The 144,179-nt window shown below is 32.1% G+C and overlaps 4 protein-coding genes and 4 long non-coding RNA genes across 8 annotated transcripts; all 8 read right to left on the minus strand.

The window, feature by feature from the left end:
- Positions 1–4,411: 4,411 nt before the first annotated feature.
- Positions 4,412–8,667, minus strand: LOC143057026 (uncharacterized). The gene is made up of 2 exons (XM_076230255.1): positions 8,570–8,667; positions 4,412–5,752 (listed from the first exon to the last, which is right to left on the minus strand). Exon 2 carries the CDS (start codon positions 5,746–5,748, stop codon positions 4,543–4,545), a length of 1,206 nt encoding a protein of 401 aa, XP_076086370.1. The 5' UTR covers positions 5,749–5,752; positions 8,570–8,667; the 3' UTR covers positions 4,412–4,542.
- Positions 8,668–39,838: 31,171 nt separating this feature from the next.
- Positions 39,839–45,675, minus strand: LOC143055870 (uncharacterized). Its single transcript, XM_076228919.1, has 7 exons — positions 45,556–45,675; positions 44,528–44,545; positions 43,869–43,901; positions 42,852–42,887; positions 42,073–42,230; positions 41,626–41,739; positions 39,839–39,981 (listed from the first exon to the last, which is right to left on the minus strand). Exons 3-7 carry the CDS (start codon positions 43,870–43,872, stop codon positions 39,892–39,894), a joined length of 402 nt encoding a protein of 133 aa, XP_076085034.1. The 5' UTR covers positions 43,873–43,901; positions 44,528–44,545; positions 45,556–45,675; the 3' UTR covers positions 39,839–39,891.
- Positions 45,676–47,477: 1,802 nt separating this feature from the next.
- Positions 47,478–50,629, minus strand: LOC143055871 (uncharacterized). Its single transcript, XR_012972153.1, has 3 exons — positions 50,616–50,629; positions 49,895–49,999; positions 47,478–47,589 (listed from the first exon to the last, which is right to left on the minus strand). It is a non-coding gene; the product is annotated as an uncharacterized LOC143055871 (long non-coding RNA).
- A 2,385-nt stretch (positions 50,630–53,014) lies between these two features.
- Positions 53,015–70,280, minus strand: LOC143056133 (uncharacterized). The gene is made up of 10 exons (XM_076229217.1): positions 70,144–70,280; positions 69,248–69,491; positions 66,717–66,783; positions 63,330–63,365; positions 62,160–62,261; positions 60,714–60,791; positions 60,346–60,444; positions 58,977–59,072; positions 56,205–56,309; positions 53,015–53,133 (listed from the first exon to the last, which is right to left on the minus strand). The coding sequence occupies exons 2-10, from the start codon at positions 69,476–69,478 to the stop codon at positions 53,015–53,017; spliced, it is 933 nt and encodes a 310-aa protein (XP_076085332.1). The 5' UTR covers positions 69,479–69,491; positions 70,144–70,280.
- A 3,245-nt stretch (positions 70,281–73,525) lies between these two features.
- On the minus strand, positions 73,526–114,448 carry LOC143056134 (uncharacterized). The gene is made up of 9 exons (XM_076229218.1): positions 114,433–114,448; positions 113,024–113,092; positions 111,880–111,984; positions 110,725–110,823; positions 79,235–79,333; positions 78,964–79,062; positions 76,014–76,232; positions 74,510–74,623; positions 73,526–73,665 (listed from the first exon to the last, which is right to left on the minus strand). The coding sequence occupies exons 1-9, from the start codon at positions 114,446–114,448 to the stop codon at positions 73,592–73,594; spliced, it is 894 nt and encodes a 297-aa protein (XP_076085333.1). The 3' UTR covers positions 73,526–73,591.
- On the minus strand, positions 88,186–93,353 carry LOC143057100 (uncharacterized). The gene is made up of 4 exons (XR_012972634.1): positions 93,250–93,353; positions 92,339–92,582; positions 89,179–89,236; positions 88,186–88,293 (listed from the first exon to the last, which is right to left on the minus strand). It is a non-coding gene; the product is annotated as an uncharacterized LOC143057100 (long non-coding RNA).
- On the minus strand, positions 96,351–98,658 carry LOC143057553 (uncharacterized). Its single transcript, XR_012972733.1, has 3 exons — positions 98,415–98,658; positions 96,846–96,912; positions 96,351–96,388 (listed from the first exon to the last, which is right to left on the minus strand). It is a non-coding gene; the product is annotated as an uncharacterized LOC143057553 (long non-coding RNA).
- Positions 114,449–115,002: 554 nt separating the features above from the next.
- On the minus strand, positions 115,003–118,536 carry LOC143057101 (uncharacterized). The gene is made up of 4 exons (XR_012972635.1): positions 118,421–118,536; positions 117,096–117,339; positions 115,646–115,703; positions 115,003–115,039 (listed from the first exon to the last, which is right to left on the minus strand). It is a non-coding gene; the product is annotated as an uncharacterized LOC143057101 (long non-coding RNA).
- Positions 118,537–144,179: the final 25,643 nt, after the last annotated feature.

Below are 144,179 nucleotides of genomic sequence, written 5' to 3' on the forward strand. Positions count from 1 at the left end.
TTAAAACACTGATTTAGATTTACGTTGTACACAAAATATAATAAAATAGTTTATGTCCCAGCTTAGATAAAAAAAAAAAAAAAGGAATGAGAAACCTTTCGTTTTCCTATTTTGAAACTACTATGTTTGTATACGAAGTTCAACTTTGTCGTAATTTCAAGGCAGATAGCGGATTCGGGGGTGGGGGCGAACAGGTCTTTAACCCTTGGATTGGACAAAGTATCGTGTTTTAGCTTAAAATCGTCAATTTTGTCTTTAGTCTCGCTACACTCGGTGATATTTTTTTTAATTTGATAGAATAACGCCCCTTTTAAAATCCAGGAACCGCCCCTTAAGATAAAAATAGATTTGAACTGTGCAGTATATCTGAGGTAGTTAATGCACACCTTTGCTGTGCATTATCCAGATTATAACACAGTAAGAACAAAGAGATTTAACTCTTGCCATGTGTTAAGGTACCATTCATAGTAAAATTACTAAGAAACACACCACCTAAGCCATCACTAGTTTGTGAAATTGAGGTCATGGTCAGTGTTCACCTGTTTCACAAAAAAACCTACGCATTAAATAACGTGAAACTGATTAAATTACAAAACCTTAATGTGGTCACTGGATCGCAAAAATGAGGTCAAGGTCAGGCGACATATGACTGACTGACAAGTACAAGTCATACGCTACCAATGTACCAAAATTTGTTTACCAAGGTTTTAAACTAACTAAGCTATAAAAGCAAATGTAAATGTTAACCTTGCCACCGAAACCCATGCCTATGTCTCGACTCCCGCAACCCTGTTCTGTTGTTCGTTATTAAATGTTTTTTACTGATTCAAAAAGATTCTTTCCAACAGCCACTGTACCAATTCTCTTTAGATGTTCACAGTGAAATTCACTAACTCGTCCTTTGCATGCATTTAAAAAAAAAACTCAACTCTGGAGTAAAGGATATTGACCTCTATTTATGGTTCCTATATCAACACCTCTAAGTGTTGGTCATCTTACATTGTTCATCTGCGTGTTACATAAAAATGTTCTATGCACATATTTACCAACTGAGATAATTAAAATGCTTTAATATCAAAACTGTACATCAACTTCACCGTTCAAACATGCAGCGTTCTATGGTTCACGTTTCGCTTTTCTATTTTTAAAGAAAAGAACTTGTGTTACTTTCACCTAGATATTTTTCATGAATGGCTCTTCTTAATGTTTGAACAAAAGATCATGTATGACGATTAAAGATTTTGTAGGCAATGGGTGGGTCACTCGATCTATAATAATTGTTAATGCATGAGTGCATTGGTGTAATCTAGGAGGCTAATTTGTTATGAAACATTTTTATGGGTGAGATACACATCCTAACAAAACATTATATTGGTCTTTGCATGTGGCCAATGTCGTCTGAAGCTAAAACTATCAAAATGTAGACAAACATTCAAAACTATGATTTTCATCATTATAGTGAAAAATTTTGACATCATAATGACATAATTACTGATGGAATGTGTCGGTGCTTGTTGATTTTGTATTCGCCAGATATTTTAACATCAAATAGTTATGATAATTACTGAACTTTCATTTCATGAAATTTAAGGGCCAATACTCTTGAAGGTTAAGGATTGATTTGTTAATATCTAATATCATAAATGCAAAACCACGAATTAAAGAAGTCACCACGAAAGAACAATATTTTAGCAAACCACGCAAATTGGACCCCACAAAGTTATTAAATAAATCCCCGGTGATTGGTTAGGCCAATTTAAACAAAACTTGGTAGTCATGACACATAGATGGAGTCGATCATCAGTGGCGTAGCTGGGTCATATTTACGTGTACGCCCGAATTTTGGCGAGGGGTCTGAGGGGGTGACAAACCACTCAATGCCACCCCTGCTGGTAGTGGGTTCGAGGGGACGGAGCCCCCGAAAGCGATCGAGTTATCGGAAATGACATACCATTCCTGTCAGTAAAAATCATTGATAGTAACATACTTTTGAATCTAAATGGTATATTTTTATGTTTAATTTTGAGAACTTATTCATCGTGTTCATTGGAAGCTAACGGACATTGGTTTTAGAGAAAACGTTCAAACCAATATTACTTTCAAATTGTTTAAAGTCTTGAGTGAGCATACAATCGACAAAAGCACCTTTTAATGAACACGAAAAAAATATTTCTTAGAGATGCAATATAAAAAAAATTCTGGTACACGATTTCTTTCCACAAGAAGTGAATCAATTTACCAGTCTTTTCCAGGAATTTAAAAAAAAATCAAAAACTTTCTTTATTATATTTTCTTGATCTAGATTTTAACGTGTGCCAATATATCACATTTTATGAAGGTTTATAAATTGAGCAGCCATGTAAAACAATTAATTGCGCAAAGAAAAGTCCAGCTCAGTAAAGAACAGAAAAATGAACGAAAACAGATAATGAGATGCTTTCAAAATTTTGCTTTAGACATTAATCATAGAAAAAACTTCTTCCAAATTTTCATAAAATTCGATGAAGGTTCGACAAGTAGTAAATGTAATTGAGAAATAAAATAAAAATTAAGCCAAAACTGTGACCACTTATTAATTGCAGAAAGAAATACGTTTTATCCGTAAAATGTGGGGAAAACTAAAGAAATAATTGCATTATTATATTGCACTGGATACTCTTTTGATCATAAACAGTTTTTTTAACAGAGAGTCATTCAAAAGACTTTGTCCACATTCGGAACCTAAATATTGACGGCGCTGACGACGCTATGCCGGCTCGCTTTTGCGACATAAGTCACATGCTCGACAACAATGCAAACCGCATATCGAATCTCAGCAGATAATGAATTGCTTTCAATATAAGAAAAGTACGCAGAATTCACAGTAGATTCAGACTTTTACAGAAAATTGGAACAAATATATGAAATGAACTATTTGATTAAAGTAAATTTAGTCCCTTTTTTTTATTGAAAATTACAATCCATTGAAGAGAGAAGCACAAGGCTGATGTGCTTTTGACCAGTTTTTCTTATTATATTTAGATAAAACAAAATATTTTCAAAATTCAAGTGTACGCCCGGGCGTTTTGACGTAAACGTAGCTACGCGCATGATCATAAATCTATCGGTTAACTTCGTTAGCTGCCATTAACCTCAGAAACGACTGCCAATGATTCAAATTGTTTGAAGCATACTCTATTTTTTTTCAAACAACTGGACTAATTCAAATCTACTAAAAATGCTTGGGATTTTTTATCTGACATTCTGCTTGATCTTTAATATAATATTATGAGACTACCCCCAGTCTCAAAAAAGATGACCGAATTATTACCTTTTTTAAAATGTTTAATTTCTATGCTATCCAGTCACAGAGGGTTAAATAAATGGCAAGATATCTACATGTATATACCGAAGTGTTTTTTGGTTCAAGGTGTCATTAGTCCAAGGGATCATTGGTCCATAAATAATAGAATAAAGAGTTCATTAGTCCGCAGGTTCATTGATCCGAATCCGAGTATAAAAACCACAGGGGTAAATGAAAACCAAAATTGGCAGTCACTGTGTTTGGATGGACCTCATTTAATGGGTTTGTGATTTTGGTGCCGTTCCATTATTCAACATGGCCGCCATACTTTTCCGCATAATTGATTATGCAATTGATCAGACACACTCTGCAAAATAAAACAAAACTTGGCAGGATTCCATGGCAGATCCAGGACCGGTGTGCCCCCTCCCTTTTCCTACTTGGGAAGGCTGAAGCTTTTTTTTCTATATCTATGAATTTATATTGTGCCTCCCTTCGTTTGAGATATCAATGATCCGCCACTTCGATTGTTAATCAGAGACTACCTTTCCTAATTAAGATGTTGGTGCCGATCGGAATTCTACATGGCTGCCATTGCAGAACAGAATTTCATTATTGTATCGCATAACCCTGATTTTGGTACACTATCATCAGGTGAACAATTCAGGCATGTGTGAGCCTCAAGTTTGATATTCATAAGCTTTGGGCATCGGACTGCATCTTTGACTTCTATTTGGTTTACTTATGTAAATTGGTTGTTGTCTCACTGACGTTTATCCAACATATAATTATTATTTTATTCATAATATGTTTTTGTGAAAAGTTATAGTTAATTAATGGGTTTCAATGCAATAAATTTGCATTTGACCTAAGGTACTTAAAATGATTAAGTATGAATTAAAGGAGATGTGTGATATACGTCAATGAGATAACAACCCAGCGACACAAATAATCAAAATATATCTAGTAAGTGTTCATTTGCACGAGGAAAAGTTTCATTTGGATAGGGAAGAAGTTTTAATTATAGATGGAACCAATCAGAATGGTTGGGTAAGGCTCACAATATGTGCAGTGAAAAAAAAACGCAAACAGATCGAGATTATTGCCGTAAAATAGATAATCATAGTCTGAATACAATTTTTATTTGATGAAAAACGTGAACATGTTCTGAATATAGCAGAAAAGCATAACATGTAATTGGATAATATTGAAAAATAACAAAATATCACAAGTTAGCTACGCTATATGCTAAGAACGATTTATTTATCGTAAAGGCTTAACTGGAAAATCAATTGACCATAAAGATCTGCAGCTTCGTTGACATCTGAAGGTCTGTCGTGGTTCGGCAAGATAAGGTTTACAAGTGAAATAAATTCTTCTGAGCAACCATGGATAGGTCGACTTTCTCCATATGCCTGTTGACAATATAAAATGTCATTTTGATCGCAATTAACAATATAATCGCGGGTACCACACGAATCCGGTACAAAAAACAAAATGTCCGGCTTTCCTCCTGGACTCTCGTTATTCTTTTTCACTTGCATTGTATGTTGATTCCATTGAATTACGACTTGGTTAAGTTCTTTTTGAAGAACGTCCATAAAACAGTACCTTATACATTCTACGTGCAATGGATCTGCATCATTGAATAAGTTGCTTTGGCGTAAATCTTTAAAAAAGTTGATCCACCAATCGGCATTTTGTCGACGTAATATACTCCACCAGGCTTCGATTCTTTGGTTAGAAGTACTCTTCCCATATAAGAAACAATTTCTTACAAATTCATAATTACTCAGAGCATGAAAAAGTACTTGTATTTCCTCTATCACTGTGTTTTCTGTACCTAAATCGCACCTGCACCTTTGGGGACAGCCTCCTAATTGTTCAACAGTATCCAAAAAATATCGCGCAATTATTTGTGGATTGTTGTTACTTGGACCGACCTCAAGCCACAGAATTCGTCTTGAGAACCCATCAATTGCACCATGTATTGGAAACCCAAAAGGTTTGAGCTTGTCGTAACCGTCAATATGCCACACAAAGTTAGGTCCAGGTGTCGTATATCGACGCCTTATTAACCGTCTCTTTCTTCTTCTTGTTACACCGTCCGGATCTATCATACGCAAAAGTTCCATTACACTTTTCCGTGGAATAAAAAAACCAAATTCAGTAGTTAACCTTTTCCAAACGGCACGGTAACCTAGACATTGTCCACTGTTTTCTATTATCTTGTAGATCGCACCAATAATGCCAGGGAGTGGAAGATTTACTTTGCGGCGTTTTAAATCAAGACTTCTCAAAATACGTTTGATTTGCGAAATACTTATGGATATTTTATGTACTGCCATTAGAACTTGAGAAATTTCTTTGTTTGTGTAGCCTTGAGCAAAATATCTACTTATCAATTCATTTCTTGACATGTTATTGTTCCGGTGAAGAGCTGGTGTGTAAACTGGCATAACCATTGTCCTGAAAAGGGAAAAAAATAACTTTGAAGAAAATTGAGGTCGAGTAAGGTCGGTTTTTATCAGATTTTGCATAAAAGTGGGACATCACTGTCTTGACAGAAAATCGAGAGAAAAAATTATACATGTAATTAGTGTTCTCTTTGTGATATGACTGATTCAAATTTTACAAATTACAAGACAATTTGCATGTAATGTACGTTTTTAGTCATAAAAAGAGTTCATAAATCTCACTTAAGACCGTGATATCTTTAAAACCTTCGATTAAAAACTAGAGGCTCTAAAGAGCCTGTGTGGCTCACCTTGGTATATGTGAATTAAACAAAGGAAGCAAACAGTTCATGACAAAATTGTGTTTAGGTGATTGTGATGTGTTTGTACATCTTACTTTACTGAACATTCTTGCTGCTTACAATTATCTCTATCTATAATGAACTTGTCCGTGTAGTTTCAGTGGAAAATGTTATGAAAATCGTTAAAAATTGATTATAAAGGACAATAACTTCTTAGGGGGTCAATTGACCATTTTGGTCATTTTGACTTATTTTTTAGTCTTAAATTGCTGTACATTATTGCTGTTTACAGTTTATCTCTATCCATAATAATATTCAAGATAATAACCCAAAACAGCAAAATTTCCTAAAAATTACCAATTTAGGGGCAGCAACCTAACAACGAGTTGTCCGATTCATCTTAAAATTTCGGGGCAGATAGATCTTGACCAGATAAACAATTTAACCCCTTGTCAGATTTGCTCTAAATGCTTTGGTTTTTGAGTTATAAGCCAAAAACTGCATTTAACCTCCATGTTCTATTTTTAGCCGTGGCGGCCATCTTGGTTTGATGCTGGGTCACAGGACACATTTTTTGAACTTAATACCCCAAAGATGATTGTGGCCAAGTTTGGATTAATATGGCCCGGTAGTTTCAGAGGAGAAGATTTTTGTAAAAGATCATGGAGATTTACGAAAAATGGTTAAAAATTGACTATAAAGGGCAATAACTCCTAAAGCGGTCAACTGACCATTTTGGTCATATTGACTTATTTGTAAATCTTACTTTGCTGAACATTATTGCTGTTTACAGTTTATCTCCATCTATAATAATATTCAAGATAATAACCAAAAACAGTAAAATTTCCTTAAAATTACAAATTTAGGGGCAGCAACCCAACAATGGATTATCTGATTCATCTGAAAATTTCAGGGCAGATAGATGATGAACAATTTTACCCCACGTCAGATTTGCTCTAAATGCTTTGGTTTTTGAGTTATAAGCCAAAAACTGCATTTTACCTCTATGTTCTATTTTTAGCCATGGCGGCCATCTTGGTTGTTTGGCCGGGTCAAAAAACACAATTATTAAACTAAATACATCAATGATGATTGTGGCCAAGTTTGGTTTCATTTGGCTCAGTAGTTTTAGAGGAGAAGATTTTTGTAAAAGTTAACGACGACGGACGACGACAGACGACGGTCGACGACAGACGACGGACGCCAAGTGATGAGAAAAGCTCACTTGGCCTTTTAGGCCAGGTGAGCTAAAAATAATACAGTTATTTCTAAGAGCCAGACAGGGGACGATTCACAGTAGAAAAAACCCAAGGATTTTATTGAATGTTTGGAACCACTTACAGATATTAATATCAAATACAGAAAACCCAAGGATTTTATTGAAATTTTGGGACCACTTACAGATAGAATGTCAAACACAGCGTCGGTTTTTAAAAATCTTCTTGGTCATGGGATATATATAAAATTAATAGAATGCACTACAAAATGACCAAATGGGGAGATAACTCCAAAAAATAGAATCTATTATAATTTTCAGAACACATTTCTCTCATGAACAAAAAGATGACCAACAAATGATGCCGGTCTTGTCATTTCCATCTATAAGAGATTCCAAATATACAATTAAACTCATAGGTTTTAATATCTTGAATCACCATTATAATGGGAACTACCTGATTTTTATAAATAGCTGTACTTAAAGTAATGGCAATAATGCAGGCAATATCGAGTGGACAGTAAGTAGGTACTTTGAATCTTTAAGATAGTAAAAACCGACTGTCTCAAAAGAATAGGTGCTCAAACTTATAATATAGAAATGTACTACACCCCCTATTTTATGATTATTCAGTATATTTTTAAAACACTATAACCCACTAGTAGTTTATATGAATGTATTTTGAAATAGAAAAACATTGAAAACGCATTGTTCGCATTCTTTCGATAAAATATGTTAAACAGGACAGACTGGTGTATTATATGTAAATTGTTGAAATCTGTTCGATAATGGTTTATTATAAATACCAGTAAAAAAAAAGTACCTATACCCTAAATGCCTGTGACCAAAACAAAATGGAGACCGTTTTTCAAGGATCTTCCATACACGTCTACTATCGATTTTGATCAAATCTGCTCGGTAATTTTAGAGCAGAAGATGAAAACATGATTTCCCAAAAAGGTTGCAATGCGCGCCTTTATGCTTCCACGGCTATCGAAAGGGGCACTGGTCCATTGAATTTGTAGGGCCTGACACTATTTACCCAAACCCAAACCCATTCGATCTGTGAAGCCGTCCCTGCAATGGAAACTACATGTACTGCATGTACCACAGCTATCGCTTTGTTTACCACCTGATCAGCATGCATAAAATGTCAATCCTTTATATACGACCCCTATCATTTTTGTGTCACGGTAGCCATGTACATGCATGTAAGGCTTCAATCGTGTAGTGGGGCAAATACATCTTAATTAGATTCGTGCAGTTGAACTTAACTACAAAAACATAGTGCAATGTATAAATAAAAACATACCTTCTTATTTCTTTCCTGCACTACAACCAATTTACTTATTATGCAGTGAAAAGCACACGTGTATCTATAAACCCGCTAAATTCGATATGATTTATGTGAAAACACATTTCATTGGTCTAAAGTAAATTCACAAGTTATAAGCTTTCTTGTGATTGGTTACACTGGATATAGAATTTAGAATCTCGAATCTCGAAATTAAGATATGAATCTCGAATTTCGAATTTCGAATTTCGAACTTCGGATATTGAATCTCAAACTTCGAATATCGGATCTCGCATGGTCCTTCTGGGCTTTCGTAGATATACAAGTAAACTTAACAAAGTGAAATATCTTGAATTGATATGTATATATTAGAACCCAATAATATCATCTTCAGGCAAATAACATTATACTGGCATTTATAGCACATTATATATTGAACATGTATAATTGTAAAATAACTAATATGAAGTTTTGTTATAAAGTTTAACACTGTGCATTAATTTTTTTTTAAGTATATTGACGCTATGTTTCTATTTATACGTTTATTGAAGGTCAATATACAAAATAAAAAATAACATTTTTGCAGTACATTGTTTATAATTTTCTGTCCAAATTCAAATGAATATGGCAGATCTGCGATGATGACTTTAAAATTGTTTTAAAACTTATCTTTAATTTAATGGATTTATAAGTTGTAATAGTGTACACACTTATTGAAGACCTTTTGTTGACCTCCTTGTCATATGATCAGTATTTATGAACACTAAAAAGATGTTGAGACCCAGATAATGATGCTGACATTTCTACCTGACAACAAATCTTACAACTTCTTTATTTTCATTTCAATGTAGCAACATTCCAGCAGCGCCTGCATACAAAGTATATATCTTCCAATTAAGGTGGTACCCAACACTTTCAGTAAAGTTAATTTTTGCTCGTTTAAATTTCATAAAATTTTGACAAAGTATATATTGACAAAAATATAAAAATTTCAAAAAATTTGAACCAACCGTTTTTTCAGAAAAATTACACTGGTTATATAGCAGTTTGACAAATACTAATTTTGATCATTTAGAAGCCCAATATTTCCTTCACAACATAACGTAATTAAAACGTTTAGCTGATTTTACAGAGTTATCTCCCTGTAGTGTGCGGTGACTGAAGGCAGATTTTTTGGAATTTAATCTCCCCACCGAACACACACCTACATAATATATCATTGGAAAGAGGAAATCGTTTACTATAATAATATGCTTGATATGGTCACATTTTTTTTAAATTTAAGTTAAAGGTCATATGTAAAAATTTGTGAAAATTTGGGTGGGTTTCAATTTTGACATTTTTTTCTATTTCTAAACTCTACCTAAATACAAATGATACTGTTTTGGCTTTAGTTATGTTTGTTATTATACATAAATCTTAATCATTGAGATTTTTTTATCAAAAAAAAATCCTAAAACGACGTTATATAAACAAAACTTCAAAAATCAAGTTTTCAACCTATAAAATGTTAAGAGCACCTAAACCTTATGAAAAATATCAATTTCAGGTAAAAATCAAGTGTCATGCAGGACAATACTTTAAAATTATTTTTTAAACTATCATATTGGGTGAGGTATCAAACCAAAGCCATAGAACACTACAGTCAAATATGCCCTCACATTGAATTTGCGGATACTATAGGTTTTTTATAGACTACTCGTTGCTTTTTGGGTTTTTTTTCACAATTATTACTGCTACCATAGTATTATCTTTTGTTGTGTATTTAACTCTGGTTAATATCTATTACATTTGTAACTATATCCCCCTTTTTTTCCCTTACAACGTACGACAGACTTCAAAAGTATTCCATATAAAAAAGCAGATGTGATATGATTGCAAATGAGACAACTCTCCAAATGAGACCAAATGAGACATAAAACAATTATAGGTCCCGTATGGGTTTCAACAATGAGTAAAAGTCATACTGCAAAGTCTTCAATTCCCGAAACGAATAATGTAAAACAAACAAAAAATCTAACGGCCTGATTAATGTACAAAATAAATAATAAAGAGACCAATATAGTGTATAGAAACAAACGACAAACACTGCATTACCGTCTCGTAGCTTAAAACTGACATATACAGATAGTGGCGGGGTTTAACTTTTTTAAGGGCACGCCAACAGTCCCCTAACCTCGGGACTGGATTCGTGTGTACCAGTGCAACAAGCTTTATACCAAATCAACCCTTATCTCCATCATGTTCATTTTCATCAACTGTCACAATAATGGTACCATTTTTTCTTCACCAGATGCGCATTTCGACAATAAATGTCTCTTTAGTGATGCTCGTGGCCAAAATATGTGTAATCCAAAGCTTATATTAAAGATGATCATGAAGAGCTATAATCCAAAAGTTCCAAAAAGTATAGCCAAATCCGTGAAATGAATCAGAGCTTTGCATGAGGGAGATACATTCCTTAATTTATAATAATTTCTAACATTTTGACATGTTTTAATATTTCTACACATTTCACTCATGGCCACAGGTCTGCACATGAAAGGTTCTGCTCAAAGCAAACACGTTATTTTGAGTTTTTCTTTACAAGTACAGACAAGTTATTGTAGGAAGTCCGAAGACATTTGTTCCTAAAAATTACAAGCTTCAAACCATCCCTATCAATTCATTAAAGATTTAACAGAGACCTATAAGGGGTTTAGGAAGGTGTGATGATATCCATATGCTTGTCTGCAAAGATGCTGGGGAAACATTATACGAAAAGAACACACTATCTTGAATTCGCTCAATTTCATGGTTGGCAACACATTAGATAGCGTCGCACTTTATTTTAAGAAGCATAAAATCCATTGGCATTCAATGTTTCAACTCACGGTACATTTGTGAAGCCAATCCTAAATGAAAAGGAGTAAAAATAAAAAGATTGCCTCAACAATTGCTTAGCATTTCCACAATTTCTCTGGTGCCATTTCCTGAGAATAGTTTTGGCTGTATGCAGTTTCGTTGAGTAACCATAGAATGAATTGCAATTAATACGAAGGCATTGACTGAATTAAGAAGGAAGAAACAATTCATCCAAAGTTGGGTAGTCTTCTTTAGAGTTTCGATGTCTTTTCTAAGTAAACTTGCAGCGGAATTAAATATCTGTCCGTTATTTGTGTCTATTACAGTTGACATTGAGATTTTGAGGTCAGTTTTCAATTGACTAGAAGCTTATATGGCATCTAAAATAGTTAATTTGCTACTAAATAATATGTTATATTTGCCTTGAAGTTGTTGAAGTTGTTTGACGACTGAATTTCTATAGAAATAAATGAGTTTAGACTGCATTTTACATGTAGAATATTTTAAATTAGAATCAGCCTGAAGAAATGATCTATATTTATCGAGTAACGGTGCCATGAGGAATGACCCTTAAATCGTTGTCAATAGCCAAAATAGAATTAGTAAAAGCAGTATCGTGTTCTGAAATATCTGCTTCCACGGGTTTGGATTTATTTTTTTTCGTTTTTAGAAAATATTTTGTAATGCAACCAAAATGACAGAGTGCTTGAAGTTTAAAAGATGGACGGGAAACTATTTCAACTTTAACTTTATCTGACACGGATAAAACATTTTTAATGCGCTCATCTGATTCAAACTTGAGTATTTTTTTATCTTTCTAAAATGTTTTGTTGCAACAAAATATACAAGCGCTCCCGATGAACGACTGCATTCTAGAACGTGTACACTGAATACCCGAAACTAAGGGACAACAGTCAGATAATTGTATGTCGTCAAACTTCCTGCACGGAGTTCTTCAAATTAACAGCTATCGCATGAAATATCTTGATGTTCCCTTCATCCAATCTTTTATGCAATGCAGATATCATGAAAAGTCGACTTCCCTAAACTGGTAAATTGACTTAAAATTTCAATCGAGGTTTTTTTAGCATATTTTTTATTCACTGCATAAAATTTAATGACTTTTGTCTGTTCTTTGGACTTAATCAAGCAAGTTGCAAAGGACTTGACATATCACGGAATATTTACTGAAACTATCCGTCATTTATTTTGATTTTACAATAAGAGTGGTAAGCGGAAGAAGGGATCACGTAGACCGCCCTACGTCACGATTGATGAATTATGCATATTCTATTTATAGGCTATTTTTAAACGATTCGGAAAATACTAATGCTAAAAATAGAATTTTCTTAACATGTAAAACTATCTTAAAAAAACGATGCAAAATCATTAACTTTCATGGAGAGTGGTTGAGGGTTATTTTCGTGGTACGTGATTGGTTTTTTTTTATTTCACGTTCAACGTGTTTTTACTTTTTTATTTTACGTTCAGTCGTGCAAAACAGCGAGGTGTTCAACATGTTCTGCTTATGTAAATTTTATACGTGCTTCGTGATTCAAATGCTTATTTTGCGTGCTCAGTATTTTTCAAAAAAAAAAAAACACTAGACAGGGATCGTCAACATGGACAAGAACGAAATTGATACAATTTTGTTTCCGTGATAAGAAATGATAAGGCGGTAAGACCAATGATTTTGTTCCTTTATTTGCATTTTTAAAGTTCAGAATATCTTTATATACTTTTTTAAAAGCTGTAAATTATTTATATCATAAATGTGTACACACTAAATAGGGAATATTATGTAAAACAGAGAGTTCATATATACAAGAGGACAGTGACTCAGTCACAAAAGGTTCACCTTAAAGTCTTTATTTTTCGTGCAACGTTCATGACATAAATTATTTCACGTTCAACGTGAAATGGTGTCTTAAATAGGAAAATGTTCCGCATTACAGTAGCATATATCATTGTGCCCTCATTAAGCAAATACATATTCCTTTTTAAGATATATATGATATTTCACATATATATGACACACAGTAGTGGTGCCTTAATTATGTTGTACATAAAGACTTGCAAATGTCCCATGCACGTGATCCCATGGCTTTGAATATACTATGGAGTTAATAATATTTTTATTACCTGCTTAATAGAGTACTTTGATGTAGGTAAATTGAAAAAAACATGTAGCTAACACGTTCTTAGAAACGAGACATTACCTTTACGGGGTGTGAGGGGGTGGTGATAGTGGGGGTGGGGGTGGGGGTGCTGGTCTTCGTTTCCCCTTTTATTTGTTTATAATGAAGCTACATGTTCTATTAGGGCGTTCTACGGGATCTTCTGGGCGGTCTACGTGATCCCCTGTTGTCTGAACCTTATATTTCTAGTTATAGAACGTTCTATAGGATCTCCTATATTGTTTGTTTATCATGTATATAGCAAAGGACGTTCTACAGGATCCCCTGTTGTCTGAACATTATATATAAACTATAGAACGTTCTATAGGATACACTATTGTTTGTTTTTGAAGTATATAATAGAGGAATTTTTACGGGATCCCTTGGTCGGTCTGTGTGATCCCCTGCTTTCTCAACATTAGGTATCTACTACAAGACGTTCTAAAGTATCCCCCGTTGTTTGTTTTTCAAGTATATACTATAGGGCGTTCTACACGATCCCCTGTTCGGTCTACGGGATCCCCTGTTTTCTCAACATAATATATCTACTATAAGACGTTCTATAGGATCCCCTATTGTTTGTTAATCAAGTATATACTAAAGAGCGTTCTACAGAATCCCCTGGGCGGTCTTCAGGATCCCTTGTTGTCTGAACATTATATATTCAACAGGGGAAAGAAGAGCTATTCAAAAAATCCTTAAAGGCAAAATTTAAATTACAAAAATCCATGTCAGCTTGTAATCCAACTTGAAGTACTGATACTGCAATTCATTTATATGATCACACAATAAAACCAATTTTATTATATTGTAGTGAAATTTGGGGTTCATTTAAAATTAACTCTGCTGCTTGCAAGAAAAAAGTGATTATCTATTTGAATTAATCTACATAAATGATTATTTGGAAAAATCACATTTCAGATATTTAAAGTATATTCTTGGTGTCAATAAGAAAGCCTCAAATTTAGCAGTGTTATCAGAGGTTGCAAGATATCCTCTTTATTTTTCTGTCATTATATCTATGGTAAAATATGTACACAGACTTAACAAGTTGGACACAGGGTTACGTTATGATGCTTATGTTTGTAATAAAATTTTAGATGCAGAAAACAATACTTGTTGGTATTCATCTATGAAATATGTACTTCAATCACTTGATATACAAAATTTAGATACAAAGCTCAATAAATTAATTAAATTTGTAAAATGTAAACTTTGTAATAGTTTCAAAACATTTTGGTTGGTCAAAAGATCTGAAACCTTATCACAAGGTAATAGTAAATTAGAGAATTATTTCAACCTCAACACTGACTTTGTAAAGGAGGCTTATTTATCAATTAAAGATTTTAGTATAAGAAGAGCTATATGTAAAATGAGAATAAGTGCTCATGATCTTAAAATTGAGAAAGATAGATATAATTAAAACATACATAGAGAGAACTCAACGTCTATGTCATCACTGCTTATCACATGGATCAAATTCTATTGAAGATGAGACCCATTTTACAGTAAATTGTCCATTATATGATGAACAGGGAAATTATTATTTGATAAAGTTATCACTTTTTGTACTAATTTTAAAAAACTACCTAATGATAAGAAATATTTCTGGCTGTTCACAAATGAGCATTTACCAACTCTCATGTGCCTAGGAAATTACATTATTAAAGGTTTAGAAATAAGATCAGATGTAAACAAAATATATGAAGTAATTTAGTATCTTATTGTTATAAGATTTAATATAATAGTTAACTTATATAAAACACATGTTGTGTTAGGTTCTGATCCTGTTCATAACGTTATATAGTATGTATTAGTTTTCTGTTTTGCTTTTTCCAATCATATTGTGTTGTAAAATGATGCCCTTTATAGGTTCTTGATTAGATTAATAAAATGCTTATCTTATCTTATCTTATCTTATATCTACTAAAGGTCGTTCTATAAGACCCCCTGTTGATGGTTTTTCATGTTTATACTATAGGGCGTTCTACAGGATCCACTGGGCGGTCTACAGGATCCCCATTTGTTTAAAAATATATATCTACTATAAGACGTTCTAAAGTATCCCCCGTTGTTAGTTTTTCATTTATATACTATAGGGCGTTCTACAGGATCCCCTGGGCGGTCTACATAATATATCTACTATAAGACGTTCTATAGAATCCCCTATTGTTTGTTAATCATGTATATACTAAAGGGTGTTCTAAAGGATCCTTTGGACGGTCTAAAGGATACCCTGTTGTCTTTACATTATATATGTACTAAATAACGTTCTATAAGACCCCCTGTTGATTGTTTTTCATGTTTATACTATAGGTCTTTTTATATGATCCCTTGGGCGGTCTGCGGGAAAGTTTGGGTGGTCTGCAGGAATCTCTGTTTTTCAACATAATATATGTACTGATAAGACGTTCTATAAGACCCCCTGTTGATTGTTTTTTCTTGTTTATACTATAGGGCGTTCTAAAGGATCACCTGTTTTCTCAACATTATTTATCTGCTATGAGACGTTCTATAGGATCCCATGTTGTTTGTTAATCATTTATATACTAAAGAGCGTTCAATACGATCCCCTAGGCAGTCTACAGGATCCCTTTTTGTCTGAACATGATATATTTACTATAGAACATTCTACAGGATCCCCTGTTGTTTGTTTATCATGTATATACTAAAGGGCGTTCTACAGGATACCATGGGCGGTCTACAGGATCCCCTGTTGTCTTTACATTATATATCTACTATAGGACGTTCTATAGGATCTTTATATTGTTTGTTTATTATTTATATACTAAAGGGCGTTCTACTGGATTCCCTGGGCGGTCTACAGGATCCCCTGTTTTCTCAACATAATATATCTACTATAAGACGTTCTATAGGATCCCCTATTGTTTGGTAATCAAGTATATACTAAAGGGCGTTCTACAGGATCCCCTGGGCGGTCTTCAGGATCCCCTGTTGTCTTTACATTAAATATGTACTAAATGGCGTTCTATAAGACCCCCTGTTGATTGTTTTTCATGTTTATACTATTGGGCTTTCTATATGATCCCTTGGACGGTCTGCGGGAAACTTTGGGTGGTCTGCAGAAATCTCTGTTTTTCAACATAATATATGTACTGATAGGACATTCTATAAGACCCCCTGTTGATTGTTTTTTCTTGTTTATACTATAGGGCGTTCTAAAGGATCACCTGTTTTCTCAACATTATTTATCTGCTATGAGACGTTCTATAGGATCCCATGTTGTTTGTTAATCATCTATATACTAAAGGGCGTTCAATAGGATCCCCTAGGCAGTCTACAAGATCCCCTTTTGTCTGAACATTATATATTTACTATAGAACATTCTACAGGATCTCCTGTTGTTTGTTTATCATGTATATACTAAAGGGCGTTCTACAGGATACCATGGGCGGTCTACAAGATCCCCTGTTGTCTTTACATTATATATCTACTATAGGACGTTCTATAGGATATCTATATTGTTTGTTTATTATTTATATACTAAAGGGCGTTCTACTGGATCCTCTGGGCGGTCTACATGATCCCCTGTTTTCTCAACATTATTCATTTACTATAAGACGTTCTATATGATCCCATGTTGTTTGTTTATCATTTATATACTAAAGGGCGTTCAATAGGATCCCCTAGGCAGTCTACAGGATCCCCTTTTGTCTGAACATTATATATTTACTATAGAACATTCTACAGGAACCCCTGTTGTTTGTTTATCATGTTTATACTAAAGGGCGTTCAATAGGATCCCCTGATCGGTCTACAGGATCCCCTTTTGTCTTTACATTATATATCTACTATAGGACGTTCTATAGGATCCCTTATATTGTTTGTTTATTATTTATATACTAAAAGGGCGTTCTACCGGATCCCCTGGGCGGTCTGCAGGATGCCCTGTTGATTGTTTTTTATGTTTATACTATCGGGCGTTCTACAGGATCCCCAGGGCGGTCTAAAGAATCCCATTTTGTTAAAAAAAATATGCATCTGAGATAGGTTCCCCTGTTCTTTGTTTATTATGTATATATTATAGGGCGTTTATGATCCCTTGGGCGGTCTGCAGGATCCCCTGTTTTCTCAACATTATATATCTATCATAGGACGTTCTATAGGATCCCCTGTTGATTGTTTTTCATGTTTATACTATAGGCCCATCTACATAATCTCCTGTTGTCTGAGCATTTTATATTCTTCAGGATACCCTGTCTGATTTGTATGCATCTAGGATAGAACCTTCTATAGGTTCCCCTGTTTTTTTTAAACATGTATCTACTTTACGTATATACTAGAGAGCATTTTATAGGATCCCCTGTTGTGTAATAGTCGTGTATCTGCATGCTGAAGGGCGTTCTATAGATTCTCCGGGGCGGTCTTTAGAATAACCTGCTGTTTGTTCATTGTGTTTCTAGTATACGACGTTCTTTAAAATCCTCTGGGCCGTCTATGTGTCCCCTGTTGGTTGGTATTGTTTAATAATCGTGCATCTGCTATAGGGCGTTCTTTGAGATCCCCGGGTCGCCCATAGAATCTTTAGGTCGGTCTATAGGAGCCCTGTTGTTTGTTCATAATGTATCTATTGGAGGGCGTTCTACGGGATCCCCTGGGCGGTCTATAGGATTCCCTGTGGTTTAATAATTGTGTATCTGCTATAGGGTGTTCTATAGGATCCCGTTGTTAAGTAATCATGTGTCTACTAGGGAGCGTTCTATGGGATCCCCTGTTGGGTCTATATGATCACCTGTTGTGCAATATTCGTGTATCTGCTACAGGGCGTTTTATAGGATCCCCAGGGCGGTCTATAGAATCCCCTGTTCGTTGTTCATGTATCTATAACAGGGTGTTCTATACGATACCCTGGGCGGTTTATAGGATCCCCGGGTCGGTCTTAGGATCCCCTCTTGTTTAATAGTCGTGCATCTGCTATAGGACGTTCCTTGTTATTCCTTTCAAAGGGGGCATATTATATTGTTATTGTTCGTTTCTTTTTTTTTCATTTCTTTTCGTTTATAATATATCTTCTTAAGTGTATAATATATCTTATTGAATTAATAAGATATCTTATAAAGTTTAAAAGCTATCTTTTAAAGTTGATAAGATAAAATTATATAAAATATCTTATATATTATATACATGTATTATATGAGATATCTTGTATATTATATATGAGAGAGATATTTTATATATCATTTGAAATATCTGATATATTATAAGTTATCCCACGTTGACCCACGTTGACGTCACACCATCTATGACGTAACTCTCACAACATTGAGCGCCAAATTTGATTCAATCCAGTTTCTCTGTCTCCTTATTAAAAATGTCTTATATTTGAATACCAAAGGTAGTACCCTACACCCCGTAAAAAATATGTAAAATTTCCAAATTTCAATAAAACTTTTTTAGATAATGAAAAAAACGTTGTTTTCACGTTACACTTCATAGATGGTGTGACGTCAACGTGGGTCATTTACATAGCTAGGTCAGTAGTCCCATTCATTGAAAATGTGACAGTCAAGTGATGAATTTAATGAAATGAGTGTAAATGATCGGCATAATAGGACAAAATCGTTAAGGAATTAAATATTTAATTATAAACATCATGGATAATCTACAGAATTCAATATTTCACAAGGAGCAACCATGGAACTAAGGAAAACTTGCGTGAAGTAATTCGGGATAATGGTTAGCAACGTCCGGGGATATGGGTTAGCAACACCCAGGGGCTATGGGTTTTGTAACGACGTGCGTTAACCAATCAAAATCCTAGATATATACTAAGCCGGGGATAATATATGAGCTATCTTGAAGTTAGAATAAATAGTAAAACGGCTTGCCATATATACTCATTGAATCTATGATCATTAATAGACAGTACATCATCAATATATCGGAAAGGGATATTAAAAGACGGGTCAATTTCTTTTCTCCTGTCTGTACAAATCCATAAAAATACGAAAACAAAAAGAATTGCCATTGCGAGCAAAGGATCATACAAATTGTTGACACCTACTTTGTATATTGAATATCATGGTTCTATGCTCAGGAATACTAGAATTATATACAAAAAACATTAAAAAAAAATACTGTTGACCAGTGTTTATAGTAATCGAGACCATCTTGGACCACCCCCTTATTAAAAAGCACAACTTTATATAATGGTTTACATTATGCCATAATTCCATAAAGATGAATGTGTCTATCCTTTTCCGAGAAGTTGTCGGGACAATAAAATTATGGGGAAAAAGAAAAGAAAAAGAAAAAAAAAACCAATAACAATATGCCCCCTCGACCTTTGAAAGGGATAACATAGAACGCCCTATAGCAGATGCAAGGTTATTAAACAATAGGGGATCCTATAGACAGACACAGGGATCCTATAGAACGCACTATATAATATGCTCGATTATTAAATAAAAGGGGATCATATAGACCGCCAAGGTATAAACAATAAGGGATCCTATAGACAGACCCAGGGATCCTATAGAACGCACTATAGAATATGCGCGATTATTAATCAAAAGCGGATCATATAGACCGCCCAGGGGATCGTATAGAACAACCTGTTATAGATACATTATGAACAAACAACAGGGGACCCTATAGACCGCCCCTGGGATCCTTTAGAACGCCCTATAGCAGATACACAATTATTAAATCACAAGGGATCATAAAGAATGCCTATGGGAACATATATATAACGCCCTCTAATAGATACATGATGGAAAAACTACAGGGCTCCTATAGACCGACCCTAGGATTTTATGGAACACCCTCTAGAAGAAACATGTTGAAAAAACAACAGAGGATCCTATAGACCGACCCGGGGATCCCAAAGAATTCCCTATAGCAAATATGCGATTATTAAACAATACGGGGTCCTATATATAGACCGCCCAGGGGATCCAATAGAACAACCTGTTATAGATTCATGATTAACAACCAAAAGAAGAGCCTATAGAACGCCCTATAGCAGATACACGATTATAACACAACAGGTGATCCTAAAGACCCAACAGGGGATCCCATAGAACGCTCTCTAGTGGATAAATCTAGTGAATACATGATAACCAAACCATGGGAGCCTATAGACCGCCCCGGGGATCCTATAGAACGCCCTATACAGATACACAACTATTAAACCACAGGGGATCATATCGACCGCCCATGGGCGCATATATTTATAACGCCCTCTAATATATACATAAAAAAACAAACAACAGTCTAACCTATGGAACGTCCCATAGTAGATATATAATATTCAAACAACAGGGGATCATGTAGAGTGTTCTTTAGTATGTATATAATGTTCAGACAACAGGGAATCCTGTAGACCGCCCAGGGGATCCTGTAGAACTCCCCTTAGTATATACACGATAAACAAACAATATATGGGATCCTATAAAACGTTCTATGGTAGATATATAATATTCAGTAAAAAGAGGATACGGTAGAACGCCCTATAAAATAAACACGAACAACACCAACAGGGGACCCTATAGAACGTCCTATTTTAGATATATAACGTTGAGAAAACAGGAGATCCTGCAGACCGCCCAAGGTATCGTAAACGCCTTATAGTATATACATGAAAAACAAACTACAGGGGGACCTATAGAATTTCCTTTTTCAGATGCATAATTTTTAACAAAAGAGGAATCCTGTAGACCGCCCTGGGGATCCTGTAGAACGACCTATTGTATAAACATTCAATACAATCAATAGGGGTCTTATAGAACGTCCTTTAGTATATATATAATGTCCAGACAACAGGGGATCGTGTAGACCGCCAAGTGAATAAACAACAAACAACAGGGGATCCTATAGAACGTCTTATAGTGGATATATAATGTTGAAAAAACAGGGGATCCTGTAGACCGCCCAGGGGATCCTGTAGAACGACCTATAGTATAAACATTCAAAACAATCAATAGGGGTCTTATAGAACGTCTTATAGTAGATATATTATGTTGAGAAAACAGGGGATCCTGTAGAACGCCTTATAGTATACATTTGAAAAACAAACAACAGGGGATCCTGTAGAACGTCTTCATATAGTAGATATATAATGTTGAGAAAACAGGGGATCCTGTAGACCGCCTAGGGGATCCTGTAGAACGCCCTATAGTATACACTTGAAAAACAAACAACAGGGGATCCTATAGAACGTCTTATAGTAGATAAATAATGTTGAGAAAAGAGGGGATCCTGCTAACCGCCCAGGGGATACTGTAGAACGCCCTATAGTATAAAATGAACAACAAACAACAGGGGACCGTATAGAACGTCCTATAGTTGATATATAATGTTGAGAAAAAACGGAATCCGACAGACCGACCCAGGGATCCTATAGAAAATCTTATAGTATAAACATGAAAAACAATCAACAGGGGGTCTTCGAGAACGTCCTATTGAAAATATAAAATGTTAAGACAACAGGGGATCCTGCAGACCGCCCAAGGCATCTTAAAAGCCCTATAGTATATACATGATAAACACATATCAGGGGAACCTATAGAATTTCCTATCTTAGATGCATAATTTAAAAAAAAAAGAGGATCCTGTAGACCGCCAAGGGGGATACTGTAGAACGCCCTATAGTATAAACATGAACAACAAACAACAGGGGACCCTATAGAACGTCTTATAGTAGATACATAATGTCGAGAAAAGAGAAGATCCTTTAGACCAACCAAGGGATCCTATAGAAAGCCTTATAGTATATACATGATAAACAAACAACAGGGGAACCTACTGAAAGTATTATCTTAATTGCATAATATTTATAAACAGGGTATCCTGTAGATCGCTCAGGTATTCCGCAGAACGCCTTATAGTATATACTTGAAAAATAAACAACAGGGGAACCTTTAGAAGGTCCTATCTTAAATGCATATTTTTTATAAACAACAGGGGACCCTGTAGACCGTCCAGGGGATCATGTAGAACGCCCTCTAGTATAGACTTGAAAAATAAACAACAGGGGATCCTGTAGAACGTCGTATAGTAGATAAATAATGTTGAGAAAACAGGGGATCCTGCAGACTGCCAAGGGGAATACTGTAGAACGCCCTATAGTATAAACATGAACAACAAACAACAAGGAGCCCTATATTACGTCATAAAGTAGATATATAATTTTGAGAAAACAGGGGATCCTGTAGAACGCCCTATAAGATACACTTGAAAAACAAACAACAGGGGATCCTATAGAACGTCTTACAATAGATAAATAATGTTGAGAAAACAGGGGATCCTGCAGACCGCCCAGGGGATACTGTAGAACGCCCTATAGTATAAACCTGAACAACAAACAACAGGGGATCATATAGAACGTCTTATAGTAGATATATAATGTTGAGAAAACAGGAGATCCTGCAGACCGACCAAGTGATCCTATAGAAAGCCTTATAGTATATATATGATAAATAAACAATAGGGGAACCTTTAGAAGGTCCTATCTTAAATGCATAATTTTCGATGCCACTGCTGGTGGACGTTTCGTCCCCGAGGGTATCACCAGCCCAGTAGTCAACACTTCGGTGTTGACATGAATATCAATAATGTGGTCATTTTTATAAATTTCCCGTTAACAAAAGTTTGAATTTTTCGAAAACTAAGGATTTTCTTATCCCAGGCATAGATTACCTTAGCCGTATTTGGCACAACGTTTTGGAATTTTGGATCCTCAATGCTCTTCAACTTTGTACTTGTTTGGCTTTATAAATATTTTGATATGAGCGTCACTGATGAGTCTTATGTAGACGAAACGCGGGTCTGGCGTACTAATTAAAATTATAATCCTGGTACCTTTGATAACTATATTCATAAGCAACAGGAGACCCTGTAAACCGTGCAGGGGATCATGTAGAACGCCCTATAGTATAGACTTGAAAAATAAACAACAGGGGATCCTATATAACGTCTTATAGTAGATAAATAATGTTGAGAAAACAGGGGATCCTGCAGACCGCCATGGGGATACTGTAGAACGCCCTATAGTATAAACCTGAACAACAAACAACAGGGGATCATATAGAACGTCATATAGTAGATATATAATGTTGAGAAAACAAGGGATCCTGTAGACCGCCTATGGGATCCTGTAGAACGCCCTATAGTATACACTTGAAAAACAAACAACAGTAGATCCGGTAGATCGTTCTCTTAGCCTAGTAGATACATCAAAAACAAACAATAGGGTATCCTATAGAACGTCCTATAGTTTATATATAATGTTGAGAAAACAGGGGATCCCACAGACCGACCAAGGGATCCAGTAGAGAGTCCTCTTGTATAAACATGATAAACAAACAACAGGGGATTCTATAGAGCGTTCTCTTAGATTGGCAGATACATCAAAAACAAACAATAGGGTATCCTATAGAACGTTCTATAGTTTATATATAATGTTCAGACAACAGGGGATCTGGAGAACACGCCCTTTAGTATATACATTATAAACAAACAATATGGGATCCTATATATATTTTTTCCCAAAATTACAGGGCCCATAAGGGCATAAAATCAGATACAATTGATTTACATAATTGGTAACAACAACAATTATAGAGGCATATACATATATATTTGGAATATAAGCATTGGTCAGAATCAAGCCAAAAACCCCATATATTTTGTGAATAAAAGAATAATAAAATTACATTATATATGTATTTATTCTCAAATTGTTCACTTGACTTAGTGTCAGTGTTCAAACTGATCTCCTTAATTCAAAACAGTCACCAATATAACAGCCCAGTTTTTCCATAGAGTAACATTTTCTTGGGTCAAGATTTATTTTTTATAAAATTATAATGTTCAATTGTTAGAAATGTCTTGGAAAAAATCGTCCCTTTGAATATCATAAAGAGGGCATTCTAATAAAACATGAAGCTCATCTTCAACTTTACCGAATGAGCAAATAGAACAAAGACGCTCAGATCTTTCTATATGTTTTTTTGAATATCTGTTTGTCTCAATTTTTAAATGACCGCTTATTCTTAATTTACAAATTGACTGTCTTTTTTTGAAGTCCTGTAATTTTAAATATTTTTCTTTTTTAAAACATTTTTCCCCTTTTTTCGGAGTTAATTGTTTGATACTTCAGTTTATTCCAAAATATGAAGAACTTTTACATAGTTTATTTTTAACATACTGACATAAAGAACCAATTGATTGGTCAAAATTTGGTAATTCAATCTCTCTCTGAATATAATATATACTAGAATACCATGTATTTACATTAGAACTATATGTAACTGTATGTTTACAACATATAAATGCATCAAATAATAATCCTTCTTTCAAACGTTCCACTCTATGACAATATTTTAACATTGATAAAATTATAGTAAAATACATAGGAAATCAACCAATCTCTGACATTACAGCTATATTACTTGACTTTCTGCTTACACCACGAATATATTTCATAAATTTGGTATGAGCTTTTTCAGAAGAATCCTGACCAAAAACTTGTTCCTATAGACAACGTTCTATACTATAGTAGATATAGTAATATTAAGACAACAAGGGATCCTGTAGACTGCCCAGGGGATCCTGTAGAACGTCCTTTAGTGTATATATGATAAACAAACAATATAAGGGATCCTATAAAACGCTCTGTAGTAGATATATAAGGTTCAGACAACAGGGGATCATGTATAACGACCAGGGGATCCTGTAGAACGCCCTAACAGTAGCTTTATTGTAAACAAGTAACAATGTTTCCTATAGAACGTCCAGCTATAGTAGAATGGTCAGACAACAGGGGGTCAGATTACAGATTCGTTTCTTTAAACGCAGACCAGTTTAAACACCCTCTCACACTCCTGTAAAGCCTTAGTACGTGTAACATGTTTAACATGTGTAAGCTACATCTTTTTTCAACTTGCCTACTTAAAAATACTCTTCTAAACGGATAATAAAAATATTATTAACTCCATAGTATATCCAAAGCCATGGGACTACGTGCATGTGACAGGTCTTTACAACATAATTAAGGCACTAAATACTACTGTTGATCATGTCTATATGAAATGTACCAAGTGTATTTTAAAAAGGAATCTGTATATATTTGCACAATGATATATGCTACTGTAATGTGGTACATTTTCCTTTTTTTTCATGTGATAAAAAGATAAATAAAGCAAATTCACCGTGTTTCATGAAAGTTAATGATTTTGAATCGGTTTTTTTAATAGTTGTACATGTTGAGAATATTCTATTTTTAGAATAAGTATTTTCAGAATCGTTTATAAATAGCCTATAAATAGAATATGCATAATTCATGAATTGTGACGTAAGGCGGTCTACGGGATCCCTTCTTCCGCTTACCAAAGTACTTTTTCTGACAAAGTATATTTGATGTTTTATAACGAAAAAACATAAAATATAAACATATACAAACAAAGTATGTGGCATATATCAGTGCACTTTAATTGAAAATATGTGTATATAATAGCGAAAAAGGTAGTAATTTCATATATCATTTGAGAGCAAATTATTGACTAATACACAAAATGGGACGGAAGGCAAGTGATTGAGTTCCGTGTTGAAATTGAAGATTTTTACTCCATTCTTTTTCCATTGATTTCTTAAGGTTTTTTTCATATTTTGGTTCCGAAATTTTTATCACTTATTAGTTTTATTAAATACTATATGCTTAAAATATTATGGGATAATTTTTATTACTACTATGAAGAAGAAACTAAAGATTGAGTCAGAATTTGCAATTAAAATTACCTCAATTTTAGATAGTCTGAACTTCACAAATCTTATAGATAAGACGAAAATAAAATACTGAATAGCATATTTTGACATGTAAAAATAGCTTCAGGAAAAACTATTTCAATTAAATGTAAGCAAACATACCATTTTTTTTCATTTTGAAAAAGGGGAGTTGAAACTCTCCAATATACTACCAGTCATTAAAACAACTTTTTAGAAAAAAGTGACCGTACGAAATTCTGACGACAGGGCAAAAACTAAAGAAGACATATTTGTCTTCAAGTTAAGACCATTTTTAGCCGTGTGTTATTTGGGGAGATTAGACTCGTGATCTAGACGACTTTTTACACTTCTGTCACCGCACTATTACTGCTTTAAATCCCTTCAGGAAAATCACTAATGGAAACGTGTTTCCTTGTGTTTTATTTTATGAAAGTCGATTTCATGACTATTTTGTACATGTAAGTGGTCTTTTTTTGTTAATGAATATTCAAGTTATTTTTTACAATTTAGGGTATTAACTACATCGTTGTGAGGCATCGGATTTCAATAATTCAGAGAATCAAATGAAAACAACACTTTACCATTCACACATTCGACGCACTTTTCTGGATTATTTTTTTCAGGAGCGCTCAATGTTCCTATTTTAATGACCTTTTAAAATTAACATAAGCCATCGTACTCATCTTTTAAATAACAGATCGGTAAACAATGGATTAGATTGATAATACAAAAAAAAAATAGCATATTCGAAGGATATATGGCTATAAAATCTGTTAGTACAGCATCAATATTGAAAAGAGGTACCATAAATCATTTCCAACTTACGTTGAGAGCAGGTTGTACCCATATAGCCAATATAGCAAACACATTTACCATTCCGACAAATACCATGAACGCAGGGGACCTTTGCACAACCTAGGACCAAAATTGAAAAGACACCGTAAAGATGTTATTATTCATATACATGAATGCGTTACTTCCTATTCAAAAGAAAACTTTCGTTACATTTCCGTCATACAAACGATGGTTTAAGTAAAGATTATTCTTGCATTTTCTGGCATCAACATTTCCTTTAAATGTTGAGCGATAGGTTGAATTATTAAAATGGTACATTGCACGAATTATTCGACAAATTAAATAATTGTCACTGATTATCACCACTGCTTTCATTACGGAACTGTGGTTAAGTAGTCGAATAAACATTATTTCTTGTTAATTGCACACAATGACAATTACGAAGACGCTTGCTGAACCTTAGTAGAGCAGGGATACAAGCGAATCGTTTTATCTGGCAAATGACGTCATACAGGGGTGTATACTTGGAACTTTTCTTATGAAAGACAAAGCTCGACAGAAGTCTATCACATCAAGGATACAATAGTTTACCGATGTCCAATCTTTTAAATAGATTAAGACTTAGAAAATTCAATTCAATCCGTATACAATTTGGCTATAAATTGTTCTTGATTTAGAATGATCATTTAAAAAAAAACCAAACAACTTATCTCCTTAAAATTATAGTTTATAAAGAAAAGGTTTCAAATGAGCATGATTGTTCGATCTCTTTAAGAAAAATAGCACTAAAATTTAGAATAATTATCAAGATGAATATATCTTAGTAAACAAACTTTCACATAAATCGACGATCAATTCTGAAAAAACCAAGTGTAGTATGATTATCTATGTCGTATAAATATCTTCAACAAGTAAATATGATACATGCAAAAAGGGTCTCCTTTGACAAACATAAAAGTTGATGTGTGTAAAAAGCTTTTCTAGATTAAACTTCATCAGGAATGCCCAAAGCCGAATATTTGAAAGTCAGGGATGTATCAAATCGGTACAGTCGAAGAGCTTTACTATAAACAAGTGATAAACAGATAGTTAAATTAAGTTAATACTGAAATTGTTTCCTCAAACATTTCTTACATAATGCAGAGTAGAAAGCTATACTTACTGTCTACCACTAAAAAAAAATAATTTCAATTTATCAAATATATGACAAAAACATGGCATTATAGGAAAAACTGGATTAATTAAACATTGCGCAAATATCTGAATACAGTGTATACAACATTTTTTTTAAATTTAATTCAACTATCACTTGCCCTTAAAAATCATTTTACAAATGCACGCATAACACGTGAGTGGTTTGGTTGATACCAAACCAGGTTTAATCAACAATTTTCTACATAAGAAAATATCAGTACCAAGTCAGAAATATGACAATTGTTGTCCATTCGTACGTAGTCTTTGAGTTTTTGGTTTTGTCATTTGATTAGGGAATATCCCCTTTTAATTGTAAGCGGTATTTACGTTATTTTATTACTCAAGTTAATTACAGCGAGCTAATATAATGTAAATATTACATACTGTTCAGGGTAAACATCATTTCAATTCTAAAATTTTAACGCGAATCGACATACTTTCTCATTCAGATAGATGTTTAGCGGATTTAAAAGATGACAACTATTTTGGAAAACATATTCCAATGTTATATCTCTCCGTTTACATGGTTACTGACCAAAGGTTATGCACATTCATGTTATTTAAATAGTTATACCATTATTAATTTTCGACTTACATTGAGAGCAGGTTGTTCCTATATAACCAGTGTTGCATACACAAGAAAATTGTGTAAGACCATTCGAACATGTACCATGTACGCATGGATTATTTGCACAACCTAGGAACACAAATAATGGTACAGGAAAAGATATTATTATTATGCATACATGCTACACTCATTACCTAAGCTCGAGTTATAAATGCATATCTTTTTTTTATAACAATTTGAGTTATAGTTTAACGAGCCAAAGAGTATGTTAAATCTTAATTAAATATGTGACATATCCCATTTGCTGTTCATTGACTTTGGTTATGTTCAGTCGACTTTATAGTACCGATGTTCAAACTCTTTTGCTGTTCCTTGACTTTGGTTATATTCAGTGGATTTTATAGTACCGATGTTCAAACTCTTTTGCTGTTCCTTGACTTTGGTTATATTCAGTCGACTTTATAGTACCGATGTTCAAACTCTTTTGCTGTTCCTTGACTTTGGTTATATTCAGTCGACTTTATAGTACCAATGTTCAAACTCTTTTGCTGTTCCTTGACTTTGGTTATATTCAGTCGACTTTATAGTACCAATGTTCAAACTCTTTTGCTGTTCCTTGACTTTGGTTATATTCAGTCGACTTTATAGTACCAATGTTCAAACTCTTTTGCTGTTCATTGACTTTGGTTATATTCAGTCGACTTTATAGTACCGATGTTCAAACTCTTTTGCTGTTCCTTGACTTTGGTTATATTCGGTCGACTTTATAGTTCCGATGTTCAAACTCTTTTGCTGTTCCTTGACTTTGGTTATATTCAGTCGACTTTATAGTACCAATGTTCAAACTCTTTTGCTGTTCATTGACTTTGGTTATATTCAGTCGACTTTATAGTACCGATGTTCAAACTCTTTTGCTGTTCCTTGACTTTGGTTATATTCAGTCGACTTTATAGTACCGATGTTCAAACCCTTTTGCTGTTCCTTGACTTTGGTTATATTCAGTCGACTTTATAGTACCGATGTTCAAACTCTTTTGATGTTCCTTGACTTTGGTTATATTCAGTCGACTTTATAGTTCCGATGTTCAAACTCTTTTGCTGTTCATTGACTTTGGTTATATTCAGTCGACTTTATAGTTCCGATGTTCAAACTCTTTTGATGTTCCTTGACTTTGGTTATATTCAGTCGACTTTATAGTACCGATGTTCAAACTCTTTTGCTGTTCCTTGACTTTGGTTATATTCAGTCGACTTTATAGTACCAATGTTCAAACTCTTTTGCTGTTCCTTGACTTTGGTTATATTCAGTCGACTTTATAGTTCCGATGTTCAAACTCTTTTGCTGTTCCTTGACTTTGGTTATATTCAGTCGACTTTATAGTTCCGATGTTCAAACTCTTTTGCTGTTCCTTGACTTTGGTTATATTCAGTCGACTTTATTGTTCCGATGTTCAAACTCTTTTGCTGTTCCTTGACTTTGGTTATATTCAGTCGACTTTATAGTACCAATGTTCAAACTCTTAAATCGAAACAATTATGGTCATACATTGTTCTTGATTTAGTATTAAATAGTTTTACCAACACATGAAAATGAACACAACATAGAAACCAGGATTGTTATTAAGTCTTTGCCCCAGAGTCTCGTTTCGTTTTTTTGTCTCCTTTGCATTACTATAAAACAAACAACTAGTAAAGTAGGCATAAGTTAAAAACCCTCACATTTGTATGAATTATATATATATGTGTGTGAACTGGTACTTAAGTCTATTAATATGTGTAACTATAAACACAAAATGCAAAATTATGATTCATACTATATAATCATCATCTCTAAGTTTCAAATATGTGTCCAAATTCCGATGTTAGTTTCAATGTTAGCGTCACAACGTTAACGTTGTTCTAAAAATATTACAAACAAAGACACACTTTTACAATTAATTTAAAAGAAAATTAGTTTACTTACGGTCTTTAACTGAAAAAAAGTAAATTGCATCTTTCAAAAGTATATTACAAAACAAGAAGGCAATTTATAAGTCAATTTCAGAAAAAAGTATGAACTTTATGACAAGTTGAATTGTAATGGTTAACCGACACGATATCGTTAACACAAATAACCATTTTGATATGAAATATACTAGCTATTCTTTTAATGCAAATGTAACTGACAACATGTTTCAAGATATACACTTATTGCAACATGACGCTTGATTCACCACAAACAGATAATATGTAACCCTGATTCCGTATCTCTGCGATTGCGATGATTTAGATTAGGCAAAATATTTTGCACATTGTTTTACGGAGAATTAACAATATGAAATTAAGAACGGAAATTCGGAATGTGTCAAAGTGACAACAACCCGACCAAAGAGGAAAAACAACCGAGGTTCATAAATGAGTCGTCAACACGATACGAAAAATTGACCTAATGGCGTGCTTCAGCTAGCCCCTAAAAAATGTGTAATAGTAAAGTGCATACTTAACATATCAATGAACTAAAATTAAAAATCATTCAAAACTAACAAAGACATGAAGCTACTGCCTGGGACAGACGCATAATGCGGTGGGGTTAAACATGTTTGGTGAGATCTCCACCCTCTTCTAATACTTCTAGCCAATGTAGAAAAAACCAGCTATACGCACAGTTAAACACAGTCTAAAAGAACTCCGAGTCCGATGTCAAAATATTAACAGACGAAAAATGCATTGTTGTTCATTTATATTGTTACATGCACGAGCGAATCGAACAAGTTGAGAGATATAAACAGTATAAGCATAAGATGGTGACTATGAATTGTGTGTACACCCAAGACAACAATATGAGGGAGTTTCTTATACTAATATAAATAAACTAGGTAAATGTCACAAAAATGTTACTAGGCATTGTACACCCCCATATAATTTCACTCGCCATATAAAATACTTTTCCGAAATATATGTTTGACAGATTCTTGTCTTTTTAAGAGTAAAATTTTATTCTTTATATATGCACATATGACTATTTGAATACAAAGTACCACAAAAAAAAAATGCTCAACAATACATATAAAACAGTTGTATTTTCTACGCACGATGTAAGAGTTCTGAACATATTCTGAGATGTCTCCTACCAACACTGACAGAAGGTCATTTTAACAGAAACTTTTATTCGTTTATATCTGACAAAATCGTATGCTCACTACATTTTTTTATCCGGTCTAACTGTTACTTACATAGATGTATATCACAATTCATTCCAGTATATCCTGTATCACATGTACACGTATATCCATTAGCATTATTTGAACACAATCCTTGCATGCAAGGATTGCTTGTGCAGTCTGTTAAAAAGAAAAATTGAAAAATAAATAATACTCATACTTTTCATTATTGTTTTATTCTATAACATAAACTAAGTTAAAATAAATAGAATGTCATTTTCAGCTTTTTCATAATTTTAAACCAATGTTATATACACTAAGTATTTATATAACTTATACATATAATGTGAATTCTTTCACGATAATATTATTTATATTTAAAAAAATAAATAATTCATACATCTTTGATTTAAAAATATGTGTTAATGTTGAAACATTATATATGTTTTTAAAATATGTTTGTTTATATATTACAATTATACAAATATCTACTTACGATTCACAACTGTAAACATGGTAAAAGAAAATAAATATATTATTCCAATGTTTAAAATGGTGAACACAAATATTGGTATATCAAGATATAGGTTGTCATACAATTAATTAAAATAAATCCAGTGTTACATGTCGGGATGCAAGAAAGTTTATGTTGCATCCCACATCCATTGACACATAAAGCCAACGAAAAACGAAAAAAAAATGATGTTTTAAAAAGTATGAAAACCTTTCAAAAATTGTATGCGGCAGTAATTGGATTTGTATAACTTCCAAAGTTAAAAGACTTTTCTTTGTGTTGCTATGTTCCTAGATATCACATATTGTGTACCAGACAGTACTCCAATACAGAAACATTCAAAATATATAGTTTTCCTTATTCGTATATGATTAACGAAAATATTCTTACACATATGTTTTATGTGACCCGATCTTTTACACTTACCCAAATTTAAATTTTGATTTAATCATATAGTACGCAGGGATGATATTTGTGTATATCATAGATTATATGAATACAAATTTGTACAAATAAGATCATCTGATTCTACGATTTCCTGATGGCGGCTAGTTGCAGCTTCATTTGTTCTAAACAATTTGAAACCTCTTTCATGTTTTTTTATGCAAATAATTCAACTTATATTCATAGCTTGTTCGAATGATGTACGATAACACCACTGTCCCAGGTTTGGTGCACCTTCAACTACTTTAACCGCACTACATTCTGTATGTGCATGTCGAAATCAGAAGCCTGTTATTCCATGGTTATCGTCTGTTACTGTAAATTAAATTTGATTTCATTCATTATTTTGTACATAAATAAGACCGTTAGTTTTCTCATTTGATTTGTTTTACATTTGTGATTTCAGTGTCTTGGCTGATTATGCGATATGGGTTTCAACCAGAGCTGAACATTTTTAAAATAACACGTGTTCAGATCCTACTTACGACAACAATCTTGTGGTGCACAATGTCCGCCGGTAATATCTACCCATATTCGACCTTGCATTACAGAATCCTATAAACAGATGAAGATTCCAATTCAGTTGAGCTGTGATCTGAAACCTTATAAACACATATTATTCTATCGTAGTAAACCACTGGTAGCCTATGTTTATTTCCGTAAAGGACGTCTTAAATTTTTGAAATACTTTTCTTTACTTAATCTGATACGTTTGAAACGTGTTTTTAACCTATACAGATATATAAAAATAAAAAAGGCAAACAAATACAGAGAGAGAGAAGGGATTGTTTGTTACATTCTATTTAATGATTGTAATTGTTCACTCTCTTTCCTTTTATTAAATGTTAGGTTCTTATGACTTTATGTATATATAGATACTGTAATGGATGGTGATACTTTGATAAAATAAATCTTATCTTATCTTATCTAATCTTATATCTGTTTGCCGTTAATTGTAAAGACATGAATATGGCCTATGATTTTCTTTTCGAATAGTTTGAAAATGTGTACCGCCAGAGCCTTTAATAACTATATATATGTTATGGATTTTCACCATTGGTGAAGGTCTTACTGTTGCATTTAATTGTTTAAATCAGCGTCCGTTGGCCTCTGTGGGTTAGTTGACAAGTATTTGCAATTTGTACATCTGGTACAGTTCACTTGGTACCATTTATGTTTAATAACTACCATTCGATATGTATATATGAAATTAATTGAAAATCTATGGAGGAGGAAATTGGGAGTATAATAATAAATATTTGAACATCGAGGTTCTTTTTATTATGAAAATAAGGTGAGTTGTTACGCGGATTTACGTACAAAATGGAAAAATGTTACTCAATGGGGGTATACTTATTGGTAATTACTAGATATTTGTAAACAAAAAATTGTGTTGCTTGTTGTGAAAAATATATCACACAGAAAACTAAGAAGTTTACTTACTGGACAGAAAACCAGAATCAAATGTTTACCGCCATAGTTTTTGTAACTTCCAGTATATTGGCAGTTGCGTACATAACTAAATGATCTTCTACCAAATATATTGGTTCCATGGCCATTATTTGGAGGTTGATGGAAATAGCTTTCGTAATACCAGTTCTGTATCACTCCATCTATTGGATAGAAATCACATGTTGTCCTAGAGTGAACTTCTGACATAGTTAATTGAACGATACAAACTGCAGCCATAACTCCTTGTGCAAGCCAGTGATAAGAGAACCTTTCCTAAAAATAAATGATAAACGACGTAAGATATATAGTGCATGTAGATTTTAGGGTAAAACATTAACTAATAATCTAGTCATATAGATAAATGTCATGTTTTATATTTAATTGTGGACGAATATCAACTTTATCAATAAGGCATCAATTAATTAAAGAAATTTCAATTGAAGCAAATACCCCCTTCTATTATATATTTATCAATCAATCAACAACATGACGGCGATAAACGTCCTGTTACTATAAATTGCTTCCGAATGCGAAAAATGTTTCCAATTTCTTTTAAAGACTTTCTTCAAATATCACAATGCAGCATACAATTAACAGCAAAGGAGAATGTATAATAAGAGCCAATATTCTGCCTCCAAAATTTCGAACATAGTTAAGGATGTACTTAGGTGAGGTTAGGTAAAAATTAAGAAATCAAGAAATTAAAATTGATAATATAAGCTGGTAAAGCATCAATTAAGGATAAAAATACGCTAAAAATATTGATAGGCAATGGACCTCTTTTTCGAGATATACGAGATTTAAAATATGGCGGGAAAAGGCTGACTCGGACTTTTACCTTATATTTGCATTGGTATAATTTTGGTCTCAAAACAGAAGAAAGAAAATCAAGAATCCCATAAAATTTGGTAAATGACCTTTCATGAGCTATTCAGTCTTATATGAAAAAATAAATGGGTGTTATGGGGCAAAATATTTTACATTGTCTTGTATGGAAAAACACCAAGGAGTCCGAACATATAACACAAATTTCAAAACCTCACCTAAATACATCCTTAATTCATTTAAGCCTTTCCAGGTTTTGTTATTTTTATTCATTAATGAACATGCTGGTATCATGATATAATTTGTGATTTCACTATAACGATAGAATCATGTCTACACTGATTGTAAATCTGCAGTAAATATTATTTTATAGCAAGCAAGCTATTTTATTCCATGTCAATGACAGCATGAAGTTAGTAATCAACCTCAATAGAAGCCTTTTAAGCTTACCATACAATTTGTGTTTTGCTCATCGTTGAAAGCATATAGGCGCCTTATATGTTCTTATATTCTGCGTCATTTGGTCTTTGATGGTGAGTTTCCTTCGTTATCTTTATTCTAGAGCATAGTATAAGGTTATAGAGTCACATGTTCTGTTTACTAAAATAAAGTTAAAGTTTTTCTAGAGACCCTTTGAAGATATGTGGGCTTGTTAGAATTGCAAATTGAAATATTTGTTTTCTCAATCGATTGATGAATTTCGAACAGCGGTATACTACTGCTAACTCAATTCATAAATAACCATTTATATTATTTTGAAAAATTATTTAAGCGTGATCTTACCATTGTCGTGGCCTTGCAGATCACACTTTGGACTGAATTAGATAGATAAGAATGACATATATACATGGCACAGAATATATTTAATAACACTATTACGATGCATGACCACGTGTGTTGCATTGTAAGGGTGAATAATCCGACATTCATCTATACAATGTTCCAAATAGTGTTTTTATTCAAATATCAAAAGTGATGTAATGTTTTAGCCTTGTTCAAGTTAACTGTTTTTTGTTTGAGGGTTTTAGCCACTTTCTATAATTGTAGGTAATAATTAGATTTAAAAAATAATTTTGTTCTCCATTTAAACTGTATACCTTACAACAACATTATTTTCATTTACCTGAGTACATTATTTTATTTGACGGCATTGTGGTCAAGGTGATGGTTGTTTTTCTTAAATTGTTTATCATCTACCCCTTATGTATTGATTTTCTTTAAACATGTGACATCTTCTGACATCAGACTCGGACTTCTCTTGAACTGAATTTTAATGTGCGTATTGTTATGCGTTTACTTTTCTACATTGGTTAGAGGTATAGGGGGAGGGTTGAGATCTCACAAACATGTTTAACCCCGCCGCATTTTTGCGCCTGTCCCAAGTCAGGAGCCTCTGGCCTTTGTTAGTCTTGTATTATTTTAATTTTAGTTTCTTGTGTACAATTTGGAAATTAGTATGGCGTTCATCATCACTGGACTAGTATATATTTGTTTAGGGGCCAGCTGAAGGACGCCTCCGGGTGCGGGAATTTCTCGCTACATTGAAGACCTGTTGGTGACCATCTGCTGTTGTTTTTTATTTGGTCGGGTTGTTGTCTCTTTGACACATTACCCATTTCCATTCTCAATTTTATGGCATAGATCAAATCGTTCAGTGTATGTTCACTTGTATTTATATGTCTTTTGATTGAGTTAAGCCATTTCAATTGATATGTGTATTTCTATGTTACACTTCCGATTTAGATTTGTTGGAAGCTTCGTACCTTTTAAGGATGTACACCTCTGAGGAGCCAAAAATTTCTAGAATTAAACTTTTTTCTAAACCTGATTTTTGGGTTTATAAGACTGTAACAAAATATTTGGTGAAGAAAAAATCATATAGTGGTGCACTTCATTTTTTGCTACGGCCCTTTGAAAATGCCCAATTTTGCTGATTTTCCCATTTTTCATCAAATTTTACCTATTTTTGGGCTATTATCGTGACAAAATCATAGTTCCACAATTAAACTTTTTTTCATGCTTACTATAAAGATGAAGGGGACCAATCTGAATAAATTTTACTTATTAAAACTATGGGTAGGTGTTACTATAATAAAGTTTTATCATATTTTGACACTTTTTTGTGTAAAATTTACCATGCTGTCAATTTTGTATTTTTGTGATTTTTCTCAGTTTTAAGAACAAAATGCATATTATTTCAACTTTTTTTGTTATAAATGATTGAAAAAATACATATCTAAGAAATTTGAAAAGACCAAAATGATATGGGATGTACATGATTCTTGTAAAATCATTTTTTGTATCCCTAACCCATTTTCTCAAAATATTGGCTAAAAATACTGACTTGATTGGTCGTAAAATTTGAAAACTGGATTACTCAAAAACCATTCATTGTAAATACACAATTTTTTCACAGAGTTATGTTTGATTATAATATTTTTAAAATTCATTGATATTTTCCACTTGTATCACATGTTTTGAAAATAATTCAAGAACGATATTTCAACGAGACTGAACGAGACTGAAAAGTCAGAAGAATACATCCTTAAAACTTTTAAACCCGCTGCATTTGTTTGCACCTGTTCTATGTCAGAAATCTGATGTTCAGTAGTTATTGTTTGTTGATGTGGTTCATAAGTGTCTTTCGTTTCATGTATTTTATATATATTAGACCGTTGGTTGTCACGTTTGAATGATGTTACACTAGTCACCGTAGTGCTATTTATAGCTTTCTGTTCGGTGTGAGTCAAGACTCAATCTTGATAAACGTATTATTTTACGATATTTAATTTGGCCTTGGATGATTTGGAGGTCTATTACGTTCAAAATACTCTTATCGTTTTGTCGTATTTATAAATACCTGATATTAAAGTATTTAAGTTGGAGCATCCCGGACGAATGCTGAAATTTGTTAGGGACGCACAAAATTTGAAGTGTTTTTATTCACTACCACTACCGATGGACTAGATGTTTAGTTTATTTAGAAAGTGAGGATATTGCAAGAATGTTTCAATAGCTCGTCTATTGATATGTCATTTTGTGTTTCATTTTTTCAAATCAGGTATATGATTTATACTGATTAAAATCATATGACAATATTGACTGCTGTACCCATTTTTTTTTTTTACTTTTTTATCATGTGTGTTCGTTTTACTCATACATTTTTGTCAAGATAATGGAATTCAATGCAACTGCCATACATGTGAGATCCGGTTTAATTCACTCTTTTTTCATAAGAAAATGCCTTTATCAAGTCAGGATTATCGCAGTTTTTCATTCGTTAATTGTATTTAAGCTTTAGATTTTGCCATTTAATACCCTTAATGTCCTTTGGATATATAGATGTATACCCCTCCCCCTTATCATGTTTTATTTCTGTATAACGCGTAATGCTATTATACTGTTAAAAGTATCCTAGCAAACGAAGATACACCAATACAAAAACAAAGTGAAATCTAGAGACTAACATATACATCAAATTCATGACAAAAACTGGTTACTTTAAGCGTTGGTATAACTTTATATTGCATAATGTAAAACCAAACACCTATCAAGTTGAATGAACACGAGTGCATGTGCTATATTGTTTTGAGCTATTATTTATCACTTTATGTGACTAATAGACCAAATGTTAAAGTCGCCCTTATACTTAAAGTGAAAAGGAAATTGGGGTCAAGTGATCTACTTGAGAAAGACGTATTGTCCTTACTTTAAATCAGAAAGATAACTATTGTGAACCTAGCTTTTACAGTCAGCACATCTAATTGACATGTATCTTGATAAGATGATTCCTGCTCGATAGTCATGTACACCCAAGTTTTCATCAAAAGCATTTTCACAACTAGTATAGTCTGAAATCGCAAACATAGGATTATTTAATCTGCGCTAATAGCATTTGAGATTTTGAATCTTTCTTTGTATTTATTCTAATAGACCCATGCTCTCTATCATCAGGTGGACAAACATTTCATTATTATAGATTATCGTTGATCATATCAACGATATTGATTCTCTCGATTGAGCAGGTACAGCGAAAGTGAGACAAGCAATCGAGTTGAGGTGATCAACTATAATCTGTTTATCGCTGTTTTGTTTTATGATGACGTATTTAATTTCATTAACAACGGACACGTGCACCCTTAGTTTTTAGCGACAATTTTCCATATCACTCACATATATTTGAGAAGGAAATTATCGTTATAATGACTTTCAAAGGAAAATACCGTAAAAAACGATATCATAGATTATTCTTGTTTTACAACAAACAAAAAACGCAAAAGACAATACCTACATAAAATATTCATCTCAAAGTCACAGTAGCCTTTATCGTTAGCTACCGCATACATCGTTCATAAATTGCAAGGTATCCTCCACCGTCAGTTGACCAAAATACCTTTAAGAGTATGCTCCTTTTTTGCATGGATTAGCACAGCCAAGGGTTCATAAATTTACTCCTTGGTTTTGATTGTTATTGTCTCTTACAACTTAATCTTAAACAATAAAAAAGAACAACAATATCAACCATGAATACATACACAACACTATCTTTTTTATAAACTTGCGCATTTAAATATAGATTTAAGACAACTGAATTAAAAACATTTATTCATATCTTTTTAAAGTTGTTGACAATGCAATGTACTACGTCCAATCAATTGTATATACTGAATTGAATGCTGGAGATGTAATATTATGGAGGTTCAACTGACTACCACATGACTGCGATATCATCTGCAAGATAAAATCATATGAAAAATAAACATTATTATATAAACAAATATGCATGAAACAAATCACCGTTTGTTAGTGTAACCAATGTTTTAGATCGTTGATGTTGATTCATAATCTTATGAATTGGAAAATCACATAATCGTATATATCATTCCAACCTGGTTGAAGAGCACAAAATCCGGAATCGACAGTGCATTATCACAGGTACAATTTAGAGGAAGAAGTAAACGTTTAATGTAGTTTTTGTCTGGTAAGCACAAGTTTCTAAAAAAAAAACCAAAAAAAAACCGACAAGAACAAACCAAAACAAATTGTCGGTTAAAAAAAAAACATTCCTGTGTTTCTCATTAAATATTTCAGTAAATTGACCTTATAATACAACAAATTTAAAAACAACATGCATTATAGGTATACGTGTTTTTTTAAAGGCAGTTTTACATTTCTAGATAAACAATATTCATCTGCTCGTCTGAGATTTTAAAGAAAAGCGACCCATTGTATAAGTTTATCGGGATAATTTGAGTTCATTTTAATAATAAATTCTGTTGACCACATCGATAAATTATAGTTGAGAAATTGCTATAATAATGGCTTTATTGTATGACAACACACATGACGTCACATGTTCCATTGTGACATTGTCGTTGTATTCAGCATCGTTTTACCAGTAGTGGCAAGGACTCTCAATATTTTTATTTCACTCATGTCAAAACTTCTTTTTTGTCAGCCTTTCTGGCATATACTTTTATGATTTAACTTTTTATTGTTTAGAAGGGTGTTATTTCTGCTGAGTTGGTAGCCAAGTCATCTTTTCAATTGCATTTATCATAATGACTTTTTAAAATCACTCATAACAAAACATATTTGTGTTATATTTGAATCGCAATGTATTGATTCTGTTGTATTCAATCCTGTCCGCAAACTTAGGTCCGTTTTCATTGATAAAATCAGATTTCAGCGGACACGTTGGTGATATGCCATGAACAAAACAAATGTAGAAAAATGAACAGGAACCGACTTCGTCTCTGATCATATGACCAACTCAATTAGTTCATTTCAGATTTATTTCTTCTCTTGCAGATTGTTTACTTATCTTTCAGGTTTAGACCGTTATTTTTTGTTTGTTGAGTGATAATTTTCTATTGCAAATATCTTATCCCCTGTTTTCTGCTATTTCTATTGAAAATACAAATATTATTTTGTGTTTTTATGCAGGGATTTAATCGTTTTCACATGAATAGAATAATAAATCTGTGTACACAAAAGACTGATTGATAGCAATTAGAGTCATATTTTCTTATGACTTGATTTCAAATTATTAATACAGGCTGCTACATTTTATTTTATACTTGGAAGCAAACTAAATCACGATTAGGACGTCTTTCCAAAAAGTTTGATGTACCAACGCTAAATATCTGCAACAACTTGGATCATGTACAAAATCAAGAATAATGCGCAAACAGTTTATTTCAAAACTGACATTGTGAAAGTGCCCGTATTGATTGTATAGATAAAAACATCACTCAAATATTGTATAAAGTACATTAAATCATACCTAGTGTTACAATACGTGTATTTTGCAAACAACAAAATATATAAAATTATTTATCATACTAGTGCAAATAGTATTTACTGTAAACATACCTCAATAACACCACTTTGACAAGATGTCATTACTCCAATATTATTAGTAAATCTTGCACTGTCCCATTCACCTACAGGTGTATATGGATTAAGCTGATTACAATGGTTGATGACCTGTGTGAACAAGTGTGTGAAAGGTCAGATAATAAATTAAAAAATTTTAACAAATAAAACAAAAACACAAAAGAAATTTTGGTACAAATATTTAAAATTGTGTCATAAATGAGTATCTTGATAACCATACAATCCGCTACACATTTAACTGTCGTCTGTCTAGCTACTTATTTTAACGAAAAATTTGTTCATGTTCTTATTAATCAGTCCTCCATGAAACAAACTGTATGAAACATGCGTAAATGAAGATTTCCGTTTTTAAAAAGATGACATGAAATTAAAGATAACTAATCTAGTATCATGTAGTATTGAAGTAAAAGTATTGTTGTGAACCTGCAGCCCTCTTCGCCATCCAGAAAACGAAGGCGCTTGACAATGTTTGATTAGAACTGCATCTGCTGAATTGCCACCACAGCCTTTAGCGCCTTGCTGATGTAAAGCTTTCCCTACAGCCAAATCCATGAGTAAGCCAAGTTTATTGCAATGATGCTCTGTTAAAAGAAGATCACATTTTATTGCCAAAAAACAGATTATTACACATTTTATCAATTACATCTTGTAACGAAATATTATACTATGGATGAACACATATGAATTTAGACACATTTAAGTTGATGATTGAGAATATACATACAATATAGCTTATCAAAGACATCTCTTACATGACTAAAATAAGGACAGTATGTATTTCGACTGTGTTTTATTTTTTACTCTTTATGATTTTGAAGTTAACAACATGATGTTGAATATTAATATAAATTTCATTTTTTTTTTATTTTGTTATTATTATCATACAACGATTATGCACTTGCTGTTTATAGATTTGGTCACTGGCAGAGCTTTTCAGTGGAGATCTCTTTTTATTAGTACCCAAAGATAAACTTTGGTGAAAGTAAATTCGTGTATTTTCATCTTTTGTTTAGCAACATTTATCAGATAAAGGGTTTCTACCTAAAATAATATCTAGTTGTCAACTTGGTAACTGTACGTGAACGTACATGTTATTATTCAATCCAATTCTTAGTTAAAAATAATACTGGGAATATTTTTAGCAGGTGATAAGTTTTCTGGCATAGCTTTAGCAAAGCTTTAGCAGCAATGTATGTGCTTACCGTTTACAGTTTGCTGCAAACCTGACGGTAACATAGCTAAAAAAGATCAGGCATTAAATACCTATATGTTTCTTCATTTGTATACCATTCTATTAAGACATTAATACGGTAAAGATAGGTACAATTTTATTCGTAGTTCACAGGTTAAAAATCAGAAAATTTCTAAAATAAAACCACACTTGAAAGAAGATCGACAAAATTATGCCAAAAAGATTTGAAATAAACAAAAAGCAAAATCAAAGTTTAAAAAAAAACAATAGACAGTCCTCAATACTCGAAAAGACGAACATTAAATAAGACAAAATTATCACAACTGCTACATAAATCATACAGATTTTACTGCACACCGATGACCGCCCACATACTGTATTCCTCTATTTGTTTCGGTATTTACAAGACCTCATGATACAAATTCAAAAAACATTGTATAACAGACCTTGAACATATAAGATGTAAAAACTCATTGAAATGTGGTTTTCTGATTGGAAAATAATATCCTCAAAATATCTAAAAATAGAATTAAAGAACTTTGCAAAATGTTTTTTCCTTTTGCCTTTGAGTCTTAAAGACGGTTATCAACTAGCCGATTAGTAAAGACAATCTTGAACATACGATATATATATATATATAAAAACATTTGTGTATATAAAAGACACATGATGTATGCCTCGATGAAGCAGCAACTCAATGATACGGGGAAAAATTACCCAGACAGAAAAACTAACCATTGATCAATATATAACTAATTTGGTGGATGAATGTGTACATGGTTGTTTATCTTTTATCTTTCACTTTCTATACGTTTCTACAGGGTACATTTGCAAAACGGTTTTTATTTAACAAATATAAATGACGAACTTAAAAGAAAGATATTGAAACCTTTGAATGACAGTACTGATTTCTAATCTTGCAATTGGTTTTTGTCTTTGTTAGTCCTTTTTTTAATAATACCTATTTAGTTATATATGACATATTTTCATCAATTTTATCAATTTCACAAATCACAAATGTACTCACGCATAGATCCTAAGCCCGATATATGTGTTGTTGCTGCACAATATATAAAAAATAAATGCAAAAAGACAAAAGTAAAAATGTATACCAGTTAACGACAACAAAACAAGTTTTGCCTCTCTTTTACGACATAGGAGTCTAAATTTAAAAAACAAACGACTGTTACATGCATGTCTTTTAAAGACAATATGCTAACATAACATGCTAGATCAATGTATTAAATGTCCGGGAAAACAGAATATACACGTATGTATTATTGCAATTTACTTTGAAATAGCGTGTAGTAGTTATGAGTACTAGTATATATATTTTATTGGTTTTTGTTTTACTGAACTTATGAGTGAATATAGAGGATTTGGTATGAGTGTCAATCAGACTAATCTCCAACCAAGTTACAATATATAAAAAAAGTAAAGAATTATAGGTCGAAGCACTTCAGCGAATGGGAACAATTTGTTTATACGTTGTTCTATTCAAACACTGTCACGGATAGGAGAAGGCATATTATCCAATATTTTCAATGGAAACATGCCAAAATAAAGTTTAGAATTGTATTCCTCACAAATAGATAGAGGTCATACTGTAATATATATTAAGTATTGGTAAAACTGTCTTGAAAAGACTCATCTTTGTAATAATAAATTCGACTATATTCAACCTACCAGCAGGTGTTGTCGACACTGAAAATAACACCAAAATATTCAGTTGTTAGCTATGAGTTGCGTATGCTGTATATATTTATATATATTACCACAGACAACTCACCACAAAAGACCAAATGACACCGAAATTAACAACTAAAGGTCACCGTACGGACATCAAACATGAGCAAATTCCATACCGCTTAGTCAGCTATAAAAGGCCTCGAAATGACGACCGTTATAAAATTCAAGCCAGAAAATAAACATATGTAAATAATAATAATGTACAAAAACAAGAACAACGTTCGTTCTTATTAATACAGTAAATTGCAATTTTAGCTGTACTCCCCTTTCATTATTTGAATTTCCAAGCTATAATGTGTATTATTCCTGTTCCTTGTTTTATGCTGTTGGTTTTCAAGTCCAGCAAATATAAAAAAAAAAGCTTCAATTTGTTTATTTTCTTTTGTTACCTCTTCTGACATCGGACTCGGACTTCTCTTGAACTGAATTTTACTGTGCGTATTGTTATGCGTTTACTTTTCTATATTGGCTAGAGGTATAGGGGGAGGGTTGAGATCTCAAAAACATGTTTAACCCCGTTGCATTTTTGCGCCTGTCCCAAGTCAGAAGCCTCTGGCCTTTGTTAGTCTTGTATCATTTTAATTTAAGTTTCTTGTGTATAATTTGGGGTTTAGTGTTACGTCCTTTATCACTGAACTAGTATATATATTTGTTTAGGGGCCAGCTGAAGGACGCCTCTGGGTGAGGGAATTTCTCGCAGCATTGAAGACCTATTTGTGACCTTCTGCTGTTGTCTATTCTATGGTCGGGTTGTTGTCTCTTAAACACATTCCCCATTTCCATTCTCAATTTTATTCAGATACTACTGGACATTACATTTGTTTTAAAAATATGGTGATCCTGGATATCGAAAAGATTTTGTAAACAATTAAAAGCATTTTTCCGTATGAACATGAGAAATCGCAATCTTTTTGCCGTCTAATTTTTTACAAATAGCAAAGAAAATGATTTTTTGTTACATGTACCTGTTTGACAATTACGTCCGGTATATCCAATCTGACATTGACAATAATAATCAGTCTTTCCGTTGTAACATGCGCCACGTCCATTACAAGGATCTGGACTACAATCTTCATAAAAGAAGGTATAAAAATAAATGGTCACACGTTTAAAAATTTCTTCAACTATTATTTAATGTCCAAAGTGTCTTGTTACATAAAGCGCTACAACAAAATTATATTACTAGCGTTCTGAAAAAAATATATCAGTGTATTATTCTATCGAAATCACAAGTTCTTTAACTGATATTTGTTCAATAAATTGTAATATTCTTAACCCACACTTCAGATTTATGTGTTTCAACACCAATTCAATCAATCAGCATAGAGAACATTTCTACATGTTGCTTTTCTCAGATAATAGGTATTCGTTTTTATTTTGATATTTTTTTTGCAAATTCACAAGAAGGATACTTTACTGAATAAACAGTATATTTGAATAATTTGAAGAACCTATTGTCTTGTTCATTAATTTGCATTAAAAATTAAGGGTAGATGTAGCATAAACATAATTAAATCTGTCAGAAAATCAGATGGCCGTTTTTCGATAGATTCAGGAACATTGAGATGCTAGTAATAACGGTGCTTTTGAAGCTAATGAACCTTAAATTTCAACGTTAGTAATTTGTTTTAGAAGAACATATATTCCTGATTCGAGCATCATTGGAGAGATACAAGTGCGCATCTGGTGCAGTAAAATTGGTGGTAAGTTAATGTTATGACAGCTTATACGATTCATTGAATAAGAGGTTTGCTAAATATTGGCTCACTATGAAATTAGTATTTACGATCTTAAATTAAACTACCAGTACAGTTCATCTTAATGTACTTTACATTTGGATTCCTGCGAGGTAAACAAATGTTTTTCACTGTTCGAATAATAAACTAATTCACAAAATAAAAATCGAATCCCTTGTTTCTGAACTATTGGTTAGTACAAAAGACGATTGGACATAATTGCGAATGAGACCAGTCTCTACCAGATATCACAATACGTAAACGTTCACAGTTATAGGTAAATATACGGCCTATTGTTAGTCGATCTTTGTTCATTTCAAGTGCCTAACCTATTTTTCGGAACATTGAACGAAACATTTGTGGTTTTTTTCCTTTTGACAACGGAATTTTAATATATCAACTATTCGTTGTGTTTGTTTTACATAGTTTATCTGTCACTATGAAAGACGAAAGGAGGCAGATATGCGATTAGCGTCATTGTTTGTACAAGTCAATTTACATTTTAAACAATCACAGAGGATATTTTGATAAAATTTTAATTGATTTGGACGTAAGATTAAATCTTCTTGTATAATAAAAAAAAACCTTTCATAGACGAAATGGTAATATTTTTATATGCAAAGAAATGCTCATGTTCAAATACAGTATTGATAGTCACTATTATTTATCATTCAAGGCTATGTGCGATGGTAAATTCATTGTAAAACAACATCTCTTTTGCTTCTTTATATTAGTTTTCGTCTTTTTCTTCAATCCTTAACACACTTAAAGACTGAAAGATTAAAAAAAATGCAGATGTAAATTATACTCACGACTCACAGCTAGATAAAAAAAATTAATTAAATGATTGATAAAAAGATAAGTTCAAAGAAAAATAATCAATATTTATTTGACGTTTGATTTATTACGTTTCGTATAAACATACATGTTGAATGAAATAATGTATACGGGATGATATTAATTGCAGATAATATGATCAAATTCACCTTTTCAAGTTATGATGATTGCTACATAGAAGGATAACATAATAGTCTGTATGATATCGTTGTTAGTGTATTCAATAATTAAATGATCGTGGCTGTTATATACAAATCATTATTTTCTTAATCCATTTTTATCAATTTCCATCTTGAACTTAAAGATATCTTAACTACTCACGTGCAGCACATGTTTGTCCTGTATATCCTTGATGACAGGAACATGTAAACCCGGTCTGTGTATTATGACAGATACCATTACCGTTACATGGATCAGGAGAACAATCTGAAAGATGTCATAAAAAAGGTTAAACACGTACATATTTAAACTAGATAAATATAAGCTTTGATAATTTGATAGGTTTACGTCTTCATGCAAGGGAACATAATACTAGAAGTTTAATTAAACGAAAAAGTATGCCATATTCTGAATTTAAAACTTGTAACTTAATATTTCTTCGTTTATAATCAAAATGATTTAACAAACAAATATATGCAGTGTAAAAGAGGGACGAAAGATACGATGCAGAGGACAGTCAAACTCATAAATCGAAAATAAACTGACAACGCCATGGCTAAAAATGAAAAGGGCAAGCAGACAAACAATAGTACACATAACACAACATAGAAAACTAAAGATTAAGCAACACGAACCCCACCAAAAACTAGGAATGATCTCATGTGCTCCGTAAGGGTAAGCAGATCCTGCTCCACATATGGCACCCGTCGTGTTTCTCATGTTATAACAAATCCGGTAAATAGTCTAATTTGGTAGGTCACATTCATGAATAGGAAGGGGATTGTAGTTACGACGTAAGGAACATATCCGATATCATTTGTGAAACGGTTATTCCATAACGGTCAACTAACTCGTGATGGCGTCCGTAAAACCTACGAAGGGATGATTTCAACTTCACCATTTGGAACTCTTGGTTTAATAGCTACATTGTGAGCAGCAACACTCTTTCAAGAAAATCATGATAGGAAATGAAAGCACGGGAATATCGTATCAATTGGGAGATATCTACCCCATTTGCAGGTGCTGTTGAAATGTTGCTACTTAGAAATGGAAAGTTCACAATTGGAAAGCTGAAATCATCTCTTTTGTCGTAAAGTTTTGTTTTTAACCGACCCTCATTGTCAATTTCTAGATGTTAGTCCAGATATGAGGCTGACTTAACTGTATCTGTTGTATCCTTTATCTGTATTCCGATAGGATAGATGCGTTCAACATAGTCACCAACTTTTGAATTATTTAGTGAAAGAACATCATCTATATAGCGGAAAGTAGAGTTAAAGGATATTGCTAACTTCTCATCTTTCTTCCTTAAAAGTTCCTGTTTGAAGTCAGCCTCATTATAATAAAGAAATAAGTCGGGAAAAAGAGGGGCACAATTGGTTCCCATTGGAACCTGTTTGATGAGACTACGCAAGGAAAGGTGGTCTCATAAGACAGGTGTTCTTTTAATACAGGTTTAATCTATATGAAATGCCTTACAGAAGGGCCTAATATTAATGGTTTTGCTTAATACAGGTGGTCTCTTAAGCAGGTTTGATTGATACAGTTAGAAGAACATGGAATAAATATGAAAGTGAAATACAGTACTGATTACCAACGGATTTGATGTTAGTATTTACATAATAGAATTTAAAGATTTAGATGAAGTTCTCAAGAAGGTATAGCGTAAGAATCATGAACAAAGTGACAGATAAATTTTTCTATAAATAAGACTGTTTGTTTTCCCGTGTGAATGATTTTACACTAGTCTTTTTTTTAGCCCTTCAGCTTATTGTTCGGTGTGAGCTTAGGCTCCGTTTTGAAGACTGTACTTTCACATATGATGTTTTTTTCCCTTTACAAATTATGACTTGGATGGAGAGTTGTTTCATTGTCACTCATATCACATCTTCTTATATCTATGTAGCACCATTGCTAATTATTATTATTATTATTATTATTATCATTATTATTATTATTATTATTAGTTTTATTATTATTATTATTTGTGATAAAAAACTGTATTGACGTGTCCATAATATCCATGTACTTACGCATGACGCCTGAAAATAGTTTAAAAATGATTTGAAATTAAAGACTTTTGAAAGAAACAAATTGTTGATAACTCTTAAATACAGACTTTCAACATCAAACAAAGCGTTTAGTGTTGACAAATATACAACCCAAATTGTCTTAATCAAATCAAAAAATGAATAAAGATTTGTAGAAATGTTGCGAAACGTTCAAGCTGTATCGATCCAATGTCATGTATATCTGTTTATGGCAACTACATGTACACCTTAGGAAAGCAATACTAAATCAAAATGTTCACAACATATATAATAGAGATGTCAAACAAAACAAATATTTAAAACAAAAAGATAATTGCGCTAAAAGAAACGATATCCGGCTTGCAATTTGGTACGCCAGACTTTATAAGAATTATCAGTGGAGCTCGTTGCTTAGATCCCTCTAAATACTTCGTCTCTGTATAAATTAGTGAGTTTTTCTACTTTAATTGAACAACACAATACACCTCGAGTTGTTAAATATATATATATATCTATTTAGTACTGTTTTTCACTCAACTTACTGCGGTCACAATTTTGTCCTGTGAAGCCGGCATGGCAATTGCAAAAGTAACCTTGTTTGCCGTCATAACAGGTTCCATGACCCTTGCAAGGATCTGGTAAACAATCTAAAACAATAAAAGTAGTAATATAAAGTTCATAATAATCCAGTTGAACAATGGTAATTTTGATATCTGTTTGGGAATCACTTAAACAAATACTCGTTTCTTACATTATTGTTATTACTGACGCATGTCGGAGGTTTATAGTTTGACTCTCCCTCTGGTATCTTTGGTCCCTCTTTTTCAATATCACAATTGAAAAAAAAAGTTCTCTCAATAAACAAGGTATTGATGAATAAGGCGTTCTTAAAAAACAATAACATTGTATTGTCCTTCCAGTATTCAACTTGAAGTTCGAACATATAATGAAATATTAAAATAGAGACACAATATACTTAAGGAACATTCAAATTCATAAATGAAATTGAACTGACAACGCCATGGCAAAAAACGAAAACAAATCAAAGAGACAAACAACAGTACACAAGTAACATAGAAAATTAAAATCTGAGCAACACGAAACCCACAAAAACCTGGGGAGATTGCAGGATCCGGAAGGGTGAGCAGATCCTACTTCACCTGTGGCAACCGTCGTTTTGTGATGTAAGTATTAGGTAAAATCGGTGTTATACATAAGATGTGAAAAAGATGTGACACAGTCGAAAGAGCAAAATGTACTTACGATTGGCAACTGTAATAAAAAAAAAATAAGCATCAAAACAGGTAAAAGCACTTGAACATATAATACTTGCTATGTTATAACAATTTTTGCTAATTGACGATCACGTTATTCATATATAATGTTCATTGTAAAACTTATTTACTTGGGTAAGACATTTTTGAATTCATCGGTTTATACCCTAAATAGTGTCTTTCAAAATTGAAAAATATAACAGGCGATGTATTGCTGCAGGGAAACACAATTAATAAATAAATACAGTATGTATTGGAATCATGTCTACCAAACTATGCTATACCAATTATATTATTGATCAGTACCAAGTGGTATAAACTTTCAGTAGGTTCGAAAAACTGAGGAATTTTTTTTATCCCAGGAATAGATTACCTTAGCCGTATTTGGTACAAAATTTTTGAATTTTGGGTGTTAAATGCTCTTCAACTTTGTACTTGTTTGGCTTTATAACTTTTTTGATCTGAGCGTCACTGACGAGTCTTATATAGACAAAACGCGCGTCTGGCGTATGAAATTATAATCCTGGTACCTTTGATAATTTTTTACACCACTGGGTCGATGCCACTGCTGGTGGACGTTTCGTCCCCGATGGTATCACCAGCCCAGTAATCAGCATTTCGGTGTTGACATGGATATCAATTATATGGTCATTTTTATAAATTTCCTGTTAACAAAACTTTGAATTTTTCGAAAAACTGAAGATGTTCTTATCCTAGGAATAGATTACCTTACCCGTATTTGGCACAACAATTTGGAATTTTGGGTCCTCAATGCTCTTCAACTTTGTACTTGTTTGGTTTAATAACTATTTTCATCTGAGCGTCACTGATGAGTCTTATGTAGACGAAACGCGCGTCTGGCGCATTAAATTAAAATCCTGGTACCTTTGATAACTTTGTTTCAAACATTTAAAGAACAAGAATGACTTTTATCAATCCTAAATGAATCTTATTTTCTGTCAATTTTTTAGTAGATATTTTTTTACGTGAAACAGTAACCGAAAGTACAATGGAGTGAAGAAACAGTCTAACCTGTATTGCATTGCTTTCCTGTATATCCTTTATTACAATGACACGTATAACCTGATGGACTATTCAAACAAGTTCCTTGTCCTGAACATGGATCAGGATGACAGTCTGTTGATTAGAAAACTAAAGGTTTAATTTCACCATTAGTATATTTATAATCATCTATGTTTAGGCAAAATTACATAATTTTATAAAGTGTATATTCTTGATACATTACCTTTACGTTTGCATTTTACAATTCTTTTTTTGTTGTTGACAACTTTGGTTCTTTCCAGGATCTAATTGAAAGTTTCTCCTTCAAAATTTACAATATCAACCTGTTATCATTTTCCGTTCATGCAAATTATTCATACGTTTTGTATTAAAAAGGTATAATTTATTGTTATACTACTATGCTTAGTATTTATTTTAGAATCTCCATAAAATTCATGTATTTATTCATAGCAAAAGCGTCCTGTTAAATGTCATGGACGCACGTCGATTGTAACGTCAAGCTGAGTGTAGATGAAGTTTCTGTATGTTATTGCACGTATACATCCGACATTTCGCAATCATGAATATATGGATATTGATATAAGTTTGAAGTTTGTACATTGTATTTAAAGATTGTTCTTTATTGCAGATTGAAAGAAGATTAATACTCACAATCAATAACTGAAATAATGAATACAAAACAAAGCTAAGTCGTCATATAAGCTACCAAAAAACCCCAATAGATTAACGCACAGATAAAAACACTAACAACAAATCAAATAACAAAACAAAAAAAAAAAAAAAAACAGAAAACACTAAACGAAACAAAATCAAAGAATAACATGAATAAAGCAATACTTAATGTTTAAAAATGATTATACATAGTGGTATAAAAACACCATTTTTTGAAATACAAATATTCAGAACGAACAGTTTGCTAGACTATAACATCTCTTAAGTAAACTTGACCGTATATGGATTTACCAACTGATATCTGGTCCAGTTTCGGAATATAACTCCCGTATGGTTTAAGTGAAGAGGTTAATTTGCAAACCTACACACTATTCAATGTTTCAAACTTAGTTTAAACATATTTATTTAGAGGGGTTGAGAAACAAGTTATTGCAACTTATTTTAATCCTTTCCCAATTTGAGGGTGCGAGTGCTGCCTTGTAGCGGCATTAGCCTGCTCTTTTTCAAAATCTACAAGGGTGTCTTTTCCGTTCAAGAGATATTGCTCTTTCTTAACACGGGCCAGTCATTTATCATCCCTTTGACGGTCTATAATCGTTTCTTAAGACCATACTCGCAAATATTCTTGTGGTTAAAAGCAAAGAAATAATAAGGTAAAAAAAAAAACCAAATTTCCTCTAAGGTAAGTTTTTATTAAATATATATACCTTTATTGCATGTTGATCCTGTATATCCATTTTGACATAAACATGAAAATCCAGATGGACTGTTAGTACAATGTCCATTTCTATTACACGGATCAGGGTTACAATCTGTAGGAATAGGAACTGTTAAATCAAATTGAATTGTTACCTAAAGATCTGTTAGATATGCACTAGTACGAAATACTAGTGAAATTAGGTTGTTAAAACTTTTTATTACAAATTGAACATTTTACAGTTCCAAGTTAACACTTCTCAGGTTAAATTCTAATGTCCCATGTAATATCATTTGCTTCTCTCTCTCTCTCTTTCATATCTCGTTGTCAATGACATTTCTAAGTCCCATATTTCAAACATTTTGCAGTTATTATTTGACAATTCAAACTTCTAAAATATACATTATTTATCTGTTACCTTTATAAGTCAATAATTTTTTTTTACCGGGAATGCCATATTAAATCTTCTTACACTTGTTTTGCACCTTAAATCATTTTGTTTTTAATTTTGACGATGTTCGAATTTCTCAGTTTAAATTTGTTCATGTACATTAAATGTAGTGGGATTTAAACGTTTGTTTGTCCTCGCTTTGTTGTTTGCCTTTATTTATTTTTTTAATTGTGTGTAAACGTTTGATACTCGTTTTGGTAATTTTTAAACGGTATTCCATACTATGGACATGAGAACATTTTAAATCTTAAATTGCAAATATTATGTATCCTGTTCTGAAAATTGTGTTTGTCGTCTTTACTTACAACCATAAACTCATAATACTTACAATCAACAACTGCAAGAGAAAAGAAATATTTTAACATGAAATATATAGACATTTGATTAACTTCACAATACATTTGGATTTTTCAGAATAAAAAAAAAAGATTTGATTCAGGTATGAAAGAGAAAAAAAAAAGGTTTAGCAATTCATGACAAACAAGAATGTATCTGTAGTACACGGATGTCCCATCCGCAATATAATTTTCTATGTTCAGTCGACCGTAAAAATGGCGCAAAAACTCTAATTTTGCATTAAAATAGGAAAGATCATATCATAGGGAACATGTATATGTTACAGGCATTTTCTAAATTCAGGCATTTTGTAAAATGACTGAAAGTTTTAGGCATTTTCTAAAATGCCTGCAAGATTTAGGCATTTTACAAATTTACTATTTTCTTCAGGCATTTTACAAAATGCCTAAAAAAATTGTAAGGCATTTTACAAAATGCCTAAAAGACTAAAACTGAATGGAATGTACTCAAAATTTAACGACTGGAAATATCAAATAGATAATTTTATTCTATCATTAAACATAGCATGCAACTTAAACAGTTACGGTTTTATGATTGTAATTAAATCATTTACATTAACACTGAAGATGATAATTATTTGTTGCTACATGTAATGTTTGGATGACAGCGACTGTTTCACATTTGTTGAAAAGACCACGTTTAGTGTTACATCTAGTCTTACCACTAGCACTACAGCCACATTTTGTGTAACTCTGACCATCACACAAAGAAACTTTACTGACAGCTTTTCTAAAGGATATTTCATTATCATAATTTACAGATTGAATAGCAATAAAATTATTGTAAGACAGTTCAAACTGATATTGGTGTAAAGTCCACGTAGTTTTCCATCTTTAATTCCCAGTTGATAACCATGCTCTTTCTTTCCAGTAACAACAGCCATAAGATTACGCGGGTCTCCTTTCCCTCGATCCACATAGGGAATTGCAACTAACACATTCGCTCCAACACCTCTGCCAAAACTCTTTCCGATAGATTTCTCATCCTGACAGCTTGTTTTGGTACGGAGTCTGATGCATGCCTTCTTTCATTTCTGATAACCTCTTCATTTGAACACAGATGACAAGTAATAGTTTCAGACATGTTTCCTTTTGAATACAGCTCATGTATGTACTGTGCACAAGTCAAAAACTGGATGTTCGAAAGTATGATAAGATGAAACGTTACTTTTCATTGGATGTCATATCGATTGCTCATTTGAAGTGAAGTCTGTTATAGGCTAGCTGGCCGTCTGACTGGCGATTTCTAACAGGGGTAAGAAAATACGGCTTAAGAGGATACGCCTAGTAAGTAACCACAGTCTGCATGGTTTTCCAAGTACGCTTTAACTCCACTCTCATTCCAAATAAAAGTTTCTTATTTGATGTCCTTTTTTTATTTGACCAATTGTTAAAATATACCTTGAGTGCATCATATTTTTATTTTCAATATTTTGCCAGCTGAGCAATTCAGGCCCCTAGGAGCCTATAGATTTTCTTATTACTGTTTGTTATGAAAACTTTAAAATAACTTATAGCTCAACAGAAGAAATGTACCTACCTTTGAATATGATGATAATCCGAAGAATGTCCTTTTATTCCAATCTTAATTTTGTTCAAAATAGTTTTATATTTTTCTCTATTCCATATAACACTTTTCTGTTTAGCATTTTCAATTAATTGTTTATTTTAAATATTTGTTCTGGTGTAAGAACAACATGCCCTTCTGCCATAATAATACAAAGAAGGTTAATAATGAAATAGAGAGTGAGTACTTACTCAAAGTTGTTGCTTTATGGAGTTTCTAGTTATTGTCATTAAAACTAGTAAAACATAAAGACTTAACCTGCAGGCTACATTTTTAAAGAATGATATCTTAATCAACCCTTTTTTGTAGCTTTACAATAGATTTTGATCATCTATTTTATGTATTTTATATTTACACAAGTTTGCTTGAAACAGACTAGGCAATTTGTGAAATTTTCATTAAAAATTTCAGGCATTTTACAAAATGACTAGGTTTTTTTAGGCATTTTGTAAAATGCCTGTCAACTTTAGGCATTTTAGAAAATGCCTAAAAATTCAGTCATTTTACAAAATGCCTAAATTTAGAAAATGCCTGTAACATATACATATGATTGGACTTTAACTTCTTCAAAACCTACCTCGACCAAAAGCTTTCACATGACGCGGGACAGACGGACGAACAGACGAACGGACTGACGGACGAACTGACGCACATACCAGAAAACATTATGCCCATGAATAGCGCATAAAAATTCATTAACCACACGAAAAAAACTGTAAAAGTAAAGGATAGCGAACTATTGCTGTATAACGGATGAGTACTATGAAGAGGAAATGCGCCGCATTTCGTATTGAAAGATGTTATCCACATACCAGTATTACATGTTATCCCGGTATACCCCGTATCACATGTACACGAGAATCCGGTTCGTAGGTTTATACATTTTCCATGTCCACTGCATTGATTTGGTAAACAATCTGTCAAAAAAGAAAATATCAAAATACTCATTCTACAAGTAAACCGTTTATAAAAACGTTTATTTAAGGGTAATCATTACTCGTGTTAGTTCTCTTGACATGGATTCAAGTATGGTAATATAATGCGTATGACATAATATTATTATATGCATTTTGAAGTTTATTCTGTATCTTGCAATTCAGTACTACAGCTATAACTTCATAACTGTCACATTTCGAATGATTCATATCTTTTAAAAAAGGATTAAACTAATTAAAAAAGAATAAATAAAATATACCTTTAGAGTTAAAAACAAATTATCAAACTGCAAACAGAATAAAAGCAAAACAAACCGAACCAAAACTCGATGAGAACCTCAGTGTTGACATGAGTATCAATAATGTGGTCATTTAATATAAATTTCCTGTTTACAAAACTTTGAATTTTTTTGATATTTGAAATAGATAAAGATATTCTTACCCTTCCAAAGCATATGATATCACCTCTGAGTTTGGTTGGGTTCGTTTTGCCAAGTCTATGTTACGTTTTGCATACTGGTGTTTTTTTTTTATCTTTTAGTCTGTTGATTTTTGTTATTGATTGATCTAGACATGTCTAACTTGTTTCAACAATAATTCCATACCAATACCTAGTAATGATCTTATAATGAGTAATTAGTTATCAAATTACAGGTACCAGGATTATAATTTAGTACGCCAGACGCGCGTTTCGTCTACATAAGACTCATCAGTGACGCTCATATCAAAATATTTATAAAGCCAAACAAGTACAAAGTTGAAGAGCATTGAGGATCCAAAATTCCAAAAAGTTGTGCCAAATACGGCTAAGGTAATCTGTGCCTGGGATAAGAAAATCCTTAGTTTTTCGAAAAATTAAAATTTTTGTAAACGGGAAATTTATAAAAATGACCACATTATTGATATTCATGTCAACACCGAAGTGTTGACTACTGGGCTTAAGTATTGCAAAGCTACGGAAAAAAAATGTAAAATCACAAAAATACTGAACTTAGAGGAAAATCAATTCGGAAAGTCCATAATCACATGGCAAAATTAAATAACAAAACGCATCAAAAACGAATGGATAAGAACTGTCATATTCCTGACAATACCTATGTATGTACATTTAACGAGGAATTAAAAACTGATTGTAACGAAATTCCTGACCATATATAACTATTGGTAATCTGAAACAAAAATTTCACATAGACACGGGTAAACCTAACCAGTTGGACTTATAAAACCAGATTTAACCAACCATCGTCTACATAAAATGCTTGTACCAAGGCAGGAATATTACTGTTGTATTCCATTCATTTTGTTGCTTTTTAAAGTTGAGCGTATTTTTGTTAATACTTTTATATACACGTTGTAAGGATGAAACCAATCACAAGGTGTCCCTTTTGTGGTCAATTAAATTATAAGCCTGATACCTTTGATAACAATTTATATCTTTAGGTCGATTCCACTGCTGGTGGACGTTTCGTCCTCGAGTGTATCACCAGTCAAGTAGTCAACACTTCGGTGTTGACATGAAAATGAATTATATGGTTATTTTTATATTTTTTGGCAAAAGTATGAATTATATGAAATACTAAGGATTTTCTCATCCCTGGCATAGATTACTTTAGTCGTAATTGGCACAACTTTTAGGAATTGTATGTCCTCAATGCTTTTCAAATTTATACTTGTGTAGATTTTTACCTTTTTTATGTGAGCACCACTGATATTTTAAACATATTTTATTTATAGTGGATTGGGAAACAAGTTACTGCAACTTATATTTATCTCTTTCCACTTATAGGGTGCGAGTGCTGCCTTGACGTGTCATTAGCCTGCTTTTTTTTAAATATACAAGGGTGTCTTTTACGTGCAAGAGATGTGGCTCTCTCTTAACACGGGTCACTCAGCTATTTATCCCATCACTTCCGACAAACTATCATCCTCGCAGATGGTGTCAAGGGATAGCCGAAAATTCAGTTCCTGAAATTTCTCCCAGGAGCGGGGATGGAACAAGGAACCTTTTTGTAAGCAGTCCGGTGCACTAATAACTACACCACGGCTAGCGTCACTGGTGAGTCTTAAATAGACGAAACACGCGTCCGGTGTATTAAATTGAAAGTCTGGTACATTTGCTTACTATTAACGTAAAAAAAGAAGTAAAATATAAAGAATACTATGTTAACAGATTTTCAAAATGTACAGTATTTTGAAAAAAATTAAGATTGTAACTTTATATTTGTAATAAGTAAAGAATGCTGACATAGTGACACAGATTTTATATTTTGTCATTCGAACCAGTTGTGTTAAATTTTATAATTATAAGGTTGAAGCTGATAAAACTGTATTCTGTTTTGTATGGTACATGTTATGTACACCAAATTCATTCAATTAAACAAGTTATTGTTTATCCATTATCATGTATAAGTTTCTTTATTGCCCTCATGATATCTTGTCTTTCTTGAAAGCATATTGTATGCACCTACTCTGCATTTTTAACATGATATCGTATTTTATTCTAATTTCACAAATAAAATTAAAATTTCTTGAAATTATTTAATTTTATTATGTTTTTATTTGTTTCTTTCGCGGCGAAGTAAAAACGATGTTCACTCAAAGATAAATAATTATTATACATATAATTCTGATATAGATTATTCCACTCACGTTCACATGGTAACCGCTGGTTATTATTTGGACAGTAGCAGACTCCATTTACGCAATATCCGCCTTTCATGCATGAAACATTATGGCAAGGATCATCTGGTCAAAGATAAATATTCGTTTAGTTTTTGGTTATTTGCTTTAATTTTTTGTTTCGTTTGTTGGTTATTTCGTTATCATATGAATGTTACAGTTAGTCGAATTATGTGACAGAGAGGTCAATATATATTTATACAGAAGCACTTTAAACATCCAACAGTGGTTAGTTAATGGTAATGTATTGATGAAAACGAGTTTAAAATTCTCGTGAAATAATGGACAGGAATTCAAACGAACGTCTAGAACATTTTTGTTTTGTAATTTTATGAAAACTTAAACAGAAAGAGTAACATTGACACATTTATTATGACCATGTGAACATGCACGAATTTATCTTAATTATGTATAGGAGTTCTCCTCCTTTGAAAAAATGTTTTACCAATTTTGTTATGAAAACAATATTGTTCAGCAAAAGATAAATTTGAAAAACCGAAAAAAATTACCTGCAAAATAACGTCCGCAAGTAAGTAAAAAAAAATAATGTCATGTTGTCACAGTGGTAAATGTATATGTTATCAACTTTTTGGAATTAGTTGGATAGTGGATAGTTTTCATATTTGCTTTTATACCTTATCTTGTTCTTTATTTTTCTCTATGTATCAATCAAAAATGATCTTGGTAATTGAAACAATATGATAGAAATTAACAAACCGATGTGCAAATCTGAATTCAGCAGGGAAACACAGGAAAAAGTCAAATGTGTCGACTTTTCTCTCCTGAATAATGGCTTATGCTCATTATATGAGTATGCGTCCATACATGCTTTGAGTATGATAAACAAGATACATTTAGTTTTGATGTCGTCGATTTTCATTTTCGGAATAACAATTTTGGCTTCATTTATTAAAAAAAAAGTCATTTGAAGGTTTTGTTATATATTCATCAGAGGATACATTTATAATGATAACACATTTATTTTTTTTGGAAAGAAATCATGAACCACACCCGATCATGATACAAAAAAAAAATTTTTGCACATGAAAGAAGCAAGACATATGCTCGATCATTATTTTTGTAACATTTATTGGGATCAAATACTGGGATCAACCCGCCATTTTTTCTTAAAATATCCTGTACCAAGTCAGGACAATGGCAGTTGTTAACTTGCAGTTCGTTTCTGTGTGAGTTGCATCGTCGTTTGTTTCTGTTACACTTCAGTGTTTCTGTTGTATCGTTGTTTTCCTATTAGAGTTGATGTGTTTCCCTCAGTTTTAAGTTGTGACCTGGATTTGTTTTCTCTCAATCGATTTATGACTTTCGAACATTAACTTACAGTTTTGACACTGATCACCTGAAAATCCAGTTGTGCAAGAGCAATGTCCGTCATTACAAGATCCTCCATTTTTACAAGTTATACCAGCACATGTATCATCTACAACACGATATAAACTGAATGGATATTCATTAACGAGAACAGATATCATGCATACAACTATAAAGTATTAACATAGACGTTTTAAATTAACGGAACAGGAACGTTATTGGTTGTTGAAAGAACAAACCAGTAGAATTTAAAGATCAAGAGTAAATAAAAAAATCTTTCAAAATTGATAACTTTACTTGCTAATAAAACAAAACATGATACAAATAAAAATGAATGAAAGGGATTATGATTTATAGAAACGTTATGAAACTATATACCTGTACTTTTTCCAAATACACATAATCCATAGACACAAAACCCACCATTGTGACACACCTTGTTGTGACATGGGCCATCTTAAGAAAATAAATATAGTATGAAAAACTCATATATTCTCCCGTATGCCTAAAGGAAGTATTTGTCGAATATATAGTTTTATGAGATAATGCTTACGTTTTTTAATTGTACTTTTTGTTTTTATTTGTTTGCAAGGAATAACCGTGATTTTTTCCAGCGAAAAAAACCCCCCGAAAATTCTACATGTGAAATTAAATGGCATCAAAGCAAATTGTGAATGTGTAGAAATATATATGGTTTCCTACATGAATATTTTTCATAATTCCATTTAATGTGCATTGTAAATATAATTCTAAGGTACAAGTTATCAAAGAATTCAAATATCGAAAAATATTCAACTCCTGACCGTAAAATACTGATAATAAACCCATGCACTACACCCGTTCGTGTATTAATGTGTTCGGTCACTAGCTGATCATTTGATGGAGCATTGTTATATAGACAAAAACGACAAGTTAAGGTTTAAAAAGTATTGCACAATTATATTAAAGATTGTAATTGAATATGCCAGTTGTAATAAGATAGTTTATTTCTATGTATGTTGCACTTAAGTGTTCATGTTGCTCGTTGGTTTTTCACTTATAGTTGCTGTGTTGCTCTCGGTTTTAATTTGTAACCCGAATTTGTTTTCTCTTCATCGATTCATGACCTTTGAACACTGGTATACTACTGTTGCCTTTATTTGACTATATCTTTGACAAAATCCAAATGCTATTAATACCACTGGCTGAATATACTAATCACTATATTTCAAAAGACAGAATGGTGGAAATATATTTAATGGAATATTTTGACGACCTGAATACATATTTTATTTTGCTACATCAGTTGATAAATTTCGATTTCACACCTTTCGTACTTAACTTATGCATACGTGTTCGAACATCTCATTGTTTCGATTTTGCAATAATTCCTCCGTCTAATATAACTGAAAGTTGATTCCAGTGTCATGGAACCTGTTCATTATTTCCGTTAGTTAGTTTGATGAATACATTGGCTAGCTATAGAGGTATAGGGGTCCGGAACCTCTTTGTTTCCTTGTTTATTTTTTAATTTAATTCATTTATATATGTTTTGGAGTTTATTGTGACTTCCAATTTCACTGAACTATTACACACTTTTATTGAGGGGCCAGCTAAGAACCACCTCCGGGTGCGGGGTTTTCTTGTTGCGTTGAAGACATATTTGTGGCTTTCGGCTGTAATCTGCACTTGGATCGGGTAATTGTCTCTTTGACACATTCCCCATTTCCGTTCTCAATTATTTGTAATCATAAGGAAAGCAGCGGCCGCCTGTATGTATATTTGTCTTTAATTATCATTGTTATTCTTTATTTGAATAACATGTTAAATTTGAACTAGACTTACATTTTCCACAATGTGGGCCGTAGTATGGAGGTTCACAAACACAGTTGCCAGCTTCACAATGACCACCATGCAGACAAACCTGAGCAATACAAGCCAAATCACCTATGAATATAACATATTGTTTAGTTGGGTCTTTTACCGTCGGTTTCACAAATCGAATATATACCAAAAACTTAGTATATCTTAATGTTTATATCATAAAATACGGTGTTATATGTCCAAGGTCTGTAATTATGGTCGAGGAAGTCTGTAATGGCCCGAGGCAATGCAGATGGCCATTACAGACATCCGAGGCCATTATTACTGACCGAGGACATATAACAGGGCCATTATAAAAACACCCATTTCTTAATACATTTATTAACCAACTGAACAAAAGTGTATGTGTTACTGCCAACTTGATGTACCCTCTTACTTTTTAATGACAGTTTAGTTTGAAAAAAAATTGTACTTCACCATGATAAAGCTTTTAAATATACCAAATATCCAAGATATTAAGTTGAAAGAAGTTATGTGTTGAAAAACAGGATGAACAGTGATCCCTTTATATGGTTCTTTAATGTTGGTTGCTGGTTACTAAATAAAATAAAAGGTATTATACTCTTTACAACTTAATTTCATTAACTTTATTAAAAACCCTAACTGGGCTTAATACAGACAAACTGGGCATTTATACAGGGCCATTACAGAAAAAACAGGGCCATTACAGAAAAACAGGGCCATTACAGAAAAACAGGGCCATTACAGAAAATATGTAATTTTTAATAAACAGTAATTTTTGGCTATAATGCACTTAATTGGTTAATAAAGACTTATAATATTTGGTGTTGAGCGTGCCTGACAAAGAAAATCAAGAAAAGTTCGTCCGAAGCATACGAGTTATAAAGTGCACTTTCATTTCAAATTATTAATGTTTTAAATTATATTAGACAAATTCCACACTGTAATGAAATATTTTTATATTGTTTGTTTTAATTTATTACCTTACGAGTTTTGTTCGAATGCAAGGATAAAAGAATACAACACTAAATATAAACTATCATTTTTTTAAAGAGATAAAAAATGGACAAAGCAACAAGCATTTTTGGACTACCAGTTCAGAATACAACGTTTAAAATTGACTTCCCGTAATATTATGTTTAAAATCGGACAATTAATATAGAACCATACCACCAAGCAAAAACCTCTTCTCTTTCACATTTTCGCCTGCAAAATAAATGTAAAAGTAGCAGATAACTAATGCGCGTAATATGTTATAAGTTATTTTTTAAAAACTGTTTTACTACCAAATTATCATTTCATGTTTTGATGGTTTGTATCTCTGGATTAATATGAACGATTAAAAAAATCGAAGGTTGAATACAAATACAAATGACATTTCATTTATTAAAAATTGACATATTTTTCTTATTTTATACACATAAGTGGAGTGACCAAACCAACAATTTTTTTTAACTTTAATGGACCACCCTACCTGCAGGCCAAATAATGACTTTTTGGAAAGAGAAATGTATAGTCTTTAATTTTTGCCTGGTCTAAGAATTGAAATATGGTGCAATCTTTATTAAAATAAGGTCAAAAGTTAGTGATTGAGTTTTTCAATATTGTCAATTTATTTCACAAGAAGTTATAAAAAGTCTCCAAATAATATCTGAATTGTTACTTAACAAGAAATTTATAATGCAATAAACTGTGACACTTCATTTTCAACGTAATTTGAAAATAATGAAACCACCAAATGCACATTTTATACGGAATTCAGACTAGCAACAATAAAAAAAAATAGAAGATGGAACAACCGTCTCTCAATTCATTTTCTTTTACATCGCATGTATTTCTAAAGATATTTTCTGAATTTTACCGCTTTTTAAAAAAGAATCGAAGTCAATTCGGTTTTTGCTTTGATGTATATTTATTGCCAGTCAAAAATATTTCACACGGCAATTAAATCAAATGAATTTAAAAATGGACTAAAATGTCAGCGTATATTCTAGCTCTATTAACTTTTTAGGTTTGAAGTGCCTTTGCCTCACAAAAGCACACATGGACCCCTCATAAAGATTGCCTGTATGGGGTATTTTAATAACAAAAAAAAGGGCATGACAGTTTTCGAAAACCTGACATCAGTCATCGTTTTCATCGTCGTCTTCTTCCAATATTGCTCGGTGAGCTGAAATGATTTCTACAACCATCAGACCCTTCACGTGAACAAATATTGGTATACGCGGATTTCTGTTGGTTGCATACGCAGTTGTTATTGCAAAAGAGGGACGAAAGATACCAAAGGGACAGTCAAACTCATAAATCGAAAATAAACTGACAACGCCATGGCTAAAAATGAAAAAGACAAACAGACAAACAATAGTACACATGACACAACATAGAAAACTAAAGAATAAACAACACGAACCCCACCAAAAACTAGGGGTGATCTCAGGTGCTCCGGAAGGGTAAGCTGTTTTTCCTTGCCTGTATACGTACAAACAAGGTCTTGAAGGAAATCTACTGACATAGGTCCCTCAAAGAAAACCGCGAGCAAACGGTTCTTACCCTCTTGCCAACCAGAGTCTTTGGGAAGTATGATCCCTGGTTTAGCAGTATGAAAGCATCCTTTTTTGGCGGCAAATTTCACCCGTAGCTTGTTTAGATCATCATGAAGATTCCTGAACTTTCCCTTCGTATCATAAAATGAGGCGACGAATGCACTTCCAATGTAAACGACGATTCCTGATCTCCTGTTAGAAAACATATCGGAGGAGAGTATCTCCAGCCTTGTATTCATCACTTCGGTGTTGACATTAATATCAATGATATGGTCATTTGTATAAATTACTGTTTGCAAAAGTATTAATTATTCGAAATACTCAGGATTTTCTCATCCTAGGCATAGCTTACTTTAGCCGTATTTGGCACAACTTTTTGGAATTTAGGTCCTAAATGCTCTTCAACTTTAAACTTCTTTGGCTTTCTACCTACTTTGATCTGAGCGTCACTGATAAGTCTAATGTAGACGAAACGCGCGTCTGGCGTATCAAAATTCAAATTATAGGCCTGGTACCTGTGATGAATTTTGTCATAACTTGGAAGGTTACCAATAGCATACAATTAATTGTCAAATGTTTGAACAGCATATTGTTGACCAGTACGTGTTAACCTATCTAAACATTGTTTCATAGTTGTAAATACTATTTCTATGTCGCTAGGCTTGGCATCTATAACCGGAACATAGGCTACAGACGAAATTTCAGATGTTTTCTGCAGAAAATGGAATCGAATCTAAGTTTTGTCTCGGAAGAAGTGGCAGAAATACCAACGACAGGACATCTCGGTTTCCCATGAAACAAGACACAATCTGCCCATAGACATCAGAATAACGAAAAGGTCCATACCGTTCTGTTGACTTGTCGAAAGTTAAACATGCCATAAGATTGGTTTTCGAATTATTTAACGTCAAAGATCTTTCTAGTTCCCGTTAAACCTTTATTGAACTTATATGTGGGCGTTTGATGATTCGTTTTGATACGGAAATACAACTCTAACCATGGAGGTAAATGTATTTTTACCATCGATTGTCTCAGCATTTAAGTTAATATTTTCTGCTCCCTCCTGTATAATACTACAACCTTTTCTAAAAAGAGCAATACCATAAGGTACATAGGACATGTCTTGGATTCTGTTTATTTCCAAATTTGCTAAACAAGTCTGATATCTACATACTTAGAATAGGGTGCACAAAACCATGAGAGTTTGAATTTTCAATAAATTTTTTAGAGCAAAACTAATGGTGTAATTGTAATGCCAAAGCAAGATGAAATGGGGTTAACAAGTTTATATTTAAAGCAAGTATGCATTCTGTTATTGCCAGGACTTTGCGCAGTTTGTCGACAAGAAGATTAGAAACATTACTACAATCTTTCAATGAGCATCAGAATAACGAGGAGGTCCGAATCATATTCATTTAACAATAATGCAAAGTTAAAAAATCTCATTAAAGTTAATTTATAAGAAATACTGACTTGGAATGGCTCAGAAACTTTACAATAGGACATTAAAACATTCTAATTCGGAAAATCATGAAAATATCAATGTAATCTAAATTCACAAATGTTGAAACCGTTATAATAATACAGAGTGTGCTTTCGTTGAGTGAACATAGACAAATTTTTTTTAAGGAATTCTTTTTTTATATTATAAATAAACAACGAAATTCTATGTTAAATTCAAAATCATATGTCAAAAGACAAAAAAATAAGTAACAAAATTCAAATGTTGAAATTTGAAAAAAAAATCCAAACGTCATTTTTCTTTCCATTTTATAAAAACTACATCGCAGAAAATGACTACGACCGGGCAAAAAAGTTAGCCTGCAGGTATGCCGGTTCATTAAAGTCGTAAAATAAGCACCTTTTTTCTTGGTCTGTCACTCCACTATATAGTTGGAAAATTAGCTCGTTAATTTATTTTAACACTAGTTGGTAACAGAAAAAATATAAAGACACAAACTGAATTCTGTTAATGGACATATTTTTGTTGTTGTTTTTGTTTACTATTGCTTACCACAGCAGGTGTTTTCACAGAAGCCATCTTTTCGTCGTACCCATACTTGCGTTGTGACATCAAAATTCTGTAAATTAAGTAGACATTTGAGTCAGGAAACTTGTTTGCATATTCTTGATTTCTTGATATTTTAAAATAATAACTTGCTTGCTTGCTTGATTATTGGTTCTAAAACGTCTTTTCAGCGTCATTTTTGAGCTATTTCGTTGCGGCCAGTTTTTTATTGATTGAGGAAGCCGGAGTAACAAGAGAAAAACACCGACCTCCGATAAGAAAACTGACAATCATAGTCAGTTAAGATTTGAGTCGATTACATGACCTCACGACCTCACTGTGATTGCAGTAATAGAATTGCTTAGACCACTTGGCCACCGAAACCCAATATGATAACTTGAATATGGTTTTCAAAATCGTTTTATTGTTTTTCATAGTTAAGCGTAGCAGACTGTAAGTGCACAACCATATTAAAATAAAGCAAAGTATACCAAAAAGACATAAAAATTCATACATGTCAAAAGTCGAAAAAATAACAATGCCATAATGAAAACAAAAATCAACCAAAAGAGGACAAAATGACAAACGAAATTATACAAACAGCAGATAGAAAACAAAAGACCAAGTAACACGACCCAACACATTAAAACCAACCATGGGTGATCTTAGGGAATTAAAACTATTTCGAAACTGTCATTGAAAATTTCTGGATATATTAGTATTTTAATTATGAAAAATACTTTTTTATTGTTTTATAAATATTGGTAAACGTGTTGTCTTGATAATTTTTAAAATGAATTTCTAAAAAACACGTTTTCACTCGTCAGAATTAATATTTGATTAATGTGTATCTATTGTTCAGCTATCAGTTCAGTAGCATTTGTACATTTGCAATCTTCATATCTGTATATTATGAGAAATAATTCAATATTGTGTGTATATCCTATGTCCTCAGTAATAAGTGTGACAGTTATATTTAATTTTTTTTTAAGCATAGTTCCATATCGATGCCAACACACAAAGGCGTATTCGTATCACACCGGACGTTTCCCTATAAAGTTCTTTAGATCATAGAGAAAAACAAATAGATCGAAGTAAAATTGAGAATGGAAATGGGGAATTTGTCAACAACCCGACCATAGAGCAGACAACAGCCGAAGGCCACCAATGAGTCTTCAATGTAGCGAGAAACTCCCGCACCCGGAAGCGTCCTTCAGCTGGCCCCTAAACAAATATGCAAACTAGTTCAGTGATAATTGACGTCATACTAAACTCTGAATTATACACAAGAAACTAAAATTAAAAGTCATACCATACCAACAAAGGCCGGAGGCTCCTGACTTGGGAAAGGCGCTAAACACGTTTTTTGAGATCTCAACCCTCCACCTATACCTCTAGCCAATGCACAACAATACGCACAGTAAAATTCAGTTTAAAAGAAGTCTGAGTCCGATGTCAGAATATGAAACAAAAGAAATTAAACAAAATGACAATAATACATAAATAACAACAGACTACTAGCAGTAACTGTCATGCCAGCTCTAGACCTCAATAAAACTGATTGAAAGATTATGTCTTCATCATATGAATATCAGGCACAATCCCTACGGTTAGGGGTTTAGTATTATACCATCATGAAATATATGAGAGGAACATAACCCGTATCATGCCAATAACTGGTTTTAAAATAAATGTGTTTCCGTTAATTTTTAACACCGAAAACAGGATTAAAAAATTCTTGTTACATATTTGATTTAATGGTTCATAAAGAAAACAAACTGAAAGTAAAGAAGTGATGCACATTCGACGTATTTACAATAAATAGTTACCAACGGTGACCTATTGTTGTTAATGTCTGTGTCATTTTGGTCTTTTGTGGATAGTTGTCTCATTGGCAATCATACCACATCTTCTTTTTTATATTTCGTACTTTATCTTTTTATTAACTTTTTATGATTCGAGCATCACTGATGGGTCTTTTGTAGACAAAACGCGCGTCTGGCGTTAATACGAAATTTAATCCTGGTTTCTATGATGAGTTTATTTACATACCGATAGTTAAAATTTCACATGATTATTTTTTATTCGTTTTGCACGTTTTTACTGCACAGGGTCAATACATACCTCAATCTGACAGTTTTATTATCTCAGAATTCAGTACTTTGGTATTGACACGATTTGTAGCAAACTTCTCTTAAATTGACCGAATTATAAAGAAACTAAGGTTCCAAACTCTTCAGGTGAAGATAGCCTTACATTGATATGTCTATGAACGTTAGAACATTTTTGGTCATACCTCTTTTTCAATTCTAATACATCCTTCTTTTTGAAACATTTCACTTTGAACGTTCGTGAAAAGGCTTATTCCAGAAAAGCGTTTTAAGGACGTGTTACGGAGGGTAATAAACGTTACAAAATTATTAAATAAATGATTAAATAAACAAATAAATAAATATATAAATAGATAAATAATTTGAATGATCAAAATAGATAATTATGAATCTGCAAATAATTCTTCATTGAAAACTGTAACTTACCAAGGAGTCCGAACGAGTACGAACACTAATGAGTTGTTCTCCGTCGACGTTCTTTATCAAACCAGTAAACATTAAATCATCTTTTACATGAGAACAATTGTGCTTCATTTCTTTCAATGTCCAATACTCTAAACATTTCATTGAGTCATTTGGTAAAAACGCACATGGATAATTTTCTACCGCAGCATAACAATGTACTAGATTGACAACAAAAATCCACAATAAAACCATTCTCTAGTTTCGTCTGTAAATAATTAAGATGAATAAAATTTGAAAATATGCAACTGTTATATTTTTTTTCTTTCACCACTTATTTGCAAAAAATAATGGATGTGCATATCATAGTGTCATATCATACCTCTCTCTCTCTCTCTCTCTCTCTCTCTCTCTCTCTCGATTTATGAGTTTGATTGTCCCTTTGGTATCTTTCGTCCCTCTTTTAAGGCTGTGCTCTCTCTCAGTCAAAAAAGTTTGTACCGTTTGTGTATCGTAGATGTATAAGTGTACTAATAGGCATAAAGGTGTCATGAGACTCTATCTTAATCGAACTTATTTTGATCTATTAACATAGTTTGAAAATGATTAGAATGTGATAGTGGTTCCTAATATTGACATTTGTACGTGTACAACATGACGCATATTTTCATAATAAGAATTGAAAAACATTGTTATATTTTTGATAATCATTTCAACCCCCTGGCAAAGATGCCTACCGACAGTTGATCTGTCCAGGTCAATTTTGATGCGATTTTTCCCTGTGTCTAGTTTTCAAAAAGGTAGATGGCAAACGTATGCTTTTAAAAGTTATTTCAGAACTTGTGAATTGATACCAATATGCTTCAATATTTGTTGTTGATTCATATTTTTGTACACATAAGATGTTAAATTATACTTACATTTTATACACGTGTTCCGCAAACGCAGGTTTATATCAATGAGAGGTCTCTGCTATGCGATAAAAAAAAACACACTGTCCAAACAAGAAATCGATCCACAAAGGTTACGATTTAGACTGAATTATTATCTCTCCTGAAGCATGTCAAGTGCAGCAATACGTGTTAAGTGATTCTACTACCTTAATCCTGAGGATTCCAACATGATATTTGTATATTAACTTAATTATTGGGGAAATCGGCAGAGATAGATATATTATTTCAAATAATGTTGCTTTGTTTTAAACATTCATTTTGATGTTGATTAAATAAAATAAAACTTATGTAGTACACAAGTTGATTTAAATCAGAGATTTTTTTTAAATTGTTAATTTTAAACATTGAGAGATTGACATTTCCGTTTGTTGGTATAAATAATGATTAATTGGAGCTTGTTAATCTGTAGTATGTGTCAACACGTCCGAACAATGTGGGTTTACTATTTCCTATTTCTATTTTGAATACTAAACATGTTAAGGGCTTACGATACAGTGACAGGGGAGGTAATGACGTTGCTAACGTTAAATGTTATTTTCGCGACGTCAAACTGTGACATACCGGAAAAAGATGCATTTTTCGATTGATTTTTATCATTCAAACTGATTGAATTTGAAAATGAGTGCATGGACCCCTATTTTTTAAAACGACATTTTGTTTCATTTTGCAGGGAGATTATGTGAACCAAATTTTATAAAACTGTAAATAGTGCAATTTTTTTAATGTTGATAAATATACAGCAAAAAATTACGTTTTTTTCTCAATTCATGACCATTTGATAAATATGAGTTATTTCTGAATAAAATATACATGAATTTTTAGGATACTTATAAAATACAGAAATTACAAATTATTTAACAAAAAACAATTTGTGTTTATCTTTTAAAACAAAAACGTTAAGGATTTCTTTCGAAAGGGAAAATACGGCCACAAATCCGAATTTTTAGCAAATACACAAAATTTCGACCTCATTTAACTCCAAAAGTAGCAAAAGTAGGTATATTTTTTATTACATATTTGATTTAATCAGGCAAAAACTAGCCTTTATAGAAATGTTCATCAAACTGTAAATACGGGATCAAAACTGTATCGTATACCCTTAACAGTATTATCCTACAAATTCAAAATCAGAAAAAATAATGAGACTTTCAGTTAGCCTTATCTTCTTTCGACGGTTCTCTATTCTTCTTTCATCACTTGCTTTGTTTTATTGCCAAATTTCCAACAAGGTATCGTGGTTTTGATCACCAAATATGCATGAAAGCAGTTTGCAAATTAGAGTAAGGAGAGACCATAACGTCATAGCAGAACATTTCTGAAGAAGTCAAAATAAAAGAAGTTCACTGATATTCAAATAATCGATTAAGCAGACAAATCAAAGAAGCAACGGATTTGAAGGAAATCACAGGAACCTCTCCAGAAATAAATCCTTGTGGGTCGACAGAGCGTGCGTTTACTGTTATACATACATACATTTTCATGGATATTCGCACTGACCCAAGATATCACAATCGGTAATAGGATGCAAGCGGTACAGAAACTCTGCAGGAAGTAAAAACTTGTGTGTCGACAAAGCGAGCGTTTACTGTTATGCATACATGACGTGTCATGAATATCCACACTGAGCCAAGGTGTCATAATCGGTAATAGGATACAAGCAGTGCAGAAACTCTGCAGGAAGTTAAAACTTGTGCGTCGACATAGTCAGCAATTACTTCAATGCATGAAACAACTGTAACAAGTTATCACAATTAATCAATATATCTCAATCGGTAATAGGATACAAGCCGTAAAGTAACAGATGACAAGACTATAATGGTAACTAAAGATTTATGAAAATATGCCACTCGTGAATTGAGACGCTAACATACCGGTATTGTATCAGCCCACCTGTTCGAGATGTTGACTCTACAGCTTGTGTAACGATAACGTCTGTCGTTTCAACTCATAACTCTGTTTGGGAAGCATTTTTGTTAGGAATTATCCATTTCTTATGAAGTCTTTTTGAATTCACTCATGGTTCTATGCATGACCAATATACCACATATGTGGTAAGAAATATGTTAAAGCATTTAGTTATTGATTGGCTTGTCTATTATGTAACTCTATAGTGTTTCAATTTTGCTCGAAATAGATCAATATTGTGCTGTTTATGAATATCTCTGAACATCAAAATTGAGATCGGTAGTGCTTATTTATTTTAATATTGCATATCTGTATGAGACCTTATGTATAAATAATTGAATAATTGATTTAGAAATTTTAATTGGAATAATTGATTTATTCTCCTTTGTCTATAGTTATGTGTTATTTTACTTTATCTTTAATGTGGGTTCGTGGTAAAGAGGTGAAGACCGATGGCTACAGTGTTGAAGGTCTGAATTTGGGCGCGGGAAATTACAGAACCTCATAAAGGATATTTTTCATTCTCACACACATATCGCTGGTACCTAGACCGGAGTTTATTTCAGAATGAATACTATGGGGGCCTCAATAGGTCAAAGTTGTCCCTACTTTAACCTGGCGATCAATCGTTTGAATACTGGTAACGCATTTCTGTAAACATTGTATAGGATCATTATTTAGCAAAACAAATGGTACATATTGCAGATTAACAAAGCAAATAAACACGTTTTAGTAATTGATATTTCAATTTTTAATTTCAGTCTGCAATATATGTATAGTAAAACGAACATTAATTAATGACAGTAGATCGGAACTGTATTTTTCCGGCATTTTATGTCTTATTCTGAGACGAGAAAAGTCTGTTATTCCTTCCCTCATTAAAGGCATTAGCTGTTGCTGTATCTCAGCCGCATTATAAATCAACCAATCAGAATCTATTTGTGATAAGTATTTTTTCAAGATGGCGTGTATGTCGACAAACTTATAGTGATACGAAGCAACAACCAAGATCCTATGATACTATGCAAATGAAAACAAAAGTAGAAAACTATTTTCTACATATATTGGTTTCAACATGTCGATGCCACTGCTGAAGAAAGCTCGCACCATAGGGTATGATCCAGTCTAGTATCTAATATTTTTGTATTGACATGTAATAGCATTTTAATGTTCATTTTGCATGTACTGTTTAAAATTTTACCTTGAATTATTCAATTTATTTAGTTTTTTCTATCCCTGGGTTAGACTACATTGCATTTGGTGTAATCAGCTAAACTTTTCTGAATATAGAATTTTTAAGCTTTCCTACTTCGCATTTAATTTTGTCGCAGAATTTCTTTGATTCGAGAGCCACAAATGAAACTTATTTGGACGAAGAAGTGTCTCGTGTAACAAATTATAAGCCTTATGTATACCTTTAATCGGGTTTAATTAAATAATACGATTCATGTTAGTGGTATTTTTATTTTGTTTTGAGTCTGCATCCATTCGGCATAACTCTAGGTATATGCTACCTTGTAATCGACAACCATCCAGTTGTTGTTGAAGGTTTTGCTGTTGTTACATGCATAGTGGATTTAGAACCTGTAAAATGCAAATATCTAAAATTAGAATTTTATTCTGTGAATGTTTGTAGTACGAGCTAACGCGAACAGATATACATATTTCAAGAAATCCCTTCGATTTGAGTCTTACTGACCTCATTTAATCATTATGTTATAAACATTAACGCATTATTATGAATCTCATGTCTATAAACAGTAAAATAACAGCAATACTAAAAACCCAGGAAAATTAAAAAAACGGAAAGTACGTCATCAAATGACCAAACCAAAAGCACAAACACATCAAACGAATGGCTAACAACTGTCATAATCCTGATTGGATACATGCATTTTCTTATGTAGAAAATGGTGGATTAAACCTGGTTTGATAGCTAGCAAAACCTCTTACTTGTATGACAGTTGCATAAAATTCTCTAATAAAAGGGCCATTGAACAAAAAGCCTTCGTGTTTCCGAGGACGCTAACAAAGAGATTTAAACCTGTTAACTCGAATATATGTAAATATCAAAATAAATAACTGAAAGGAATGAAATTCTATAAAGACTGCTATTTTCGTCATATTCTATATACATGTACTAAGATTTTCTAATTCATTTATTTTACCACCCTGTTCAGTACATTTCCTCATAATGTAAATATATTGTTATAAATTTTCAGAAAGAAATTTCCGTAATGTGAATTTCAGAGAGAATTTTCCGTTATGTGAATTTCAGAAAGAAGTTTTCGTAATTTGAATATCCGAAAGTAATGCTAATTTCATTCAATGAGTGTACATGCACTTTTTCAAAATTTCGTTCGTAAATCATTATAACTGAATGTAAAATCCATTTTAATGAATTAATATAAACTTTAAATATACACACTGCAAGTACCACAGCTGACTGGGCAGTATTGGCTTACAGGTGATGAGCAAACCATGTGGTCCTCACAATTTACAAATTTACTATCAGCACATGGCTTCTGTGTGGTGATTGGCACTGTAATATAGAATAATGTAACATTCCCTGTTTTACTTATTTGTCGATACAGTTTGGGTTTCTCTTATTTTAAATACCCTTGTGGAATGAAATAATTCTGCAACGACTAATAGTTAGTATTATTATTGGAACATGTCTATGCTTTGACATTTACAAATGAGAATAAAAACGGGACATGTGTCAAAGAGACATCAACTCGACCAAAGAGCATAAATCATTCGAAGGCTACCAATGGGTCATCACCATTGAAAAAAAACACATCCAGAGGCGGGATTCAGCTAGCCCTAAAACAATAATGTTTACCAGTGCAGCATTTAAAGCAGGTTCTAGAGGATGTTACTTCAGGAATTGTTTACCTAAGGTATTTTTCTTTTGATCGTACATGTCACTTTTCAGTAGTACTAAAATCTACATGTTTGTAACGATTTACATGGGAAAAGGTTAATCCAACGTGCTTGGTTTCGTTTTTATTCTATAACGTTCTAGAATCACGAATTTCCAATAATTGCTCATTGTATTTTAGCTTTGTACCCTCTACTATTAATACTGCATACAGAACTGCATACAAAAAACAACGAAGAACTCACATTTAAAATCAAAAGTACAAAATAGTAAGTTACTCTTATATTACGGTTTAAAGAACAGTAATGACAAACATCATATCAACATAACATTGTAGTACTGAAAGCAATGGCATAGTTCTGAACCTGCTGATATGATATAAATATAAAAAAGGAAGATGTGGTATGATTGCCAATGAGACAACTCTCCACAACAGACCAAAATGACACAAACATTAACAATTATAGGTCACCGTACGTCCTTCAACAATGAGCAAATCCCATACCACATAGTCAGCTATAAAAGGCCCCGAATGACAATGTTAATCAATCAAAAGAGAAAACAAACGGCCTTATGTATATTAAAAAAATGAACGAAAAACAAATATGGAACAAATAAACAAACGACAACCACTGAATTACAGACTCATGAAAGTCGTTTAACACTCTTATTACAAGGCTATTTCAATTTCTAAGTTGAAGGATGACTGTCTTATATATGAACGAAATATTCTCTTTTATGATATTGAGCAATATATTTACTGTCATAAATTGTAAAATTTAAAAATACTAATGAAAAATGTTTTCGCTACAAGAATTGATTAGAATATAAGTCCTATCATAATAGTAGTTTTAACATTGAAACAACACTGTGCAAATTGTATGCGTTCGAAGCGTTTTCTGGATTAACCTTCACCAAGAAGCTCAAACCAAACCCTAGTTAATATTAATTTAATCGTCCAAATGAATTTCTTTGTTTAAAAGACGATTAGTTTGAATAGTCTCGAGGAATAACATTGTTTATCTGAAGTAACCTAAGCTACACATACCACAAAGTTTACAACTTAACGGGCACCTGTCACTAAATGGTGATTGACATATATCTGGATCTTGACAGTTGACAAACTGTTCATCTACGCATTGTTTTAAGGCTGGTATCGTCTGCTGATTTCCAGTTAGCGTTGATTGTACACTTTGCCCTGATGATATTGTCTGCTGACCTGAAGTTTGCGTTGTTTGTATAATTTTTACTGTTGTTGCTGGAATCACTGTAAAAAGTAAAATCACAAAAATACTGAACTCAGGGGAAATCCTATCGGAAAGTCCATAATCACATTGCAAAATCAAATGACAAAACACATAAAAAACGAATGAACAAGAACTAAACTGTCATATTCCTGACTTGGTACAGGCATTTTCAAATGTAGAAAATGGTAGATTAAACCTGGTTTTAAAGCGCTAAACCTCTCACTTTGATGACAGTCTCATAAAATTCCGTTATATTTACAATGATGCGTGAACTAAACAGACATAATAAATAAAATAGTCAAAATATGGGTACAGCAGTCATCATCGTGTAACAATTTTAAAAGGAAAAATTTAACAGAACACAATAAACTTTCATTGATTCGCGTGCCTGACGTCAGAAAATTTTATACGTCACATAAATTTGTCGTTCAATGTATATAAAAACAATTTAAAAATTTCACATGGGCAATGTTAGCATACAGGGTTAAAAAATCAAAGTATGTAAGAATTAATTTCGGGAATAGACCGAGATTTAAAACAGTCCAAAAGTTATATAGAATTTATAAGAATCCACAAATAGTTCATTCCACTACGCGATCGAATAACTTTGACGTTTGTGGTTCAACGTATTTTCGAATTCATAATAGAAATATATCATAATGACATATAATAGAACAATATCATATTGACGGGATCTTTTAAAGTTCAGAGTCGCGTTATAAGAACCGAAGAAACACAAAAAGTGTAAAAGAGATATATTCAAATTCGTTAACAGTTCAGCAAAAGCAAAAGATCAATATTGCGTCATGCATGTGATTTACAAATATCTTCTCTTTTTGTTTATCAATTTATAAATTAATTTTAACTGACGGTTTAATAGTCTTTTTACAACTAACACACGAAATTACCGGAAAGATATACAAGTATATTAGAACCCAATAATATCATCTTCAGGCAAATAACATTATACTGGCATTTATAGCACATTATATATTGAACATGTATAATTGTAAAATAACTAATATGAAGTTTTGATATAAAGTTTAACACTGTGCATTAACATAGCCTTTGTATGAGGTTGATACGATGAATATCGTCCTCGGTCAAGATAATCTGAACTGCTCAATGTATAATGTATAATGTACTGACCTAGTCAAGAGTTCATAATTAATAAATATCCATCCATGAGATGTATTCTCATTTGATTTTTTGTTTTGATTGTATCATATATTTTTAATTAAACCGTGCAATATCACTTTTTTATTTGCTGTTTTCTTTAGAAATATAGTTGAACATGTGACTTTTAAAAAAATAATCAAATATATGTACCTGAAGCCTTGTTTCTATTTTTAAGTATATTGACGCTATGTTTCTATTTATACGTTTATTGAAGGTCAATATACAAAATAAAAAATAACATTTTTGCAGTACATTGTTTATAATTTTCTGTCCAAATTCAAATGAATATGGCAGATCTGCGATGATGACTTTAAAATTGTTTTAAAACTTATCTCTAATTTAATGGATTTATAAGTTCTAATAGTGTACACACTTATCGAAGACCTTTTGTTGACCTCCTTAATCTATTCAACGCCTTGTCATATGATCAGTATTTATGAACACTAAAAAGATGTTGAGACCCAGATAATGATACTGACATTTCTACCTGACAACAAATCTTACAACTTCTATATTTTCATTTCGATGTAGCAACATTCCAGCAGCGCCTGCATACGGACTATATATCTTCCAATTAAGGTGGTACCCAACACTTTCAGTAAAATTAATTTTGCTCGTTTAAATTTCATAAAATTTTGACAAAGTATATATTGACAAAAATATAAAAATTTCAAAAAATTTGAACCAACCGTTTTTTCAGAAAAATTACACTGGTTATATAGCAGTTTGACAAATACTAATTTTGATCATTTAGAAGCCTAATATTTCCTTCACAACATAACGTAATTAAAACGTTTAGCTGATTTTACAGAGTTATCCCCTTGTAGTGTTAGGTACCACCTTAATACGATATTCCCAGGCTTGTGTTTCCTTTCATGATTTCCTTGACAGAGGGTTGCTGCTTATAAGGAATATATTAAACCAAGATTTCCAAATGGTGAAGTTGAAATCATCCCTAAATTTGACGGACGACATCATGAGTTGGAATATTCGTTTCACAGATGATATCGGATATGTTCCTTATGTTGTAACTATAATCCCCTTCCCTTTTCACGAATGTGACCTACCGAATTATACTATTTACTCATTGGTAATAGCATGAGCAACACGACCTTGTTGTGTCTTGTGTACTATTATTTGTTTGTTTGTCTTTTTCTTTTTTCACCATGGCGTTGTCAGTTGATTTTCAATCTATGAAATTGAATGTACCTAATATATTTTGCCCCTCTTAGGTAACTAATACATATTGTTGATCATTTACTACACGACTCTCTGAAGAACGTATGAACGTGATTGTAGTTGAATGTGTAATTTCAATACTGAGGAGTTCCAAGTAGTATTTACGTCACCTGATTGTTGGCTGCTGTGTCAGCCGGTACGAACATAAGATGTTTTGCGAGAACTTGCATTATGTTTTTAATCCAAGAAACAGGCGAATTACTGATTCTTTTATTTATATCTAAATTAAATTATTATTCGAAAGATTTGAACGGTAGATTCATGAAAAGCACAGGAATAAAATCAATACTCTTTACGAATGAGTCTACGAAGCACATATCATTATATACTTACTCATCTCACAACGTCGACCAATGAAACCATTCACACAACCACATAACCCAGACAAGCAAAGTCCTCCATTTTGACACGTAACATCATGACATGGGTCATCTGACATAAAAAAAAAAATTTTGTAAATAGCAAAAAAAAATTATAAATTATAATAATTGCGGAGGTATAAAGTTTTGAACGGTATAGTAATGAAACACACTAAAGGACAAATCCATAAAAGCAGTTACTATTCATAAATGGAACAACTAAGTTCAAGCAATTATATACTAACTTATCTCGCAATGTTGACCGGTGTAACCATTCACACAAGCACATAATCCAGACGAACAGTTTCCTCCATTTTGACACGTAACATCATGACATGGGTCCTCTAACAAAAACAAATAAAGTGTGTAAATGGCAATCATTACGCAAAAAAAAATTCAATCATACATTCATATAATGGACAATATCAATATATTGATAGTAACAAAATGAAAACAAGTTGCAAGATACTGTATATTAATTACTCAATCAAAACATAAAAAAAAATAAAAAAATAAAACAAGTTTTAGTGTCTGACAAATCGGGTCTTTTAATGATCAAATTGACTGTTTATATTAAAAAAAGGCAAATTATCGTTTAATCTTGCCTAGATGTGCGTACGATATTTATCAAGGTTTATATGAAAGTAAAACAAGTAACCGGATATCAATCAACGGAACAAGACTTAGTAAAAAACATTTGTTTTGTAATTTATTCTACATTATCTGAAGAATGTACTATTCTAATATTCATATTCTCTGTGCTAAAAAGTAACAATTGACAACAGTGTCTACTGCAGTTGGAAGAACAATTTGATAAATGTACAAGTATGGCTCAAATAAAAGACAAAATAACGGAGTTTCAAATAAAAAATATTTCATATACAGTCGTAGCAGAAGAAATCTATTTTCAAGTATATTTGGTCAGATTGGAAACTTTCAACAAAGATTAAAATAAAACACTCTTTAGTTTTTACACTTTGCATTCCATGTTCTGGCATGAAGCACGCTGCAAAAATCCAACTCGTAAAGCTGAACCAAAAAGACTTTCATACAATTGAAATACGTTGCGTCACTCGAAATATAATAACAATTAGGGCTAGATTGGGTTGGGAAAACATATGATGTATTTATATTTATGACGTGTGTCTGTCTTATACAATCATCCCTCATAGTATTATTGGGACAATGTTTGTTAACAAAATGTTTGTTTTTTAGTGATTAAGATAATAACTCAATAATGACTGTCGTACTTTTATTTTTGACATTTGTACCTATTGTCTCAATTGTTTTGCCCACAAATCGATGTCAATATAATGGAATTTAATGCGACTGTCATACAAATTAGAGGTCATTAGAGGTTTAGCTAGATATAAAAACTGGTTAAATCCACCATTTTCTACTTGATTAAATGCCTGTACCAACTCAGGATTATGAAAGTTGTACATTCATTTGAGCTTTTGATTTTGTCATTCGATTAGGGACTGTCCGTTTTGAATTTTCCTCGGAGTTCAGTATTTTATGTGATTTTACATTATTTTATCATGATAATTTCATCTAATAATAACTAATAATTGATCTGACGAATTAAGCCTTTTTCAACTGATTTTTATAGTTTGTTCTTAAATTGTCTTATTACACCACTGTACACGGTAATGGGGGCTTGTGCGCTGATAGCCCTGCCACAAACTTTATGTGACTGTCCCAAGTAAGGAGCCTGTAGTTAAGTGGTTGTTGTTGGTTTATGTCTGTCACATTTGATTTGGATAATTGTTTTGTTATACATTATGCCGTTAGTTTTCTCAATTGAATTCTTTTTTTTTTAATTTTTAATGTCAAGGCCTTTTATAGCCGATATACGTTATAGGTTTTTCTCATTGTTAAAGGCAAAACGGTTGCCTATAATTGCTTACATCAACTTATATATCGTTAGTGGATAGTTGTCTCGATTGGCAATTATACATCATCTCCTTATTAGTATAAAAATAACAAACAACCGTTTTGCTAGGGTTACATAAACCTTTTTGCAGAGTGTTTTTTTCTCTTTCAGATCAACATATGATTGACGTCACACACAAACTTCGTCTAATTGATGCCCTACTTTATCAACAAATTAAAAACGGATGCATAGCAAGTTCATCCTTATATAGTCAACCATAGCGAAGAACACGACGAACTCCCTTAAGGAACATTCATGTTATGAATGACTCATTACGAAATCAAAACGATGATCTTCCACTTTGGGCATCGGGAGAATAATGTATAATATATTGATTGTACTAATACGTGAACGGTTCTAATTTTACTTGACTAGTTGGCTTTTAGACAATGAACCTCTCTTCCATGATGGCTAAGTTTAAAATATTTGAAATCCGAAAATAACAAATATTTAAGAGCTTACTAGACTGAAAACTAACCAAAAATATGGCAAAAGCTCGATAATTAATTCAAGCTGTGCAGCATGAGGGAAATACAGAAAAATGTTTTTGAAAATATTCTTACATTTAAGTAATATCTTTCGGAACCGCGTTTACAACAAATGCCATCAACATTATGAAGAGGTGTGGTAATACAACAGAAATCTTCTTCCTTTGGTTGTTGTTCCGTATAGCTTTTTATGTAAAGTTTAGAAATATATCCGAATTTTATATCTCATTTTTGTTTCCTGCTGATGTTGTTGCTAATTGTTTCACATGCAACTTATACGAAAAAAAGAGATTATCAAAGTTGACAGCAACTTTTTTTTAAAACGAAAAGGAAAATGTCTATGTCCAATCAAGTTATATATGTCCAGTTAAAATTGAAAACACCATGAAAAAAAATGAAATTATAAAAATACACTACACTACACTACACAGAAAACTAAATCTATAGTAACACAGCATGGGTCTTAAATCGGGTGCCTTTGGTGACAGTTACTGTTTTCCCAAAACACTTGAATGAGTCACTTTGATAATTAGACATTTCACACCATTTGAAATATTAAATAATTACACTAATATTATATTATGCTTTTTATCATAAATTTTACATAATATAATACTAGGACACAATTAGCTTTTTTCATTTGGAGAGACATACATATATATGAACCGTTCATTTTCTTCACAAAGGTGATTTCATTTTTCTTTCATATAGACAACGATTTCACATGTTGATGACAAAATCAAAGATTTTCAGAAAATGTGTGTACAGTTTAGATTTGTTTCAACGAACTCATAACGCTGGCAAAAAAAACGACATAGATATATATTTGATTTACCTTTCTCACAATGGTCTCCAAAATATCCTTTATTACAATGGCATGATACAACTCCTATTCCAAATGTACAACTCCCATGTCCATGGCATGTATGCTTGCATACTAAAATTAACGCAAGCGATACATGTATGTAGCGTTGTTTTAATAAAAAAAATAAAGATTTAACAGTTACAGTTTCGCTTTCTTACACATGTTACAGGCTGTACTAGTTTTGTTGCGGTAATACTTTACAGGTGGAACTGATGCCAAATGTGAATAATGGGGTTTGTCTGTTTGTCGTTTTCTTTTTTTTTTGCCATGGCGTTGTCACTTCCTTTTTAAATTTGAGAGTGGGATTTTTCTTTCGGTATCTTTCGGATTTTTTCGTAAATTCTCATTTCATGAGTCTATATAGATAACGTATAATACATAAACAAAACTCCTTATCTTTTACAAATAAAGCTAGAGATTTTCTGTTTCAGAGAAATGTGTATTCAAGGTTATGGTTATGTATTGATTCAATGTCGAATCGGTATCAATCTATCGAACATTATTCAGAATTAACTCCCGGTCAAGTTGACCTCAGGTGGAATTTTTGTTAGTCCTTTGTTAGCTCAAAATGTGTAGCAGTATTTATATATGCATCCTTGGTTTCAGATATAAGTTTGAGAGATCCTCAACAACACTTACACAACCACAGCTGGAGGTGGTTTCACTTGCTCCAGACAGGTAAGAAGATTCTGTTGCACTTATAGGAGTACAAATGCGGTAATGAGTCTCAATTAGTGACGGAACAATAGAGAGAAAGAGGACTGGATCAAGTCAGAATCATGAAAGTTGTTTTCCATTCTTTTGATGCGTTTGAGCTTTTGATTTTGCCATCCAATAAAGGCGTTTCCGATTTGAATTTTCCTTCAAGTTCGTTCTTTTGTTATATACTTTTTGTAACAAAACTAACCTTTGAAAACTTGTGGATTTTTAAACTTCGGATAGATGGTTCATTCAATTAAAAAGGGACATTTAGTCTGTAACATTGACCTATTGTAATTGTATACAGGAACTATTCAGGAATAAAACATTTATTTCTGTTAAAATTTCGTAAAACTTCAAAAATAGGGTACAGCAGTCAAGACTGTGTTATAATATTTAAGTCATATGAAACGAGTGACTTGTGAAAAATCATGCTGATCTGATTCTGGAACAAATGCATGTATATATCATTAACTAAGTCCTCTGTGCACGATTTTAGCAGTAGATTACCGATTGTCACCTAAATAAACAATCCACAAAGAAGCGTGGATATCGAACCCGTGTATAACATGTATACAATAAGATGATGTTTTATTTCATTGACAGAACCGTGCGTATTGCGATCACCTGATTTTTACGAGAAATGTCATGCTGATTTCACTACATGCAGAAAACATATCGGCGAATTGTTTACCGGAAGCAAACAATTAAAAAAAGTAATTTTCATTTAAATTTGGACAAATTATAGATTTTTTTTAGAAAACAAATATATGTACATTAGTTTTATAATAAAAATTAGCCATTTAGTTATAGAAAAAATACATATGCATCATTCTTTTTAATGTGACGATTAAATGTAAAGAAAAAAAAACAAAACGGCATATAGACAAAGGACCATAGCCAAAATGAAAGACAAGAATACAAAAATTACCACAGCACAAAAACATAATGCTAGAATGCACCACTACTGAGCCATGCCAAAAGGGTATTACCAAAAAAATTGGACTAAACAGTAAAGTGTATTAATTTACAAAGAAAAATAAAGAACACTAAAGCACACTTTGAAGATGACAAACAACGCCAGTACCTATAATGTATACTTCAAAACTATCTTCTATTATTTGTGAAGTTGATTCGGAATATGTATCAAAAAGTCTTGGGATCTTCCGATGAACGTTTTATAGAAGGACTAGACGTTCTTGAACATAACCCTGGTTCATCAGCCTTCTGCTCAGACGTTTTATAAAGTCTTATAGCCCTTGCAAGCTCTTGAATATCGAAATAGTTGGATGCAGGTATGATGCTACTAAGGTTGGGGAAAAAGATAGTTTCAAAATTAAAATCGTCTTGCTTGTCATAGATTCTTGTGATATAACCACTTTTGACAAATTCAATGTACATGTATAAGTCTAAAAAATTAGGCAGAAGAAGCAATGTCTGTTGTTTTTTTAAGTTTCGGTTCTTGGTGATATATAAATGGAACTGAATAAGAATATTTGCGATTGTTAATGGAATAAACATCCTCAAACTATCTGAATGTGCAACGAAATAATCTGGAGTCTTTAATGTTCTTAATTTCTTTGAAACGTATCCGAAGGAACTCCGACTCATGTAAAAAAAAAAAGAAGATGTCGACAAGGAGATGCGAACAGTTCGGTCAAATAGTAATGCCGACAAATTGTAGGAAAAAACCTAGCTCCAAATTCAACAAGTATTTTGGAAATCATAAACTCAAGCATACTGATCACTTGTTACTCTGAATAGCATATTTCATCTTTTTGTTTACTATTAACAGTTTGAAAACAACACGTTTATTAATTGCATGCGTCCGAAGCGCCTTTCTGGATTAACTTTCCTCAGGAACGCTCAAAGCCAAATATTTAAAGTCCAAGCATTTTCTTCGGAGTTCAGTAGTTTTGTGATTTTACTTCTACAATAAAATTATAACGTATGCTACTATTTTTTTTTTTTTTATATAAAAAAAACATTGTGGATTATTTCTTTTAGACGATTTTTTATTTTCCGAGGGGATTGGCGGTATTCAGCGTTTTAAAATCAAAAATTTTTTAAATATTATTTTCAGAGAAAGATTGAGATTTAAATTATTCAGAATTATATGTAAAAGCATCGGAAAATTACAAAAAAATGCCTTTTGGTACATTTTAACCCTTTTGCAGCGGATTGTTAAATAAACATGATAAATGTAAAGCCTGACAATAATATTGTGTACTGGTTTGCATAGATCGTGTAATTTTTATCAGGAATATCTAGGTTTGTAGCATAAAAATATTATTTAACAATTATTAAAACTCTCTAGAATACTTACTGTCCTTGAACACTGAAAACAAATCCATATTAAAATACACTGAACTACAAACTGATCGTTAGTGAGTATATAGCAAATAATGGTAACAGAACAACATATTGAAAATTCTTTTAAGTGATGTAAAATAACTAATATAAGAACACTAGACTGAATTAGAAACTAGATTGAAATGATTCTTCAAAACCTGTGAAATAGGTACACGAGTCACGTTCCATTTGATTATTATTTTGTTTGTCTCGCCGCAAAATTTCAATTAGTAAATATAAATGCATATTGTTCACATTATATTAACGTTCTGTCCGCTTTACACATACAAAACATATGCTGCTTTTATTATACTTATGAATATGTTTAGAATCATAATGACTTTGTTTGTGAAAATACAAATGGAATGAATTAAAATTTTTGCTAAAACGAATTAAACGTATAAATCTTTTGTACAAAAGAGCAACTTAACGTATATTTAGTACAGAGAAAGTCTGTCGATGAATACCAAACTATTTCAAAAATTGAAAACAACACGTTTAATAATTTCTTGCGTCCGAAGTGCTTTTCTGGATTTACCTTCATCAGGAACGCTCAAAGCCAATCATTTGAAATTCGAAGATGTATAAATACAAAAACTCGTAGAAGAGCTATATGTCAAAAATGCCTAAAACAAATAGCCAAATTCATCTAAAGCCAACTTTAGTTTCATAATAATTTCAAAATTTATAAACGGACAATTTTTGTAAAGTTTGTTAAATCATGTCAGTACCGAAGGACTGATTACTGAGCTGATGATACTCTCGGGGACTGATAGTCCACCAGCAGATGTATCGACCCAGTAATGTAAAAAATTGAAAACAACACGTTTAATAATTTCTTGCGTTGGTGATTTTATAATTTAAACTACAATAGAAAAACAAAAGATATCAGATATCCATCCATGACACAAAATTAGTACATGCACAGCAACAAAAACACACATTATACAAAGGAACAGCGCGTCTTTGCTTTTCTTCATTTCAAAGTCATAGTAAGGCCTTCAACACGGAGAAAAAATCTGACCTAACTGCATGTTTAAGACTGTCCCTAGCACCGGCTTGGTTATAACATTATATTGCGAAGAATGTTTAAAAGTAAAAGAACTCTATAAAGATATAGTTTCAAAAGCTAACATCAGAATTGACCGACAAGTTAGTTTAGCGAGAATGTATTTCAATCAAAAGTAGATAAAACCGTAAGATGTTATAACTTAACTTGTAAACTCCTTCATACGGACTCTTAAGCCGACAAAACGCTCATATGTGTAAAGCATCCAAAAGGTCGAAATAATTCAAGTGAATATAAATCGAGTTTCAAATCGAATGTGTAAAAACCATTTTAAAGAGATTTGTGTATTCATATTCATAGTTTCGGTTGTACTAAATGTATTTGTTTTTATAATTCTGCTTAAGCTTAATAAATTACTGTACAAGACATGCGCTTGAAAAAATCAATATTGAAAACTTCTAGACATATAATTTATCACGCTAACCGAATTTTCTTCTGCATTAAGTGACGCTGGAATAAAAAAGATAAAACGGAAAGGAATATACAATGTAGAAAGCTTTCCTAAGTATTTTTCTTTTGTCATCGAATTCTGTTTTTTATTTGATTATTTAATAATAATAATAATAATAATAATAATAATAATAATAATAATAATAATAACAATAATAATAATAATAATAATAAAAATAATAATAAAAATGATAATAATAATTGTTCTTATTGTAATAATATTAATATACTTACTGTCGTCTGTTGAAAAAAAATAAAGATCAAGATAATGAACATGTATGTAGAACATGATTATAAAATTCCTTTTATAGGGGCATAAGCTACGATCAATATAAAAAAATAAAATACAATACTTGTTTTCAATCAATAATTAAAGTGTAATAGTGATATAATCGATCGCTTTTAGCAACCAGTTTTGTTCAGTTATGTCAAAATAAACAAAGAAACATCGATAATGAATTATTCACTTGCTAATAATTGTAAATTAACCTTATTAAACTTATATGCATTGGAACTTCAATTCAACCCCTTAGCTAGAGAGGGGTCACATATGCACTATTTGTATTCAGTTAATACACATAAAAAAATGAACATCGAAAGTGAAACAAGGGCAAACGATTTAACTGATCCGATCTACAAAAGAATCATTTTTATACAGATAAAAGCGGTAAGAAACATATGTTTCAAACATATAAATTAAATATAAAATTAGATAGAACTAGAAACTTATAGTTGCACGTGTATGTTATTTATTTATATACTTGTATGTTAACGTTTATATCGAGTTAAATGACCGTCGGCAGTCTTTGGAGGTCACAAATTGTGTTGATAAGATGGCATTAAGACTTTGATATTCACGAAATGTTGATTCATATTATGGCGTTCGTGCATCACCAATTGTTTATTTTAGACTTTTTATAATTAAGGTATATGATGTTTAGGAATGTTATAAAACAAATAAGAAATCGGTGAGCATGTATTTGAACGTAATGCCCCTCTAACTAACCAATAATAAATTCTATTTTCAATTATTCACTTCTTCTACCTGTTTTCAAGGGACCATATAATTCACTTTTATAGTAAAACGCTATTAAGTTCAGAAATTCGAATAACTTTTTATCATTAACAGGCAATCTTTTCATTACAATTTATGAAAATAATGTAGTTAATCATATTTATATACATTTAAGAGCTATGGAATTTATAGTAACACAATTCGATACCTATTCGATGATAAGTATAAGACTTTGTATTCTACAATGAAATTGATAATAAAAAAAGGACATTTCTTTATCCTGAATATGGAAAGTATGATGATATATACTTCTATTACTTACTATAAATCATGTTAAAAAGCCGCGACTTACGTCCTGTTTAAAATAAGGTAATATTTGAATAAGGTTGATAATTACCAAGTAGGAAACGTCTGTGTTTTTTCATCCTATCTGCAACATATCAATAAGATGTCAATCAATATTTGTTGTTGCTGTGAAATTTCCGTTCACAAATCTCATGGTAGACACCTCTTGCATTTAATTTTTCACTTATAATTGTAAAAAAAAAAACCCAAAAAAAACACCCAATACCATCGAATCATATCGATTGCATAAGGAAAGTGTTCAATGTTGATGAACATAAGAGATGAAATTGATTGATGAATGTTTGTATAACTTAAAAATTTGCCTTTACATGATTATGTTTACCTTTTATGTCCTTTGATTTCTTATTATTATTTATAAATGTTGATGTAAATGTCCTTTGGTTTTGTGAGTCTTGGTTTAGTCCTTGGTTTTGTGTTATTGTCTTTACTCAAAGTGTTGTAGTTTATAGATGTAATACCACCAAATCATGGTACGTCACATCCGGTTGTATACGAAAGTAGGTCTAAAAAAATATTCCCTTGAATTTGACAGTTGTAGAAAACTAACCCTGCATTTCAATGCACCTAAATTTTTCTGAGTCATGAACATGTATGTTGGGTGTCTGAAAGCATCATTTTTTTTTATTTGATGGTCTTATAAAATATTTTGGAAAGTTAACGTTACATAGTTACCAAAGGAGGTAACCAGTAAATAACAGTTTAAAAATTAGGTTGTTTACATTCGGTGATGGTTACTTTCTTATATGCAATGAAATGTAGTGTGTAATTTTCACTGTAGCACTGGAAAGGATTAAACTTTATTCATGCAAAGTATTTCTTTGGTTGAAATAAAGGTAAATACTGTACATTTTTTTTAAAGTGCCAATTTAACAAAGACTAATAGGGGAAAATCAATGGTGGCATTACACCTTTATAACCAATGCAAACAAGTAATTGTATCAACACTTACCACAACAGTCCATTGTACAATGTCCGTCTGCTTTTCGAACCCATACTGTTACCACGTTCTATAAAAATTTACTTGACATGTTTTATTAAGAAAGCATTTTATTAATTTATATCAATTATAGATAACCCTTTTAGTTGGCTTGTATATCTCTATTGGATAATATCTTACATGGTTTTATGATATTCTTCCTTCTTATTGATTTATTTGGTAACATGTTTCCGAATATATGGCTTGTATATTTTGACATATTTGTAAGATTCAGATCGACGTCAGGTCTCTAATCGACGTCCTTTCCTCAAATCGACGTCCAATTCTGACGTCACAATAAAATAACATTATTAATCGACGGCCAATGTTATGTCCCTCTAACCGACAACCAATTTTTGGACTCTCTAATCGACGTCCAATGTTTAGCTTCTCTAATCTGCACCCGTTTTATGGACTTGTAGCAATGACGTCATAACTTTATAAAATTAAATCAATGGAGCAAGACACTGTACCTAATGAAGGATACTGTTTTGATCTGCTTTTGAAAATACAAACGAAAATAGGCAAAGATCAAAACGCCGAGACATTTTGTAGCGACATGTCGTATAACATGGAAAATCCAAAGCAAAGGAACAAAGTGGGATATGGGATTCTAAACAAATTATTGCGAAATAAAAAAACGGTGAAGACTGAATACTGCCCTCTAGATATCGTTTCACTTTTCCAATAATATGCACATGACCCTGACACATATTTTGTTAGCGTTATATGACGGTATGTTGAAAAATTTGTGAAGGGGATCACAAATGGTTTTAATTACTTTAAAATGGAGTTATCGTATGGAATTGTAAAAAAAACAACAATTTTTAATCACAATTTTATTAATATCTATAATAAAATCAGTTTTTAAGAGTACTTTGGAATCAGATACAATGAAAAGAAGTTCAACTTTATTGTTTGAAGTAGAAACGCAGCCAAAACCATTACAATTAGGATCTATTGCAAAGCAGTTAAGATGTGAATGTGTTTGATATGTTGGAAAGAAAATCAGCAACGATTAATTGATCTTTATTAGCGTATTGTTACTTAACTATCGATATCAGTGATTTAAGACAATATGAAAAAAGTGTAATTAATTACTTTTGGAGTGTCAAAAACTCGTTGGAAGTATTTGAAAAATTGCATGCAAATATTGGTGATTTTGAATCTGTTCAAAGTTTTGATTTTTCTACCCTATATACCACTTTGCTTCATATTCTTATTAAGAAAAAATTCACATCCCTAATTAACTGGGCATTCAAAAGTCAGAATGCGAGAACATATGTTCAAACTCTTTTAGGTCATTTTTAGTAGCAATAAACAAAAGAACTATGTCGATTGGACACTATATATGCGCTTGAATTTTTACTTGATAACATCTTTGCTCGCTTTGAAGATTCCGTATATCGTCAAGTTATTGGAATTCCAATGGGGACTAACTTTAAAACACTTATTGCGGACCTGTTTTTGTATTGTTATGAGTTACACTGTATGACTTAAATTAGCAAAGACCCATCGAAACAATATTTGATACAAAAATTTAACAATACTTTTAGATATTTGGATGATATATTGGCTCTCAATAATGACGACTTCAGTATGTATACTAAAGAAATTTATCCTGTTGAACTTACTTTAAATAAAGCTAATACTAACAATGGCCACTGCCCTTTCCTCGATCTTGATATCTAAATCATTAACGGGAAGCTTAATACAAAAATTTATGATAAAAGAGATGATTTTTCATTTCCTATCGTTAATTATCCATTTTTAGATAGTGACGTTCCCTTGTCACCATCTTATGGTGTTTATATATCTCAACTTGTACGATTCGCTCGTGTATTTAACAACGTATTAGATTTTAGTGAAAGAAATTTATGTATTACTGAAAAATTATTACACCAGGGTTTTCGATATCACAAACTAGTTAAAACATTTACTAAATTTTATCATCGGTATAAGGAAGTAATTCGTAAATATTACTCAACATGCAGACATCTTATACGTTCAGGTATTTCACATCCAATCTTTTATGGTAATATTCTTTACAAAGCACAAAAATGTCAGTATTCACGTCAAGGGCTTACAAAACTTTTAAACAAACTTATTAAGAAGGGATATAGTTACGATACTGTTGTCAGGTCATAAAAATTGCATATTTTGGCTTTTATATTGATTCACTTGTAGGGTCTTTGCATTGGAACTAAACACATTTATTTAAAAAAAAAACAGTTGTTGGCATGACACGGGTGATGTTCTTCCCATATATTTTATAATAGTATGATACTAAACCCCTAACGGGAGGGATTGTGCCTGATATTCATATGATGAAGACATAATATTTCAATCATTTTAATTGAGGTCTGGAGCTGGCATGTCAGTTAACTGCTAGTAGTCTGTTGATATTTATGTATTATTGTCATTTTATTTATTTTCTTTTGTTCCATCTTCTGACATCGGACTCGGACTTCTCTTGCACTGAATTCTAATGTGCGTATTGTTATGCGTTTACTTTTCTACATTGGCTAGAGGTATAGGGGGAGGGTTGAGATCTCATAAACATGTTTAACCCCGCCGTAAGTTTGCGCCTGTCCCAACTCAGAAGCCTCTGGCCTTTGTTAGTCTTGTATGATTTTTAATATTAGTTTCTTGTGTATAATACTAAATGTAGTTTAGTATGACGTCTCACTGTACAAGTATACATATTTTTTAAGGAGCCAGCTGAAGGACGCCTACGGGTGCGGGAGTTTCTCGCTACATTGAAGACCCATTGGTGGCCTTCGGTTGTTGTCTGCTCTATGGTCGGGTTATTGTCGCTTTGACACATTCCCCATTTCCTTTCTCAATTTTATTATGAGTCATCATAAAAAATGAGTGACCGATACTGATGCTGTATCATTTCTCAAAAGAAACATTTTTTTCACGATCCTAGTCTCTTTTAAAGATACTCATTTTGTCGTCTGGTAAAATGTAAAGGCAAGTCTTTTTGTAAAACTTTTGGGGTTGGTTTTAAAATTACAAATTATTTAAATCGTTTTAATGAAAGACGACAGCAATTCTACAACAAATGCAATATCTAAAACATGACAAAGTCTTGTCAGATTGATCAAGTTACAAAATGGGCACCACTTACCCCTGTATTGATGTCTGTAGCATTCACACTTATACATGTTTCGCCTTCAACTGTTTTTCTTAGTCCAGAAAACGTCATACTGGACTGTACATTCAAGCAACCATATGTCATATCTGTTAAAGTCCAAAAATCTAAACATGGTTTTGATGCATTGGGTGTAAATTCACAGGAAGCTTGTCCCTGGCCGATTAACCCGGATATCCATACACAGAAATACAACACTCTCATCATCTCTCTCGAGCTTCTTATTAAAGGAAGATAACCAAAAGCCTAATTTAATGAGTTAATCAGTCAATTGTAAATACTAAATAACCTTAAGCGTATATTTTCCTAAAAAGAAATGGTAAAAACAAAATATTTAAAAAAAAACCAACCTGAGATGTATTTTTTAATTATTTGAAATATAATTTATCACATCTTCTTATACATTACTTCGATGAAGGACATTGGTTGCAATATATCTCGTATCCAGTTTAATATTTCAGTTTCAGGTGTGGAGAAAACGACCGTGTTCATAGAATCGATTTGTTTGTGGTCTTCAAACTTGATATCTACAAAATTATTCAGATATACGCTTTTTTTAATTTATTTTCTACATCAAAATATTCAACTTTCATGATAAAAATATTCTGTAAGATTGTTTCTGTGTTGGTGGATTACATTTAAAAGTAATCATATCTCTACCTGTCTCGAAGTGTCATAGATTGAACGACTTCATATTGTCTGTGATTGTTTGACTATCGACACTCTATGTTATTAATTGAAACTAGATAATAGTTCAGATCTACTTTGGGAATGGGTAGTGAAGATTACAATATATAATTATGTTGATCCTTAATTTCATTACACATTGCAATGGTAGTTTTTAGACACGACATAAAAACAATAAAGAAAAATATCCAAACACATACCTTATGGTTGAACCGTTTCAAGATTCATTACAATACAATTATTATCTGTGTTGGAGATAATGTCCTACATTACTGACATGTAGGTGGTCTATAGTTTATCAGGTTTTCTAGCGACATTTACGACCAAATTAGATTGCGATAAAAATGCATAACTTGTTATTGCAGCATGTTGACAAAACATTTTAAAAAGTAGCGTTATTGCCTATTTAAAAATGTATTTCAGTCACTTTATTTGCATTAACAGTTTAGCCATTCCATCATAGAGTGATGAAAGTTACTTGATTTTCGGTTGTTTTACTCTTATCTGATGAGGAAAAAAACTAACAAAACATTTGGAACAACCAACAAACAATATTGGTCCTTGTGAAAGACTCGTGAAATTAACTCCAAATAATTTTTTTTTTTCATATTTTAAGGTCATTGGAGGAAATTTTAATCTAACATATATTTGTTCAGGATTGTAACTGATTTTGATAAAGAGAAATTTAATAAAGAAAAAGAAATATTCCATTATTTTGTAGTTTGAAAAATCAAAACTAGAAGCGAAAGTCATTTGGTTCTATGTTTCACTAGCCATCAATCATGGTAAAATGGGTTCCACTTATTGTTAAATTATCGCATTGCATTTTTTATGTATTTAAAGGGGACAGATTGTTGAGATTATTCATGTACTTTGAGTAAGTTTGTGTACATTCAGTGACTAATTTGAAGGAAATGTACATTTTTCTCAATAAGAAAAAAGAATTATTTTAAATATTATATCACTTATCTTAACCACTTTATTTTTGAAGGCTTTTAACATATTTATTTGATTTGTTGTGAAATGAGTATAGATATTTATGAACTATGATTGATTCTAGTTATCTTTCTTTCAGTTACAATTTTACATGAAATGTTGATAAATGCTTTCATTTCTACTACATTACTGACAAGTAGTACTGTAATATTTTTTTATTTTGTGGCAAGTGTTATGTTCTGTTCGCGCATATTATATTCGAAAGTCTTACCTATTCTGTATTTACTGCTTTTTACGGTTGACCATATTTTATTTTACTGTTTTTCCCTATTATTTTTTAACATGGAACGTAAAAATTGTTGCCATTTTTAAAGAATAAATTCAATTTCACTTGCTTCATATTCAAATCACCCAGTTTATTAATTGAAAAGCAATGAGAGTCAATTTAATTTCAACCCTGCATTCTGTTCCCTAATCAACTTATAAGTGAAAGTCTTGTTTACTAAGGTTTCAGCTCCCTCGGGCAAGTTGACCTTAGATGGATAAGTCTTATGTTCTATTTTGTCACATAGCCCTTTTTGTGTTTAAGTCTTTCAGTTATTGGCTTTCAAATGTTTGGATTTTAGCGTTACTGATAAAGGAATAAATAAAAGGTTCGAACGAACACATCTAATATATAAGAGGTATTTATATTTATTACAATGGTGTTTGAACAAGACTGAATAAGCATTATTTCTATTCATCAATTAATGTTTCAAGCCAAAATATTTGCGCATGTTTTTTAGTTAGGTATATATAAGTCAATATGACACAGAATCTTTTAACACTATATAGATAATGTTGTCTTACTATACAATTCAGATTTGTATTCGAATTAGAAGGGGCCTCACTAACCAAGTGGTCTAAGTAGTTACTACTGTAATCACTAGACAGTCAACACTGATATTGTGTGTTTTAACCCCGCTCGTGAGGGTGCATTTATTGCATCATAGTTGACTAGGAGTATCAGTTTTCCTATCGAAGGTCGGTGGTTTTTCTCAGGGCAATAAAAACTGGCCGCAACGTAATAGCCTAAATGCTGTGCTTAAAAGTGGAGTTAAAACACCAAAAATCAAATCAAATGAATTCGAATTAAAAGATACCATAGATGCAGTTAATATGCAGTAAAGAGATATGGCATAAGTGCCAACTAGAAACGTATCCACAAAATATCACAGAACGAGTATTTTAGCAAGTACATGCCTGATTGTCTATTCGGTGTTTTATTACATATTGCATTCAACAATAAGCTAATAAAACACCATAATGTGTGAAATAAGACATATTACAAAATTGCCAATGTCCGTTGTTTGTAAAGTTTGCTTCCAAAATGTTGTATGAAAACTTGAAAATCGTTGTAGAATGGCTTTGGGAAAAAATAATTGTACACTTCTTTATTTCTGTGAAAATAATTTAAGTTCTTGGATAATCCAGTAATGTCCAAGTTTTTATTTCACTGCTTTTTACAAAAATGTTCAAGTTCACGTACGACATTTTGGAAGCATGCATTTTGCCAAAATTTTCAAAGCCTGTTTGTGAGATATTTTTTTCTTGAAAAATTTGTTATTTACAACATTTTAGAAGCCCAGCGACGAATTGCTCCTTATACCCGTGATTATGTTGATTAATACATGTTAACATAAGGAAAGCAGCATCCGCCTGTATGTATATTTGTCGACAATTATCCTTGTTATTCTATATTTGCATGACATATTAAATTTGAATTTGACATACATTTTCCACAATGAGGACCGTAGTACTGGGGTTTACAAACACAGTTGCTATCTTCACAATGTCCACCATGCAGACAAATTTGAGTAATACAAGCTAAACCACCTATGAATATACTATTTTGTAAGTTTTAAAAGATTTAATAAAAGATAGCTTACCATGAACAATGTTTTATAAAAGAAAGCTTACCATGAACAATGTTTTATAAATAAAGCTTACCATGAACAATGTTTTATAAAAGAAAGCTTACCATGAACAATGTTTTATAAAAGAAAGCTTACCATGAACAATTTTAATGACGGTCCTCCTGGTATCTTTCGTCCCTCTTTTACAGTTGGTGTCTTATTATTTTCAATTTTAAAACAATGTCTATGGACGAAAGCATGTTCATAACGTCAATAGATGACTTTGCTTTGTGCGAATGGAATCATTTAAGAATATTCGACACAAAATATATGATATGAAATATTTTTTAAGTAAAATTAATGCTTTACAAAACACGAAGCTATTTTATGTAGTTCAGAATAAAACATTTAAAGTTTACTACGCCCGTTATATTATGTATAAAATCTGACAACTGCTATTATATAATCATACCACCAAGCAAAAACCTCTTCTCTTTCACATTTACACCTGCAAATGTAAAAGTAGCATACAACTGAGGTGTGTAATTTTCCCCACCTTTTTTTTTATCATTTGTACTGCCAATTTATACTTTATGTATTGATGGTCAGTATCTTTGGATTAAATCAACAATTAAAACATTGAATGTTTAATACAAATATGAATGACATTTAATTTATTATAAAAGTATATGTTTTCTGATTTCATACATATGTTTGTACTTTATTTGGACTTTTTAACTTTTTTGGATTCAGGCGTCACTGATGAGTCTTTTGTAGACGAAACGCGCGTATAGCGTAAATACAAGTTTAATCCTCGTATCTAAGATGAGTTTATATAGATAGTAGGAAAATGATCACTTTCTTTTATTGTACACTGGTTGGTAATAGACAAAACCTAAAGGCAAAAGCCGAATTCTGTTAATCAACACATTTTATATTTTTTGTTGTTGTTTACTTTTGCTTACCACAACAGTTGTTTTCACAGAAGCCATCTTTTCGTCGTACCCATATTTGCGTTTTAACATCAAAGTTCTTTAAATCAAGTAAACATTTGAGTCAGGAAACTAGTTTGCATATTCTTGATTTCTTGATAACTTGCTTGCTTGATTGATAGTTGGTGTTTTGACGCCGCTTTGAAGCGCCACTTTTGTGCTTTTTCGTGACGGCGTTTTTATTGATGGAGGAAGCCAGAGTGCAAACAGAAAACCACTGAGCTTTGATAGAAAAAATTGCAATCCTAGTCAATTAAGACTGGAGTCGAGCGCACCCGCACGAGCAGGATTCGAACTCACAGCCTCAGTGTTGACCGGCTGTGATTGCAGTAATAGACTCTCTTAGACCACTTGGCCTCCGAAGCCCAACATGCTAACTTGAATATGGTTTTCAAAATCGTTTTATTGTCTTTCATTGTTAAGAAAAGCAGACAGTTTGTTCAAAACCATGTAAAAGTAAAGCGAAATGTACCAAATAAACATACAAACTCATGACTGGAAAAAGAGCTAACAATGCCATAATGAAAACAAAACCAAACAAAAGACGACAAAATGCCAAACGACATTATGCAAACATGACATAGAAAACTAAAGACTGAGTAACACTACCCCAACAAATGAAAAACCAACCATGGGTAGTCTAAGGGAATTAAAACTTTTCGAAACCTTTAGTGAACATTTCTGGATAAATTAGTATTTTGATTATGGAGGAAACTTTTGTTAATTGTTTTATCAATATTGGTACGCGTGTTGACTTGATAATGTTTTAAATGAATATTTGAAAAACAAAAACGTTTGCACACATCAGAATCGATATCGGATTAATGTATATCTATCGTTCAGCTATCGTTACTTTTGTACATTTGAAATCTTCATATCTGTATATTATGAGAAATTCTCAATTTTGTGCATATCCTATGTTCTGAATAATAAGTGTGAAAATTATGTTCTATCATTTATTTTTACTAAAAACATCTTTAAAAGAATAGATCCATATTGATGTAAATACACACAGGCATTTTCGTTTCACTCCGGACGTTTCCACATTCGACAAAATTTACAAAAAAAAAAACATATCAAAAGTTAACATTTCACACACCTATTCGTTTTGTAATTTTTTACAGCACGGGGTCGATACATACCTCAATCCGACAGTATTATTATCACAGAATTCAGTACTTTTTTATTAATACGATTTATGACAAACTTCTCTGTTAAATTGATCGAGTTATAAAGAAAACTAAGGTTCCAAATCAGGTGAAGTTGACCTTACATTAATACGGCTATGAACGTTAGGACCTTTTTGGTCATATATCTTCTTCAGTTCTAATACATCCTTCATTTTCAAACATTTCACTTTGAGCGTTCCTGATGAAGCTTATTCCAGTAAAGAGTTTGGAGGCTGTGTTTACGGAGGGTAATAAACGTACAAAATTATTAAATAAATGAATAAATAAACATATGGATAAATTATTAATTAAAATGATCAACACAGAGGATTATGAATCTGCATATAATACTTCGTTGCAAACTGTAACTTACCAAAGATTCCGAACTAGCACGAACACTAATGAGTTGTTCTCCATCGACTTTCTTTATCAAACCAGTAAACATTAAATCATCTTTTACATCAGTACAATTGTGATTCATTTCTTTTAATGTCCAATACTCTAAACATTTCATTGAGTCATTTGGTATAAACGCAAATGGATAATTTTCTTCCACAGCATTACAACGTACAAGATTGACAACAAAAATCCACAATAAAATCATTCTCTAGTTGCGCCTGTAAATAATCAAGATAAATAACAAAATAAGACCATCTTTTGAATATATTTATATGCAACTGTTTTCCTTTAACCATAATATATGGAATGAAATAATTCACGTGAATATCATAGTGTGAAAAAGACATAGCTGTACCAAGGGGAAAAATACATTTTATAGATCGTCCTTTTCCTTTTTGTCTATTTGTCTACGGTATTTGTTCCTTATTTGGATTTGAATCTATATATAGCTATTGAGACTGTAAGAAACTAAACAATAAATAAATAAGTGGTGCATAAACTTTTATGAACTAAACTGTGTTAACATCAGTACAGATCAGACATTTAAATTGCTATCAAGGGGGTAGGGTGAGGGGTCGGCAGGGTACGGATTCCGAAATCCCGTACTTAAGATCATGAAACCCCAAGGTCCCAAAAAAGGTCTTCCCCTATCAATTACGACCTTTTCATTTTTTTTGCACACAGTCACGGTACGCACTGAAACCCGGACCGGACCGGACTCTGGACCCGGACTTTGGTATGAAACCCGGACCCGGATCGGACGCTGGACCCGGACTAAATGCCGGACCCGGACTGGGTTGAAATTATAGGGATGTGAATATTCTTACACTATTACTCAGCGGAAGGAAGATACTGTAACAAGATGCATTAGAATAAAAAAATCATACATACAGTATAAATATTTAAAAATGACTTTAAAACGGATGGAGTTATAGGGGTTAAAGTGAATTTTCTTAGAATCATTCATTTTTTCCTTTTATATTTATAGAAGGAAGATATTTTTTGCAGAAATATACAAGATGCATTGCATGTATGATAATTATAAAAATAAGTCAAACCTACAGTGTGTTTAATGTTTATACGTCCTTGAAGTGGTATTCAAATTGCCTACGCGTATGAGTTAAGAAATGTTTCGTGTATGACTATCACTGTCGGACTCAAAACAAACAAAATGTATACATAATGTATATTACACCAAAAACAACCTGCCAGGTATACTGCTATATAATACACAGTCAGCAGTGACGCGACACATGAACCTTCATTACGTAATTATGTAATCAGTGTTTTAAAAAAAAACCGACAGGAAATCGCCAGAATACCTGGTCATGTCACCTCAAGAAAACTCTGGCAATAATTCCGTTAGTCATGCTGATGATCAATTAAAATGATATGTCTGAACAGAAGTACTTATTTAACGTGTTGGGAAGGACTCTTGTTTTACAAATCTAAATATCTGGATTGTTTAATGTTTCGATGTTTCAGAACAAAAAGTTGACTGCAAAACGACATTTTTAGACAATTTTGACCTCCTTGTAAGTATGTTAACACTTTCTGTATCGTAGATTTATTATTGTACTAATAGGTATAAATGTCGCATGACACTTTATCTAAATCGAACTTATTTCAACTCATTGACATAGTTTAGGAATGATTAAAATGTGATAATGGTTCTTATTATTACCATTTGTACATGTACCTTATGAAGCATATTGACATATCAAGAATAGAAGAAAGCAACAACATAGATTTAAAACTAATATTTTTGATACTGAAATATTGCCTAGGTCAATATAGATACAATGCTTCTGTCATCTTGTTTCGGAAAATGTTGATAGTAAGCGTATTCTTTGAATGTTATTTCATAACATGTGAGTTAATACCCATACACTTCTATATTTGATGATGATTTATAGTTTGTAGAAATGTTAGATGTTAAATTATACTTACATTTAACACATGTGCTTCTCAAACGCAGGTTTATATTAATGAGAACTTACTGCACTACGATAAAAAAGAAACGCTGTCCGAACCAGAAATCTCACAACAAAGGTTACGAATTAGGAGGATTTTTATTATCTCTATTATGTGCAGCAGTACGTGTTTAGTGAATATACTGCCAAACACTGCGTTAATCCTATGGCTTTCAACATGATATCTATATATTAACTTAATTCTTGAGGAAAATCCAAAATGATAATAGTTACATAAGTTAGAACTCATGATGTTCTGTTTTAAACATTCATTTTAACTTTTGATTGAATAAAAACCAAACATTGCAAAGTACATAAGATATACATTGATTTAAATCAGTTTTTTTTTTTAATTGTTAATTTTAAACATTTGTCACAAGAGATTGACATTTCTTTTTTTTTTCGTATTAATTTGAGCTTGTTTATCTTAAGTTTGTTACAAAACGTCCGAGCAATGGGGGTTCCTATTTCGAATATTACATGTATTAAACATGTTAAAAGTATTATTCTACAAATTCAGAAAAACAATGAGAACAAAATAGAATCCAGTCATATATAACGAGTGTCTTGTGATTATGATGCTAAAAAAAAACTGTTGAACCAATGAATGCAAATTTACGAATCGGAGACCTATACGTTCGTTACAAATACATTAAATACGAATCCAAAACGTATTTGCGACAAAACATGTCCCATTCGGATATTGATAGAAACATTTGGCAACTTATTGACCTTGAGGTCTTTAAGTCAAACTTTACGAATCGGGACCATTTAACACAGAAGCATTAATGACGTTTATAATGAGTAAGATGATAGAGTTTGCTGGTACCAAACACTCGTAATCTTTAAAGAGTCAATAAATAAATAAAACTGTGTCACGATAACTGTTCAGAGGAGCGAAAGATACCAGAGGAACCGTTAAACTCATTCATTCATGATTCATGTGATTTTGGGTTTTACATTTTCCAACCCACTTTCAGGTAACCTTATCTTCTTTCGACCGTTTTCTTTTCTTTCATCACTTGCTTTGTTTGATTGCCAAATTTCCAACAAGGTGTCGTGGGTTTGATTACCGAATATGCATGAAAGCTGTTTCCAAATCAGAGTAAGGAGAGACCATAACGTCATAGCAGAACATTTTTGAAGAATTAGATAAGTCAAGATAAAAGAAGTTCACCGACATTCAAATAATCGATTAAGAAGGCAAATAAAAATAGCAACGGAATCGAAGGGAATCACAGGAACTTCTCCAAAAGTAAACCTTGTTGGTCGACAGAGCAAGCGTTTACTGTTATGAATAAAAATCAAATTGAGAATGGAAATGGGGAATGTGCCAAAGAGACAACAACCCGACCATAGAAAAAATACATGACGTGTCATCAATATCCTCACTGAGCCAAGATGTTACAATCGGTAATAGGATACAAGTGGTGCAGAAACTCTACAGGAAGTAAAAACTTGTGTGTTGACAGAGCGAGCGTTTACTGTTATGCATACTTCACGTGTCATAAAAATTCACACTGAGCCAAGATGTCAACATCGGTAATAGGATACAAGCGGTGCAGAAACTCTGCAGGAAGTACAAACTTGTGTTTCGACATAGTCAGCAATTACTGCTATGCATGAATCACCTGTCACAAGATACCACACTTAGTCAAGGTGTCACAATTTAAAGTGTGTCTTTATATGTTTTAATGTTATACTTCTGTTTCAGATTATTTTAAAGGTTGGCGACTGTTCAAACGTTAAACTCGCTACATTTGTGTGCATTTTTTCTAAGTTTGTAAACAGTTGTTGAGTGGTTGTGGTTTGTTGATGAGGTTCATAGGTGTTTCTAGTTATATATATATATATATATATATATATATATATATTAGACCGTTGGTTTTCCTTTTTTCACATCAGTCATTTTGAGGCCTTTGATAGCCTTATAGCTTGCTGCTTGGTATGAAACAAGGCTCCGTGTAGAAGGCCGCACGTTGACCTATAATGGTTTTATTTTTTGCAAATTGGAAGGTTGTTTAATTGGCACTCATACAAATCTTCTTATCGATTTTAATTGCTACAAATTTACGCTTTCTAAAAGGATGAGCACTGCTTCGATCTATCATAATTTGCGGTAATCCGTGTACATTTGGTTGTTGATTTAGTGTTGGAAATGGGATATTCTTATTGATTGATATAAATTGAATTTACTTTAAGAGTGTTCGTTTATATATACCTATGCTTTTAAATAAATTATTCACTTTACTTGTTGAAAAGTAAAACTTATATAAATAGACACAACTCTGGAGGTGTGCCTTATTTGGTAGAAGTTTCAAATTACTGATAATATATATTTGTAAACAATGTATAGGAACATTGTTTAGCCAAACAAATGGTACATATTGCAGATTAACAAATCAAATAAACACGTATTAGTAATTGATATTTCAATTTTTAATTTCAGTCTGCAATATATGCATAGTAAAAAGAACATGAATTAATGACAGTAGATCGGAACTGTAATTTTCCGGTATTTGATGTCTTATCCTGAGACAAGTGAAGTCTGTTATTCTTTCTCTCATTATATCCAATAGCTGTTGCTGTATCTCATCCGCACCATAAAGCAACCAATCAGACTATATATGTGATAAGTAATTATTTCAATATGGCGTGTATGTCGACTGAAACTGATAGCTTCGTGATGTGACGTAACAACCAAGATCCTATAATACTATGAAATTGAAATAATTGTTCGGAAAGTAGGACACTTTTTTCTACATGTATTGGTTTCCACATGTCGATGCCACTGCTGAAGAAAGCTTGCACCATAGGGTATAACCCAGTCTAGTATCTAACATTTTTGTATTGACATGTAATAGCATTCTAATGTTCATTTTACATGTACTATTTATATTCAAACCTTGAATTATTCAATTTATTTAGGGTTTTCTATCCCTGGGTTAGACTACATTGCATTTTCTGTAATTAGCAAACCTTCTGTAAGCTCTTTTATTTTGCATTTCATTTTGCCGCCGAATTGCTTTGATTATAGAGCCACAAATCAGTCTTATGTAGACGAAGTAAGTGTCACGTGTAACAAATTATAGGCATGTTAACTCTGATCAGGGTTTGATTATATAATGCAATAAGTGTTTTCGGTCTTTTTATTTTGTAATGAGTCTGCTTTCATTCGGCATAACTCTAGGTCAATGCTACTTTGTAATAGACAACTATCCAGTTGCTGTTGACGTTTTTGCTGTTTTTACTTGCATAGTGGATTTCGAACCTGAAAAATGCAAATATATAAAATTAGAAATATATTCTGGGAATGTTTGTAATAAGGCGAATATATATTCATATTTCAAGAATAAAAATCCCTTTGATTTTAAGCTTACTATTCTCATTTAATCCTTATTTTATGATTATGGACGCATTATTATTAATCTGAGGTCTATCTATGAAAAGTACAATAGCAACAATACCAAACAACGAGAAAAATCAAAAACGGAAAGTCCGTCTTCAAATGACAAAATCAAGAGCACAAACACATCGAACGAAAGGAAAACAACTGTCACAATTCGGATTGGATACATGCATTTTTCTATGTAGAAAATGGTGGATTAAACCTGTTTTATAGTTAGCTAAACCTCTTACTTGTATGACAGTTGCATAAAATTCTCTCATAAAAGGGCCATTGAAAAAAAAGCCTTCGTGTTTCCAAAGACGATAACAAAGAGATTTAAACCTGTTACTGGAATATATTTAAATCATCTAAAGATAAGATAATAAATAACGAAATAGGAATGAAATGTTATAAGGACTGCTATTTTTGTCATATTCTATATGTAGCTAATATTTTCTAATTCATTTATTTTACCACCCTGTTCAGTACATGTCCTCATAATGTCTATATTTTGTAATAAATTGTCAGAAAGAAATTTCCGTAATGTGAATTTCAGAGAGAATTTTCCGTTATGTGAATTTCAGGAAGAAGTTTCCGTAGTTTGAATATCAGAAAGTAATGTCCGTATTACTAATTTTATTCATTAAGTGAACCTGCACTATATTAAAATGTCTATCATCAATCAATATAACCGATTGTAAAATCAATTTCACTGAATTAATATAAATTTTAAACATACACACCGCAAGTACCACAGCTGACAGGACAGTATTGGCTTACAGGTGATGAACAAACCATGTGGTCTTGACAATTCACGAATTTGCTATCAGCACATGGCTCCTGTGTGGTGATTGGCACTGTAACATAAAATAATGTCACATTCCCTGTTTTACTTGTGTACCACCTATTTCTTAATACAGTTTGGTTTTCTCTAACATTTACTACCTTTATTGATTATAGTATTTCTACAAAGACGGATCGTATAAAAGGTTGACGTTAATAAGTATTTGAACATGTCTATGCTTTGATATATACAAATGAGAATAATATTGGGACATGTGTAAAAGAGACATCAACCCGACCAAAGAGCATAAATCATTCGAAGATTACCAATGGGTCATCACCACAGCATACAAAAAAACACAGGCGGGCTTCAGCTAATCCTAAAACAATAATGTTTACGTTCAACATTTGAAGCAGGGTCTAGAGGATTTCTACTCCAGGAATTGATTACCTAAGGTATATTTCTTTTGATCGTATATATTCCTTTTCAGTGGTACTAAAACCTACATGTTTGTAACGATTTCCGTGGGAAAAGATGAATCAACCGTGCTTGGTTTCGTTTTTATTCTGAAACGTTTTAGTATCACGAATTTCCAAGAATTGCTCATTGTATGTTAGCTTTGTACCCTCTACTATTAATATTGCATAGTACAAACAATAACGAAGAACGTACATTTAAAATCAAAAGTATAAAATAGCAAGTTACTCTTATATTACGGTTTAAAGAACAGTAATGACAAACATCATATCAACATAAAATTGTAGTACTGAAAGCAATGGCATAGTTCTAACCTGCTGATATGATATAAAGTCGTTTTACACTCTTATTTCAGTAATGCCATTTCAATTTCTAAGTTGAAGGATGACTGTCTTATATATGTACGAAATACATATTTTTATTTTACGATGTTGAGCAATATATTTACTGTCATAAATTGTAAAATTCAAAAATAGTAGATCGGTTGAAAAATATTTTCACTACAAGAATTGACTAAAATATAAGTCCTATCATAATATTATTAACATTGAAACAACACTGTATAAATTGTATGCGTTCAAACCATATTTCTGGATTAACCGTCACCAAGAAGCTCAAACCAAACCCTGGTTAATATTAATAAAATCGTACAATAGCATTTCTCGGTTTGAAACACGATTACTTTGACTAGTCTCCAGGAATACAATTGTTTATCTGGTGTAGCATAATTTACACATACCACAAAGTTTACAACTTAACGGGCACCTGCCACTAAATGGTGATTGACATATATCTGGATCCTGACAGTTGACAAACTGTTCATCTACACATTGCTTTAAGGCTGGTATCGTCTGCTGTTTTGCAGTTAGCGTTGATTGTATATTTTGCACTGCTGATATTGTCTGCTGACCTGTAGTTTGCGTTGTTTGTATACTTTTTACAGTTGTTGCTGGCATCACTGTTAAAGAGATATATTTTAGTTCATAAACAGTTCAGCAAAAGCAAAAGATCAATATTGCTTCATGCATTTGATTTACAAATCTCTTCTGTTTTTGTTTTATCAATTTATAAATTATTTTAACTAACGGTTTAATAGACTTTTAACAACTAACACACGACATATCTTGAAAGATACAGAAGTAAACAAAACAAAGTGAAATATCTTGAATTGATATATATTAGAACCCAATAATATTATCTTCAGGCAAATAACATTATAGTGGCATTCATAGTACATTATCTATTGAACATGTATAATTGTAAAACAACTTATTATAGCGAAGTTTTAATATCAAGTTTAACACTATGCATTACTATAGCCTTTGTTTGAGGTTGATACGAGGAATATCGTCCTCGGTTAATATAATCTGAACTGGTCAATGTATAACGTACTGACCTCGTCAAGAGTGCATAATTGATAAATATCCACCCATAAGGTATACTCTTTTGATTATTTGTTTCGAGTAATAAAATCGTGCAATATCATTTTTTTTTATCTGCTGCTTTCAGTCTTCCTTAAGAAATATAGTTGAACCTGTGACTTTTAAAAAAAATAATCAAATTAGTTAAAATATATTGAATTACATTCCATATGGTGTAGCATTCTCCTGTTTTAATTTGATATAACGATCACGTGTTTAAAATTATATGTCATGTACCTGAAGCCTTGTATTGCAGGTCAGTATACAAAATGAAAAAAACATTCCAGCAGCACCTGCATACGGAGTATATATCCCCCAATTAATACGACATTCCCAGGCTTGTATTTCCTGTCATGCTTTCCTTGACAGAGGTTGCTGCTCAAAGGAATATCAGCAGATCCGAGAAAAGTTGAAGCAATTCGTAACACTAATATATCGAGTTACATATCGGAAGTACGTAGCTTTTTAGCGATGACTAACTACGTTGGAAGATTTATACCAGAATATTCTACAATAACCGAACCATTAAGACATTTAACAAAGCAAGGAGTGACATGGACATGGACTTCAGAACAACAACAATCGTTTGAGGCACTTAAACAGGATTTTATGAACAATAGGATAATGGCTTATTTTGATCCAAGAAAGGCCACTGTTCTTATAGTTGATGCAAGTCCAGTAAGTGTTGGTGCGTTACTTACTCAGGATGGCAGAGTTAATGCATACGCAAGCCGTGCGCTTGGTGATGTAGAAAAACGATACAGTTAGACAGAGCGAGAAGGACTAACCATAGTATGGGCTATAGAACGCTTTCATCTTTACCTGTACGGACACAAATTTACACTCATAACCGATCATCAACCACTGGTCCAGGAATGTATTTTCAACAATCCAAAATCGAAACCGCCAGCGAGAATTTAAAGATGGAGATTAAGACTGCAAACGTATGATTTCGATGTTAAGTACAAATCAGGAAAATCAAATGCCGCAGACTACATGTCGAGACATCCGAATATTAACGAAGCAAATCGAACTGATCATTCCGAGGTAGCAGAAGAATTCGTGAATTATATATCAGAGAACGCAATACCGAAAGCAATGACAATTGAAGAAATTGCATTAGAGTCCAAAGCCGGTATGAATATTCAGTATGTTATCAAAGCCGTGAAATCGGGAAACTGGGAAAATTCATATGACAACAAATCTCTTGATACGTTTGCTCGTTTAAAGAACGAATTAACGGCAGTGAACACAGACAAGGAGAAATCGTGATGCATGGTAATAGGATTGTCATTCCGCACAAACTTACAGACCGAGTTATAACATTTGCACATGACGGTCATCAGGGAATTGTGCGAACAAAACAGTTACTAAGGGAAAAAGTTTATTTTTCTGGTATAGACAAACGTGTAGAAGATACATGTAAAGCTTGTATTCCATGTTTAGCAGCCACGCCAAAGAAAACTTTTGAACCGTTAGCTATGTCAGAACTACCAGATGCACCATGGACATATCTTAGCATGGATTTCTGTGGACCATTTCCGAGTGGACATTATCTCATGGTGATAATGGATGAGTATTCACGATATCCAGTTGTAGAAACACTAACAACAATTTCTGCAAAAGCGGTTATACCACTACTTGACAAAGTATTTTCAACATTTGGAATACCGAATATACCAAAAACGGATAATGGAAGCCCGTGGCAAGGAAAAGAATTCAGAGACTTTGCGACATATATGTGATTTACGCATAGAAAAATAACACCATTATGGCCTCATAGCAATACAGAGTGCGAGCGATTTATGCGTAGCATTGGGAAATCAACCAGAGCAACACACACGCAACATAAAAATTGGAAACAGGAAATGTTTACATTCCTCCGTAACTATAGAGCGACAAAACACGCAACAACGGAAGTTCCACCAGCAAAACTTTTATTTGGTAGAAATATCAAAACCAAATTACCAACAATAACACCAAAATATGAAGACAAAGAAATTCGAGAAACTGATCAGAGGAAAAATGATAAAATGAAGGACTATGAAGATACAAAGAGAAATGCTGAACCGTCAAATTTACAAATTGGTGACACTGTAGTGGTCAAGCAAGACAAACAAAACAATCTTTCAACTCCGTATAACTCTAATCCATACAAAATAGTTGAAAGGAATGGTACAAGGTTAACAGCTAGAAGAGATGATGGACACACGATCACTCGAAAATATTCGTTTTATAAGCAAGTTAAAATACCACCGACAATTGTAAATAATGAGAAAAAAGTGGAAGAACCAGCAACACAACTAAGGACGTCAGGAAGAATAAATAAAATACCGGCGTACTTAAATGATTATGTAAAGTAATGTTATGTAAAGTAATGTTATGTAAAGTAATGTTATGTAAAGTAATGTTATGTAAAGTAATGTTATGTAAAGTAATGTGTAGCTAGTGAACAGGCATAATAATACTGAGCTCACATTTAACTAGGCATCACGCTTAGTATTTATGATCAAGTGAATAAGTTTTAATTTTCTGCGTATCGTATGATGTCTTTAGTACTATTTAGACTGAGAATACCAAAGAATTTTACACTTTAATTCATTTGTGATTCATTCATTCATTCGTGATATTAATTGCTATGTTGACCGCACTGAGAACTGTGTATACAACATTTGGACATTATTACACCGCTGTTTTATGGACATCGTTAATGTATTAAAGAAAAAAAATCATTTTATGGCTAGTTTCACAATTCATTAATTTTATTTCATTTTATTATTCAACTGACTGATAAAGATAAAATCTAGAAAGGGAGAGATGTAATGTATTGAAATTGTTTATCTAAAGTCACTACAGAACTTAATTACTTTAACAGACGCAGACCGTTATAATCGCGTCTTATCATGTGTGTAATTTGTATTAGTTGATCAGATGTATTAAAACCATGAAACTGTGCAGACGACTTTATTGTCTCTCTAGCAATTAGTAGCTATTTTATAAACATAAACAAAGAAAGTATATAAATGGAAATCATAATAATAACTATAATATTTATGGAGGTATAAAGTTCTGAACGGTAGAGTAATTAAACACTACTAGACAAATCAATAAAATCAATACTCTTTATAAATGCTTACACTAAGCACATACAATTACATGTCTGTTGTGACGTTTTTGATTTTAACGGACGCAACCTATGTATTACTGGTAAATTATTATAAACCAGGGATATCGTCACCATAAATTACTTAAAACCTTCACTAATTTTTTCTATAGATATAAAGATTTGGTTTTGAAGTTTGGTTGTACCTGTAGAAAACTTATTTCAAACGGGATAGCACATCCTCATTTTTACGGAAATGTTGTTAACCGTGCCCGGAAATTTAGAAATGATCCATGTAAACTTGTCGCTCCTTTAAATAAACTTATTCTAAAGGGTTACCTATTCAACACTGTAATAAGATCATTGAATATTGTTTTTATTGGTATAAATATTGATTTTGTTATCAGTAAATTAAAAGCTAACTAAATATTACTAGTATGTTATATGCATATACATATTCATGGATCTACAATCTGTCGATACCTGTAACTTGGCATTGCACAAGGTCATGTTTTTCTCTGGCTGTTTATGATGTCTTTACACTACATCCATTGGATTTTGGATGTGTACGGATTGATAGTCTTAGATGCATGATTTTTTATTAGTTGTTAGTGGCTTTGAACTAGCTGTCAGATAACTTCGAGTACTCTCAGATCTGTTCATTGTGTCTTTTTGTGTCGGGATGTATAAGTACCAGGCCACGTCCACTTGTATTTTTGTCCATCTGATGAGTTAAGCCTTTTTCAACTGATTTTTATAGTTCGTTCTTATGTTGTACTGTTATACCACTGTCCCAGGTTAGGAGGGGGATCCCGCTAACATGTTGAACCCCGCCACATTATTTATGTATGTGCCTGTCCCAAGTCAGGAGCCTGTAATTCAGTGGTTGTCGTTTGTTTATGTGTTACATATTTGTTTTTCGTTCATTTTTTTACATAAATAAGGCCGTTAGTTTTCTCGTTTGATTTGGTTTTACATTGTCTTATTGTGGCCTTTTATAGCTGACTATGCGGTATGGGCTTTGCTCATTGTTGAAGGCCTTACGGTGACCTATAGTTGTTAATATCTGTGTCATTTTGGTCTTTTGTGGATAGTTGTCTCATTGGCAATCATACCACATCTTCTTTTTTATACTTACTTATTTCGCAATGTTGACCGGTGAAACCATTCACACAAGAACATAATCCAGATGAACAATTTCCTCCGTGTTGACACTCAACATTATGACACGGTTCCTCTAATGTAAAAAAAATAAATTGTATAAACAGCTGTCAAAATGGCAATCATATCGTGCAAAATTTACAGTTATGCATTCATATAAAGAAAAATATCAATCAATTTGATAAGTTTGGTATCAAATGGAAACTAGTTGCAAGATATATAATCTTACTTCAGGCCAAACATACATACACAAATACTAAATATTAAATACTCAACCGAACAATAAAAATAAAACAACATAAACTTTAGTGTCTGACAAAATAGAATGAGGAAGACAAATCGGGTCTTTTAACACTGTAAACCAACTTATTTTCGCGGATACTTAATTTCGCGTTTTACCCTTTTTAGACCACTTCGCGGCTATTTAATTTCGCGATTTTCTGAAGTTCAATAAGGAATGATCAATGTATAACATATTCGCGGCAATTAATATTCGCGTTATTTTTTCTATTCGCGAAAGTCGCGAAAATAAGTTGGTTTACAGTATTCAAATTTACTTTTTATGTTAAATAAGACTGATCACATTTCATCTACTCACTCTTTTTGTTAAAATCTTTTTGGAATGCTTTAGACATTAAAAGAGATATGTCATTACTGTTTTTGTAAAACAAATTAGCGTTATTTTTTGCATAGATATGTCTAAATGATGCGTTACTTTATCAACAAATTAAAAACAGGTACATAGTAAGTTCATACCATAAAAGGTCAACCAAAGCGGAGAACACGTAAAATTCGCTTACGGGAAATATGTGTAATGAATAACTCATTACGAAATCAAAATGATGATTTTGCACTATGAGCATCGGAAGAATAATACATTGTTTGTACTAATACGTAAACGGTTCCCATTTTCCTTGACACTTTTCCTAAGAACTAATATTGAAGAGCATACAAAACTCTAAACAATTCAAAAATATTACAAATACTAGATAATTAATCCGAGCTGTACATATGCATCAGGGAAATATAGAAAAAGGTTTAAATTTTTTTTACATTAAAGTAAGAAATACGTATCTTTAAGGAACCGCGTTTACAACAAATGCCATCAACATGATCACAAGGTTTGATATACCTTTCTCACAATGATGTCCTGAATATCCTCCATTACAATGACATAAAACTGTTAATCCAACAAACGTACAGCTCCCCGCGTGTTCATGGCATGTATGCTCACACTCTTAAATGTAATGCAAATAATAAATATTTCACGCGTTTATTCCGTGAATAGTTTCCTTTAAAGATAAAAACGTACCAATGGGATTTTTTTTTCTTTCTCACGAACTGTGTTTGTTCGCTGTATTAATAGTACATAAAACCACCCTTGTTGTTTCCGTGTTGCGCGGTCTTTAGTTATCTATGCTGTGTTTTGTATACAGTTGTTTAACCTTGGTAATTTTTTTCAACGTTTTATTGCTTTGGTATCCTTCGCCTTTCTTTGAATATTCTCATATCATTAAATGGCATATTTTATGTTAGAAATTTCTAATATCATCTGCCTAGAAATTTAAAATACATTATATATTGTGATCATCTTTTAAGGTAATTTGAGGTCACAATTGAGAAGAAGAGGACGGGATTCTGGTTACGACAATTATACATTAAAAGTTGTCATCTGTGACACAGATACTCCATTACACGCAATAAACTCGTGACGATTTTAATTATGATTTTCAAATAGATGACTTCATTTTTACCAAATAGAACATTTACCAAAAACATAATATATGTGTCTTAAATTATCGGTTCAATTAAACAACTTAATTATTTTATCATACAGCTCTTCAAGTTTTCAATTATTCAAGTATTTTCGACATATGCAAATACCTGTACCAAGTATTACATTTCTTATCCTTTTGTTTGATGTGTATGAATTTTTGGTTTTGCCATTTGATAACCGACTTTTCGTTTTGAATATTCCTCGGAGTTCAGTTTTTTGTCATTTTACATTTTCATCATGCCATTTCAAATGTTAATTGTCAATTAACTGACACTAGGTTTAAATACTTTAGAAAGCTGGACATTGAAATTGTGGTCAACTCTTTACATTTATAGCTCTATATTTTTTCTCTTTGCGAAGATTGTAGTATTTTTGGTTTGAAATTACATTACATTGAATATGATAGCGATAATACCTTTCGTGTAATTTTTATCAGGTAATTCTTGATTAGTAGCACGAATTTTTATTATACAATTAGAGTCTACTGTAACATACTTACCCTTCTTTAAATCAAGGTGAATCACTGAAATGATTACACGTTTAAATACACTGCGGCATATGCAGGTAGCTTGTGTATATAGAACAATTTATAGTGAAAGAACGACATAATTGTAATTACATTAAGTTTTTTCTAAATTAATGTAAAATAAATAATATAAAAACTTTTAGATAAATACTAGAATTTTATGTATCTGCCATACAAGTGAGAGGTTCAGCTAGCAATGAAACCAGGTTGAATCCACTATTTTCTACAAAGGGCCATGTCTGTACCAAATCAGGAATTTGATCGTTTAATGTGTTTTAGCTTATGATTTTGTCATTTGATAATAGACTTTTCGATTTGAATTTCCCGTAGAGTTCGATACTTCTGCTATTTTACTTTTTAGATTAGATAGAAGTGTTTCTTTAGAGTCACGATTCATTTCACCATACATTTGAAATTTATAACATGTTGTTTAAGTTTATTTCTTTTTCTTTTAAGTTTAAAAACTTTAGATATCATTGAATATCGTTTAGGCCACAGTTACTTAGTGTTCGCTTTAAACATAGGAAAACATATGCTGTTTTTATCATAGGATTTTTTATGCATATAACTTATATCAATTGTATATGATTATAAACCACAAATGATATATAATGACAACAAATTCTGTACACAGGTCTGTGTCATTTGCCATGGCGTTGTCAGTTTGGTTTCGACTTATGAGTAATAATGTGCATTTGGTATCCTTCGGTATCTCATACAAATGTTAATTATTAGAGAATATTAAGAGTGAATATCATTATCATATATTTTTATTCCCATGCACCCAATGTGTTACGTCAGTATATATAATATGTTCTGTTAATAGAGGAATACAAAACTATATTGTTGACTCGTTGTTGATATTTTTATACACACAGCGACGGCATTTAAAAATCATTATACATTTGGAAAACCTCCTTTAAAATGTGACTAGTTGCCATGGGCATGAGAATAACTATAAGCTATCTGTATTTATCAGCGCTAGAAATGTCATCTAGCGCTTCATTATATATTGAAACTGTAATTTGATGAGTGTTCTTCTATAGTCAAAATGTCTCATTCACTTGCTTACGTTATGCTAGTTTACTATAGTTTTAATGAATGCCTTCATATTCATTTGGATTAATAGTAATGATAATAATAATAAAAAATATAATAATAAAAAAAAATTAAAGATAGAAAGTAATTAGAATATACTTACATTGGTCTGTCAAAAAATACATAAATTCAAAACATGACAATACAATCCATTTAAACAACTCATGATCAATTATCCATTAAGATTATCACTATACAATTTTTGTTTGTATTTTGTCATTATCGTTTTTTTTTTTTGGCACATGCATTGCCATTTTGTTTTCAGCTTTTAAGTTTGAATATACCTCTGGTATCTTTCATCGCTCTTGTACTTGTATAAATGTATATTTTGAGGAACAATATAAACAACTGATCACTTCTCCATAAAAACCATAGCGTTATTAGGTTCTAAAATTTCAAATGCTTACTTTCATATACAGATAATCGCATATTTGATAATCTATGAAATGTTGTAGGTAACATCACGATATTTGGTATCTTTCAATAGTAAAACAAAACGAAACTTTCTAAAGGATGAGTATAAACTTCATATGATACAGCGGGAATTTACATCAACAGATATAAAGGAGTTATTTTTGTTTGTTTTTTTTATTTTGAAATGTCGTGCTAAATACTTGAATAACTTACAGAAAGACAAATAAAAAAATCAGCGAATTACGTCTTTTTCAAAATACGATATTGTTTATTGCGAACCCACTGAAAGCTTTCCACAGTGCCGTCTGTATCTGGACAAGGTATTTAAACTTTTTAAAGTTAACCTGTCCTTTTAAATATATACAATATATTTTGTTCTCTGTGTAGTTTAAATTTCTAAAAGAGAAATCTATCACTCATTGATTAAATAAGTTTGATACTTACCAAGAAGGAGACGTCGCTGGTTTGTCTTCCTATCTACAAAAACCAATAAGAAATATATGTATTAGTTATTTTGTTATTTTCATTTTTGTACCTTCCACACACAAGTCACCTTTGAATTTTGTATTATATTTTACGACCAAGTCACTAGTAAGTGTTAAATAATTGATCCAAATGTAATACCTTCGATTAGCCACGGTTAATATTTAATTTTGGTGTACATAAGATATAAAATAAATTAATGAGTTTTTGTATAATTTTCAAGTTTGGCTCAATCTGTCACCTTCTTGTGCCTTTTCGCTCACATAATGGCGTTATCCACTTGTATTTTTGTCCATCTGATGAGTTAAGCCTTTTTCAACGTATTTTTATAGTTTGTTCTTATATTGTACTGTTATACCACTGTTTCAGGTTAGGGGAAGGGTTGGGATCCCGCTAACATGTTTAACCTCGCCACATTATGTTTGTATGTGCCTGTCCCAAGTCAGAAGCCTGTAATTCAATGGTTGTCGTTTGTTTATGTGTTACATATTTGTTTTTCGTTTATATTTTTTTTATATAAATACGGCCGTAAGTTTTCTCGTTTGAATTGTTTTACAGTGTTATTTCAGGGCCTTTTATAGTAATTGATTCAACACTTACCACAGCAGTTCATTGTACAATGTCCATCAGCCTTTCGAACCCATACTGCTATAATGTTCTATAAAAATTAACTTAACATGTTCATTTACATATCATTTTTATCAATTATAGATTATCCACTTAGTTGCCTATAATATTTATTGGCTAATATCTTAAATGGTTTTATAATATTCTTCTTTCTTCTTGCTTTTGACTATATATAGCTACATGTTTCTCCAATATATACCTTGTTTGTTTTCATTATTTTGAAACATTTACTCGACGTAGCTTTTTTCAAAAAATGATATTGAATCCATGTTACTCAAAGGCAACATTGAGTCAACATTATTTCCAAAAATTAGTTAATATCTTTTTTCTAAAAATAGTTGCATCGAGTTCAAACTTACACTATTTACATAATAATGTATATAGATTAAGTACTTTCACTCAGTCATAAAGTTATACATGAACGTGTTGGATTATTGATATGATTTTTTGTCAAGTTTTATCAATTATGAATCTTCCATTCAGTCGGCAATGTTTCTAGTGAATTATATACAAATGCATAAAAAACACCGCATTTTTGTTTTTTTTAATCTAAAAAAACAAAAGTGGTTACATCACCTTACAGGTAGTACGTTTATACATTTGTTTAGGTATTTTGAAGTAAAAATAAAATCGGATAAGAAACATTTGAAGGACAAAAAATAGTCCTCACCTGTTTGGAAAGTAAAACAATAAACCCTTGTTGTGATATCAATTACTGCAGGGAAAACCCTACTTCATCAATAGTACCCGGTTGAATTATTCTCCAGAACACACACTAATATTCTGATTATAAAAATTTAAATAGGAAGGACAACTCATTAAACCTAACATTTTAAAGCTGATACTGAAACTAAAATATGTGCATAATATATCAATCTTTTTGTAAAAGTTGAAATAAACAAACAAATAGGATCAATGACAACCGTTACTAAATTTATGACTTCGATTGTTCCCATCCATCCTTACCCGTTTCCGAATATAAATATACCTCTACCCCTTGGTACTTAATATCGAGTTTGATAATGTTATGTCCGTTTCGATTAAATGTAACGGACTTCATGGTGAGATGTGTAACCAGGATCGATTGCAAAGTTTTATTAGCGTATTGGTAGCTGACTATCGATATTAGGGATTGAGGACAATATGATTCAGCATCACAACTGAGTGACCGATACTGATGCAGTATCATTACACAAACGAAACATTTTATTCACGAACCACGATCTTTTTTTAAAGATACTTATTTTGTCGTCTGGTAAATTTAAAAGGCATGTTTATGGGAAAATTTCTTGGGGTTGGTTTTCAAATTTAAAAAAATCAATTCGTGTTAATTTAAGACAATAGCAATCCTACAAAAAATGCAATGACTGAAACATGAGAAAGCCTTGTCAGATTGATCGAGTTAGTAATTGGCACCACTTACCCCTGTATTCATGTCTGTAGTATTGACACTTATCAAATATTCTCCATCAACAGTTTTTCTGAGTCCAGAAAACTTTATATTGTTCTTTACATTTAGGCAACCATATGTCATATCAGTGAATGTCCAAAAGTCTAAACATGCTTTTGACACATTGGGTGTAAATTCACAAAAAGCTTGTCCTTGGCCGATTAACCCAGATATGCATACACAGAAATACAACAATTTCATCATCTTACTCCAGCTTCTTATTAAAGGAAGATAAAAAAAAAGTCATAAATAAAAGAGTTTCCAAATTATCTTAAGCATCTATTTTCTTAAAAAGAAATGGTAAAAACAATATATTTAAGAAAAAAAAAAACCAAAACAGATGAAATGTATTTTTGAATTATTGGAAATGTATTTTATCACATATCTTTATACATTACTTCGAAGAAGGAAAATGGGTAACAGTTTGACCCGTATCCAGTTTAATATTCCATTTGCAAGTATGGAGAAAACGACAGTGTTTATAGAATAACTACATGTATGTTGATGGTCTGTTAACTTTACATCTACAAAATTGCTTAGTAGCACATGTAATTTATAAATTATTTACATAAACATATTAAACTTTCATGATAAAATATCCTGTAAATTGTTTCTGTGTTGGCGAACTACATTTAAAAGTAATCATATCTCTACCTGTCTCGAAGTGTGATCTGATTTATGTCAACTCGTTCAACTCTTAAAGATTGCACGACTTCAAATTGTCTGTAATTGTTTCACTGTCGACGGCCTTTGTTATTAATTTAAACTAACTAATAGTTCAGGTCTACTTTGCGAATGGGAAGTGAAGAGTATAATATATAATTATGTTGATCATTAAGGAAGCTGGCTTGTCATGTTTTAGATTTTTTGTCAGATTTTCGGAATCCTCTGGTTTTATCCATTTGAATGCCTTGAAAAAAATTGCCCGGTGACCCCCATTTTTCTTTTTATAAATCTTTTACATGTAAAATGATAATCCATCTGTAAAAGTCTTATAAAATTTTAATTACTTTTTAACAGTTTTTGAGAACTTCAACTTGTCAATGAATAAGCTATGAAAAGTCAAGAGAGAATATTTTCCCGCCAAAATTTCATAGGCTAATATCTAGAAAACAAGCACGGTAACCTATATATCTTTTTGGCTCTTTGGATTCCTTTATTAATCCCCTGTCAATATAAACTAGTGTTTTAAAAATTACTATGAAACTGAGAAGCGAACTCCCTTAATGTCTTTACACTTTGCGATGGTAGTTTTTAGACACGTCATAAAAACAATAAAGAAATATCCCAACACCTACCTTATGTTTCAAACCGTTTCAAGATTCAATACAATACAGTTATGATCTATGTTGGAAACAATGTCCTACTTTTCTGACATGTAGGTGGTCTATAGTTTATCAGGTTTTCTAGCGACATTTACGACCAAATTAGATTGCGATAAAAATGCATAACTTGTTATTGCAGCATGTTGACAAAACATTTTAAAAAGTAGCGTTATTGCCTATTTAAAAAATGTATTTCTTTCAATGTTTTGGAATCAATAGTTTTATCATTCTTTCGTAGAAAATGACTTGATTTTCGGTTGTCTTACTGTTATCTGCTGACAAATACTTACACAAAATTTGGATCAACCAAAAAACAACAATGGTCTTAATGGAAGACTAGTAAAATTAATTTCCAATCAGTTTTGATGTCTCGAATAGTCAAATGATAAACGGGATGCAACTCTTGCTATTCATGTCACTATAGAAATTTGTTAAAGCAAAATCTCAAAAATACTGAAATCCTAGGAAAAACAAAAACGGAAAGTCTATAATCACATGACTAAAATTAAAATCTCAAACACATCAATCATATGGACAACAACTGTTATATTCCTGACTTGGCTTTATTACTATTTTGATATGAGCGTCACTGATGAGTCTTATGTAGACGAAACGCGCGTCTGGTGTAATAAATAATAATCCTGGTTTCTTTGATAACTATTGGTACAGGCATTATCTTATGTAGGAAATGGTGGATTAAATCTTTTTTGTCGGTAGCTGAACCTCTCACTTGTACAGTCCTTTGGTGGTATAAACTTGACTTCCCACTTACACCATACACCATTACACTATTCAACATACATCAAAATACCATACACCATACAAGTTACACCTTTCCACCATACACCTTAAAATTACTATCTACACCATCCAAAATTACTCAATATGCCTTTTAATTTCAAAGAAAGCGTACAACTACAAAATAGTTAATTTATTTACAAAAACGAATTTTGATCACAAATTAGTTTGCATAGTTTTAAACTATGGTAAATACACTTTATATTCACGTTACACAATTACATCATTTCTCATACACCATTAAACACTTCCCCTTCCACAATACATCGTAAGCCCATACACCTTCTACCATTGCACCATATACAATACACCATTATACCCTATACATTTTTTTGGCAAGTTTAAACCATCCAAGGGCTGTATGACAGTCGCATACGAATAACGTTAACGTTTTTAAAGGATAAAGATGCCGTCCAAATAAAATAAGAAATGTTCTTTGTCATAAAGTTTACCCGTAACATTTAAGTTATGTTTGAGCAAGTGACCATGTGTGTAGAATATTCAATCGTCTTTTGTAAAATTTGATTTTAAAAGCAAAGCTTTACTCGACAAATTGTATCAATAGTCATTACATTAAAATAAACTTAAAATGTTTTTTTTTCCATTTTGTATTTAGTCCTTGTCGTTAAAGCAAGGACTAAATACAAATGGGAAAAAATAACTGTATTTCCATACTCAATGACATATGTAAACAATCTAGTGTTGAGAAGGCATGGCAATAGTCCCTTTTCCAATTCCTGTTATCGACCATGTAATTAGAGATCCCTTTTTTAGTTGTCTCCCTTATAAAGGACATTAATTTTTATTTACAATGGAGAGCTAGCAGAAGGAGCAAATTTACCAGTGCGTAATTTGAGTAATCTTTAAGGTTTTCAAATCTTTTATTTACATTAATTTGTTGTTTAGCTAAAAACTTTAAACATATTTTATTTTTCATAAAATATTTAGTTTTCTCGTTTGAATTGTTTAACATTGTCTTATCGGGCCTTTTATAGCTGACTATGCGGTATGGGCTTTGTTCATTGTTGAATGTTGTACGGTGACCTATAGTTGTTAATGTCTGTATCATTTTGGTCTTTTGTGGATAGTTGTCTCATTGGCAATAATATCACATCTTCTTTTTTCTATTAGTTAAACAACCGATACATCATTTTCAATTCATCATACTCTGCAATTTTGTTCGGTAAAAAACCAGTCTACGGTTGACAAAGGGAACTAATTTGTTTCGGCAATTGGCCAATAGATATTGAAAACATAAATATGCAGTTTTTGCCGCCAAACAATGCATATAATTGCTATATCAAGATAAAAAATCATGATAACTACATGCTTCAATTAATCTATATTGATCATTAGACAGTCGTGTCTTTTATTTTGATGAAATTTTATCTAAAAGTCATGGCAGGATATTTCAATCTTGAAAATATTTGTTCAGGTGTGTAACTAGTTTCGATAAATGAAATTTGCTAAAGAAAAAATAATATTCCATATTTTTGTAGAAAAAACAAAACTTGAGATTAGAACATGGTGTTGATGGCGGTATACCTATTATGTCTTTTTTTGTTGACGTATTGTTATAAATATAATTGAATTTTATACGACTGTCATACAAGTTAGAGATTTAGCGCTATAAAACCAGGTTCAATTCACCATTTTCTACACTTGAGAATGTCTGTACCAAGTCAGGAATATGACAGTTGTTGTCCATTCGTTTGATCTGTTTTTTCATTTGATTAGGGACTTTCCGTTTTGAATTTCTCCCGGAGTTCAGTATTTTAGTTATTTAAGTTTTTTCTTAGACAAATGGATGTCAGCTATTATTATATATAATTATTTTTATGTTTTTAAAGAAGACAAAGTGTTGAGGTCATTCATATTACTGAAGTATGTGTTCATTCAGTGACAAAATTGAAAAAAAAAAATGTATAAAATGGAAAAATAATTCAATACGATTATATCACTTCTCATAACCACCTTGTTTTTGAAGGCTTTCAATATTTTCCTTGGATTTATTATGAAATAAGTATATATATTTATGAACTATGATTGATCCTAGTTATCTTTCTTTCAGTTACTATTTACATGAAAATATAAATAATGCTTTTATGTCTACTCCATTACTGGCAGTTAGTACTTTAATATTCATCTACTGTGTGGCAAGTGATTTGTTCTGTTCGGGCTTATCATATTCGAAAGTCTTACCTATTCTGTATTTACTGCATTTTACGGTTGACCATATCTTATTTTAGTAAATTTAACATGGAACGTAAAATGTGTTGCCATTTTTAACATAAAACTTTAATTTCACTTGCCTCTCATACTTAAATCATCAATATTGATAATACAAATTGAAACGAGAAAGCCAACTATAATCCAACCCCACATTAGGTTATCTGATTAATTTATATGTGAAGGTCTGGTTTACTAAGGTTTCAGTTTCCTAAGACGGGTGAGTATTTGTCCCTTTTGGTCACATAATCCTTTTTTTAAATCTTATAATCCTTGACTCTCAAATGTTTGGATTTAAATGTTACTGATGAAAGAATGAAAAACTAATCAGTGCTATTTTTATTCATTACAGTGGTGTTTGAACAGGACCAGTTGATTATTGTTTTTATTAATACATTCAATTTGATGTTTCAAGCCGAATTATTTGTTTGTGTAAGAATCTCACCTCGAGTGGACATACAATGGTTTACTATATATATACTGTTTGATCTTCCAAATGCTACACGAAATTTCTTTCAACCTGTTAACTTCTGATTATTCAAAGATCTAATTCAGTTCAGAAATACAATGAATTTTTCTATTCTCGTGGCTAAAATAATCATAAGATCTGTTACTATATCTACCTTATGAATTTCGCTATAAAGGTATAAAATGTGTTTTTAAACTTTTTGGGACACTTAGTAGCTTGCTTTTCGGTGTAAACCAAGGCACTGTGTTGAAAACCGTACTTTGACCTATAATGGTCTACTTTTACAAATTGTGATTTGGAAGGAGAGTTGTCTCATTGGCACTCATACCACATCTATTTATATCTATTTATAAATTGAAGCATTGGTATTAATGTTTCACATCAATCAGGTATCAAGTTCCTTTTTTAGAAGAAAAAAAAAACAGTTCTTGTAAAAAATTAAAACATACAGAGATTTATAAACAAAATTTCCCTGAAAATGAATCAATAAGATGCTTTTTGTTTGTGAAAAACTTCTGCGATGGAAATAAAATCAGAATTCATTTTTTAAATAAACATGACACGGAATATTTCAACTTAAAATTAGTTGCTAGAAGTGATTTAAAAACATACTAAGATGGATGAATGATAATATGTAAAAGTTTGCTGCACCAGATGCTCCATACGACGAATTGATTATGTCTCTTTAGTAATTATTGAGGCGAAAATATTAGAACATACAAATCCTACTAAAAACGTTAATACAAGCGAAAATAACAAAACGTATAGTAGAATGGGACAATAAAGCTGAAGTGCATTAACCGAATTCAATGTAGGCACTGTCATATCAAGTTTATTCCAAATTAAGATTTACCTTACAACCTCAAGAAATTCAATTTGCACGTCGACTGCATTACAAAATAGTTATGATGTAAATATAAGTCTCTCAGTAATAATTTAAATAACAGACAAAGGCTTAGTAAATAATCTATGATCATTTAAGCTTTGTATACTTTTAGATATCTACCCACACATAGGTTACAAGTAAACGAACCAATCATTTCCTGATAAAAGCAATGTCTGAAAGCTTGTTAATGTTAAGAACATTTTATCCTGTAAATGACATAAAAGGGTGATTTAAAGACAGTTATATGTCAATCATTTCACAATGATGTGTCATAAATGCACAATTTCAATACAATTCGCTAATAGGGATTATTCGCAGATAACATATGTAGTATAGTACATTTACTGCAAAACAACATTATCTGTACCAATTTTCTGCGCCAAATTTTTATGTTTCATATAGGCCAAAATATTTGAAAAAACAAAATAATGAAGAATTTAACATTATTTGAAATGGACAAATAGATTAGCTAAAGTTGGACAAGGACTCAAAGCTTTGCATGATGTCGATATATTCATTAATCTAAAAAAAGGTGTTATAAATATGACATTGAATCGGTAATGTAATCGGGCTAGCAGTCGCTGACTTTTATAGGTTTGAATATTTAATGATCCAAATACTTTATTCAAACATCTGGTGACTCAGTGGTTCAAGATGACCTGACAATGATATTACTGACTATACTTTGAACAATGCCAGCTAAAAGACAAGTAACTTTAAAATTTGAAAAATGATACCAGTAAGCCATTATAGGAGACTGAAAAATAGTAGGTTATTTGGTGATTACGTTATAATTTAATAATTGAGTACAATTAAGGCTAACGATACTTCATTGAAAATAAAGTGACAACGCAATGAAAAAAGGAAAAAAAAAAAACTGTAAACAATCCACACCATTGAAAATTAAAACTGAGCAAATGTATACCATTTATACAACGGTATATATTTCAAAATAGAGACATAATAATTTTTGCACGGAAATTAGCGACAGTTTTATTTTTTCCGACGTTCTAATTAAGTTTGTTTACATTGTTTCCCTCTAGCCTGTATTCCATTTTATAGATAATCAACGAACGTAGACATGGCGCAAAAAAACTCATCATAATTATATTTTTCAAACAAAAACTGTTATACATTTTTAACTTGAATAAAAGATAAGATGACCAGACAGAAAATTATTTTCATACGATCAAATTTAATTAATTTCTATGTTTGGAGTCTTTACCGGTCATAAATGATCATTAATATAAATATAACCTTATCCAATGGAACTTCATCTGATGTACATTTCTACAAACAAATGTCTCTTTTAACCAAAATTGGAAAGTGGAAAAAGTATACCTGAAATGAAATGAGAATGCTTGAACGATATTAGATAACTCCAAAACGATTCAGGAAGTAGCAATATGGAGAATGATAAAAAGTCTTAATTTTTAAATATGTTTTTTTAGTATTTTATTGTAAACAATTACCTGTGAAAGCAATTTGTGTCATACCAGTACAGTAGTCCTTGTAAACTGAACGACTTATATTTTGCCAGTCGAGGAACCGAACAAAACACAATTATAACATGACACTACAAAAAGATATATTTGTTGTTTGGGGTCAACATTTGATTTTTTTATACCAAAGTAAAAGGTTCAAACACTGAGACAACCACAAATAATCAAAATGTAAAGGCAAAGTCGTCAAGAAAACCAATGATATGCTTGAAAAAGACAACAACATTAGAGGACTTCTGACTTTGATCAGATGGAAAAGTTATGGCGGCAAGTAAGTGAGCGAGTACTAATTTAAAATGCAGATGTTGATAAGGGATTGAACAAAGGAATACAATGAATTGAAACGTAATGTAGATAGAATAAGAAAAATTACCCATCGTAGTTCTGTAGCGTCAACCAAAACTTTAAAAGACTGTACTATATTCAGACAAGGACAAATGATACAAAAATCATCATAACAACAGAAGTAACGCAACTAATTCACTATGTTCTCTACCGTCGACTTCAATTTAGAAGTTATATACAAACGCAATTTAAATACTGTTTTAAGATACATTAACATGACATGTTGTTAAATAGAGAAGTTAAATGCGATGCTTTCATTCTATTGTCACATAAATTGATATTTTTTAAGTGTATTTCCTATTTTCAGCACGTAACAGGAAATTGATATTTTTACTGTTATATCAGCGGTTAAAATGTATCTTTACGGATATTTGTCTTGCTTAAGACATATCCTGAGATACTTATTTGTGTCTATACTAATAGTTCATGTGTTTGCAATATCAGGGATTGTTTTAAGATAAATATAGAAAGATATAATTAATTAAATTAATCAAGGGTCTGAAGAAGCACATATATCAAGTTTGACAATAGTTTTAATGTGTTTAGACACGTTATTTGAAATTGTCCATTTTAGCCATTGACCAACAAGTATCGTCGGAAATTTAGTATTAGGACATTGTGTGTGCCTGGCAGGTAATTTTCCAACTATATGAACAGCCAGAACTATTACGACAAATCAAAACAGACATCCATTATTCAAGTAATGGAAAAGGGAATTTTATAAGATTCGTTTCATATAATGGATGTCTTTTTAAAATAAGGAAAATGAATTACAGATATCACAAAACGATTGGTGCATCCAAGACCACTTGTCCTTTTATACTGTTATAAAAGCACATTTACTTCAAATTTCATCAATAATATTTTATTTTCTATATCATTTATTATATTAAATTCAATTTGTGCAGCCTCTTAATAAGTCGCTTATTCAAAACTAATCTCGATTTATGCAGAGCTAAACGAATTGTTAATTGTTATTGTTATTTTCTAAGTTTTAACATAGCTATCTCTGAATTTTAAAAAATGAAAAAGATTATTTAATGTAATGCATTAATTTTCAGCAATAATTCCAGTTTACAGAAATATAAAAATGAAAAAAAGCTTTGTTTAACAGTAGTGGGAGGTATTATGGACATAATTGTGCAAATCGTGATACAAGCATGAAATTTGGTATAACGGTTGACTACATGATACTTAAAAAAAAATCCGCTGCTGGCCAGAAAAAAAATCATTTTTTTCAAGATGGCCACCATACATTTCGGTAATGGCGTCATTATAAATTGACAATAATTCGTTAATCCTTTAAAAGGTGTGCTATATGTAAAATCCAATGTTAGATTTGATAAAAAGTAAATGACAGTTCCTAAATTACGACTAGACAATACATTAATGAAACTAAAAGTGACTTCCGGTTTCATAATGCCGGCAAAGAAGTCAAAAATTTCAATTTTTATACTTTCAAGCAACTTCACAAGGGATGTAAATCCTTGAAAGATGTATTATAGGTATAATCCAATGTAAGTTATTATAAAACGTTAAAAAAAGTTCCTAAGTACGACAAAACAACACATAAATGATGAAAAATAGTGACTTCCGGTTCCAAAATGGCGGAAAATACGTAGAAAATATTTTTTATAATTTCCATCAACTGAACAAGTGTTAACACTCTTTGTTAAGTTTAAATGCCTAGTTTGGTTAGAAAGACAGGTTGCTTATTTTATAGTTGCCCATACAACAACACATACAAGGAAGGCCAGAACGGTAGCATCTACAGTTACCACCACAGCTGAATTTTCGCCTCCACATTTCAAAATTTTCTGACACGAGGATGCAATGGCAGTCAAAGAAGTCCATTTTGGTTTCCAACCGTCATTGATTCGTTCTTTCATCCAACCCCAGTGTTAATGGAACCTGTCGAATACATGAATCAGGCTGAGCCCAAACAACTCCTCCTTGATATACTTCTCTTTTGATGTTCTCTGGAAAAGAACCTCCTGTAGGCGGAATTGCATCACAATGCCGCTGCTTCCTGGCAAACAATTCACATCGTGCCTCGCTTCATACTTAAGCCTAAAAAAAACATCCTTTACATCTGGAAAACCTTCCATTGTTAGTCAAGCTGACCTTTTGCCTTTCTCATGACAATTCGACAAAGTGCCACATCCACTAAATGCCTGGACGAAAGGAAGAGCAGCTACGCAAGGACCAAACGCATTTGATATGTCACGTGCAGGAAGCCATCACAAGTCGTTATTCCTTCCATAACATATCCACATTTTGTTATACCTAATTTTGCGATTGCTGCAATTCTTGATACTATTACATCTGTGTCAGTACTACCTAAAATTACATTTTACAACACTTTTCATAATCATGCCGAACATGGACAAATATTCGTGTATCTGCTTCTTCATGATTACAAGGGGATAGATAGGAAGTATCTTTATTGAAATTGCAAAGAATATTTTCACCATGAATACCATACACATTTTTATTAGTCTCTTAAGAAGCAATTTTGTCAGCAAGAAACTTGAACAATTTCGTTTTGTTGTCATCTTCACAGAGAAAACTACTCCATACCCTTGGTGTTCTACCAGAACCAACACCTTTCCATTTGGCACAAGAACCTTGCCTTTGTCTTGTCACAGCCTTTAAATTATTCATTTAGTAAACATCAAATACAATGTCTACTCTTGAATACTTATCGATGCAAGATTTTATGTAAGGCAGTATGGCATTATTGGCATATCATCAAATATTTTGCCCAACTTTGTGACCTGGAATTAATCATTGCTGTCCCACCAACGATAAATGCGTCCGAATTTGGATCAGCAAATCGCAGAATGTTTCAAGTAAACCCATTTGCAGCGATTTAATACCACTATTTCAAGTGACATCCTGAGATAAAGACGGAGGAGCAGTTTGGTTTCTATGGATAAAGAAATATTCCTAGTAAAATTGTCTACTGTGACAAGAAATGAAAAGTCTAGAAAAGATATCGCAATCATTTTTAAGGTTCTCTAGCTTTGATTTTGACAAAGACGTTTCCAGTTTCATTTTGCGGCCAAAATAGGAAGTTGTTCTATTTTATTTGGTTATAAAAGCAGGTTCTTCTTCGTTTTGCATTAGCTTCAAAAGACCTTCGTATTGTTTGGACCAATATCTTGGAGTTTATTTAAATATCTTACCTGTTTCCGAATCAACAATTTCCTAACTGGAGTATTTTTTTACAAATCTGACGACTCTTCTAGAAATTAATTTCCAAACTCGTTCATCACTTTGCAAAGCCTTTAAGCTGTTTAAAGAAATCTGTTTGTGTTTTCGTAGAGTCTTCATTATGTCGTTCGTCTGTTTTTGAATGACCCAAACCACTACATCTTTCAAATTAATCTTCTAGTATACTGACTCCTTGTCCAGCTACCATCCATTTGTCTAAAAGGGACCTTCGGTTAATCCTATGGCACCAATATCGCCCTTCACAATTGCATTATTCTGTTTTGTGCCTGATCAATTGTGTTACATGAAAGATCATTTGCTGGTCTTACGTACAGTGAAATTATCATTTTCAAATTCCATTGCCACCTGTGGGTGATGTTCTGTAAGGGAAGTCATATCTAGGAGATGAGTCGGTAACGATCGAGCATAATTTACACGATCAAGACCTAAAACAATACGCTATCATGCTTTATATGGACTGTTTTAAAAGTACGAATTCTCACTCATGAAATGAGCATAATACCAAAATCAGAAGAAGTTTTTAATTTATAATTGAACGCCAGGAATTAAACTGTGGTCGAGATGACTCTATTTCCTTACACCAGTCTTTTAAATCATTGAACGTCACAGAGTCATGACATAATTATATATTCTGAGTTTAGCTTTCATAATCTGAAATTAACATTTTTTAAGCAAAATACATGCAGTTGTCTGATGCGCCTGTCTAGTCATATGTACATTTGAACATACATAAAAAGAATCTGTCGTTCTTGGTGTTGCAATATTGGCTTCAGTAAGACAACATGTCTATCCCCTATCACGCAATATATCACCCGGAGTTTTATAACAAGTCATTTCAATGTGCAATCACCAAACGTGACGATACACTCATATGTACTTTACAAATCAGGCCATTCCCATTGAATTTGCTTAGGCATTTCCAAAAGTGGCTGATCTGCAGTTACATTTGATGTTTCTCCGGATTAACCACATTTTCGCTTTAACCATCGAATACCTGAGAATTGCCTGGTAGTGCATACAAATCGCTCTTGATGTCTATAAATAGTTTGCACATGCACAAAAGTGTGAAACACATGTGTATCATAACCTTAAAAAATGTTATTAAACCAATTCATAATATCATTAGAAATCCAAAAACACTAAATATATAGTAAATAGTTCAAATGTTTTTGAAAGAATTTTGTTACATTTTCGCGCATGCGCAAATACTGGATATGTCAAATATTCATTTTTAATAAATATGTGATATAAGGAAGGTAGCCACCAAACCTGGTAATTGATTTTTACTAAAAGAAGTTCAAAGAAAAGTTTTCCAGAAAAATCAGTATTTTTAAACTAAAGAAAACAGCCATTTTAGAAAATGGCCTTGGCCATCTTGAAAAAAATATTTTTTTTAATGACCAGCAGTTATTTCTTACAAAGTATATAATAATGATGCTTTGTGGTAATTTTCATGCTTGTATCATCATTTGCACAATTCCCTCGATTTTGTTTGCTAATATCTTCCACTACAGTGTTTATTCATACCAATGTTTCAGCATAATAAACGTTATACTATCTCAACCGATTTTATAAACCTAGCACAGTTTATCAAGCTGTAATGTATACTTGTTGTGTATGGCCCTATGGTCATGCTAAAACATTTTTGTGTCAATAGTTGTAACTGTAATTATTTATGTAATATGGTTTCGTCCGGAAATTTAAAGTTTGGAATTAACTTCTCATTATTACAGTTAAGTATTTTATTTGTAAAGGCACAGTCTAATCTTGGACAAACATGGAACGTGTCTTTTAAAATCTTTGTAGGATAGTAACCAACAACTTTAACATGATACAAGACAGAAAAATTAAGAGTCATACAGACTAAAAATCATAAGTTCACCAATAATTGAAGGCGGTGAATAAAAATAAGTATAACATAATATTAATTATGATCTTTTCTAGACAGACCCTAAGGACTTGTGAATAATGTATAAATATATTTTGTTTAATTCATTCACGTCATCAAGCACTGCTAGAGACTTCGACATCACTACAAGTTAACTAAAATAGAATTAATTCAATAAGAACAATGTCATGAGAATTTATAAAATAATGCATTACATCATTCATTTATACGGACAGTAGGTAATCTTATTGGACTCATTAATCACTCTCCTTAAAATCTGGGAAAGTCAATACGACATCCGCATAACCAAAACTGTTGTAACTAAATTATTTCAAACATGCATCCAATTTATCTTCTGCCTGTTAAAGTAAAATGACAGATGTTTTGTCTGTCATGCAGTGCGTATTTGTTAAATACGTGTACAGTACATGTTTGAATAAATCTTTACAATAGCTTTTTTGTTAATAGTTCACTAAAAGTTATCAAAGGTACCATGGTTATAATTTAGTACGCCAGGCGCGCGTTTCGTCTACATAAGACTCATCAGTAACGCTCATATTGAAATATTTATAAAACGTCTATTCGGGTAGTTTCTTATATTTTCGCACTTTCTTTTATTTTTGGTTTAATTAATTTGGCAAGATTAAAATTGCCCAAATAAAATATTTAATCATATTTATATTTGACGAATAAGTGATGTTTATTCAATAATACGTTATGCATGAAGACTAAGAATAAGTAGTAAAATTTTTGCAGTTAAAAGAGTAATTGGGTTATTTAGTTAGCATTTGATGACATGATCCTCATTGTGTACGATAATGAGGTACTATAAAAAGACACTGTTGACATGATTAACATTTTGTATGGTATTTGCCCTTTTTAATAATAAAACCTTCTACATTATTCCAGGCTTATAATTATGCGCAACAGACAATCGGTAGGGAATGAAATCGTTTTTAAGTATTATTGTTTTTTTAAATTGCTTTTTGTTTTATTTAGCTTGACATTCTCAATGTTTTATATATACATATATTGCGATTACTACTACTGGTCTGGACACCCAAGTGATTTCACCACCTTTCTTAAGTCATTTATACTACTCGTTTTCATTATAAACTTCCCTAAATGTCCCGTTTGTAAACATGGAAATGGAAATTTAACCATTATACTAATATATGTTTTCTGTCAAATACAAGATTGCAAAGACACATTCAATTTCTCAACATTTTCCTGTTGATTAAATTCTTTAATTTTCCAAAAGTTATTTCACGCACGAAAATAAAACAATTTTGTCAAATCCATAAAGATATACAATGTATGATTATCAAGACGAATCAATGTTTCACTTTTATTTATTTTTGTAAGCAATTTAGTTATACAAGCAAAAACGTCTTTTATATAAAAAAAAAAAGAGATGACGTGGGATGATTGCAAATAAGAAAACTCTCCGCCAGTACCAATGGACGTAGCTTCGCGTTTGCAATTATACTTTTCCTTCGAAAACAATTAAAAGAGTAATATGATAACTAGAAAGTAGAGCAAATATTGGTGTTGTTGTCTTCTGCATACCCAGTTGAAGATTTATAGTTCACTTTCAGTAACTGCAAACGAGCTTTAATAGAGCATTATTAGCTTACTTATATACCTGTACCAAGTCAGGAATATGACAGTTGTTATCCACTATTTTGATGTTTTTGAACTTTTGATTTTGCCATTTGATAAGGGACTGTTCGTTTTGAATTTTCCTCGGAGTTCAGTATTTTTTTTTATTTTACTTTTTGTTATATTGTTTTACTTGTAATTGTGGTATTTTAACACATATAGTGAAATAGTTTTAACTGATGTTCATTTTGATTTGTTTTTCTTTTGCAATTTTAACAAAGAGAGTTGCGTACTCATAATCATTCTAAATCTCAATTGTAGTGTTCGACGTTTATAAATTCTTTTTGTCTGTTAAGGAGTTTTATGTTTATTCCAGACCATTTGTAATCTGATGAATTCAATCACAACGTTTCATAGAGCATAACAATAACAGGAGACATTGTAATGCCCAAATGCCCATATGTTCCAGTACTGGTAAAAGTGGTACCGTTTATATAATGGTCTGTACTTTGCAATATGGTTAGTCGTTTGGGTTTCAATCGCAAGACCATACTTACATCAAAATACATCAGTGTAGTTCATGATATGGTAAATTCGCTTTAATATACTAAAATTAGTTAAAGACTTAATATATAGCCTTGTATTTGAATGTATTTTGTATTTTGCTGATATTAAAATCCAATTAGTCGATTGAGAATACAACTCAAGGTTACAAGCTAAGACTTAGGGACCTGTGGAAGCTGTGACAGCTAATACTGAAATAGCTTGGCTAATATATCTTGTATATTCAAGGAAGTAAACATGCTTCTGTTTTAAATACCAACCACCATTTGCCCTCAACAGAAATATCATCTTAACTGTAGCTCAGCTTATCAAAAGGTCAAATCTTGGACAAAATAACTTGACATTATTATAATTTCATGGTCAAATAAGCTTTACAAATACCTCGTAAAGTAAAAACTCAAATATACTGTCAAACCATACCTAAACACATGCAACTGCGAAAATGGCACTAAGAATCAAACACAGATCAACATCAATGCGGTGATTGCGTACATGATTGTGCACTTCATTAGGTCTATCTCAATGACGAAACGCGCGTCTGGCGTACTAAATGATAATCCTGGTACCTTTGATAACTATCATGGCCTTTGTTGCTTAAATATACATATGCTGGTACAATCTATGTATGGTTAATATTGTGTGCGAAATGTCTAATTAGATCTTTCGTCTTTAATTCTCGAATTTGATTACAGATGCTATTCCATTTTTTATACAGCGAAATATTGAATCAACTGTTCTTCTCTCAAAAAATTCTAGTTTCACCCAATGAACCTGTTCTATCTGACATGTACGTTTACATTATAATGTGTTTACACTGAGAAAAAAATATATGATATGACTCGGCGATGTTTGATAAACGTGTAAATGAGAACACAATTTGGGACATAAATAAATACTGAATGCATAAAACAGGTCCCTATGCAGTGAATAATTTTTTTATGATTCTATCGTTCGCAGTGTTTTATGATCACCCTCCTCGACCTTGGGATTTTATGATCCTCCATATCAACATTTAGGTTTTATGTATTCGGTTTGTATAGTTATCTCTATTGGTTCTTGTCTAGTCCTTTCTTTTCCATTGTTCATGTTAGAAATAAATACGAAAATACACTCCCGAACGTTTCAATTAAGTGTTTGTTTTAATAACGCCATAATATGGGTCGGCAGAGAAAAATTGTAAACCAAAAACCGAAATAGAAAATGGAAAATTAAACATACACCCAAACTACATTGAGAAGTTAGTTATGGCATTAAACTGTATTTTCTATTATATCTATGAATGCTAAATTTACGTTGGAAGTTTTGAATTTGATTTGATTGGAACACCTTCATGTTTAAAAGGGAGTGAAGACATGTAGGTTTTCACTGGGATCATTGATCCAGTATTTCCTCTTGCCAAGATATCATTTGTTAGAAATTATAAAAGGCGAAATTAAATGTTTAAGAATATTTAAGATCTGAGTTACACCTGTACGAAATAAGAAGTAGGATTCCACCCAGACACTACATTGCACTAGTAGGAATGAAATAGGAATCTACCTAGAATCAAAGATTCCATATAATTCTTATACATTCAAAATGATTTTTTTATCTGCCTACCAAAAATATCTAGTTATCAATTAATTCAACATTAGTGCATAATTTTACTCACTATTTGTTCATAACTCTTAATTTCATCTAGGCATATGTTTGGCTTATCTTCATGTTTATGTATAACACAATTTATAGCTTGCATATATTACAGTTTCCTTATACATTTCAAAAGTCCATGTTTTTAAAATGAATTTATTCCATGAATTTTCTTTGTTCTTTGTTGTTGAGATTCAAACTAAAAGTATTGACCCAGTTGTGTATTTGTGAATATACACTTACTTTTTGTATATTTTTAGATTCCTACCAGAAAATATTATTCTGGGTGGAATTTTGAAAAATTCCTACCAGGTTTTCTAGTAGGAATTATTATTTTCCTACTAAATTATTCCTGCTAATTTGCATATTCCTGGTAGGAATATACAATATTCCTACTAAGAAATTCCTGCTAATTTAATTTTTTCGGCTATTTTCCGAGTGGATTCCTACTACTGTCTGACAGGAATATCACCCTTTTCTGGTAGGAATTCAGAGCAATATTCCTACTATATTCCGTGTACATTCCACCTGGAATATTTCATACAGGGACTCAAGTAATAACCGAATTGTCAAAATTGAAAACAAAGATATTAAGAAGAGGAGGTGTCTAACGCCAAAATAAGTAACAATCTTAGTGTTTTACAACTTATTTATGAGAAAAAGTAAAATCACAAAAATACTGAACTTAGAGGAAATTATAATCGGAAAGTCCATAATCACATGGCAAAATCAAAAAACAAAACACATCAAAAGCAAATGGACAAGAACTGTCATATTCCTGACTTGGAACAGCTACATACAATTTAGAAATACAGTTCTTTCACTGAGAAAATCCATACAACATATCATGACATTTCAAGTAAATTGAAAATACCAATCAACACCTACTCTCATCAATATCCTGTCAGACATGGTTCATCTATAGGTGCTTGATTTTCGTAATCGCTCTTAAACCTTACTTCGTACTTGTTTGGCTTTATAAATATTTTGATATGAGCGTCACTGATGAGTCTGATAAAGACGAAACGCGCGTCTTGCGTACTAAATTATAATCCTGGTACCTTTGATAACTTCTTAATAATTAAAGTTTATTTAGCATTAACAGGAATAAATGCACCAGTCTGCTGAATTTTCAGGTCGATCAATTATAACTGAAGATGAGAACCAATATTTTATGAACTCGTGAAGTATTCAATGTTGAGTTAAGGCTTTAAATTTATAATAGCAACATCAATTAGACACTCAATCCATAAAAAGAATTTCAACAAAAGATATTTTTATATATATATATATATATATACATATATATAAATATAATTTATATATATATATATATGTGTGTGTGTGTTACAGGCATTTACTAAATCCAGGCATTTTGTAAAATGCCTGAAAATTTTAGGCAATCTATAAAACATTCAGTCATTATGCATAATGACTAATTTTTTTAGGCATTTTACAAAATGCCTGGAAAAATTACAAAGCATTTTACAAAATGCCTGAAATTATTGTAAAGAAAGAAATATAAAAAATAAAAATAAATGAGAACTTTGAACACCAGAACAGTTTTATTTATAAGAATTATTACTGAATGAAAAAAGAAGAGTTTAAATAATCAAGAATAAATTTTACTGAATTATTCAAAAAAACTCGACAATTATTTATCATTTCTCAAACTGTTTTGATGACAGAACGGTTACACAATATTTGTCCTCAACTTTTGTAAGTACATAATTGTTTGGTGTAAAATTTGTTTTTTGCACTTCAACCTTATTTAGAGAAACTTGAATCATCACATCTTCGCAATAAGCAATTGTCCATTGACCCCTTAAGGAGTTAGTGCCCTTAATAGTCAATTTTAATTTTTTTTTTTTTTTTTTAATTTTTGTAATCTTTTTCACAATTAAATTCAAACCTCGCCACAATTTCCAATAGGCTACCTTGATTGAAAACTGTATCCAATGACACTACCAACCCTATCTTTGCATCACACCAAAACACAGCATTGTATGGCAAAATCCATATTGCAGAGGGGGATTTGTTTCGATGTGGGTATTTAAAATTAAAATTCTCAATATTTCTGAGTGGGAATATCAAATGTTGTCATATGTTAGTAAAATGCAGTACTTTCTTCACGTTAACATTTTTTATTTTTATTTATGGCTGTTAAGCCTGTTCTGCAAATGGAGTTTTCTGTCCTTATCCAAAATATCTTCATTTCAAGATGCAACTTGCCAGCGTCTGTCCTTTTCGGGCCGATTCTCTACAGAATTAACTCATATGGATTAAAAACCAATTTGTTCTTGTCTAAAAAATGCATGACATGTTTTACAACAATTTTCAGGTGAAAGGCGAATAATTGTAACTATGAAATTCTAATGCGCGTTTAGTTTTAGCTTGAATTTGGTTATAAAATATTTTCCTTGATGGTTCTTCTAATGTCACATTCTACATTAATTTTATAGAAAGGGAAAATTTTAAAACGCCCTCTACTGCAACGATCCAAATGTTCGCTAAGAGGGATTTTCCTGTATTGCGGCAGTCGGATGTGTTGTCGATGAATGCGTGTTCTTTCCACTGAACTATTACCGGTTTGTTCGATGTAAATTTCCTTGCAGCCGCAGCATTCAATGCAATAAATTAAATTTTCCCTTTAACACGGCATGTTGGTATTGGCATATATCGTTTATCCGCATTTTGTCTTAAGTTCGCTTCCGATATATATGTATGCACATGTACCACAACGAGAATCTGTGTATTTCGACACATTGATTGGGTAGAACTTGGCACGGGTCAATAGACATTTAAGTTCTTAGGTTGCAGTTTGCCTTGTACCATTTATGTTAATTTTGAATCTTGTCCAAATATGGCTAAATTTCTCCTCGCTACAGAAAATACATTATGGTTACGAGAATTGTGTGTGACAACAAACGATATCTTATTATTTTCAGTAGATTTTTCAATTGTTGCCCGTAGTTCTGACCAATACTAAGTTAATTGCAGTTAAAATTGAATAAAAAATACCTTTACCTATAAAAGATAAATTAATTTTATTTTGGATAAATAAATATTGAAACGTTCCGGGGTTTTCTTTTCAGGATATACACCCGTAGTTACATTTGTGGGCCTCCGGTGAAGGAAGTAATAATAAAAATCCTAATGGAAGTTCATAAATTGTAATATTTCTACTTAAACAATACATCAAATACAGAGGTTCATGAAACAAATTACGTTAATTATATAATAAGCAATACGGCAAAGTGCATTACTTGCACCAAGTTTAATAAAAACAATGGTCGGTGCAAGAAGATCTACTTGGTGCTCTGCATTTAAATACTCTGCGTACTTGGTGCAGGAACTCCTACTTGGTGAACTGCATCACTTGGTGCACTGCATCACTTGGTGCAGGAAAATCTACTTGGTGCTCTGCGTTCAAATAATCCACATACTCGGTGCATGGTTAGTATTTTACCCGAGCAAACAGTTCAACAGCATAAATATTTTCACCAAGCAATTGTACTTGGTGAAGCAAATTATAGTTTAAGAGATACTGCTAACTGCATGGAGGTTTTTGGAGAGAAGCTCCCCGTAGGAACATGCGTTCCGTATTTTATACAACGTGTGACGTAATACACAAGTTATTCATAAACAAGAACACGTAACGTTACTTTTGGTGCGTTATACTGAAACTAAGTATAAATACATACAAAATGAATAATTACACACATAAACAGAGTCGATATATAGACTTAAAGAAGTCAGTATATAAATAAGGTCAAAGAAAGCTATCTTCTGTAAAATACGAGCCAGAAAACAACAACAGACATCTGCGTGTATCAAGTGTGGAATGGAGACCACAGTAAAAATATCAGCTTTCAAATCAACGGGGCGTAACAATATTGATTCATATAGAAATATTTTGCTTTTAGCGCAATTTCATTATTTCTGAAGGTTTTGAAAAAAAATGCAATTTTCTGTAACTATTGCGCACTTAACATTCTAAAAGAGGGGCGAAAGATACCAGAGGGACAGTCAAACTCATAGATAGAAAACAAACCGACAACGCCATGACAAAAAATAAAAAGACAAACAGACAAACAATTACACAGAAGACACAACATAGAAAACTAAAGACTAATCAAAAACTGGGGGTGATCTCAGGTGCTCCGGAAGGGTAAGAAGATTCTGCTCCACATGTGGCACCCGTCGTGTTGCTAAATCCGGTAAACAGTCTAATTCGGTAGGATACACTCGTGAAAAGGGTAAGAGTATTGTAGTTACGACATAAGGAACATATCCGATGTCATCTGTGAAACGGTTATTCCATAACGGTCAACCACAGTGGCAGATCCTGCCATTTTAAAAGGGGGGTTCCAACTATATGTCCCCATTCAAATGCATTGATCGGCCAACAAAAAGGGGGGTTCCAACCACCCCCGGAACCCCTTGGATCCGCCACTGAACCAACTCGTGATGGCGTCCGTAAAATTAACGAAGGTATGATTTCAACTTCACCATTTGGAACTCTTGGTTTAATAGCTTCCTTGTGAGCAGCAATCATCTATCAAGGAAATCATGATAGGAAATACAAGCCTGGGAATATCGTATCAATTGGAAGATATATACTCCGTAAGCATGCGCAGATGGAATGTTGCTACATAGAAATGGAAAGTTCACAATTGGGAAACTGAAATCATCTCTTTTGTCGTAAAGTTTTGTTTTCAACCGACCCTGATTGTCAATTTTTAGATGTAAGTCAAGATATGAGGCAGACTCAACTGTATCTGTAGTATCCTTTATCTCTTGTTGGATGGGATAGATTCGTTCAACATAATCACAAAATTTTGTATTATTTAGTGGGAGAACATCATCTATATAGCGGAACGTAAAGTTAAAGGATATTGATAACTTCTTATCTTTCATCCTAAGAAGTTTCTATATGAAGTCAGCCTAAAAATAATAAAGAAACCAGTCGGCAAGAAGAGGTGCACAATTGGTTCCCATTGGAATGCCGACAGTTTGTTGAAAAACACGTACTCTAAACGTAACAAATATGTTGTCAATCAAGAAATCAAGCATCTTGATAGTTTCAGAGAATTTTTGTTTGAATAAGTCAGAGTGATTCTTTACAAAGTAGGATTTATCCCTCCCCAAGACAAGCCACTTGTATCTACGTTCACCATTGTTTTTAATGAAACAAAGTTGTACCAAATCATTCAATTTTCTGTTATTTTGGAATAGGGAATACTTGTGTAAAGCATAGAAAAGTCAAATGTTTAATGTGCACCCGATTTAGAATTCTGGTATTCTGTTCTTTTCTATTCATATGATTTTTTAGAAAAAAAAATATCACATAAGAACCAGCAAAGACCATTTTGTTTAATTATTCCGAAATTTAATCATGTTCATAATTGACATTTGGACTTGATTTAACAAAAATTGCAACATACGAATAATTGACGACCGGGCAAAACAGAAAGTACAGACAATGAGCTTTCAAATGATATATAGTATAGCCGTATCGTAGGTGGGTGCATAAAAGTCGTCAACTAAGCGACTTTTTGAAAAATCACACTCGCCTTTATATGGAAAGGAAAATGGGTGTTATGGTCCAAAATATTTTACCCTGTATCGATGGAAATAAACCAAAGAGTCCGCACATCTGACACAAATTCCTAAATCTCACCTAAGTAAATCCTTACAGTTATTCGGATAACACTACGAATGGAATATCAGCATGGCGATGTTGATCTTAAATCACAGTCTATTCAATTTTGCAGTAACATTACGACCTTTGATTTTTCTACGTTTTTTACTACTATTCCCCGTGCTGAATTAAAGATCGACGTCACCATCTCATTCAACAGAGCTTTTTCTATAAAAAAAAAAAAAAAAAGGGAATCGTAGATATAAATGTCTTGTTTTGGGTTATAATAAATATTTATTTTTTGAAGAACCACTCTGATTCTATCAGAAAATACACTGAAGATGATATTATTAAAACGTTGGACTTTTTGATCGACAATATCTTTGTTGAGTTTGGATGATTGATATTTCAACAGACAGTCGGTATTCCAATGGGTACGAATTGTGCACGCTACTGGCCGATTTGTTTTTGTACTCGTATGAAGCAGAACTAATTCAGAACCTTCTAAGAGACAAAAAGAAAAAGAACCCTTCGAAATTCTTTAATTTTACTTTCAGATATATTGATGATGTCCTTTTACTGAATGACCCATATTTTAGTCAGTACTTGCATCTCATATATCCCTGAACTTGAAATTAAGGATACTACTGATACTAGAAGGACTGTTTCATACCTATATCTTTTCCTCAATATTGACACAGATGGACGACTTCAGACTAACATCTATAACAAACGGGAAGATTATCAATTTCCCATTTCTCAGCAGTAACATAGCCTCTGACCCGTCGTATGGTGTTTACATATCTCTATTGATACGTTATGCTCGTGTATGTTCTCACTATATGGAATTTATATATATGAGTGTGCTCCTTACGCATACACTGCTTCAACAGACTTATGAGGAGGAAAGATTGAAAATGACACTCCGATAATATTATAGAACCACGAATTGGTCAATCTATACGACGTGTCTGTGTCTAAACTTACTAACGACATTTTTTTAGCACGTATTAGATTGTGGCGTACCATCTACGATATGTTTCGGTATTTATATATTCAACATTCATGTATTTAGTTATGTTTCGTTTGAAAGTCCGGTCAGATATTATGTCATGTATTATGTTCGCTGTTAGAGACGACGTGATGCGGTATTTATATATTCCGCGTTAGGCATTTTGGTGTTACTTTCTTATACGTGTGTCATGTTGGTGATTTTGTGCCGAGTTGTTGTCTGTTTATTTCGTTTGTGGTTTGAGTTCTGTTATTTCGGTACATTTCACATATATCTTATTTGTCAGTCTAGTCGAGTAACTCGTGGTTCGTCTACAGGGTTATTGTTTTATGGTGTTTGTTTCCATGTGTCTGTTTGGTCTTGTATGATCTTGCTTTATATTACAGTTTGTTTTATTTATGATTTCTATGTGTATGTAACAATTAAGATAAAAAATCAGCTACTTCATTTCGTATATGATTTTAAGTTAAAAGCAATTATATGCACGGTATTTTTTTTTGTTTATACACAGTTTTGATTTAGAAGAAAAACATAAGGTTAGAAAATACAAATAATAACATCATTTCAAACAGTATTCCATTTTATTATTCTTGCCATGGTTAGAAAATACATAGAAAAACATCATTATAAACTCAATCACATATTCTTGTACGTGTCTGTAAATAAACCAAATCTATTTTTTTTTAGACATTTACCTGTGATAAGGTTAACGTCACAAGAAATACGTCACTTTTTTGGGTCGTTGATCCATTCGTGTGAAGCGCAGTTCATACTTCGTTTGTGGATTCCTGGTGTGTTATTTCATGGGAAGTTTCAGTTGTTATTCTACGGTAAGCATTTTGTTATGTACATTTATATTATTTATGCATGTATTTCTCTGTGCTGAATGTTCTTGCGTTTGTTTGTACTGTATTCCTGTCTTGTAATGTTGTCATTTTAGCGGTATTTTTCACATTGCCGAATAAACGGGAGGTTGGCTAGCAATAAAACAAGTTCAACCCACCATTTTATTTAATGCCCTGTACCAAGTCAGGAATATTGCAGTTGTTATCACACACATCGTTTCTATGCATGTTGGCGTTTCATTGTGTACTAGTTCAGTGTTTCTGTTGTTCCGTTGTTTTCCTCTCATAATTTATGTAATTCGATTGGTTTTAATTTGTTATACGAATTTGTTTTTCCTTAATCGAAGTATGACTATTGAACACCGGTTGATACTGTTGCTTTTATTCGCATAAGGAACACATTGCAATGGTTTTTTTAAGTCGGAAAACTGTAGCTGCATATTTGAATTCACTGTTATATAAGTTTGATGTAGGACATTAGTTTGACTGCTCTAGTTTTTCTTTTAGAATAATCTTTTTTGTATTTTCAAATAACATCTAAAATATTGGTATTTTCTGAAATTTTGCTTTGATCTTTTTCATTTTTTTTTGTGATAATACATGTCAAGCTACTTAACTAAAAATTAGTTTTCTCAGTCTGATAGAGTGAGAATGCGATGAAGTTGCAAGCCAACGCCTTCCGTGTTGACTAAAAAAATAACGATTAACAATTGTCTATCGGCTTTCAGTTTAAGAAAGTTTCTCGGGTACACCAGCTTTCGCTTTTCGATTGTAGCTGATAATTCGCGATCTTTTTATCTGTTTGGTTTGGACCTGAAATCCTCATTAACCTACCAGTGGGCCAGGGAAAAACAATATGTATTTTACTAACATTAAGTCTTCTGTAAAAATTAATCAACGACAATGGTGTACATAAAATGGACTTTCACTAATTTACGTTTAAAATATACCTATATTTATGTTCATTTATCTGAAAATTTATTTATATATTTGTGATAGTCCCCAACAGTTTTATAACTTAATAAAACTGGCGAGTAGGAGAGTCGGTGACGGAAAGGGCTTGGATAAATCTAATGTTCAGTTAACAGATTTCAAATAACCGATTTCACAATTTTGGATGTTGACATCTAACCTCACATATATCATCATATAGAAAAATGATAGTCACGTGACACTTAAAAATATAATCAGTCTGTCCATTTATCAACATACTGGACAAGCGATGACATTTACCTCTGCAACATATAAAAATTCTGGGCCTTTAGTGATGGTCAAATTGACATAACGACCAGTTGTATATCGACTGCACTGGAAAAACAGGTGCTCATAATCTTTAGCGGGTCCTTTGTAATGGGCAAATATCGACATATCATCAAGACGGGCTCCAACAGCTATGTCAAGATCATGAAGCCTGTAGCCTATGTAAAAGTAATTACAAAAAGATAAATTTGTGAATGCGTAAGAATCAAACCTACTACATACTAAAACGAAATCTTCAAATTGGTGCTAAAGTTGACGCAAAAGTAAAATATGCGTTATCATGTTCTATAGGAACTTTTTCTATTTTTACTATTTGTACACAAGAAATATAAAACGAGAACGAGCGCCAAAGTTGTAAGGGGTTTAAATACTAGTAACAAACAAACTTTACCGTCTTTTGATAAAATGCATTCTGGATAATACTTTCATTAGGTTACAGCTTTTATGTGCGTATTTGATAATGGGCATTTAACCAATGTAAGGACGTTATTTTTATTTATGGACACGGCATTGCCAATTATTCTAAGCATGTTAAGATCTTGAAACGGTTAACATTGCAAGCCTTAAATTTTGAAATTATAAAGAAACTAAAGTTTCAACTCCCTCAGGCAAAGTTGACCTTAAATGAATTTGGCTATATATTTTAGGTATTTTTGTCATCTAGCTCTTCAACTGTTTCGGTAATTATACATCTTTGGATTTCAAATGTTTTGCTTTGAGCGTTCCTGATGAAGGTAAATCCAGAAAGCGCTTCGGACGCATGAACTTATTAAACTTGTTGTTTTCAATTTTTTGTAGTAAAGATCATTTATATTTTGTGTTACTATGTATTTTTTGCTTGACCCATATCGGTGTAATTTGCATATAAAACTATTTGGATTCATGTGTTGAGAATAAATGTACATGCAATGATTAGTAAGCGTATAAATGAAAATTGAATACAATAATAAACCTTTTTCTAATAAAAAAAAATGAAAAAAAAAATTTATCAAACGGTTCCATTTATCAGTAACTGTTGCCTGTCCAAAAAAAGTAAAATAACAAAAATACCTAACTCATAGAAACGCCGAAGTTCTTAAACTGGTTACTTTGAAAAACAGTAATATATATTCAGGCAGACATACTGTTTCTCGTAAATCTGGTATGATAATATGTACAACAAATTGCGTTTACACTTCAATCTATAAGTTTAAAACTATATTTAGATAAGCTTGAAAATCATACCACTGGTATGTCTGTTGATAACTTCAATTCTCATGATATTGTAGATGTTTCCTAGATCTACCCACCAATATGGGGTCTGGTCCTGATGTGTATTTGCTAATCCATCAACAACGTGTTCTGCATATTCATTCAAATATGTTGAGCTTTGTCCACACATCTTTCCAAGCGCCACATTTTTAGGTTCTTCATTCGGTGTTTTAAAATTTAAATCAAATTATCTATAGTGCTATTTCATGTCATACATTTTGTAATCTGATTTTAGTCGTTTTCGTCAACTAATGCATTTTAAGAAGTTAAATTTTAGAAATCCTACAAGAAAGTATTTGACCGGACTATATTTATTCAACTACAACAGTTCATAAAGAAAAACTAAATCTTTATCGGAAAAGAGGGACGAAAGATACCAGAGGGACATTCAAACTCATAGATCAAAAACAAACTGACAATGCCATGGCAAAAAGAAACCGACAAACAGACAAACAATAGTACACAGACATAACATAGAAAAGTAAAGACTAGGCAACACCAACCCCACCAAAAATTGGGGGTGATTTCTTTTGCTTTGGAAGGTTTAGCAGATCTTGCTCCATATGTGGCC

This window comes from Mytilus galloprovincialis, chromosome 13 (genome assembly GCF_965363235.1).
Source record: "Mytilus galloprovincialis chromosome 13, xbMytGall1.hap1.1, whole genome shotgun sequence".
Taxonomy (NCBI): domain Eukaryota; kingdom Metazoa; phylum Mollusca; class Bivalvia; order Mytilida; family Mytilidae; genus Mytilus; species Mytilus galloprovincialis.

Coding starts and splice junctions, on each gene's coding strand:
- LOC143056134 (XM_076229218.1), bottom strand. Junction 79,334..110,724: donor CGGTCAACATTGCGAAATAA/GTAAGTATAAAA, acceptor TGTTTTTGTTAG/AGGACCCATGTCATGATGTT. Junction 79,063..79,234: donor CGGTCAACATTGCGAGATAA/GTTAGTATATAA, acceptor TTTTTATGTCAG/ATGACCCATGTCATGATGTT.
- LOC143055870 (XM_076228919.1), bottom strand. Junction 42,231..42,851: donor TTTGCAGCAAACTGTAAACG/GTAAGCACATAC, acceptor TTCTTTTAACAG/AGCATCATTGCAATAAACTT. Junction 41,740..42,072: donor GATGGCGAAGAGGGCTGCAG/GTTCACAACAAT, acceptor TTGTTCACACAG/GTCATCAACCATTGTAATCA.
- LOC143056133 (XM_076229217.1), bottom strand. CDS start 69,478: ATGGTTTTATTGTGGATTTTTGTTGTCAATCTAGTACATTGTTATGCT. Junction 59,073..60,345: donor AGGTGATCAGTGTCAAAACT/GTAAGTTAATGT, acceptor ATCTTTGACCAG/ATGATCCTTGCCATAATGTT. Junction 56,310..58,976: donor CCAGCGGTTACCATGTGAAC/GTGAGTGGAATA, acceptor CTTTTTTGACAG/ATTGTTTACCAAATCAATGC.
- LOC143057026 (XM_076230255.1), bottom strand. CDS start 5,748: ATGGTTATGCCAGTTTACACACCAGCTCTTCACCGGAACAATAACATG.